Source organism: Gymnogyps californianus, chromosome 4 (assembly GCF_018139145.2).
Source record: "Gymnogyps californianus isolate 813 chromosome 4, ASM1813914v2, whole genome shotgun sequence".
NCBI lineage: Eukaryota > Metazoa > Chordata > Aves > Accipitriformes > Cathartidae > Gymnogyps > Gymnogyps californianus.
This window is the reverse complement of record NC_059474.1, coordinates 3,396,069-3,540,247: the sequence shown is the minus strand read 5'-3', so window position 1 is coordinate 3,540,247 and position 144,179 is coordinate 3,396,069. Positions and strand designations below refer to the sequence as shown.

At 46.3% G+C, this 144,179-nt stretch overlaps 2 protein-coding genes across 3 annotated transcripts in view; one reads left to right on the top strand and one right to left on the bottom strand.

Moving 5' to 3' along the window:
• ADRA1D (adrenoceptor alpha 1D) overlaps nt 1–43,757 on the top strand; it is a 48,459-nt gene extending 4,702 nt beyond the window's left edge. Inside the window, exon 2 of the mRNA XM_050896015.1 lies at nt 43,189–43,757. Coding sequence (XP_050751972.1) covers nt 43,189–43,757 — 569 coding nt within the window. The remainder of the gene's footprint in view (nt 1–43,188) is intronic.
• Nucleotides 43,758–77,494: 33,737 nt separating this feature from the next.
• SMOX (spermine oxidase) lies at nt 77,495–133,552 on the bottom strand. 2 transcript variants are annotated; one of them, XM_050895663.1, is made up of 7 exons: nt 133,503–133,552; nt 102,439–102,673; nt 97,639–97,865; nt 88,971–89,144; nt 85,683–86,382; nt 79,034–79,194; nt 77,495–77,740 (listed from the first exon to the last, which is right to left on the bottom strand). In XM_050895663.1, the coding sequence occupies exons 2-7, from the start codon at nt 102,644–102,646 to the stop codon at nt 77,603–77,605; spliced, it is 1,608 nt and encodes a 535-aa protein (XP_050751620.1). In that variant the 5' UTR covers nt 102,647–102,673; nt 133,503–133,552; the 3' UTR covers nt 77,495–77,602. The 2 variants fall into 2 exon arrangements, with proteins under 2 accessions (XP_050751620.1, XP_050751619.1); XM_050895662.1 differs by lacking the exons at nt 77,495–77,740; nt 79,034–79,194 and adding an exon at nt 81,039–81,779.
• Between the last annotated feature and the right edge of the window lie 10,627 nt (nt 133,553–144,179).

Below are 144,179 nucleotides of genomic sequence, written 5' to 3'. Positions count from 1 at the left end.
TGTCAATCTATCTGCCTCTTCCTCTCCCTTGACTACAAAAGCAGCCAGAGGCAAGTAACCAGGTGATGGTGTCTGCACTGCAGGTATTTGCAGAGAGGTGGGATGTATCCTAGTCTGGATTTTTTTAATTTTAATGGAAGCAAGATGCTGAGGTGAGAGAAAGCTCAATCCTGTGTCCATTCAGGCCTTTATTAGAGACAACAGACAGAGAAACTCTCTCTTAAGTCACACAACCATAGAGGCTTCACTAGCTCTTCTGGTAATGGAAAACCCTGCTAAAAGTTAGGTGCTGGATTTGTCCTTGCAGTAGGGCATCTATGCAATAGATCAAGGAGCAAGAACCCCCTATACAACACCTATAGATAGATAGTCACCTGCTTTCTCAAGCCTGATCCAGGAGGAATTAAGTAAGAAAAGGAGGACGGATGGAGCCGTGCTCCCCATCCACTCTTCAGTGGCTGGGGAGCATGCAAAGACAATGTGGGACCCCAAATGGGACCATCTCAGGAGTGGAGACAAAGACCTTCTCCATCACCACCCCAGATGCATCTAAGAGGAAACAACCATCCCTTGGGACCAAGGATGCACTAGCCAGTACCCAGGATGGCGATTTACACACCTCAATGGCCCTTGTTTTTTTAAGAAGCATAGTCTAGTTTGGATGATGGTCTCCCATGTTCGTTATTCTTTGGATTTGGTTAGAAATCAAGACCAGTGTGAGAAAGGCACAGCAGCACCCATAGCTAGTGCTACGCAAGGGTGAAGGCCACAACCCAAGGCTCCCTTCACTCTGTCCCTCCACAAGCAGCAGGTTACCCAGACAAGGAATGACTTACGAGATCCCTCGGTCTGAGCAAAACCCTCCGTATTCATGGTCTTATGTTTGCCTTGGAGTGGTGACTTGCCTATATTTGCAGTGGAAGCTGGTACTCATTTCCAGCTATGATTCCGAAAAACAGTGTACTGGCTTTTTTACCTGCATCCTGAAGGAAAGGGCAGCTGCTACACAAACCAGGCTCAGAAAGGTCTCCTTCAAGGCAAAACAAAAATATTTTCGTAGATGCTGTTTTTCACAGGGCAGAAGTCCTTTCACAAAACGTTTTGCAGAAGATGGGCTCACAAAGGCATAGCAGTGCTCAAGCTTCAGTAACTGTCACTTGTACAATAAATGATGGAGAAGACAATGTAGGTAGAAGCACATTTCAGATGAGACCAAGTCTGTTCTGGTAGAAGTGGAGAATCTAATTCTATTCTGGTAGAAGAGCATTTAGCATGGTTTTCTAAGAAAAAAAGGGCTCATGTCATTGCTCTGTGCCTGTGTGCATGTAAGCCTTTCCCCACCACCTGATGAACTCTTTCATCAATCTCAATCACATTTGAGAAAGTGCTGAAGGTGCTAAAAGTCCTCAATATACCAAGTTCCTATAAAAATGGGCAGATGGGTAAAGGAGTGGGAACTTTCATACTCTCCCTCATAGAAGGAAGGTTGCAAAGCGAGCTCAGCGCCTGGTTAGACATCAGAAAATGCTCACTAAGAATCCACCACAAGACACAATTCCACAGAAAGCCAAACTTCTTTAGTTTTGTTGTGCACAGGATGACCTGATCAAAAGTGTGATTTAAAAGGAGGAGGATGAAAGATAGACCATTCAATTACTTTGATTGTCAGGGCAGTCTCTTGTATCGCCTCAAATTTTCTGAGTTATGGTGGAAGTGGCAGAACTGGCATGGAAAAAGGAATGGGCAACTGCTTTGGAATAATTCGCTATGGCCCAGAGCATCAAATCAAACTGGAACAAGAGCAATTGCAATGAACTATTCCATCTGCCACATGTCCCCCATTGATCCTGGTCCACAGGAACCATATATTCATTAAAAATACCAGCAAAGACACAGATACAGAGTCTCAAAAGGTGCTAGGTACCAGGCTCCAATCTGATTTATTGGACATCATCCAGGCAAGAGACAAGATTCTTCTTGTCTGCTTTGCACCACAGGATGTTTCCATCAAATGGGCTCATGCCTAATTAGCATAAATTCATTAAATCATAGGGGATGGACGGGTCTTCCAGCCCATCTCCCTTCCTCAGGGAAAGATGACTTGGCCCCAAACCGTTCCTGACCTGTTTTTCAAGACTATTCTTAAAGCATTGCAGTGATGGCAAATCCATTGTTTTCCCAGGCAAATTATGCTGTTGCTTAAGCAGCCCTCCAATGTGATTTCTGCTTCTCTTTTTCCAGTTCAGAGTGTCTGCAATAACATTAGGGCTGTGTTGCAGCCTGCCAGAATGTCATTCCTAGGGCATAATAGCAGGGGTGCATGTGGCGGGCATGGCACAGGGACACATGGGGGTGTACAGCCCGCTGGGATAGCACTGGAGGAATAGTCCAGGCACAGGGGACCCGGCTGGGAGTCATCTGCATTGAATGTGTCTGTCTAGAGATAATACTGTGGAAAAGCAACCTGTGAGCTGGGTTCCTCTCCAGGGAGAACGCGTTGACATCCTGCAGAAGGGCACAGGAGAGAATTACAAGTACATGCATAACGAGGCTGTGACTAAATTCTGTAGCTAAAGCATTTGACGGTGTTGATTCACTCCTGGCGCCCTAGTGCAGAAGCCACCAGAGTGCAGAACAACAGGGAAACAGTCTACGTGTGTCTGGAAATAGCCAGCAAAAAATGATTATTTGGAGCCCAAATGAGTGCGTGTGGTTCCCTTCCTACCCATTACCCTGTGTAGAAGGCCAGAGACAGATGGAGGGGTTTAGCACAGGTTTTGCTGTTACAAGAGATGCAGCATTCTGGACCTCAAATAATGATTTGAGCACCCAAGTTTGAACATATGCTTTGCCTCTGCCTTGGCCAAAGTAACGCAGTGGTTCTTTGAAGTGACTGGGAATAGGACCCAGATCTCCCATGACCTATGTACGGGATTGCTCTGCTTCCAGTCCACCCACTGCACCACCAAATAAAACTATTTAAAGCCAAATGTCTGTTTTTATATCGCAGTGTCTTGACGCATCTGGACGCAGTTGCTATAAGGGATGTACTACAAACAGGGAAAAAATAGATCTTGAAAAATTTAAAACTACTGTGATTCAGTGGGCAAAATGTTATAAAATCTCTCAACGGGAGTTTTGGAACCAATACCAAAATACACCATATAACGTTAATTGCATCTATATTAAGCTGGGTCTGAAGGTTTTATTATATTTGCACACACAAAACTTTGTCCTGGATATTGTGGGAAGGAACTTTTAATTAGCCTGATCTATCTTCATTAATTTATATTTGGATAAATATTTGCTCATTAATTCTGATAATCTGGTTAACGAGATGTAATAAAGATTGAGTGGAAAGGTGGGGATGCTCTTTGGTATGATCTTGCAAGGTGGTTGTTTAAGCTCTTGCTACCAGCTTGTTTTTAATTGGTGTTGCCACAACTAACAGCATGAAGTAGGTACTCGCAACTGTGTCACGTTAGCAAGTAACAGCGTAAAGGCTTCCTGCTACCTGTAGGGTTTTAATTAGAAGTGTGCTCAATTTAGTGAGTACATACAGCACTTTTGCTGAAGGCTCTTCAGAAAACGGGTATACTTCCTCGGGAAAGCAACCTGAATTATCTTCTGATTGATCAATCAGGACTTTTACTTGATGTGATTACTGTGCTGTATTCTAGGTAGGGCTGATAGTACCTATTAACATTATGGGACCCTTCTGGAATAAAGTCCCAGTTTCTGGTGCCGAACATTATCTATTAGGTAAAGTTTTCCATTCTGTGTCCTTGTAACAGGCTGAAAGTGTTCTGCCAAATGTGAGACAAAAAGAGATAGCCAAATCTGAGAAAGATGACAGGAAAAAACACAGCGTTCGGTTCCTATAAGAAGTGTTACGGGGACTGCCTTGAGTTTAAAAAGTGGCAGTACCATGTGTCAGAGCAAAAACTTGACATTTTACTCCATTGAGGTTGGGGGGTGCTTTATGTCAGGACAGGGCAGGAATTAGACAAAGCTGGCCCAATATGGCCAACTTCTGTGAAGAAAGCACGTTTCTGAGGTGTTGTCAAGGAGGGGCAGTTTAGCAAGACTGGAGCTTGCTGAGGAACGGCTTTTAAGAGCAATGGCCTGATAGTGTCTGGTGGGCATTTCTGCTCCTCTGCAGTCCCCTGTACTGCTCATTTCCACACTGTTCCCATCTTCTCCAATGTCAAGACGGTCCCTGGCATTGGATGCCAAGAGTACACGGTCTTCAGCCAGTTGCTCTTCAGCTTTCTACGTAACCAACAATGCAAAACAGGTATTTTGAGGCTGCAGTTCATCTCATCCTAATATTGCTATCTAAACCAGTCAGATGAGTCACGCCCCAAAAGCACCAGTGTCTCCTCAGTGCCTCTGAGGGAGACCGAAGATCACCAGCTCCAAGGTGCACAGTACACATCTCAACTAGCTGAGATGAACCTCACTGTGAAGCCAAATACAGGACTAGTTTTGCCTAAGTCCGACACACTTCCAGCTGGAGCTGATAGGAGTTACGCTTTAAGGATGTGAAGTGCTCCGTAACACCAAGGGCTCAGGAATCCACACTCAAAATATTGACATATTTTGGCATTGCTTTGTAGATGGGACAGTAAAACGGCTCTAAAGCCCCTTTTTCTCCTTGGAGAGCTGCGAAAAGAAAAACATATTTGTTTGCAAAATGTTTGGCCGTAACTAAGCTAAGTACCTTCAGATATCCATGAGGAAACAAATAGTTCTGTTATTCGAGCGGAGCTGAGCAGGGTGAGTTTGTAAAGTGTGGAGCCACATATCACCACATATCACCAGTGAGGAGATACTGAGTAGCTCAACCGAGCTATTACTTAATTGAGCACCCACCTTTCCTTGCGACTGGTATGGCAGGGACACTGCAGAGACAATAGAGCATGATGGTGAAATTAAACTCTTTAAATGTAAGAAACCAAAGTTTTGCAAATGTGATTTTCACTTTGACCTTGTCGATCTTTTGAGTCCTTAACTTTGCAACTTCCTTAGTGTTCATTTAGCAGTTTTATTATATAGGATACAGTTTAACTTGTCTGCAAGCTATTGTTTTGTGTGTTCAGTAGAAACCGGTGTTCACCGTAGTGGTAAACGACAATTTTTAACACACAACCCAATTGCAAAGCAAAGAATGTGAAAGTCTCTTAAAATATTTGTTGTCTGTATGAGAAAATACGTCTTTACAACAGCTGAAGCCCAGAATCAGCAGTTGCAAAGGTTGTGGTTTACGCACCGCGTTTTCAGGAATCATCTTTCCACGGACACTGGTGGGATTTTGAGTGGTGCCTGCAGCAACGTCTACTTTTTAATATAAACTCCTAAATTCAGGTGGCTGATGAGGACAGAAGCTGCCTGAGAAAACAGGCTTTTTCTTTGAAATTTCTCTTTCCACATAAATTCAAATCAGGAAAATACAGTTCTACCCCTGGCTATTTCTATATGGTGCATGGCACCATTGGATATATATTTTCCCTGTCTCTTACCCTTACTGCCCGTTACATGGCGATCCTCCTAATTGGTCTACATTTCCTGGTATACCCCGCTGTCTCCCACTTAGCCAATACAAGTGCTAGCCTATGTTGCATCACAGGTTATACCATCCTCCAGACAAGTAGTAATAGGAAACCAACTGAACTGCAACTTTCAGAAGAATGACATTGTCATTGACAATAGAAAATATTTCAGGGTTTTTTCGTTTGGTGTTTGGGCAACGCAAGGCTGTAAAGAGCTTCTGGCACAAAATGTACATAGTGAAAAATTCAGTTTTCTAACTAATAGATGTTTAGACTTTTTTCACCAGCCCAAGTTGTTCCATCTCCATATTCTTTTTACACATGAAATTTTGAAGTCCTCCTAAGGTATCTAGCTTGGAGGGTACAAAGCAGGGTTTTTTGTCCATCGTTCCTTACAGGATAACTTGACTCTTCTTGTGTTGAGTTGATTCTCTGGAGGTTGTGAATCAGCTTTGTTCTCTGAGCAGACCTTTTCCCAGGAAAGCCTGGTACTAACTACACTTTGTAAATGTAGTTTTCTGCTCTACCTTGTGAACTAATTACCTCCTTTCCTTGTTATGTGATAATGAGGCAAGGCTAAGCGTGGTCTTATAACCCTGAGATTGTCATTCACTTTCTCTTGGGTTGTCATCAAGGCAGATCTGTTGCACGCCTCAACCCAAAAGAGCTCTTCTGGGGACAGCCAGTGTTTTATTCTTCTGTGCGTTGGCTGTTAAGTGGTCGTGCAGGCATCGGTGAATTTTGCTGATGGGCCAGGCCCTAGAGGAGGATGGCTGCTGTAAAATTCGGTGTGTTGTTTTTTCGTTCTTCACAGCAGGTGCTACATCAGGATTACCACTATGGCTATATCCGCTAGATAAAGGCACCCATTCCAGGAAGCAAACCCTGCACTTCCCCCAGCAAAGTAGTGCAGAGTGACTCACATCCACCTAACTCAGGGCTAGTCCTCTCTGGAGGAGACTTGCACATCCACATCGACACAGGGTCTTCAGATTTCACAAGGTATCTCAGTGGCTTTAAGACTTAATTACTATTTTGAGCTATTTTTAATGCAAAAGGGTCTACAATAACATACCAGTTGTTGGCAACCTGTCAAAGAAGGATTTAGATAATCCAAGTGCCTTATCTTTCAGGAGGACCTCACATATGGGGCTCATCTAACCCTCTGTGTAGCACCTGTTGGGTGGTAACTCCCTGTGGGCAAGGTCTTCATGGAGTACATGAGAACATTCATCTCTCCCTCACGAGGGACCTCTTGAATGTGACCATAGGGTCAGAGACAGCCAACCTCCTGTAGCTATGGTGGAGCCTCTCACCCATTGTAGCTTGCTTCTATGCAAGATCTGTGATGGGGGGCAAAGAAAAGAGTTGGACATCTGGAAGGCACAGCAGGAGATGAGGAGGAAGAGCAGGAGGCTTGGGGTGCAGTGAGGCTAGTGAGGTGCCAGGAAGGCTGGAGTGGGAGCCCTTCTTGTCTCCAGCAGCCCTGAGGTCGCAGGGCTTTGAGGTTTCCTGAGGTGACCCCACAACAGAGGGTTTGCTGAGCCCCAAAACAGAACCGTCCCCTCTCTCTTCTAATGCTCAAACTCACAAGAGTGTTTCCAAGCACCAAACGTGTTTTATGGTCTTGTTTTTGTTTACCCACCTGCTCTTAATTTGGTTGTGGCTGAAAGGGTTTGGGGATTTGGGAGAGAGGGTAGTTCATGAGGAATAGCTTCAAGTATTAAAGTTCAGCAGCTGCCTGTTTTCACAGGAGAGCTGCTTTCCAATTTGGTAGTTAATTGTCATTCTTATTTGCTGTAAATATTTCCTTTAAAATGCCGTTAGGAACACTGAGTGATGAGCTCTTCCTTCTGAAGGCTTTGCCTTTATGAGCACTTTCCATCCAGAGATCTCTCAGCCCTTTGCACCTGTACCTGAACACACATCCCCAAATATCCTCATCCTCCTCCTTCCTCCAAAGCAAATTCCAGCCACCGCAATGCCAGAGTGAAGTCTCTGGTGGGTGTTGATTTGTTGCATTGACTATCTGCTGTCCGGGCTGGTGAGGAAACCTGCCTGAGTGGCAGAGGTAGCATTCACATCTTCCCACGCAATGTGTGCTGAGGACAAACTTATCCCAGTGGTGCCAGCTCCATAGTTCAAAGGACTAAATAGGAAGAAGGGAAACACACACAAATGTCATCAGGGAGGGAGACAACCCGTCTGTTTCAACTGTTCATCATCATTTTTGGCTAGGGAAACTGAGGCACCACTCAGATACCTGTGGTCACTTGGTAGCTCTCCAGTATTGCTAACACACCAGCTACTTCTGCCTGTCCTGCTTTCTCTGTTTCAGTAGTGTATAAAACTGTCACGTGGAAACAGAAGACTCTACTTCTCCCTGCACTGTAATTTATGGGTGCGATTAGCCCAAGGACGGATTTACTGGAGTGGCTGGAACAGGATATGGCTTTTTAGCTACTCCTAATGAACAGCCTTTCTCTAAGAGGGCTCCTTAGCTAATGCATTTGGAGCTGAGCCAGAGAACCACCAGGTCTGGTGGCACAAAACCAGCTGCCAGCTCGCTAAAGAGAGGGCATTTCCTCCTCCCGGGAAGTTTCCAACCCGAGGCAATTTACAACTCAGTCATTAAGGCCCCTGAAATGCAACTTTTATTTTTACCCCCTCCCGTAGCTGAAAAAAAACCAACCCAACCAACATTTGCAAGGGATTCCTGCTGGGAGAAATCCCTGCCCCAGACAAGTCCAAGCCGCATTTCCCATTGCTCACAGTGGGTACATTGATGGCACTCAGTAAAGACCGGCAGGAGATAGCAAGTACTGGACTGGCCCCAGCCAGGTCTCTCCAACACAAATCTGCCCAAGAAGTGTGCCTGAAGCAGTATGAACATGAGGTGGTTGGTGCCACTTGGGTTCAGGACATGGAATCAGACCTGCCCCTCTTCTGTTCAGCAGTTTGTTTATTTATCGCGGTTAATGGGATCTATATTTCCCCCAGTGAGTCAAAGGCTAGAGCAAACCACAGGGGTTATCTCGCCTGATCTCCTGAATTAAAGAACTCCTGGCTGCATTCCCCTGCAAGACTGTTGCAATGCAAGGTTGCAAGTGCTGAGAAGCCCAAGACAAAAGCCAGGCTGCAAATCCTCCAAAAGATGTCCATGATAGGAAAAAAAAACCATAAGGAAGCCCTGCAAGAGATCTCCCATGCAAGGCTCAATTATGCAAACACTGAGCAGGGGACAGCCCCCACTACCAGAGAAGGTTGCCCTAGACTTTGCTGGAAGGCCTATGCTGGAGCTCGGTCCAGGTCTTCTGCCATGGACAAGACTTTTGTGAAAGCATTTAGATGGGGAAAAGATAACAAAGAAACTTGTTTAGAGGGAAATTCATACCTTAAGCCTGAAACCGATGTATTGTAGTATAGAGACAGTGAGGAATGGGTATATCTTCAGGGCATGGTGCTCTTTTCTTGTGGCAATGAGCCAAGAAGAGGTTAGGGCAACCTGACCGGGAAAGGGACAGGAACGCTCCCGGCAGCAGGAGGATGGTCTGGAGCCAGGCATTGCCACCCCAGGACAGGCCGAGGGGAGGGGGTAACAAGCACAGTGGGCTCTTGCCACATCTCATGTGGCAAGAAAACCTGGCTGTTTTCCAACCGCAGATTTCCTCAGACCAGCATTACAAATCGCTGACAAACAGCCGATGGGTAACGATAGGGATTGTGCAGGGCACTGGCCCCAAAATCCAAGGACTCAGAGCCACTTTTGAGCCCCTAGGTCACCAGATGAAGCTGGCAATGGTTATTTCTTACCCTAGGTGAGAGCCCTCTCACCTGAGTCCCAGGCAGGGGACCTGACACATGTATTCCCACCGCAGGTGTGTTTTCAGAAATGCATTTTCGAAGGGCGTGGGGCACACACACATGCACAACCCAACAGTGGAGACACCATCAGCTGCTCGCCAACCTAGTTTGAGCACAGACAGCAGAGAACTTGGGTTCAGAGCAGCTGCCAGCTCTTGAACCTCTGCCTTTAAAGCCAAGTTCTCTAGGAGACACTTGTCAAACTGCACCAGAGAAGTTTTTCAGCCATGGGCTATTTCTGTTCCCAGGGTCCCTTCCGTAGGAATTATCTGGAAAGCTGTGAGGATGCGTTGTGAAGTCGAGCTGGCGGCCAGCCACAGGCTTGTCTGCCTCCCTCAATATTGCACTCAGGCTGGGGATTTGGGGAAACAAACCAGAATGACTTCATGTCACAGGGTTTGCTTTCCTTGTGTTCCTCACTCAGACATGAGCATGCAGAGACAGAGGAAGAAGGAGCAAGGCGCAGAGTTTTCCAAATATTGCATCTCTCCCTTTCTTCTGCCTTGCAAAAGCAGTTATTTGGGGTTAATCACGTTGTGCTTCATTTCCAGGGACACCACACAGTTACAGCACTTCAGGGCTCTCTGCAGGCTGATCTAGCTGAGATCCTTAGCGATGCACAAGCCCATTAGTCATGTGCTTCAGCCCCTTCTGTGTCAGGTGCTGTACAAACAGTAATGCTATTTCTAGCCCAGAGGAGCTCAAAGTAGTGAATCCAGATGGATGTGGGAGGCAGGAGAACACCCAGTGGTATCTGCATGCAGGCAGACTGCGAGCATTCAGGCAAAAGAGTAGGAAATGGTGATGCAGGTATTGGCAGATAGCTTCCGCTATCCTAGCAAAGCAACCAAGGAGAAGGGACCAATTCCCATTGCATGTGATCACCTCCTTGGCCACCGCTCTCCCTCCCTGGGTCCCCTTCCCTGAATACCTCCTCACCAGTACGTCCCCTCTCATCTATGCCTCTGATACACAAGGCACGTAATTATTTCTGATTTGCAGGTAGACAAAGAGATTAGGGGTAGGACCAGACTCACAGGTGAAGACTTCTATGTATAGTTGTCTGTGGGTGGGTGTCTGCGTGTGAGCTGGATGTCTCAGCTCCCATTATTGTCCTTGTCTAGAGATTGCCAGATTGCTAACCAGATTTGGATGTCAGTTTACTTCCCTAAGATATGCCCAGTGCTGCCCAAGATCCCCTAAAGTAGATGAAGCAACTAGGTGGGGTTTTTGGTTGCAAGACAGGACCTAGAGAAGCCCTGTGCTCTTCTAGAGGGACATTCAGAGACCAGAAGGGACATCGCAGGGCATTTATCTCCAGTAGTACAAGACACGTAGGCAACCTCAGTGTCTACTTTAGGATGACCTGGATTGCACCCTGGATTGCTTTCCCAAGAAATTAAAAAGAAAACCAGACACCCTTGTGCAAAACCCTTCTGGTAACCTGCCCACACAAACATTTCTTTCTTTATCCCATAAACTGGAGTGTAGGTTGCGCCCTGAAGCTTGATATCTTGGTATGTCAATACCTTTCCCTCAGATGCACCCTTCCACAGGGTAATTCTGAAGCTGTGTCCTGAAAATAAAAATAAAGAGGTCACTACTGCTTTCTCAGGTGGCCTACGAGGAGTCAGTCTGGCTTCCTTTACATCTCTGTCAAGCACTAAAAAGCACATCTAGTGCTTCAATGCAGGAATAGTAGGAAACATATAGAAAAGTCTTTGAAGGAAGGTCTTAATCTTTGTTGACTGGCAAAGATAGAGAAGAAAAGTCATCTAAGTGACTTTACTGGTCTGACCTGTTTGTTTCTCCTGTAGGCTCCATCACTTGTCACGTTTATCCGGGCAAGTAGGACCCCACTGGCCAAACAGATGGAAAACATGGAGTTACCTGCCAGTGGTGGGTTTGGCCTCTCCATTTAGGACATGTAGTGATAGTAAGGCTGTTGGATAGGGTGGTGGTGTGCACAAAGCTTGTCCTATCACAGCTTTAGGTCTTTGCCCACCTGCTAATGCTGAGATGTGAGAACCAGCTCAGAAACACACAGCGTGACACACATGATGCGCAGACTCTTCCTGGGCTTCATTAGCATCCCTTGAAGACCCCAGTGGGCAGCGTAGCTACTGCTCTCCTACGGGATGGATCCATCATCTTCCCCCAAAGGTCAGGGGAATCAGGACGTGGGCGGTTTAGTTTTCCTGCTGCAATGACAGGGCAAGGGAAAGTATTTACATTCAAAACAGAACTTTCCCAGTGTCTGAGGCTGTTTGAGTCAAAGGCAGCGAGGGCAGGGGGCTGAGTGGAGATTGTTTACATTGAATGTGGCCGTCAGCCTGTCAGGATTTATTCCACACGTTCAGCTGGAAAAGGTCTGTTCCTTCTCTCTGTGTACTCTCGCTGCACACCCATCAGCATGCACTTAGAGAAACCGCAGGTGATTAAATTAGCAGCCTAATGTATGGAACAAAAATAATTTGCTCCAAAAACAAGCATTTACCACTCAAAGCGGAACTGGGTGACTCACAGCAGAATTCAGACAAGCCATTGGAGAGCAACATAGCCAGAAATGTGATCACGTCTGCCATCCCACTGAGTGCATTGGCAATCCCTCAAGTGCCTTCTTCCTTCATAGCCCTTCATCTTCTTCTTCCTCTCCCTATTTCTCCTCCTATCTGTACCCCTCTGTGGCTCTGGTGTACAAATACCACAGGCAGCTGTCACCATTTCGAGAAAGGAGTGACTGCCACTGCAGATCACCACGTTGCATGATCCTGTTCAAAATCACTGGAGCTTCATGTGTGTCCCAGTCCCTGACTCTCTGCTGCCCGTGCCTTTGGGGAGGCCATTCTGGATCTTATTGCATCCAACTCTTAGAAACTTTATTGTTTGCAGTGGGAACATATCCATGCCTCATTTGCAATCATTTAGTTTTGTGTCCATATCATCTTCTTCCTTAAGTAGTTATATTCTTTCCTTGGCTTTCACCCTTCTGGCAGGCAGGTGGTCAGAGGTCGTCTTCCCCCGTAGCCTCTTTTTGTTGCATTGAACTAGCGAAAATTCATCCCACCTAATGAATTCCCTTTTGCCTTTATCATCCATATTCCTCCACTGGAAATCCATCTGGATTTATTCCCCTTTAGAAGATCACTGATGGTTTGGATGCTTTGGGAGACCAAACCTGTACTTCACACTCAAACTCTTGAAGGTGCACCAGACAAATGGGTGTCTGGGCAAGCACTCTTTTGTAATCCTGATGTCCCTGTTAGCAATGGTAGCGGCAGATCACACCTCCCACCTGGAGAAGGGATGGAGAAGGCAACCACCTGCACTGTATTGGTGGATGTCCCCTGTGATTACCACCATGCAACCTATGCAAGTTGGTGCTCTGACTGTTAAGTCAGCACGGGGTTTGGACTCTTCTGAGTAATGCCGCAGAGATGTCCAAGGAAGAGTGTCTAAAAAAATAAATGGATGTTACCTAGCACGTCCAAGTGCACGCTCAAGATTGTACCAGAGGCTTTATTTCGTAAGCCCGTCTTTTTCGCTGCCGTTTTGCTCCATAAGGGAGTCTCCAAAGGACCCTCCTTCCAAACTCAGCTGGAAACAGCTCCTCAGGTCACTGAAGGGGGCACACCTCAAAGCTGCGAGGTCCCCATCAGCCAGTGCTGTAATGTGGATTAAGAAATGCTGCTCCACTGCCAGATATGAGTCATCCTGCCTCTCGAACACTCGCTTATGGTCACCATGGTGACTGGGTCAAGCACCTCAGAAAAATGATCTGGGAAAGTCCATTTTTCTTTCTCCCTATTTGTTTCTTGTCACTTCCAAATGCCTGCCTGTCACCGTTCTCCTTCTCCAGCCCATGAGTGACCTGCATTTCAAGGATAAAGCAGCTCGTAGGGGACCAAGGAGACTTTATTCTATTCCAAATTGCAATTACCAAGGAGGCAATTCTGCCACACGCATTTGAAAAAGGTGTCAGAGTCCATGAGAAATCACTTTGCTTGTGAAGAGAGAGACAGAGGGACTGGGCCAGCCATAGGTGGTATCAGGACCTGGTTTCCCCACTCTTTTCCCATCAAATGGTCCATCAGTAAGGTTCTCAGGTGGACAGGCATTGGAAGTTAGCCTGGGCTGCAATAAAGCAGGCTCTCTTCAATACAGGTGATAATGCATCATACCTCCACATGTGCTCAGCACCCAGCACACAAGAAAAAGAAAACACCTTTGCACCAGTCACAGGAGCAAAGGATCTCAAGGTTAGAAGCCCCCCTTGGATTAAAAATTTAGGAACCTCTTTCCTTGACGACCCTTTGTTTGTGCTTAGCCATGCTGTCCCATCCTCTCCCATCTACACTGCCCAAAGTGTCCCCTGGGATCCACATCTCTTTGCAAGCATCTCCCAGCTCCTCGGGCAGGGGGCTTTGCTTTTCTCCCTCCTCCCCTTCTCATAGCAATGGACACCTCTGTCTCTCAGTGTTAGAAAAAATCCTATTCAAGGGTCTGGCAGGCACCCAGGCAATGGTGCGGGCATTTTTAATGGCTCTGCAAAGTAAGGCACTGAATTTAGCTGTCTGCTTTGGGGTCACCACTGGAGTCACCACTGTTGTCACCCTGATACCTGCACAGAGCTTGTTTCCTTCCTTCACAAGGCTGAATCCTTCCTCATTGAGTGGCTGTTGGTCTCCATCCCACTCTGAATGCCTCTTTTAACCAACTCTGCTGGTTCTAGGCTGCTCACTCAGAAAAGCTTCAGCACTAGCATGTTTTCCCTTGATTTCCTCCTCTCCTAGGTTATCATTATTGCATGTTGCTCCATTTCATTCCCTACACAGAACAGAAACACTATGGCAGGTTTTGACAGGTAAAGTGGAGTTTGGTTCCTGCAGATTTTGGCAGAAACCACCAAGGCTGACATCAGTGCAAAGCAGCAGCTGTGCCCCTATTACCCCAAATACTGGTAAGGAGCAAAAAGCATCCCGCTAGACAGATGTTTTCATTAAATTTGGGAATGCCTGCAAAACCATGCAGAAAAGGCCTACAAATGAAAAGCAAACTGACTTGTTTATTGCCATTAACAAATAGCAAAAAAAAAAACAAACCAACAACAAAACAACAGAGAATACAAGAATGTGATCATTTGGGAACAATTCATTATTTGTTATTCCTACTAATAAAATCTATTTGTACTACAGTTACATCCAGGAGCGTGGGTGTAGGAGCTGGAACTCCCATAGCAAAATGGTAATTCCTCACTCTAAAGATTTTATTACCTTGGTTTTGTGAGCTTAACTGTGCAAATTGTTGACCTCTGGGCACCATTAGGTTGTGGGACTATCACAAGTGGTCCACAGCGGATGCATAGAAGAATATCAAGCATTAAAATGTGTATGTTTTCAGTGAAAAGTTGGATAATGAGGTTGTTGAATCACCCAAGGGAGATCCAGAAGACTCATAACGGTCCTTTCTCAGCAGGTTTAGGATCTAGTGAAGGAAGAGAGATAACTGTTGGGTCAACAAAAGAAAATTAAACTCTGTTTTTCAAATTGACCCATGGTGTCCTATTTCCTTTTGTGTTTTGATTAGGTTTAGTTTGGTTTGGTTTGTAAACTTAAATGTAAGCAAATTTGAATACAAAGTACTTTGGCATGCCTGTTCCTCCCTACCCCAAAAGAAAAGTTTTGCTTAGAAAAGTTTCAATATTGAAACTTTGCATTTGTTTCCCAAATACTCTCTTTCTCTCTCATCTGCTTTGGCCAAAATAATTTGACGAGGTTGCCCTACATGAAAATTTGTGTTTGTCTCCTCCAATCTGTATGCTATTCAGTGAATGAAAGAGGTGACCAATATATTTTTGCCCTGATATCATCAGATGTCTTTTTTTTCTGGCAGGCTGCATGAGAATGGTGTCAGGAGAGATATCCTGGTACACCCTGGAAAGGTCTTGGGATTCTCTGTGTATAAAATGATTAAGAAGGTCGGATAATAAAGCAGACACATGTTATTGCTATGAACAACCGTGATATTTCTTGGTTGTACCCATTTTTCGGTTTCCCTTTGCAGAACAAGTCCCAGACTGAAATGCACCTTTGTTGCTCTGCATATCCCAAAAGCCATTTTAGTTGAGCAAGTGGCTTCTTTCAAAGGATAGTCATGGATGGTTAGCAGTGGCAGAGAGTGAGAAAGGCTGTCACCCAGCCCTTAAAAAATAATCACCCTTGAGCTATCCCAAAATCCAGGCAGGAGGAGTCAGTTTGACATTGTTGGCCTGCAAGTTGTCAGCGCACTTGGCCATGGGAGCAGCATCGAGGGCCAGGCACCAGGTCAGGCTCGGCCACGGAGCCAAATTCTTCCCAGCGTTACCTCGAAGTCCCTCTCTGGGGCTCTGGGCATAGATGGTATTGCCCACACCTCCTCATATTGGCCACAGCTGGGACACCTGTGCCACAGGAGATGAAGAACAAGGGCAGATTCGTGACCATGGAGGTTCCCAGTCTAAGCACCAAGGGAGCCCTGACAGTCTGCAGAGCCAGCCCATAAATTGGACCGTTTCCTCTCTCTCAAAGGGAGCATCCAGGGATTTCTCTGTGCCAGGACATCAAAGAGGAGATTATAACCAGCTGTCTCATGCAGCTAATTGATACCAGGCCTCTTCATTCCTCAGGGAGGTCTCTCAGGGAACCAAGCCAAGGGAGGTCGAAAGGCATGAACAAAGGAGCACAGATGTCCCAGAGTGTGAGGAGGGCAGAGACCACCTTCACCCCAGGGTCTCCTCCGGGAAGCAGTCTCCCAGCCGGTCCAGCGCCCCCCACCCCCTTCCCTGAGGACAGAGTCCATCAGTGGAATCTGAACTGATTTGTCACCCAGCACCCAGGGGAATCTCTCAAGTTACTCAACTTCTTCCTCTTCTTGTTTAAATAGCCTAGTGCAAGGGCAGGACAGGATGTCAGTACAGGCTGGGGGATGAAGGGATTGAGAGCAGCCCTGCAGAGAAGGACTTGGGGGTACTGGTGGATGAAAAGCTGGACATGAGCCGGCAATGTGCGCTCACAGCCCAGAAAGCCAACCGTATCCTGGGCTGCGTCAAAAGAAGCGCGGCCAGCAGGTCGAGGGAGTCGAGGGAGGGGATTCTGCCCCTCTACTCCGCTCTCGTGAGACCCCACCTGCAGTACTGCCTTCAGCTCTGGGGTCTCCAGCACAAGAAGGACAGGGACCTGTTGGAGCGGGTCCAGAGGAGGGCCATGAAGATGATCAGAGGGCTGGAGCACCTCTGCTGTAGAGAGGGGCTGAGACAGTTGGGGTTTTTCAGCCTGGAGAAAAGAAGGATCCAGGAGACCTTATTGCAGCCTTTCAATATATAAAGGGGTCTTTTAAGAAAGATGGAGACAGACTTTTTACTAGGGCCTGTAGTGACAGGACAAGGGGCAATGGTTTTAAACTAAAAGAGGGAAGGCTGAGATTGGACGTAAGGACAACATTTTTTACGATGAGGGTGGTGAGACACTGGAACAGGTTGCCCAGAGAGGCTGTGGATGCCCCCTCCCTGGAAGTGTTCAAGGCCAGGTTGGATGGGGCTTTGAGCAACCTGGTCTAGTGGAAGGTGTCCCTGCCCATGGCAGGGGGGTTGGAACTAGATGATCTTTAAATGTTCCTTCCAACTGAAACGATGCTACGATTCTGTGATGCTATGTCACCCCAGTGACTGGGAGTCATCTGGAAACTGTGTCTTAGAGGGGCAGCCATGCTCCCTTCCCTGTCTCCTCCACAGGGTCTGTGTAGGATATTCTGCAACTCAGCAGAATGCCTCTGTGCTTTTATTTTACAGAGAAGCAAAAGTTACCTTATTAGAGAGTTCAAATGGGAAACCCCCCCCAGGACAATCTGAAAGTCAGCATCCATTTGTCAAGGCATGTTTTGATCTTCTCCAATAACTGGAAGGACTTTCTTCAAACAGAAAGTGAAGTCGTCTGAGTAGAAGCATTTTGTCCTCCATTCTCACCAGCAATCAAAAGAATAAGAGACCTCTATTTCCCATTGCTTGCATCCCTTCTGTACTTCCAAATCAGCAGCTTAGTTTTGTGCCCAGTCCAGCATGACTGGAGATGGAAGTGTTGGCTTTTACAGCAGTCAGGGGGCCAGAGGTGAAATGTCTGATGGTATCCATGCTGCTGCAAAGCACAAACATTGTCATGCAGACCTGTATGTATTTGCATTTGCAAACCTGAAAACAGCTATTCCAGATACAGACTTGGCAGTTTAACTGCCTGCAGGTGATTGATTGGCATCTTTTGCAGGAAATTGCTGGGAAATGGTGGGGTATGTAAGTGAGGAAGGAAGAGTTAGAAACAGGATAAGAAAACCATTAGGCAGAGGTTAAAATGGGGATGGAGAAAAGATCCATCTGTGCAACCTCTCCCCTTCTCCCTCATTTGTGCAGCCATGACAGAAGGCCCTGTGCTCTCCAGTGTCAGTGCAGAATCAGCAGCAAATGCAAATCAGTCTCATTTGACCTTCTTGTTGCAATGTTAGAGGCGTGGATTCAGCCTCCTGCACATCTGCAAAGCACTTGTCATTCTCCTGGGTGCAACGGCCCAAAGTAAGTGAAGCATTTAAGCAGATGCTGAACTCACAAGATTCCCAAGTAGCAGGTCTGGACACTGGCCAGTGAAGGAGGATTTCTTTCGAAAATACCAGTTGGAAAACCAAGTGGAAATGTTCCAGGTTTAACAACCTCTACTTCAATCACTACTCATAGCTCCGGGGCAGCCCATTCATGCCAAGTTTCCATGGCTTTCTTACCATGCAACCAGCAGAGTGAAAACCTTGGCAGCTCTGTGCTAACCCGGGGTTGCCTCCTGGATCCAACGCAAGTAACCTGGAAGCCCTGAGCACCCTGGCTCTGGAAAGGGTTTTCTCATGCTTCAAGGCTTCCCACTACAAGTACGTTAATTTGGGAAACTTTAAGACACTCCAGATTCCCAGATTCATAAATTCCAAGGACCGCAGGACTTCCATTGCCTGATCTCCTGTGTTGCTCAGCCCAAGGAAAGCCCAGGGAACGTAGCTGGCCAAGGACTTTGCATCTTCTGTACCCTGTGGCTGGGGAGGCTTGAGAAGGGGGAGAAGGGGGAGACTACCGCACAGTGCAGATCCATCTAGTGGTGGTTGACTGCTGGCATGCCAGTCTCCATGGATTAACAAGTGTTTCCACGTCAGATGGTAGTCGTCAGGTTTCCAGGGATACATCCCTTTTAGACAACAGTGTGCACTGGAGGTTCTTAGAATTCATTTTTTTAAAATTTATAGTTCCTTGAAAATTTTCATTAATTATTTTATTGCATTCTGGTTTTGAAACAAGACAAAGACCAAACATTGGAATTTCCCACAAACCAGGCAACTGGATTTCCAAACAGCTCTGTTCCCAAGCATGTATTGACACACTGAAAAAACTGAGTCTTAATAATTCCATCTTGTTGCATTAAAATCATGGGGATTTGCACCACTGGCTTTGTAGAAATATAGGTGGTTGGGGCTGGAAATTGTCTTAAGAGATGGTCTAGTCCCTCCCTTGACCTCAGGCCAGAGAAACTGGATCTGGCCTATATAATGAGTAAGTAGTAGACTATTTCCATTACATGGGAATTTCTGTTTGCCCTGGTGCTATGAAACTGGTTCCAGTGTGCAAGTCTGCTTTTGCTGCTTCATGTAATTCAGGCAGTATCTGCATTGCAACAAGTCTGTTCTGTATGGGTTATTGTTGAGGAAAAAGGTCTACCATCCAACAACACTGCAAGTATAAACTGTGTGACATAAACTGACCCTAAATCCAACTCCTGATTAATAGCTTCAGCTTTTGCAAAGCTTGCCTCCTCTTTCCCAATAGCTCCATTGCCCCAGTCTCTTGTAACTAGGTTTCTTTATCCTGGGACTCCCCTACACACAACATACACATTGGCACCCTTTCCCTGAAGTTGAACTGATTATCTTATGGTGTGAGTTGGCTGAGAGTATGGTTTATCAGCAGATCTTTCCAAGCAGCATAACTTTCAAAGGAGTACAGATTATCTCATGTGTAGGTTAAATGCATGAAACCATGGTATCTCTTATGCAGAAGTAATTATTTATCTCTAAAAAAGATTAAATATAAAGCCTGATCTGATTCTATATTTTTGGTACGGCTGGTGAATATTGTCACTTGTAAAAAATACAGCATCATTCATGTGATACTGGAATTTTGCCATTCTTCTCAACCATAGTATGCTTTTCCATGCCTTGCTTGATTTAGTGACTTAGAAAAATCTCCAGATTTCTGACCAGACACTTGGAACCCAATATGAGAGACGGGCACCGACGCCATGCTCTTTGCTGTTTGCACAGAAAACCTGGTTGGCCATGTTTTTAGTGGTAGTTGGACCAGATACCTCCAGAGATCGCTTCCAAACTCACTTATTCTGTGTCCCTAAAATCAGATCCAACTGGAAAGCCATATAAGTCAGTAAAGTTATAATTGACCTAGTTTGTTATACTTCAATTATTCCACTCTTGGCCTTTTGCTGCAGTATGTTAGGCCCATATCATTAGACAGCTGATGCCACCTACGTCTCAAAATTTCAGAGAAGTAAGCTGTGTCTGTACCAGTAAACTAAATGCCTTGGAATTTCCCAGACTCTGACGCCAGCTGGCAGATGACAGCCTTCATCTCGGCTACTGAACTCTCTCAGCCTTCAAAACAGGGTGGCTGTGTGCAAGCCACCTGTCGGGAATGGACCTTGGGAGGTTCATCTCCCACCCCATGCCTTGTGCGTGTTGCACAGTCCAAAGTCATTCCTTTTTGCTTTCAAGGAAATGTCTGTTCCAGTGGTGGGGATGTTCATAGGCAAGCTTCAAATTGACAATGAATATGCAAACAGGCCAAACTGGCTGGCACAGTAACGCTCCAGAAGATAGGTGTACATGTCCAGACACTTACACAGGAGGTAGCTACCTAAACTCTCATTACCATGCAGGGAGGTATGGGGCGTCATGTTGTTTCCATCGAAGATGTACTAGGGTGTTCCAACTATCTTCCAATTTCTACTCCAGAAAGTGGCAGATCTCCTGTAGGTCCTGTGTCATAGTTGCCAGTCCTGCGTAGAAGTTTTGGGTGTCATGCCAAACAGCACGAGGCACCTCTGCATGGGCATCGGAATTGAGCTTTTCACTCCATGCAAATAACTAAATTTAGGTGTCAATTTGTGAGAAGCATCTTACCTTTGAAGACCCCTCATAATCTGGGTCCCAGGTGTTTTGGCTCGTTGAAGCCATCTTTCTTATTCTTCCTCTCTGTCATTCGGTGCATCTCCTCCTTTTTAAACAGTTTGTTCCAGTCCAACCGTAAAGATTAACAAAGTCTAGTATTGTGCAAATATTTTGTCCACTTCCTCCATATCGTTGCCTGTATTTTTTCCACCAACTCCATGTTCAAGTGAGCCTTGACTTCATGTGTGCGCCTAGGTGAACATTGCACAGGTCGCTTGCTTCTCCTGCGCTTTGCTACACGATCCACCCCCTCCAGAGGTAGCTGGGATCCACAGAGCCTATCCTTGTTTTAAATGGATGTGCCACTATCAAGGAAGGACTCTGAGCTGACATTCTCATTTCCTTAGTGAAGCAAAACTCAGAACCGTCAATCTTTTCATCTGTCCATGTTTTGCCTTAAGCATGGAGTAAGGACACATCTGCTGAACAGCTTGCTGCTTTGCTTTCCAGAAGAGAGTTGAATACAACACCTCCCCATGCATTTCCAACTGGGGAATCACACAGACTTCATGGTGCTGTGAAAAATTGGTTGCAGAGAAGTGCAAATTCTGATCTTCGGCTTCTTCATGTTTGCTTTGCTGGCAAAAAGGGGATGAAATCCAGCTGGACTCAGGAGGAGTCCACCTCAGCCTCTTTCCCTGTTAGCAAACAGCTGGGGGAATGATCTGACTGTCCTAATGGGACAACCTTTCTACTGCCTAGTGAGCCTGCAATGAAACTTGTGGTTGCTCTGAGCTGCCGTTCAGGTCTATGAGAGAACTTCATAGGAGAAGAAGTTTGGAGAAACAGAAAACTTGTGGGGACTGCACTTTTTCAGAAACAACCTGAGCAACATAAGAGCTTGAAATGTCTATCACAAGCTGACTTTTTATCTTCAAGGGAGTTATGGAGGTACACAGGAGCCTCTAACTCACTTTCTGGAATCTAATTGTCTTTGCTGTTGATATTGTCTCTTCTACTACCGATGCACCTCAACCCAGTCCTGGTTATCTATTCTTGCATCAATTATAGAATCATAGAAACATAGAATAGTTTGCATTGGAAGGGACCTTTAAAGGTCATCTAGTGCAACCCCCCTGCAATGAGCAGGGACATCTTCAACTAGATCAGGTTGCTCAGAGCCCCGCCCAACCTGACCTTGAAGGTTTCCAGGGACGGGGCATCTCCCACCTTTCTGGGCAACCTGTGCCAGTGTTTCACCACCCTCATTGTAAAAAATTTCTTCCTTATATCTAGTCTAAATCTACCTTCTTTTAGTTTAAAACTCTTACCCCTTGTCCTATTGCAACAGGCCCTACTAAAAAGTCTGTCCCCATCTTTCTTATAAGCTCCCTTTAAGTATTGAAAGGCCATAATCAGGTCTCCCTGGAGCCTTCTCTTCTCCAGGCTGAACAACCCCAACTCTCTCAGCCTTTCCTCATAGGAGAGGTGCCCCAGCCCTCTGATCATTTTTGTTGCCTCCTCTGGACCCACTCCAACAGGTCCATGTCTTTCCTGTACTGAGGATTCCAGAGCTGGATGCAGTACTGCAGGTGGGGTCTCACCAGAGCGGAGTAGAGGGGCAGAATCCCCTCCCTCGCCCTGCTGGCCACGCTTCTTTTGATGCAGCCCAGGATATGGTTGGCTTTCTGGGCTGCAAGCACACACTGCCAGCTCATGTCCAGTTTTTCATCCACCAGTACCCCCAAGTCCTTCTCCACAGGGCTGCTCTCTTCATCCCCCAGCCTGTATTGATACCTGGGGTTGCCCCGACCCAGGTGCAGGTCCTTGCACTTGGCCTTGTTGAACCTCATGAGGTTCATATGGGCCCACTTCTTGAGTATATATCATCTGTCACAATATGTTGTGTGCAGAGACTTCTCAGCAAATCTGAAATGGGTTTGCTTGGATCCAGGATCAGCCCAGGCTCAACTCCATGTCTGGCGGGGAGCTCCTTCTTTTCAGCTCAGACATGGACTTAATAGTATTAGTAATGGCACTGTATTATGTTTTGTAGTTACTTCTAAGAGGTATTAAAGAGGTTATCAGATCAGGGCAAGCACAGCTGAGCTAATCTGAGCATTCAAGCTTGGAAGACAATAGAAAAAACAAAATACACCTGTAAAGACTTAGCCCTAGAAATTAGACATCAGGCAGCCACACAGTTGTGTGCAGTTTTGGAACCAAATAAGCTCTACTTTCATGGAAAATCATCAGTGGAATGATTTGGGCCTTCCAAATGTAATGGGAGGATACAAAACCCTCTCAGGGATGCTAGGGAAGGCCTCACCTCCAGATATCTGAGGATGAAGGCAGAAGTGCCAAGCCTCATATACTTTCTGTGTTTTGGGCCCCATATACAAGAACAGCATCCCAAACACCTTTTTCTTCATGCACACACCCCAACACACACACACGTACATCAAGATTTTAAGTAAAAGCTTGGTTCAGCTAGAAAAGCAATTTTGTTTTAAACAGCAAAGGTGTTGTCTGGCTGCAAACAGTAATTACTGCCCCATTCCCTGCTGTCTTGGGTCATGCACTCTGGAAGTAAGACGCATATGCTGAAAAGACCAGGGTATTTGAGTGATGCTACGTGGCCTGATGCATAATTGGGAGATAGCATCCATTGGCATATACGGTTGGAAGAGCTGGGATCAGGGGACTTATCAGCTTTCCTCTACAGACAAATGCCAGGAGGTCGCTCTGTGTGTCACAAGGTTTAGGCCAACAGAGGGCTCAGCATCCAAGGTACACTTGGTATAAACTATATTTATTAAGGCACTCATCAGCAGTGATTTCTTGGCAGGCAGTAGAGACACAAGGCCAGGCCAGGCTTTGTAAAGCCTCTTAGAGCTGAAGCTGGCTCCTCAGCGTAACAGTCTGCTCCTCCCAAAAAAGGGACGCAGTGGTGAAAGAGAGATCCAAAATGTCAGGTGGACCTATAGAGCTGACTCCTAGAAAGGAAGAGTGTTGAGGCACAGGTGTGATTTTTCGTAGCCTCATGCACCCCCCCTTTCCAGCCACCCGGGACAAGTCCAGCACTGCAGCTCCAGCTGGAGGTCTAGCACCGAGGAAAATGTGTTTGTTGGCCTGCAGTGCTTTTCAAGATATTAGCGGAAAAAAAAGCCATCCTCTTCTCTCATAGTCTTATGCTGACATGCTTCCCAGGGATATAAGAGGCTCAGGTCCCAGCCACTGCTCTTCCACATTCACATTCAGGCTTTCAGCCTGTCTCTTCTATACCCCAAAAAGCATCCTGGCCAATTCATCAGATTTTTTTTTATTATTATTATCATTTTCTTAATATTCATTTCATTTTGCAAAGTGGACCAGCTCTAGCTGCCCAGTCTGACCCAGAAGAGCAGTCAGGTTTTGAAAGTACCATCTCTCAAAGATTTCCCTCAGCGTCTTGCAGCGAGAGGTCCAGGTGACCTTCACCCCAACTGAGTCACTGAGGAGAGCAGCCCCATCTCCTCTGGGCCAGCAGGAGGTAAAGGGACCTCTCAAAGACAGAAGCAAGGTGGTGATTACTGAAGACTCAGACCTCGCCCCTTCAGGGAGAAGAAAATAATATCCCAGATGCTTCTGTGCTACAGTCATGGGATTTGAGAACTCTTTATGGGAAAGCCCATATCTCCTACAAGGTATCTGACACCTGGAGTCAAAGGACTTGGCTAAGGTGAAAAAAGCCACAGTAACAACCTCCTTTTGCATGGTCTGCATGCGTAGGCATGCACAGGACAGATGCACTCACCCTGAGAGACATTTGAGGACAGCTTCCTTTTGCTTTCTCCCTGACCTGCCTCCATGGGGCTGAGACATTCTCATTGAGGGAAACTAGTATATTCCTGGAAAAATATGAAAGCAGCTGTGACGCCATCCCATCACTTGCTTTTGTCCCTGTGGCTTACTTTGAACACTTCGGCTGTTTTCTGTCACGGCTAACTCCATTTCTGAGGTTCTCAGCAGATGTCTACCTCCCACCTCCTTATGGGTGGTAGGGGCATGGCAAAGGAAAAGGCCACCGGCAGCCAGCATTGAACAGGATAGCCAAGGAAATAAGGTGGAAACCTCAGCAAAAAGCCAAGGAAATAAGGTGGAAACGCCTTAGGAGGAGGAATCAGGTAGAGGGAATGGAGAAACAAGGCAGTCACCTACCCACCGCCAAGAGAAGCAATGCAGGGTGATGGGAGCGCCGGGACGCAAAGCCTCCCAACTCCTAGTGCTGAAGCTGTGCAGGACTCCAGCGCCGCTGAGCAACCGGCAGAGTTTGCCAAGTGCTTGCAGGCAGGGCTGCCCTGGGTTTGATTTTCCTCATTTGGGCACGGCCGGGAACGAGCGTGTGTCCTTTGGCACCTGTCCCTGCGAGAGTGAGACGCAACCGCGGAGAGGAAGGCACAGGAGAGAGTCACTGGCAGAGGCCGTTTGCTTGCCCTGACAGGGAACAGGGGATATTTTGATGGGGGCCTTAGGACAGTCTCCACAGAGAAAGCACTAGGTTTAGGAAGGAGAAGGGAGATATTTTTTTTAATAAGCCATTTTGGTTGTTTGAGGGTGTTTTGTTCTCTTGATCTTGGTTATACATTTTCTGCTGGACTGAGGGGAAAGCTCACAGGTCAGGAGAAAGGGGTGTTATTAGAAAAGCTCTTTTTCATGGAGTTTTACGTCAATGCATCTGCTCTTCCAGCTCCTTTGGGGGTCCTTAGAACCACTCCTAGGCGGGCTGTGGGCCCCACAAATGTAAGGCAGGGCAGGCAGGCAGGCAGGCACCAAACAGCACAGCACAAGAACACCCAAGGCTGCTCCCACCAGCTGTCCCCAGAGCTGCAAAGCGGTATTAGCATGTCACACGCTGATTTCTTCAGCAGCACAAAAAATGCAGCTCTAATGCTGCTGGGACCTGAACAACTGTTCAAAGCTGGCTCAAGTCTCTGCTCATGGCATCCACGGCTTGCTTTGAGAGGAAGGACCCAGAAAGCGCTCTGAGGTGCTTATTTCTTCTCAGCTTTGTTTGCTCTGAGTAATTACTAGCACACCAAAGGATATTAGCTCTGGATGTGAGAGTGCAGAGAGACTAACTGGTCTCAAATACCAACATTGTAGCTCATTGTAATTAATTGAATGTTGACATGATCCCCAACAAGTAAAACCTTCATTATACTCTACTAAACCCCTTGACACAGATGCTTGACTCATTGTCAGTCCCTCTAATTAAGATCAAATGCATAGAAATGTAGACATCACAGCATATGTGTGTCAAACCCGGGGAAAGATCTTGCAGCAGGGAATAAAGGTCCACTGCTATTCCCAATTAAAACAGTTTCTGGAACAGACCAACTGTTTCCCAAACAGTTCTCGCATTTATCATGTCTGAAGACCCTCTGTGACATGATGATTTTTACAAGTCTTCTATATTCAAGACCTACCACATTTTGGAATGGAGTTTGCTAATCATAGTCATAGTTTGCAAGGCTAGAAGGGACTGCTATGACTCTCTACTGTCATTTACAGATGACTGCAACCCTGAGTGCCTCGTTCAGTAATTTCTTCAACTCCCTTGTTACTCAAAAACAGTTTTCTCCTTAGAAAGACACTCAGCATTAACTCAGGACTGCAAATAATGGAGAACCCATGTCTCTAGTTATGCTTTTTCCAGTTGCTTTATATCCTTGCTATTAAAAATGACTGCTTTCTTTCCAGGGTAAATTTATCTAGCTATAACTTCAAGCCATTAAATTTTTCTACCATTCTTGCCTAGATTAAAGACATGTTTGCTATCAGAAACAGCTTCCCCTGTATTTCACCACAATTCACGAGCAAGTCGCTTCAATTTCTCCTGGATAATGCCAATAGATCAAGATCCTTTAATCTCATGCTCTAAGTCAAGTTTTCCAGACCTTTGCATTGTCTCGTAGAGCTCCTCAGAGCATTTTCTGTCTCCTTGGCTTCTTTTCTGCACTGTGGGCACTGAAATGGGACATGATTTTCCATATGAGCAACATCAATTTTTCAGTCTTCCTTGGTCTCGTTCATCTGTTCTTGTTCTTGGCTTTTTTATGATCTGAGCTTGTGTTGTTATTATTAACGCTCTGTGAAGCGCTGCTCCTAGGTGGATCACACATGCCTTTTTGCCAGCAGCCTTGACAGCCTTTCTGTGAGGGAGGCAGCTGTAAGAGCAAGTCATCAGCTGCTACTGGAAGGAAAGATATTCCTCTAACGAACCATTTCACCAAAATGTTCCCATGTGCTACTGTTCAGGGCTGGCATGAATACTGATCCAGAACTGGCAGTATTGCTAATGTATGCAATACTGGGATCGATACTTGGAACCCTCAGGTTCAGAAGATATTTTCATGCTTAAAGCCCAAGAGTTTAATGAGAGTTCAATGAGTAACTACCTTTAAAATCTGTGCCATAACATTTATGTTAGGGATCATCAGATGTCTTACCTTCACCCAGTATTACAAGACATTTGTCTCTAGGTACAAACAAGTTGATAGTCTTGAAGAAGCATGTCACTGGTGTTGTCTGAGACAGAGGGTTTCAGCTGCCAGAGAAATTGCTCTTTTCAGCATTTTGAATATCTGGAGGCGATTAGCAGGGGGATCTGCATTTGTAGGGAAGCTGAGTCCTGTCTCACAGCAAATGTAGAGTCTCTTTACCCAGCCATAGATTCATTGCACAAGACAAGACAAGGCTGAACACCTCTGTTTGCAGACCTACTGACCGAGACATCCTAGGGACCCACTGGGAGCCCCCCGTAGGACCCCCAGACTCCCCACCTTTAGACAACACTGTTGGTGGAAGTGCACAAGCAAAGCAAGTTTTACATGGCATGGTTTTTTTGTTCCCTTGACATGAGGACCCTAAGTCCTCATGATCAAGAGATCAAAGTCTCCTAAGAGGGAGGTGGTAAGTCAGAAACTAGTTGGTGATGATGGAAGAGGAGGAGATAATAATTAGCTGGGATGACACCAGTCTTGACAGGGGCTGTCCTCAAAAGCAGCACTTTCCTAAGGAGGGGTGGAAGTCCACTTAGGGTCCCTTCCCTGGAATGAGAAGTGAATATTTGAAATTAGCATATCCAAAAGTTAATTAGGAGTCAAGGCCACATCAAGACAGGGAGTGCAGCTGAGATCCCATGGCTATTACTTCTGAGCAGTGAGTGAAGAGCACAGGAGGCAAAAAGGCTTGTTTATCTAATGAAAAGGCGAGAGAGAGGCAGGCAGGTATCTCATGGGATGTACTCAAATTGCCATGAAAATTGAATGCAAATTTCCATCTTTTCCCTTTAGGATCAGAGATTTTAAAAGAAATAGAGATAGGGCAGAGATGGAGCAGGAAGCATGTCAGTGGAGAATGAGCCTCATCACCATAATGAGGCACTTTGAGACACTCATCTCTTCTCAGCAGAGATCCCATTGCCCTGTGCAGGCATTTAAACCAGGCAATGCAGCAAGTTTCTTGCATTCTCTCTCCTGAAATATCTCCTTAAAACTCCATGTGGCTGTAAAGCTTAAACAAAACCACCGTGATATGATGGCTGGTCTGCTGCTACATTTCTTGGTCCTTCCTAGCATCTCTTCGTGCTTGTCCCTGGCTCAGCTCTGTGGCTAAGACAACCAAGCGGCCAGTTTTTGCCTCTTGTGTCATTTTACCTTCTATTCAGCCGTGACATCCAGGTGGATTGCTCAGGTAACAAAAAATAACAATAGTCTGGGTTTCTTGGGCTTGTCACCCCTTCCCACTGACAGGTCCTGATGCCATTGTGCATGATTGTATCATGGCACCAGCTCTGCTGGAGACTGCTCTAGTCTGGGAATCGCAAGCTCTCTCCTCCCCTGACGTGGTGCAACCCATGCAGTGTCTCCCATCCACACTGCCAGACGGATCGCTGTATCACAAATCCTGGGGTACAAACCTTATGTGTGCTGTGGGCATGCAGGAAACCTCTGCTCAGCGTTGGGTAGCAAACAACACCTTCAGGGACTGGTTTTCCAACCACTCTGTGTTTGTACAGCACGTAGCACGAAGTGTGGTCTCCCCATCACATCGATGCTAGCAAATAAAAGGCATCGGGGTCAATTTGTTAGCCATGTGCCTGGCATTGCCACAACTAAACCCTCCCAAACAGGGATCTGCATGCAGGTACATCACTTGGCTCTGCTACCCACTGCACCATGTCCATGCCAAAGTCATGCCAGGGTCCATGCTAACAGCCTGGGTGCTCCTCGGGCGAAATCTGGTCCCTTATCCTGTCCCTGTTCGCTGTACCTGCAGAGATATGGCTTAAGTGCATCACTGATGAATAACCAGATAAGAGGTGTACAGCTGGTCACATCAGACAGATGACATGTCCCTCCCGGCGGAGACAGGGGAAAGGACCGAGTCGTAGGGATCCTTCACAGGCAACCGATGCAGCATTAAATAGGAGACTTTATCCCTTCAAGTTAAGGGCTTCAGGAACTGTCGGGAGCGATGAGGATGTTGTTATCTCACCATTCCTGTTATATTTTTGGAGCCCTGTTACACTGATCCATTGTTTTCTGAGAGGGGGGAAAACATCTCTTTTTGAAGTGCAATGTTTTTAGAGCTTGGTATCAGCTGAAAGCTGGCTTTCAGGGCTGGGGAGAGACAGAGCAACTCTTTGCTATCTCCCCTGAATAATTCCAGGTTGGAGGAGAAGAAGGAAATACAATTATTTTTTTTTTAACTTTCCCTTCTTGTCGCAAAAATAACAGAAAGGAAGAGAAGGCGAGCAATGAGAAACTCTGCAGATTTTTCCATGCAAGCTAAAGCCAGAAGGGCTGTGCCTTGGAGCTGGGTGCGGAAACAGGGCAGGCGTTGGAGGATTTTCCCCTCCAAGCCTGAAAAGAAACAAGAAGCTGGCTGGCTGGTCTTGAATAACCTCTCCTGAGCCTGCAAAGCCGGTCCCAGTTTTTCATCAGAGCTGAAAATATCGACCTCCCCCATCCTTTCTTCCCCACCCTTTCTCCACAACATCACAGCACCCAGGTCCAGCGGTGCAGCTCTCTGGAGGATGCTGTTCAGCATCCTTCACAGCCGGTGACGCCAGGAGGGGGGCACGGGCTATGAGTTCTGTGGTGCCAGGCTCCGTGGCCGGTGACGTGCTGTCTGCCCAATTCTGATATAAACAGAATGTCCTTGGGACCGGCACGGTGGAAACGCACTGAGGAAGCTCCCACACCTCCCCTTGATAGTGTGTTTTCCGAACACTGGCATCCCGCCACTAGCAAGTTCTCCAGACTCGGGGCCACCAGCATTGCCAGCAATCAGCTTAAGTAAACCTTCCACTGTAGCATCCTTCTAGATCAATGGTGTTATCTCTGTTTGGGTCCTGGCGATGCTCACCCCCCCAAGGTGAGTTCTGCTCACCCCGCACTGTAAATTAAAGTCAGGACTCATGCATTTTGCTCTGGGGGAGAATTTTTTCCTGGGTTGGGTCGGGTCCAATGAAAAATTGCCTTTTTCCTTTGTGCAGCTCGAATCTGGCTTCACTGTACATAAAATGCCATGTGTTCCCAGCAGGATTCAGCCCTTCCAAGGCCTACCCCGCAGCCAAATCTGATCTACATATTTACGAGCTTGTAAACAGGACGGGGTGGGTGAGTTCACATTCTTAGAAAACCAAGTGCAGAGAAAAGAACTTCTGAGTTGGAAAAACAAAGAGTAGTCTTGGGTCCGACCCAGCAAACACAGTGGTTTTTCCAAGACTTGGATGACTTGCTTGAGAATCATTCCCCTCCACTCCTTTTCTACAGGATTTCCCAAGCTTGCTCTTTAGCTGGGAAAAATACATGTTCTCAATCGTTCTGATCAGAGTGGAGGAGACAGCTTGATAGAAAGGGACATTTTATCTTGGAGGTGAGTTGAAGCCAGGCTTCTGTTTGCAGTAGCCACAGAGGACCAGCAGTTACTTGCGAAGGGAGGTTTAAGGAGGCTATTAAAAGGGGTTGCACAGAAGCAGCCAGTTGGAGTGCTCACCACAAAGTGCCATTGTGTCTGCCAATAAACGCAAGAACCAGTAGTCTAGAACTGTGGTTCCCAAACTGTGGTCTCCAGATCTTGATGGTCCGTGAAGGCTTGGTAAATGGTTCATGGAAAACCAGAGTATAAGGGAGTCAGCCAGTCTGCAAAAAATGATGAGGGTTAACAGGTTTTGGTTCAGAAAAGTTGGAGAACCACTGGTCTAAAGCCCTGTGCTATGTCCATTCACTATTTACAGATGCAGAAGCAGAGAGCTCTTTGTGGCAAGGGCTGAAGAAACATTTTTGCTACCTTCTTGCAAGAAAATATTTGATGACATTCCATGAAATGTATGTGTCGAAGGAGTTATCACAGGGCTAAGTCACAGCAGTGTTTCCACTAACTTACCCACCTTGCTGGAAAGTTTGTCATTGCTTCTCTTGACATAATACCTACGGTTTTCTCAAGTAGATTATTGTGGTGAATCTTCAACTAACCCTCCAGAGTCTTTTTTGGCACCTCTCTTCCTTGGTTATTGGGGTTTATTCTTAGTTCAGTATGTATTTAATTAAGTTCTCTGCCCTCTATATAAAATATTTTCATCTCTCTAAGTAATAATGCTGATGATCATGAACAGCTTGTTGATTTTTTGGAGTAGTCCATGAAAGGAACATTTAACAAAGAAGGTCATGCAACATTTCGTAATATCGATTAGATGTTACATTAGTGTGAGGTCTATTGGGAACCTCTCCCAATATTTGTCCCTGCCATAGTCTGCAACCTCCACCCAGCTGAGAGCACCAATTCTTCCCTCTGTTTATCCCAGGCTTTGAAAGCTAAACCCTGTAAGATGGTTTCAGGGTATATCAGGATAGTGTCTCAGCTGGTTGGTCAGCCATTGATGTGCCTGGGCAAAAGACTGAAACACAGATCCACTGGATTGCCAATGGAAGCTGCTTGGGACCCCAAAGAAGTAGAAATTCCCCCATAACCCACACACCTCCTTTTACAGGGGACTTTGGACAGACAGAAATGTGCAGGCTATATTCCTAACCAAACCCATGCTGAATTTTGCCTCCACTCCTGAGAAATCCCATGTGAATTTACTTTGCCGACTAATCCTGCGGCCCATCATGAAGGGAACAGAAACCTGCAGCAGGCACTGATGATAGTGATGTCCTGCGTTGCTGGGCAGCTTCTGCTTGTGTCTCCTAAAAAGGGATCACTTGAGGCAATTCTTCATGTCACAGAGCGAGGAGAGGAAGACTTTGGGTTGTGGTGGGGGTAACCTACTGTGCTCCCAAAACAACTGCCGCGAGACTTCAAAGCAAGGAATTAATAGTAGCCAATCTCCCTTGCTTCTCTGTGCATAAAAGCACCGGATTGAAGGTCTTTGTGGCCCTGACACTGACTTGGCACAGCACAGGTTTGCTTGGGAGATGGATAGGTCAAAGCCCAAGGTAGTTTGTCACCAGTCATATGAGATTAATTTTGCTGAGCTGGATTTGTGCTAGATTAAAAGCCAGACATCCAGGGCTCAATTCAGTAGCCTAAATACTGGTCTCTAGTGCCATCTGAACCACCCCAGGGTCTCTGAGGCACCTGCACAGACCTGGATGATATGAGAAAATTTACAGAGGAGCCACACTCTTTTGAAACATTAGCAGTAGACCAAGATACACTGGGGCGTTTAAAATGGCTCTAGCCTCCTATGTTTAACCAACCAAGTCACACCAGTGAGACAGCAATGCAAGCATCAGGAAGCTATGGACATAGCCTCCTACTGCAAAGAGTTATGGTCCACCAAAAGAGAGCATTACGCAAGCCAGCAGTTAAGGACAAAGTTATCCAAGGCCAAGAACTTGCACAATTTGCCATCACACTGTTTGAGTCACTGGTATGCTCACACAGGACTTGAATGAGCGGCATCTTTGCTTATTATTATTTGCAACCTATGCCTATGGTTGGATTTTTACCCATGAGACATTCTCATCCTGCTGCAGATGGAAGCTAGTCAGCTTGTTCGTAAATGCTTCCCTTCCCCGAGGGCTGGTCATACTGGCTGCATTACCCAGAAGTGTGCCCGAGATGCCATCGTGCAGAGAAGAGACTCCCAGGCTCAGATGCAGCAAGACCTTCACGCTCTGGACGCTCCCGCGTTTGCAGAACGGAGAGCCATGGGAGTGCTCCTCTCTGAATGACACGCTGATTTTTGCGTTGCCCTGGAGGGAACCTAGCAACCCCTCAAGGCCATTGCGTTCATTCAGATCCTGAGCCAGATGGAAATTTTCTTTTCAAAGACGGCTCCGAGCGTGTTTCCTCTGTTTAACCATCCAGGCAAGAATCTCACTGTGGTCTCTGCCGTGCTCACTCTAACATCAGCACACGGATTCTAGTCTTCTTCCTGCTCAGGCAGCAAGACAAGAGCTGTTGACATGCAACTCGGTTACCCTGAATTTTTCATTCTCTCAGGAGACATACTGGGGTTTTTTTCTTCATTTGCATCTGGCAAATAAGAACCTTCCTGATATGTCCCTTTGGATTTGCCAGATCGGCCAATCTTCCAGACTTTTTTTTTTTTCCCTAATTTTATTTATGTCCTTTTGCTGAGTCTCATGATTTTAAGATTTGTTTTAAAGTCCCTTTTGGGGCTGGAATCAGGCTATTATCTGTGAATTGTTAAGGAATAGGCAGTTGGATACACGTATAACTTTCCCAAGCATAAGAAACACTCCAAAAATATTACCTTTAAGGGAGTCTGTACTAGAAGCCAGATGAAAAAAGCTTACATCTTGGTCTTCTTTTTAATCTTATGACTCATTTTCAAAGCCCGTCTTCCTACTGACTCTGCCATGTTCAACATTGTCTGTGGCTCTGAATCTGCTGCCCAGCCCTTCTTCTTGGAGGATGAACCAAGCAGCTAAAAAGGCTGCTCCTGGGCCGGGCTGTATTGAGGTGAGTTAATGGACAGCTTGGTTTGAGCGCATGGAGAGGACAACGTTCAACAGCAAGCTTGGGGCTACCCTCTGTACAGTCCCTTTCAACACTGAACCAGCCATACTCTTCACCACAGAGCAAGCAAAGTACTCATGATGATGAGCTCATCAGGTGGCCCAGGATTAATGGCCAGCAGCCATCCTCAGAGCCCAGGTCCTGGCTTCATCACAGGCATGAGAAATCTCATGGGCCAACATTGCCTTCCACAACGTGCAAAGGAGATGTTTGGTCCTGATCTTCATTCCCTCATGACAGCATTGCCTTAACCATTTTAAAAGCTTTGTTATAGAGTGAGCTTGGCTTGCAGTATCCAAAATCTCTCTCCCCTTTCTCTGCCTAGTCCTGCCTGAGTAGGGTCCCCAGAGCTCCTCTTAAAACTCAAGAAGCAGGGAGAACTCTCAGTCCTCATCCTGCTGGCAGATATACTTCAAAAGGATGGTTTTGTCATCATGCCACAGGGCTACAGAGTTGGAAAACAAGGGAATCCCTACTTGGCCCTTCTACAGACCCAGGGCTCTAGACATCTTTAGATCAGCCCCTGTGCAGTGGCAGGTCACAATCCCTAGGGACAAATTAATTATTTCTTTATTATCTTGAGCAAGACTTTCTTCTTTCTAGGTCCCTAATGAAAGATGGAAAGCAGTATATTCGGTTCAGAGCAATGAAGCTTTGTGCATGGTGCTAGCATGGGACATCCGGGTCATTGGAGGGAGAATGCAATGAATGTAATGACTTTCTGAGGATTTTCTACTGCTGCTTTCAGCTGTGTATCCCCAAATGAAAGGTCAGTGCCCTCCCAAGAAACCTGGCGCATTGAACCTTCTTTGGGTCCCCTCACCTGTCTATAGTATCACATAAGCACATTCCCAATGGTATCCAGCAAATCACAAGTTTAGCTATAACTTGCTCAGGAGCCAAGCTAACTACTAGGGGTCAGCTATACTGCTAAAAAAAAATAAAAAAATAAAAAAGAAAAAAAAAAAGCCAGATTATGCCCCCAGTGCAAGGGCTGTAGAGTAGACTAGAGCAGACTAAGTACTTTATGGCACCTGGCCCAAAGCCTCTCTTGGGCCCCATGCAGTGCTCCAGTGGTCCTACGACATAATTACTCTTTTGTGGGAGTTGTGAATCTCTGGAAGGGCAGGGGGTGTTCTGTGGCAGCCCACCGGAGTGGATCTTCAGTCTGAAACAGATGCTTTGCATTGCATGCCCTGTGATGTGGCATGAGGGCATATGGAGGTAATTAAGGGTGCAGAGCCTGCCAGGACAATGTTAGAGGACTGCATAGTCAAGTCCTTAGGGCCTTTTGGGCATGGTCTCTGGAGTGAACTGTTCCCTGGACCAAATTTATCTGGAGAGGTCTAGCTGGACCAAGCTAAACAAATTAGCACTGTCCACAATCCAAGACTTGAAATTACTCGTTAGCTTTCTGTTAGGTAACAGTGTAGATGTACCTGTGCGGCTCTTCACTATATGTCACCCTTCACCACTATGGGAGGCTCACTGGTGAAATTCTTCCAGTGATGAAAGTCCTATGCTGCACAGGAGAGAAACTGATGCATGGGAAGTTTTGGCAACTCCTCCTAAGAGAGGAGGAGACCACCAAATGCCAATGACATTAAGGGTGAAATCCATCAGGATTAACCTTGGATGCCCATGATGTGGTTGCCCATGAGCCAGGAATCTGGGTCCAATCATCTGAGACCTAGTGTGATCCACCTGCCCAGTACAGGCTTACACTTAGGATGAGATGGATCACTCCATTCTCACCACAGTCTACTGACTAAACCATTGATGGTAAGAGGGGCCCAGGAACCTGCTCAGATACCTAAATTTCGTTATGTGATTCACAAGAGACCCACAATTTTCGGGAAATTGCATGCCTCAGAAACATCCTCATGGCAATGACTCCCATCAGTGGTCCAGATTCATGGAGAAAAGCTCCAATGTGAGCTTTGAGGGGAATGAAGGCCAATTTCAGTCAAATTCCTACTTGATGTGCTGCAACTTAGAGGAAAGCTTTGGAGACATCACTAGGACCACACTGCCTACAGGTTAGGGGACAGGTTTGGGGACCATGAATTAGACCAGTAAATGATCAGAACAAGGCTCTGCTTCATTATCCTTCTCTTGGTGACAGGCAAACTGCGCTCAGACGTCAACTTTGAGATCCTGCTTGAGAGTGTTGGTGTTTTTCAGAGCCCTTGACACCCCCCCCCCCCCAGCTGGTCTCTCCTGCCTTTGCAACCACCTCACCATCCCCAGACTAAACCATGCTTCCCTGAGCCACACCACACCACAGGCTGCCCTCCCTCCCCACGGGGACCCCGCACATCAGATATGCACGTCCCACCATGGGCTTTGGCATTTCCAGGGGCTCTCCAGGCGGGCCTCTCCAACTATCAACTTGGGACAATGCAACACTGCCTAGAAGGTCAGCAGTGGGCAGGGGAGGGGTGGCTTCTCCCTGCTTCTCTTCTTGGCCAGATCAGGGTGCAGAAGCTGGAGCAAGCAGTCACGCCTACGCGCAGAGAGGCACGCAGGCAGCTCGTCGGGGCTTTCACTGGCGTGACGGAAGCTGACGCTTATCTGTGACATTGTTTATGGGTCGGCTGGAAGGCTCACAGGCCTGAGGAATTCCACCCGATATCCCAACGCCATCGCCCTTCAGGGAAAAAGCCGGAGTCACTGCGAACACGCTGTCCTCCTCCCCACGCCAAGCAGCTCTTGGAACCATCCTAGGAGGGCAGTGAACTCCCCCATCACTCCAAGACACGCCACCAGCTGCAAGGAGGTGTTAACCCTCTAGGGACCCTGATACGCCTACAGATGCCCAGTGGAAGTGGTCAATAGCAGATGGAGGAAAAGGTTGGGAAAGACTGGTCAGAAGCTGAGAGTCCCAGTCCCACACGTAGGCAGAAATCCTTGCTGATATCCAGCCCGTTCTTCCATAGCTTGGCAGCCACATCAGGGAGGTTGTCCATCATGGGGACCCAGGAAGGAGCTGGCAAGGAGGGATGCAAGCTGAGTAATGGGCAGAAAGTGGCAGCTCATGATTGCTTTGGACCAGATTTAATTAATCTAGTTTGTGAGAGCCAGGAAGAAAAGAAGGAAGAGACTGACTCTTCGTCTGGCCAGGAGAGCCCACGGTGAGCTTCGGCAGCTACAGCACCTCCTACATCAGGGTTTTTGCTATACCAGCTACAATTCTCTTGACTTGCTGCTCTGACGCATCCTGAGGGAGTCCTCCTGACCTTTGAGGCCACATTCAGGAGAAGCTTGGGTGATGGGACTCCTGTCCCCACCACAGGCCCAATCCTATATATAGATTTCTGGAGCTTCCTAACTCAAGAACAGAGTGGTTTGCACCTTGGTAGACTGTTTCTTTTCCATGAGTTTGGCCAATCATTTTTTAGCATCCACAGCCTCCTGCTGCAGGGACATCCACAGCTGAGCAACGTGCTGTGAGATGAGCCGTCTCCTCTTCTTTGCTTTTAACCTACCACCCGCTAGTCTCCATCTCCTGTGATGCCGCTTGTAGTGGAAAATGCAGTGAATAATAGCTTCCTATTTACCTTCTCCGTGGCATTCCACCAACACCTGCAAGGTCCAACTCTCCATAAGCTATTTTAGTCCAGGGCGATTCCCCATACAAAGCCCACACAAAGCAACAGCGAGGCCTCTTGTCAGTGTGAACAATCCTGCTGGTCCTCGCATTTCTCATTCATGGTGGGACAGCATTGGGGCATGACTTTGGCACTTTGTTTTACCCACCTGCTATCACATCTGCAGCACTTTTGTGCCATCGACTACTCAGGACATGCTGTAAAGCAGGGACTTTTTAAAATAAAGATGCCTCTGCCAACTGCGGCAGAAAGCAAGCCTGCTCACATATTCTGGCTGCGTACTGGGAGCCGGGGCCAGCATTTAGATTGGACTGGGTCCATTTTCATTTGTGCATTTGTCTTTTTTCTTGTTTTCCTTTAATTTTTTGAGCGCTGAACACTGGGAACAGCAACTCTCCAAACAATCCAGTGATATCACCTTCGAGTGAGTCATGGGGAGGACAGGGTGGAGAAATGCAGACAAGGAAAGATCATGAGATTGTGCTAGCTCAAACAGCCTAAAAAAAAAAATGGGATATGTGTTTGGATATGTGGAGGGGAGATTGCATCCACTAGCCACCCAACACAGAGTGGCACAGCGTTGGGGAGCACGCCCATGGCTTCAGAGATTTGTACCTGGCTGGTTTTTCCCCAGATATGAGCAGGGTGACATTAACTACGAAAAAAATGTGTAGGCACACACAGAGCATACAAACATATATGCATGTCCTGCACACACACACACATACACGCACGCTGTAAGAACAGCAAATAAACTACTTTTTTGCTTTCACTTCAGAGCACATACTTTATTGGCTCAACTTCAGCACCACCAAAAAAATGAAGTTCAATCTTCAGATCATGTTTAGTCTGTGAGTCCAGTCACCTTGCACGGTGCGGGCAGGTTTTCCCTGAACTCACCTGCAGCTTTCTTAATTTCTTAATGATCTTGAAGATAATTATCTAGGGTTACAACAGGACCTGCAGCCCTTGCTCAGACCCCGCTCTATCACTAGGATTCAGACTTTGCAAGATCTGGAATGACCTTTTGTAAAGTGACGAAAGGTATAAAGGCCCCAAACGGACTTTCAAGCCCCCAGCAGTATTATTATAAAATTTTTATTTATTAGGAGAAGACAAAGTCCTCAGCAGGATCTCCATAAGCCAACATGGAGCCTTCTCAATAAGGCAGTGGGAAATATGAAGGACGAGCCTCTGCATCCCACCCTACCTGGGAGCATCCTACACTGAGATACAACCAGGATCCTCCATCCACCAGGAGAGCGAGCATCACTGGGTAGGCAGTCAGGGTGGAGAAGGGGCACCTCAGAGGTCTGTTGCTACTCCCCAGGCTGTCTCTGTGTTTCACACATGGATTTGGTTAGGTTGGATGGAAACTTCCCTGCTGGGAGCGCTTCCCTGCTGGGAGCACTACCCCCAAAAGCAGTCCTGTTCAAGCAGAGAAAGGGCAAGCCAAGTCTCCGTTGTCCTCTCCCTGTGAGGACTCTGGGGTCCCAGATGCTCCAGCATGCCAGGGGGTTGCTGGATCCCAGCACACATGCTGCATGTAGTGTCAGTGCTCACCACACCAAGACCACCCCACGGATGGATGTCCCCAAGGTGGGTGTCGCCACCTCCTCCTTTGGAAAGTACACCAAGCTTTGCCATGAAGTGTTGAGCTGAATGCCTAAGAGAGGTGTCCAGAGGGCTGATTTTGAGTGAGTAGGAAGAGCCCCTCTTTGAAACAAGACCTGGTTTCACAAACTTGTACTGTGACACAGGTCCTACAATATCTGGGCTTCCTGTTTTTTGATATTGCCCTGTTCTGGCTTTGATGCTTTTGGGGCCAGATCATCAAAAAGTGCTCTTACACTGAGATATCAGGCTAAAGTGCTGGTGCATCACTCTGTGTTGCTATACCTGATGTTTTACTCCCATTTTCTATTTCTGGACCTTGGACGCATCCTACTGTGTTTCCTGAGCTCTTCGAGTGTCCAATACTCTGTACTGGCTTCCATGCATCCTAACAACAGCTATGCTCCTATATAGTAACTGTTACAAAGCCCAGTTCAAAAACCCTCCCTCTCTCAAAATGTTGTTGCATATTTCTGTGTATAAAAGCAAGAGCTAATTTCTTCCATTCTTTACTCATTCCCTAAGTAAGACCCCGCAACTCTTCCTCACGTGCAGCCTCCCAGTGCCTATCAAGAGAGTCTGATGCTCCAGCATGTGCAAAGTTACCAGCCAAGGACCTGTTCTGAGTACTCCCTGCCTAGTTCTGTTCATCCCAGTGTGATCAAATGAGGAAACTATGGATGCACTCAGTACACGTCTCTTCCAAGGGGCACGCTTATTTGCATGGTAATGAGGATGGTAATGAGCCCCTTGTCTTCAGATGTACACGAGGTTCTAGTGGGTGAAAAACAGCCAAAGTTGAAATTCAGAGAATTCATAGCTTTTTTTTCTTTTCAATTTGTATTTTTTATCTGGATGCAAAAGACAAAGCATGTAGTACAGAAACTGCATTGTGTAACGAACCGCTAAACACTAGATATAAATTATGATTTTAACAACCATCAGGCTGTTTAAGCAAGCACCAATCTCTTAAGTAGCCTGGCTCAAGCAGTAATTACTAGTCTCATTTCTAAAGAGACCCTTCTTTTATTTGCTTTGTTACCATAGCTTTTTGTTTTCTTTTCCTCTCTCTTAAAGTTAAAAAATGCTACATAAAGCTGCTACTCCTCTGAGAACCCAGCACGCGCTGTAAACAGGGTTCACAGCAACACTGTGAAAGAGTTTACGGTAATTAGGCCCATTCTCCAGTGGGGAAACTGAGGCATGGAACCTCTCCCCAACAAGGGTATGAGCAGGATTACATGCTTAATGAGCTCCTTCACCTGTATTGACCCAAATGCTCACACTGAGCTAGGGCAGGGTCAAGCTGGGACAACGCAATGTCTTAGGGCTGAGAGCCAGGGATCCCCTTGCAGAGAGCACAGGGCTCTGGGTAGAGGCTGGTCCCCGGGCAGGATGGAGATGGGGGGAGACGGGGCAGGAAAACAGACCCATTCAATATTGCCAAACCTGAGACTGAGGAGAGGAATTGATGGCGGGCTTGGAAACCCACCTCTGGTCCACATTGCCCAAAGCATCAGATGATGCCTGTAGGTCCAGGGTGGTGGGTTGGGGGCAGTGCGAGAGAGGGGGAAGGCTCAAAGCCATGGTTGGATGGAGAACGGTTGCAATGCTACATGCAGTGCAAAGGGGGACTGTCCACAGCACCACTGAGGTGTTTAAAAACTCCTGGCTCAACACTCAGGGGTGGTGTTCCTGCTGTGGTTAGAATGGGATGTGGTGATTCAAGCAGCCTAGCGCCAACCTATAAAGCTCACCACTGTCCCAGAAGGAATAAACCCCTTTAATCAAAAACAACCAAGGTGGGGTCATTGCCTCTGCAAACCCCTAACCCCAGTGCCCATGGTTCAAAGGCACAGGCTACGACACCAGTGGCTGCTCATTAAACTGTAAATGCCATTATCCCCATGAAGGCCTGTGCTGGTTTTGGCTGGGATAGAGCTAATTTTTTTCATAGTAGCTAGTATGGGGCTATGTTTTGGATTTGTGCTGGAAACAGTGTTGATAATACAGGGATATTTTTGTTATTGCTGAGCAGTGCTTACACAGAGTCAAGGCCTTTTCTCCTTCTCACCCCACCCCACCAGCGAGCAGGCTGAGGGTGCACAAGAAATTGGGAGGGGACAGAGCCGGGACAGCTGACCCCAGCTGACCAAAGGGATATTCCATACCATATGATGTCATGCTCAGTGTATAAAGCTGGGGGAAGAAGAAGGAAAGGGTGGGACATTTGGAGTGATGGCATTTGTCTTCCCAAGTAACCGTTCCGCATGATGGAGCCCTGCTTTCCTGGAGATGGCTGAACACCTGCCTGCCGATGGGAAGTGGTGAATGAATTCCTTGTTTTGCTTTGCTTGCGTGCGCGGCTTTTGCTTTCCCTATTAAACTGTCTTTATCTCAGCCCATGAGTTTTCTCACTTTTACCCTTCCGATTCTCTCCCCCATCCCACCGGGGAGGAGTGAGCGAGCGGCTGTGTGGGGCTTAGCTGCCGGCGGGGGTTAAACCACGACAAGACCCCAGGTCTTTCCAGCACAGAGACGTCAGTCCTGCTTACTGTCCTTATTCAATGCCTCCTTCAGCACATACTGACAGCCAGCATGTACTCCAGCCCTATGACTTGGGTTGGTCTTCGGCAGATATTTAAGCTGCATGGCTGCATCTGTGCTTTCCCTGCCTAACCATCACAAAATGCTGAGGTCTGTCTTTCTTCTCCCATGTCCCCATAATAGAGTAACCCACACACCTAATGCTGAGTTTGGCTGTAATTTCTGCACTTTTTAGGAATAGATGTAAGAAAGCTTTGCAGGAACCAGTGCTCTGGGTTTTCTGGATGATGGTTTTTCTCAAGCAAACAGCTTGGGGAGCTTTTATGTAGTGTCAGTCCCGAATTTCTGGCTCCTGGCACCTGTTTTACTGTTTTGACACCAGGCTTTTGAACGCAGGGAAAATAATAATGATATCCAGAGCTAATGTTATTTACTAAAATACAAATTAACGCTCAGTCACATGGCAGCATGATTTGTCATCCAGAGCTAAAATTAAAAGAAATTAAGACTGAGTCAGAAAGTTATTTCAGATCTGAGTGGGGAATGCTAAGTGATGGGGCCATGTGGGAGCAACACTGACATCTTCTGGCTGCAAAAAAAATCTCCGGCTTTTTCACCAAGAAAACCACCGGGAACCTCCGGCACAAAAGCATAAATAGGGGTTGGGGTGGACAAAAGAGTTTTCAAGTAGTAGGTACAAGCTTGGAGCGGTGGATATTATCTGAGCCCACTTTAAGGGTCCACCTTAGCATCACTGCAAAATTTGAGCAGAGGATGTGTGACATTGATGACCCAAAATACATGAGTGTAGGAGGTGAAGGGGTGTTGCTCTTCCCTCAGTGCAGGTGACAAGGCTGTATCCATCCTTTTATGTTGCAGTGGAGAACTGTGCAGTGCAACACGTAGGAAGAGGCAGGCACCAAGGGCCGATCCATGCAAACCAGCCGAGCAACAATTTTCTCTGTCTGATCTGGAATGGGACAGGGCCTGGCTGCCTTGTGCTGATAAACCAGGGAGGCACGGAGACCGCTGAACCTGTTCCCCAAAATGATGCCCTCAGCCCCTGCTATAGGGTCTCAGAAAGCAGCTCGGCCCCCAGGTATGGAAGATACCTCTTGGGTGCAAGTCTCCTGCATCAATTCAGAGCAGGATGGCTGAACCCACAGTGAGGTAAACAGGTTTGGCCATGGGGCTGTTGAGTCCTGCACCAGGACTTTCTCCTCTGGAGTGGATCCCCTTCAAAACACAGTGCATGCTGGGCTGGGGAGGAAGAGCGGGTGTGTTAGCTGGATTGTTATCTGGAGAGGGGGGTGACAAAAATCCTCCATCCCCACCACCCCTCATACTTGTGTGGCTCCTGCAACAATTAACAGCCTCCCTCCAAGCTGTATGGGTTTGCCACAATGGCTCACAGCTGCGTTTGAGGGTGCTGGGTCCATTGCTAGGAGCCCGTTTGCAGTGGGGGCTAGGAGGCTCCTGCTAAAGACATTGTATTATCCATCATTATCACTTTAGGGTTGATGCCTTGCAGTCCTGCAGCGGCCAGATCTTCACTCTGGTGGCAATGGCGTTGCTAGCCAAGGATCTAATAGCAGAATCGCACCTTCAGCCTTTTCTGCAGGTCTTGCCTCTTCCAGACTGGGCTGACCATCACCCTTGCTACCCTGTGCTGCCATACCCTTCCCCTTCCTCTAATCATATTTCTTTTAATCTCTTCCAAGGTTCTTTCTTCCCATCTCTGAAGCCCTCCGAAATTGTCTTCAAGGTCATCTTCTGGCTGGGATACTTCAACAGCTGTGTGAACCCCATCATCTACCCGTGCTCCAGCAAAGAGTTCAAGCGAGCTTTCATCAGGCTGCTCAAGTGCCAATGCCACCGGAGAAGACGGCCCATCTGGCGTGTCTACGACCACCACTGGCGAGGGGCCTCCATGAACAGCTCGGTGCAAGACTCTGAGACGGACCTGAGGCCCAGGATTAACACCCTGAACAGCTCGTTCATATTTAACTCCTCCTTGCAGGAGAGAGCCAGTAAGAGGCGAACACTCAGCTTCAAGGGCTGGAAAATGCTCACTCCTTTCCAGAAACCAGCATCCACCCAGCTGAAGGAGAAGATGAACAGCCTTTCTAACAAAATCCGGGGTGGCTCCAGCAAAGGGGGGGTGACAGCCACCTACAAAACAGAGGTGGAGTCTGTCTCTATCGGGATCCCTCATGACTTCACGGAAACCATTGACTATCAAACCTATGACTTAACAGACTGTTGCGGGCTGAGAGAAACAGATATTTGAAGCCACTGGGACAGCTGTTGATGGTTTCTTTAGAGGTATCTAGCAGAAATGTGAAGGGATACCATCTGTGCGTCTGTCAGGCAGACTGGAAGCAGCAATCAGGTATAAAATGCAGTTGCCCAAAGGTTATACAAGCATCCCCCATGCGGAGGTCAGCCCCTTCTGTGGGATTATGGGTTCCTCAAATAAAAGCCAATGGCATATCCCATTTTAATGAGCCGCAGCAGGAGGGGAAGTTGTGGGGTGGATATGGCCTTGGGACAAGAGCTGTTTCCTCCGGTGGATGGTTATCTTTGACTTTGGAAGAAGCTGTGCAATTAAGGGAAACCAGGATGTCTCCTTTGCCTTAAAAACACCACCATAAAATCTAATGGAAAGATCAAACCCCAAAAGATGCCAACCCTGCCTTAGTACATGTGATCATGTTTCCATCCAGAGGCAGCACCCAGAAAGGACACTGCCGAGCAGTAGCTGGCAGCTGATCCTTTAGATAATGGGTTGGGATCTTGTAGGTCTACAGGGCTGGACAGGACGTCCAGCCGAGGCCTTTGCTTTGGAGGGGGAGCAGACTGTCATGTTCCCAAGCAGGGTGGGGGGCTCTCAGCCATCATGTCTGCAGTGACCACAGCTTTGCCCCTTCCACGTAACCTGGTTTTAGGCCAGAGGAGCAGTCCAGATGTGTACGCTGATGCCAATGGGTGTGCAGGTCTCTCTTCTCCAATTCCAACCTGTGATGCATTTCTCATTTCACTTTCCAGTGAAACACTTGAAACCCACCTTGCTCTAGTGCGCATCCATCTGTGATACAGAGAGAAAGCATCTCCTTTTGGTGTCAGTTATCCCCAACCTTTTTTGTCCCTTCTTGCTCTTGTTGTCTCTCTCAAACTACACAGAATAAAGATGCATCCTAGGGGCTTTGCTCAGGTCCATAGTCAACCTGAGCTGTGGCTCAGGCAAGGTGGGATGGCTGAGTTTGGGCCCCATTTCTACTACCCATAAAGTCAAAGCTAAAACGGAGCTGACATGCAGTTGGAGCTCCCTCGTGTAGATGGATCTTCTCCCCAGTCAGGGTCACACCCATGACTCTTCTCCCAGCTGCCTTCCCACATACCTGATACATCAAAGCCTTTGGTGGCTATCAACAATTGCCCTTGGTTATGTCCGCTAGCATGGTCAAAAGCAACGTCAATAAGGGATAAGGGGTTTTTTTGCCCTGCTCACAGCCCCAGAGTGTGAGCTCCCCTCAGGAGGGCACCATGGCCTCCTCCGGGGACCTCAGGGAGGCTGGAGCCATGACAGGCCCACCTCTGCCAGGCTCACACAAATCATGCTTTGCGGCTCAGAAAATGGTCACCCAAACTCTACTTGGCCACGTATTGCAGGCACTGGTTTTATCAAATTTCAGACAGGCAATGAGCCACAAAGAGTGATCATCAGTTTAAGCTGTGAGCAGAGGCAGGAGACCCGTAGGCAATAGAGGCCAAGTCTGGATCTGAGGTGCAGTGTCTCAAGCCAGGTGACTAAAGAACAGGAACATGAAGTTGAGGGGTGGAAACATGACATTGGACGTGTCCTGGATGGAAACTCATCCACATCAGCACTGTCCCCCAATGCATTAGGAGTCTCTCATGAATTAGGAGTCTTTCAGTCTACAGCACATCTCGCTAATTTTCTTAAGGGTGGCTATCAAAGGAAGATGAAAGGCTCCTAGGCATAGCAAAGAGAATGTCACCTTTCTTTCTGCTGTTCATTTGCTTTAAAGAAAATCAAAACACAGGGAAAGTTGGACTTCTTTTATTTTTTACTTTTTTGTACAGTGCATACTGAGACGTGATATCTGGAGTTGGCCCTATCTCAACACCCTTAACACCCTTCTGCACTTTACTTAATGCAAGACTCTGAACTGGACGAGTTACTGCACAAAGACCTGCAGATTTTGTCCAATTATTTTCCTCCCAGCGGCAAATCCCACCAAGGCACGTGGGCAGCATTGCACTTACACTGAACCCAGACTCATTATTGCCTGCATGTTCGCCAGTGTCTGCAAAATCAGCCAGAGGTTGCCAGCTTGAGACGTTCAACCCTACCAGAGCAAGGGCCCAATACCCCATGGGAACCTCTGTGGGGAAATGCATCTGGTTTTTTTCCCCCGTTCCTTTGGCCTTCAAGGGAATTGAGACCCTACAGTGATGACGGGGTGACACAGAAAGTCATTTTGCAGTGTGAGGACTGCAGCTCCCACTGGTCTCCTGGGCTTTTTGGTGTCCTGATGTCAGAGCACACTGCTGGCACTGGGGACGTAGCAGAGAAGGCATCAGGGAGAGGGCAGTTGCTGAAGAGCAGAGATGCCTGGAAGGTCAAGGTGAAAGCATTACTCCTCCCACCTTCCACCCACCTCTCAGGATGCATGTACACACATGCCACTGTCGGAGGGAGTAAATGCACCCAGATCTGCATTTTTGGACCCCGTTCTGGCAACACTGCTTTGCAGGTCTAACACATGCAAGTGCATAATGTAAGCAATTTGAGGGCACAGTTTAGGATGAGCTGATACAGATATCATCAGAAGTGAAAGTCGAGTCAAGGGGAAAGATGGACATTTGCCATTAAATGCTCTCTGATACTCAGGAGCAGATTTATCTGGTGCCTCTCCACAGCCAGACACCCATAGCACATGGTAACATGTGCATCCATGACCATACAGACACATATACACACTTTACTATATTTATATATATATGTGTCATCTCCAAAATAGCAGACATTCTCCTATAAACGGGCAGACATTCTCCTATAAATGGAGACTTTGGAGGGGCTTTTAGCAATTGCTGGCACGCAGTTCATTCCCACGAATGAGTTGACATTATTGCTTACACTTCTCCCTAATCTTTTAAATATACTTCTTTCTTTTCTTCCAATTTTGAAATATTTACTTTTACAGCCTCCAGCCCCTTGAAAGCATCCAGAAGGGAAAGAAAGATTAGTCTGGAGGTTTACTGCCTCTCCATCCCAATTCTTTACAGACCTACAAAGGAGAAAATGAGGATAAAGTCTGTTTAAGCACACGTATGCACACACACACATAAATGCCCGAACTCTGGCTCATTTACTTACTGCATTTGATCTGGCCCCAAGAGATACCCTAGAAGGTGCTGTAGGAAAGTCTTGAGCTCTGCTGTGCTGCATTCAGGCAAAATAGTTGTTTCTCACCTAAGCCAGAGGCCCCCCCTTTCATTTAGCATCTTGCATCAGAAAAAGCAATGCCAGGACTGGACTCTGAGGCTGTTCGTGTAGAGCTTCATTTAGAGTAGACAGGGCTGCCTTTGCTGGCAGGGGAGGAAGGACAATGTTGTATGAAATATGACCTGACTATCTAAAATTGTCCATTTCTCTTTGATTCCCTTAATCTCCAAGCTCTCCCAAGTCTGGAAAAATGGGCTCAGACCTTCAGGAGGTAAATTTGGTCTGATCCCACTGACTTCTCTGGGCCCACAAGGGTGTGACCAGCTGAGGGTATGGCCCCGTTTCTCCAAATTTGCCAAGCAGGCCATTTCCCGAAGCACCCATACCTTGGTTATCCAGCAGCTCTCACCTCATTGCACTGGCTTCACGTCACTATTGCATCGTCAGACCTTGCTGCTTCAACAAACCAAGTGTTGAGGGTGGTGAAGAGCAGCTTTTATGTCAGTAGACTCTCACGAGTCCTATTTAAAGGGGAAGGAAGGTCCCTGTCAGCCTGAGCTGGACTGCAGTGGGGTTGCATTACTATTGTTTACAGTGTGTATATAAGTGTACATTTTCTTTAGCAGACATCGGAATTTTTTATGTATAGATTTTTATTTTTCATCCCCAGATGTATTTATTAGCCGGAGTATTTCTGTTTTGTGATTCAAGTTCTGTCAGATTGATGTAAGCTCTATGAAACAGAATGCACATATTTTTGTTTGTTTGTACCAAATACATGCACAAACCTGTCTAAAACGTTGCTGTGAATTGTTGCTGTGTCTGATTTTTAAAACGGAGGTTGTAGGGGATGAGGGAGGGAAGAAGAAAAACCTGCAAATTATCCACTGTTGTTTTTTTCTCAAAGACTTTTTTGTAATTTCACAAGGATAATCGCTCCCACATGCAAGAATTTATGATAAAAACAAGTCAGAGGAGGACACTCTCAGCTTTGTGCCACACAGGGATGAAGGGGTTGCACCAGCCGTGAGATGCTCCCTGGAGCAGGAGGAATCTGGATGCAGCCATGACCCATGGAAGTGGAGGAGGGCAGGAGGAGGGAAGGCTGTTGTGTAGGTGGTGGTCAGGAACAAGCTCTGGTGAAAGAATTTCCATCAGAGTAGGGTTTTTTAATGAAAACTGAAATTTCAGCTTATTGAAAATTTCTCTGGAAAATTTTCATTTTCCTTCTAAAGTTAAAATTCCAGCAACACGCACAAAAGCACTACCCGTAGTGAAATGGAAATAGCATTTCTTATGCTCCCGTCTCACTCCAGGTAATCCATTTCACAAAATGCAGCCTGATGACACCTCTAGATAGCGGGCACTGGTGTCTCAGGGCTGGGTGTCATGAGAAGGACCCAGAGCTGGAAAGCCCAAAGAGGAAAACAGCAAAAGAAGACAAAACGCCTGCCTCACGTCTAGGACGCTAGAGCAGTATTATATATCAGAGTCTGAAATGCAGTGAGGGGAGGAACAGAGCTCTGAAAACATCCAACAACAAGTATTCCAGAAATATTTCTTTACCATGCAAATGACCAAACAGGGCCCAAGTCTGGCTGTCCTTCAGGCACGGCTCCAGGCAGAGGCAAAGCGAGCAGCCACCAAATGCAACTCAACAGCTCCAGGGAAAGATTGTCGTGACTTCGCTGTGTGTTTTGCTAATGCTCGTGTGTGGTTGAGTCAGACTGATGCTGGGGAAGGGGGATGGATGCTGTGCTCCCTGGCGAGCCTGCGGCAAAGGATGCTCTTGACTGATGCTGCTCACGTTTTTTAGAGGGATTTCTTTCTCTTCTGAATAACTGTCAAGCCAGGCTGCTGCCCTGCTTGGATGCCAGGATGAAAGCATTAGGTGCTTTGCTGTTGACTTCTCCAAGGGTATGATAAGAAAGACCCATGCCACGGCCATGAGGACTGAATGAACCTTTGGAGCCACAAGGCTGGGCTGGGCACGTTGCTTTTGGCATCCTTCCTCACGCCAAGTTTAATCCATTAAGAACATTGTGCGGCCTGAGCTACGCAGACAGGGTCAGGGGCCAGGGCTACGCAGTCCTGGTGTCTGTCAGAGCCCAGGCTGGTGCTGGTCTGGCTCAGCAATCTCATCTCACAGCAGCCTGTAAAAGACTGTGCATCTGTTAACGCAGCCTCGCAGCGATGGTATGTAACCTGTGCAACTCCCAGTGCCTCCTTCTCTCTCTTGCCCCATGCATCCCCAAATCTGTTCCTCCTGCCAACCAAAATCTACGCTATTACTCCTCACACTTTCCATGTGCTGGTTGGGCATTGCCTGAGCAGAGTGGATCCACTCAGAAGGGGAAGAGTGCTGGGGCATCTTGATCCTGGTGGGAGTTTGGTTCCCTTGTCTCACCCAAGGCCTTGGTGTCCCTTCTCCATGGCATGGCCCTTGTAGACAACCTTCAGCTGCAGAATAGGCTTTCTTCTGCACTGATGGGCAACCAGTGGGCAGGTGATTTGCAAAGCGCCTTTCTACTGCTGGCCATGATCCAAAGCACAGTCAGTTATGAGGAGCAAGTGCTCTTTGATTGCCAGTGAGATAAGGTGCACCCCTAAAAGCCTGGTGATAACTGTCCAGCTAAGTTCATTACTACTTTTTTTTTCTTTTTTTCATTTTTGTTCAGGTTTGAGGGAAGCCAATACTTGGTATTTTGGTTGCTCTCCACTCCATGATGGACTTGTCAGCATTTGAGACTCAGCATTCACTGAGCTGCTGTATTTGGGTCCCAGCACGCTGGAGCTAAACCTGGGCAGAGCTTGGACACTGTCTTGGAGGTTGGAGCATCAGTATACTTTTGGGGATGGCTTCTTCGTTTAGTACGCTTTCTGAGGCCAGAGAAGGCAATCGAGCTCATTAGGCCCTGTGATCTGTGCCTGACCACCCAGGCTCCCCAAAAAGTTAAGTATATTCTCTTCCAGATCCCACTCCAGCCTAACGAATAGCCTGGATATTGCCTTACCTGTCACACATGGTAGCTAAAGAAGATAGCCCAGAGACACTGCAAAAAGCCAATCACTCATTTAGGAAGCAAAGGACATTTCTAACACCTGGATGTATTCGGCTATTCTGTTTCTGCATCCTGTTTTGGGGGATGTCTGGACACCCCTAGGCAGTTATTGCTTTCTCATTTCATCTGTCCTGGTTTCGACTGGGACAGAGTTAATATTCTTCCTAGTAGCTGGTACAGTGCTGTGTTTTGGATTTAGTGTGAGAATGATGTTGATAACACACTGATGGTTTAGTTGTTGCTAAGTAGCGCTTATCTTCAGCCAAGGACTTTTCAGTCTCCCATGCTCTGCCAGCAAGCAGGTGTGCAAGGAGCTGGGAGGGAGCACGGCCGGGGCAGCTGACCCGAACTAGCCAAAGGGGTATTCCATACCATGGAACGTCATGCCCAGTATTTAAACTGGGGAGAGTTGGCCGGGAGGGGCGGATCGCTGCTCGGGCATCGGTCAGCTGGTGGTGAGCAATTGCATTGTGCATCACTTGTCTTTTTTGGGGGTTTATTTCTCTCTCTCTTTGTTATATTCCTTTTCATTACTATTATTATTATTATTAGTTTATTTTAATTATTAAACTGTTCTTATCTCAACCCACGAGTTTTATGGTTTTTTTTCCGATTCTCCCCAACCCACCAGGAGGAGTGAGCCAGTGGCTGCGTGGTGCTTAGCTGCCAGTTGGGGTTAAACCACGACATCATCTCATCTTGGTCTCTCTTTGCTTCCTCCAGCAGTTTTCTTTGGACCTGGCTAGCCCCACAGCCAACACGTCATCTCACCCTGCTAAGTCTGTGCTTGCTTTCCTCTATCCTGCCCAGCTGTTTTGCCTATTTAAGTCCCACAGCTCTGTTCCCCTGACCCCATCTAGGAAGCTTTCACCCCAGGGTTGCCACACCACCGATCAAACCCAGGTGGTCCTGCCCCAACACTCTCCTATGGGGTTTTCTGCACGCCCTGAGCCTGGCACATCGCAAGATGGGAACCTCACCAGGAAAACCTGCCAGGGACAGCACAGCACTTGCAAGAGCTTACCAAAAATGCTGCTGAGGCTTTGTGGAGGATCACCTGTTGGGATATATGAGACATATATATATATATGATATATATCTGAGACAGGAAAGGGAAAGGCAAAAGGGAAAATCAAAAGGGAGTATGACATGAAAACATTGGATCAGTAGTTAATAGCAGTCACAGGCGAAAATCGCATGTTAGGGAATTTTGGGAAGGAAATGAAGAATGGAAGAGATGGAGAATAACCTTGAAAATAACTTTACATCTCTGAATAATTCTATGATGTACGTGTAATTTGACTACTGCTTGCTTTTCTGAATAGCCCAGCTCAAAAAGGACAGAATGGACTTAGAAAGGGTTCGGAAAAGGCTGACTAAGATGACCAAAGATATGGGATAGTTTCCATCCAAACAACAATTAAATCAAAGGGCACTTTCCTGGAAAATAGAGATGGCTGAGGAAGAACACAATGGAGGTCTATAAAATCAAGAGTGTCAGGTAGAAGATGAATAGTGGATGATTTTCACTGTTTCTCATAATACAAGAACGAAATGACATCAAACCCAATTATCAAAATGAACAAAGCGAGGTAATTCTTCACATGGCGCGTATTTAAATGGTGGAACTCATCACCACGAGATATTGCATCTGCCAAAAGTCTATAGGAGTTAGAACAGCTATTAGATGCCTTCATGACAGAAAAGTCCATCAAGGGCTGTTGGAAACATTTATATAATCTCTGAGCTGAGAAGTCCCTGAGGCAGTGTGCTGGTTTGGGCTGGGATAGAGTTCATTTTCTTCATAGTAGCTAGTACGGGGCTATGTTTTGGATTTGTGCTGGAAACAGTGTTGATAATACAGGGATGTTTTTGTTATTGCTGAGCAGTGCTTACACAGAGTCAAGGCCTTTTCTGCTTCTCACCCCACCCCACCAGCGAGCAGGCTGGGGGTGCACAAGAAGTTGGGAGGGGACACAGCTGGGAGAGCTGACCCCAGCTGACCAAAGGGATATCCCATACCATGGGACGTCATGCTCAGCATATGAAGCTGGGGGAAGAAGAAGGAAGGGGGGGACGTTGGGAGTGATGGCATTTGTCTTCCCAAGTAACCGTTACGTGTGATGGAGCCCTGCTTTCCTGGAGATGGCTGAACACCTGCCTGCTGACGGGAAGTGGTGAATGAATTCCTTGTTTTGCTTTGCTTGTGTGTGGGCTTTTGCTTTCCCTATTAAACTGTCTTTATCTTAACCCATGAGTTTTCTCACTTTTACCCTTCCGATTCTCTCCCCCATCCCACCGGGGGAGTGAGCGAGCGGCTGTGTGGGGCTTAGCTGCCAGCGGGTGTTAAACCACGACAGGCAGCAATTGTTGTCAGCTGGGAGAATATTTCAAGGGATATTTCACTATAGGCTTTTTCTTTCCCTCTATCCCTCCCAAAGTTTCCATTGTCAGAGAGTAGGGACTCAGGTAGAAGGACCCAGGCTCTGAACTGGTACAGCCGTTTGTATGTCCCCTTCATCTGCGTGCTGGGTAGCCCACCCATGCCACAGTTACATCGTTCATTTCTCTGCCCATAGGCTAAAATGAGAAAATATACAGAAAGCTCAAGGTTAGTCTCCAATGCACGTTAAATCAATGAGGTCATACCATTTTGCCATCACTGTGTGCCAGTTCCTGCAGAGAAATTTCTGTCACTGAACACAACTCAGAAATTGAAAACCATCTCCTCAACAGACTGACTTTTACGATCTTGCCACAGAGGACAGGCTTGTAGCTGGGACTGGGAGTTGCCCAGAGATTTCCCAAGAAACTTCAGCCATTTTGTGCAAAGGTTTCAATTTCTTTTCCACTTTCAGACCTCTAAACGTCCCTCCATGGAGACACACGTCATGCATAGTGACATTAAGGCCACTGACAAGTAGGTTTGCTTTTCCTAGGTACCTGCAGTGGGATTCAGCTCACAGATTAAGACATCTCCATTCCAAGAAGGTGTCCGTGTATGAGCCAGATGTTTAAACTCCACTATGGAGATCTAGAGCAAAAAAAAAAATTGTTGCCTGAATATAGATGTTTCATGCCATTGGAGCCATCCTAGGCTATCCTGTACATGGCCAGGAAACAGGACAGAAAACCTGCTGTGCAAAATTGACCCAGGAACATGGCAGAAGGACCTGATCTGTAAGCTGGGAGCAGAAGTAAATGTTGGACAAAGAACAGACAGAAGGTGAAGGTCTGATCCCCCCTTTTCCCTAGGGGAAAGAGGACACAGGATACTTACTGTGGTTGAACGTATCATCAAAAGTCAGATCAATGCTTGACTTGCAGGATGGACCATACCACCCAGTCCCGACGGCATACTGGGAGACAGAGTCCTGCCAAGAGGGTGGAAAAGACAAGTCAGAGATAGTAACGTATCTTGAAGTCTCATGAGGCCAAGAAAAGGGGTTTAGAGCAAAATGTTCAGTTCTGTTCAGCTCAATAAACCAAACTTAGCCAACTTTAAAGATTTCCTGTGTGCAATGCTGGTGGATAATAGATGTCTCGGGGTTTGGAGGGTAGGGTGTAGACATCAAAAATAATTTTTATGCATTTTCTGGAAACATTATCTACCATTTATTATGCCCAGCTCTCCAATTTCATTTTCACAACACAGCCTAAAGCACATTTCACACAGTTTGGAAATTGCTGGACTTTCTGCACTTCTCTCCTTTACCATCAAGAAGACTGAAGCAAGGCAGGGACTCTGCCCATGATAGGTCCAGTTGACGAATGCTAAAAATCTCACTAAGACCTTAAAGAAAGCGTTTGGGTATTTCACAAAAAATCAAGGCCCAATCCAGCTCCTGTGCTGCATATTTAGTCTTCTTTCCTCCACAGCTGCTACCTTCTGGATGGAAAAAAACCCCATCCCTAAGGGCTATCATTGACTCTGAAATCACATTGAAATCTGACCATAATTAAGTAGCAGCACCACTGCTCAGAGACACAGCATTGCCTGTTCAAACCTCACTGCTCTCTCCTAGCAGACCTGTGGGTGCTATAAAGCCTGATAGAATAAAACATGGATCAGAAATTTGAGTTCTATTGTGGCAGGAGGGTGTTTTTGGAAAGAGAAGGTCCAAAAGCCTAGCCCTATCCATGGCCAGGAGGCATCAGGAGGCATGGTTAGTAGAGGAATACCGTTGCAAGAGCCTTTCTCCTTGTCAAATGCAGAGTTTTCATTTCCAGAGCTTCACAGAAAGCGTTTGAAATACAGAAACCTGGCAGGAACACAAAAAAAAGATCCAGCATGCACTGACTAGAACATGCAAGGTGAACCTATAGCTACATTGAGTTATCCCAAAAGCTCTTTGTCATTTACAACTTGCCTTGACACAGATTGGAATTTCTCAACAAATTACTGGAAAAAAGGAATGCCCTTGGGTAACCCTGTTTTTATCACAGCAAGGTAGTTTTATGGGTTTAAAAGGCTTGCTACCTTGACAGCACTAATGTTAATCTGTGAGTAAATTGCCATTGTTTTATGCATGTTTATTACTACAGTCTTCAACAGATGATTCACAGTACAAATCCAATTTAACTTTGATTGCTGTGGTGCTTTCATTTCTAACCTGTTTTAGGCTTGCAAGTTTAAATGTTGCTTCTCAAAGCTTTAATATATGGGGGTTTTGACAGTGCATAAATGTGTTTTTATACAGGTATATATTCATATATATGTATAAATAGCTATGTCTACATAGATATACACAGACACACATATAAACATGTATAGATTTTATCCTTCAAATACATTTTTGTGCTCTCTTGGCAAAAGCACTCTTCTGTCTGTGGCTAACTTCATACCCAGGCTGTCCCCCATGTCTTCCTGAGCCAGAAGCTACTACCCAAAAGTCAGCATGCTGAGTGCAGCTGCTGAATCACCACGGGGGTGATGCAGAAATCAGCAATGAGTTTTCTAATATTCCATTGCTGAAATCAGTTGCCCAGAAAGGATGTGGATTCTCCATCACTGGAGTTCAGACAGATATTTGTCTTAGGTAGCATTTTAGATAGGACGGATCCTGCTGCAGGTGGTGGGGCAATCTAAGCCTTCTGAGGTTCCTATGAGCCATATCATTTCATATTCTACACTGTTCCATATGTTCTCCTCCCTACCCGACCCCTGAGGAACTAGAAAATGGTTTTTTTCAAGTTTTGTGAATTGGCCACCTATTGCTGATTGCACTATGGGTATTAATCCCACCTCCAGCTTTTCAAACTGGAAACTTTTCAAAAGGAACTGTGCTAACAAACTGTCTGTAAAGGGGCATAAACATTTCCCCTGCTGATTAATTTACTAGTAGACATGATTTAGCTTTTCTTTCCAGTCTCCACTTTCTCCTATTAGCCTCTAAATGATCATCTTTCCTCTGGCACAGTGCTACTCCTGAGAGTCATAGATGCGTCAGGTCAGCCCCTCTCTCTGCAGACCACATCTACAGCAGTGACCTCTTGGGATCTGGGTAAGCAGGACTCTGTCATTCAACAGGCAAAGGACTAGTAAATCCACCGGCAGGAAGCTGAGGTTAGGCAAATTAAAATTAAAAGCAAAGTGAGCACGGAGGAGTAATTACCAAATGCAGCAAATTTTCTCAAAGATGTGAGGGGTTCTTGAAATGCAAAAATTGGGAGAGAAGAAAAGACAGAATTATTTTATAATGCATGCTCTGGCTCAGGGAGAAGTAATGGGCTAGATGTAAAAATTTGCTCTCCTGCCCTGCTTATACAGGAGGTCAGGCTAAATTATCAAAATATGCTGTCTGGCCTTAAAAATAAATGTTTTTCTGCCTGACTTGGCAAGTCCTGCTGAGCTCAAAATATGGCCCAAAGATTGCACCTGTTTTGCTGAAAGGAGAAAATACACCGTGCTGAGGCATCTGCCGCTGACCCAAAGGAACCTGGATGAAAGGTCTCCTCTCCTCTCCTCTCCTCTCCTCTCCTCTCCTCTCCTCTCCTCTCCTCTCCTCTCCTCTCCTCTCCTCTCCTCTCCTCTGGCTAATTTGTTTATTTCTTACTTTATTTTTAGCATCCATTTTCTTTGCATTGCATTTTTCTATCAAGGGCCCCGGCAGCTATTTTTAGCTGGTGGAAATTGGCCAGGCAAGTTCGTTTTTTTTTTTTACTCTTTTCATTTAGGTATTTATTTTGGAGGGATTTATTAGCAGTGATTTATTAGCAGAGAAAAGAACCTGACTGACAGCCTGAGAGGTCTCTCCCTCTATCATCTGTCCTTCCTTTAAGCCAAGGAACTGGATTTTGACACTCAGGGCAAGTAAAGAAGTGGTCACCAATGGGCCTCAGATCAGCGAATTTTTCTAATCCCCTTTTTATCCCACCTCTACGTTCAGTGTCCAATTTACCCTGTGGCAATAACTTCTGTCCATTGTAGATGGGCTGCCCAGTGCTTCCCAATTTTGAACTCTGACATGAGATGAATAACTGTTCCCTATCTGCTATCTGTAGATGGGTGCAATTAATTCACTATTTATAGACCATTATGTCCATCCTTACCATCTCTTTTCCACTGAAGGAGTCCCATCCTATTTAGCCTATCCGAATATGAAGTTTTTCCAGACCTCTTAATGCTCTCCTTCCTTTGACCTTTTCTAGGTCTATTCCTTCCTTTTTGAGAGTGTGCAGCCAAAGTTAACCTGACTATTTCAGTTGTAGTTCCACCAGGGATATCGTTAAGTGCATAACATCATCATGCACAAGGCATAATGATATTTTTCTTTATTCTCAATTATTTTCCTAGTAATTCCAAACATTTTATTGGCCTTTTTGACCACCGCTGAGCACAGAGCCGAGGTTCCCATTTTAGCTATTCACAAAGATTCAGCATCTCTTTCCTGAATGCTAATGACTACTTTTGAGTGCACGACCACCTATGCATAGTTTCTCCTCATCTACATTATTTTGCATTCATCAGTATTAAATTCACCACCTGCTAATCCAATATCGTGACATCTCTTCCACAAATATTCACATTTAGCATTAGCTTTGACTACCCTGAATAATGAAGGATTGTCAGCAAACTGTCATCAACCTATTCACACTTTTTCCCAGATCTTCTTGGAATACAGTGACTATTGTGGGAGCCAGCACTACCTTGAGGAAATTTCTAATAGCCTTCCTCTACTGTGAGAAATGAGTGTTTAATCATACTTTTTTTTGCTTCTTCTCTGTTTATTCCACCGGTTATTAAACCAGAAGACCTTTTACCTTATCGCATGACAGCTCAGAGAGATACGAAGTTTTTCAGGACAGACTGCTGAATATTAGACACAAGACTGTGAACACTATGAACCCTTCATAAAAGAAGGCAATATTGACTATATGGGCAAGAGAAGAGGAAGAGTAATGGATGATATCACCTGAGAGGAATTTGCAAAGGCCATTAGTGTATGGATACTGTGTACAGTATGTGTCACATGCCACCTTCACTAGATCAAATACTTTTTTCTATGGGAGCATAAGAGCAAAAGTCAAGGTGACAGGCAACTGCAAAGTAAAAGGGTCATGTATTTATTATAAACAAGAAAATGGCGCTTGTGCCTATGTATTCCTAAAAATACTGTTAGCAGCATAGAAAAAAAAGTCACGGGCAGTGAACAGATACAACTCAGGCTTTGCATGAATTAGCTTATTCCATTAATAATTTAGGTAAATATGAAAAAACCAAAATCCATAATTGCACTAGGTTACAAATACCTAATGCAGCTTAAAAATATTCCAACCCCTAGGTCTCTTCAAGAGGTAATATGTAATGGAGGGATCAGGTACCAAAATAACTGAAAAAGGATTTGGAAATATCTTCAAATGAAAGTGGAATCTCTCAGCTGAGTGCAGAACAAAGGAGAAAAAAGCTTCCTGCTCTGCAGCTCACTATGGGAGAGGTTGAAAGAGGAGCTGGATGAACCTCTTGCTTTGAGAGTCTTAGATCAAACAGAGCAGCCAGAATACCATCACTAGTTGAAAAGAAAAGGAAAAAAAAAGTAAAAAGAAAAAAAATTGACCTTTGCATTTGCATAGGCCATAAATAATTAATCAAGGAAAAGAAAAGAGAAGTTAAACAAGTACTCTGCTTCCCCATCCATGGGAGACATCTGGGCATTGATCCTGATGCATCGGCAGATCTTTGGGTGATGCCCCTAGGATCCACCTCTTTGGGGAGGGCTGTCGCTTCGCTGGAAGGCTGGGCTGCTCTGCAAAGGGACCTGGATAAGCGGGTCCAGAGGAGGCCACAGCAGTGGTCAGGAGTCTGGAGCATGCGCACAAGGAGATGCCAAGGGAGTTGGGTTCATCCAGCCTAGAGAAAAGAAGGTTTTAGGTGGGCATCTGGTTGTACTGCTCTAATGGGGTTGCAGAGAAGACAGAGCCAGGCTCCCCTCGGATGCAATGGGCTCAACATTCAACAAGGGAAATTACCATTAGATACAAAGAAAAAAATACTTCCTCTGAGTACAGTGCAGTCCTGGACCAGGGGTCCAGAAAGGCTGTGCAGCCTCCGTCCTCGGAGATACTTGAAACTAGACAGAACAAGACCCTGAGCAACCTTGAAGTTGGCCCAATGTTGAGCAAGGGGCTGAAACAGAGATGTCCAACCTCATTTATTCCTCAAGCCTACGATTCTGTGGAAAATGGAGCACATATATGTAAGGCTTCCAGCTCTCCCCTTTAGGAGATGCTTTTTTTGTAGGCTACCATTTGTGTTGGGCTAAATTCCTCTGAGGCTCCAGTAAGAAATGCCATCCTTTTTTCCATGACATGCAGAGCACAGAGCTTTACAGCGGTCATTTTGTTCTGGAGAGAAGCAACAGGAGGGCGTGATTAGAAGCTCTGAATAGCCTTAGAAGAAACAGCTCTTATCAGGCTGCAGAGCAGCCATACGTACATCCCTCAAACAGCCTCAGAGTTGGCTGGGCACATTTTTTAAAGACACTTCATTGAGAAACATTGACCGCTGTCCAGAATATTAAAAACATAATAAAAAAGTCAAAATGCTCTTCTTCCCTGCTGGTTTTGATTTGTTTATATCAAGGGGAAAACACAGTCCCTGTTGTTTCATTTCAGATGTGCTCTTAAGGTCGGCACACCCTGCACCCCGACGATGCTCATAAGTCATTAATGACCTAAGTTTTCATCACCCGACTTTGTTCTGACCGGTTATAGCTCTTCATTACATCTGTCCTGTCATCAGAAGGACCGGTGACAAGAAGGGCACCGAGGTCAAGTGATGTACATCCAAGGGAAAGACCTTCCCACCCTGACACCCCAGTCTTCACTGTTTGAGTCTCACCAAGAGGGGTACCAGGAAAGAGAAGAGGAATCAGCGGTGCACGGCAGGAGCTGGTTGTGACCCGTTTCTCCAAGGACACCCCACATGGGTGACAGCCAACATCTCCCAGAGCCCATGTTTCCGAGCTCAGCAGGGTCTGGGAGCCAGGACCCACCATCATTTGGGGGCACAAACAGCATTTGCCCAGATAATGGAGAAATTTAACCAAAAATGCCAGTCTCAATTGGATTTCTCTCAACTCGCTCCAAAACAAAAGGCATGTAAATATCATCAGCCAGAAAAAATTGCTGATGACTGAAAGTGAAATTTGTCATGAAAAGTGGAAAATAAATGGGGCGTACTCAGAAGCAACTAGACATAGAGAGACTGAGTCACTTTTATACTAATATATCTTCATCAGACCTCCCCAGTGAATACATAAAACGGTCTATTTATTGTAATTGAAGTTTATGATAAAAAAGCTTTCATATTCTCTATGTATGTACACAGCTATTCAGAAAAACTTCTGTTTTCTCTCCCTTTTTTGTTCTCCATAACTTCTCCCCATTCTTTTCTCTTTGGGAAGTGTTGCTTTCAAGCAAAGCAAGCAGAGGTATCTGCTCAGCTGTATTAAGGCAGAGGTTGGCTCACGTGGGTACCACACCTCCGTCTTCTTTCTCCCTGGTCACCTGCGACTGGTGTGACACTGATGGCCTCTCGCTGCTGAGGTGCACAACTTCATTTCTCATGGCCTTCTCCTTCTCTTTATCCTCCTCCTTTCTTTATCCTCCTCCTTAATGACTCTGAGCTAAGAAGAAGAAAATTGTCGCAGTTACTGAAAGGCTGTTGCTCTGATATAAAATAGTTGTAGTTCAATAAAGGCCCAAAATGCAGCACTTAACTGCAAAGCACCCTGAACGAGGGCGGTAAAAACAACTCCAAAGGAAATAAATATAAATCTTACAGTTGTTCTGGTCTGCCAGGAGGGTTGCCAGTAAGCATTCCCGTATTAAAGTCCACTGATCCTGCTCTGATCTCTCCTAATGCTTTGCATCTCTTAGTTGTGCCTGGCTCAGATCTCTTTCTAACTAGGAGTGTTATGAACCACATCAGCATCTCTCCTTCTCTCTCTACCCTTTAAAAATCTTGATCATGGTCAGAATACCCTTCAATCATGCAGGCACTGGGAAAACTTTCCCATTCCCAGCCCCGCTTCCCCAGCATGCAATTTAACCCTCACCTCCACCATAGTAAGAACATCTGCTCTAGGCCACCATCCCTCCACCACACCCACACTAAAGACCTGGAATTCATTAAACTTCGCAAGATTTACAGCCTCCTTGCACCATAGCCCAAGCAACCCACGGGCAAGTAGGGTGAGCAAGCATGGAGACAACCAACGTACCAAATCCCAAGAGGGGTGTGTGATCCCCTGACAGGGGTGATCACACCGGGACTAGCAAGGCCACTGAGTCCTCCTGCCTAATTGGGGCCTTTCATAACATGGGCATCACCCTTGGTGATGCACTCCCCAGTCCTTGCTCCCCATCATCTCCACGCTATGTTTTTCTCCGGCTTAAGAGCGAAGGTGACAGAGCACCTCTGGTCTTGCCCTGGCACAGAGGTGGGATGAGGCCAGAGGATACAACAGTGCCAGGATCTGGAAAGCTGTCTTGTGTCTCTACCGGACAGACATGGCACTCAAGGACCTGCTGAGGACCTAATGTGACATGGACATCACAAAAGCCCACCAGATGAAGCCAGAGACACCCCAGTGGGTTGAGTTCCCTGCCAAGTACATGAGAGGGATTTCAACATTTTGATCGCACCCACATAGAATCATAGAAAGATAGAATATCTCAAGCTGGAAGGGATCCATAAGGATCATTGAATCCAATTCCCTGCCCAAACTCATCAGTGAAGGAAGTTAAATAATCATACAGGAAGGGGCAAAATTGAGAGCGCATCCACCAGTAAGTGCCTGCACCAGAAAAAAAGAGCCAGCAAAGTGGATCTTTACCCCTTCATGAATGACTCAAAATACACAGAGAAGCTGTCAAATTTTTCATATGGCTGTTGCTACCAGAGGTTTTGACTTTCTGGAAAAGGGCCAGTGCTTATGATCAAGCATCTAAAAATTGCATTTGGTCAGAGCAGCAGCACTTCTATGGCTTGGCGGCTCTCAGAAGCAAACAGCCTGTACCAGGGAGACACGGGGCTCCAGAGGGGTTGCCACCATCAATGTCCATCTGGCGTTTTTAGATGACAGGCACTGAGAGGAAGGGATGTGAGATTAAAAAAAAAAAACACCTCTTTTTGACCGTGGGAGCAGGTCCTGCCATGCCATGGCCCAGTGAGGTGCTGTATTGATGGTACTGTGGGAAGGCAATGCAGGCTCAGCGCCGTGCTCGTTACCCTCCTCTGGAAGGAGAGCTGGCCAGGTATCCTAATCCCAGGAGTTGTTTTCATTTTGAATCTGCAGGACAACAAGTCCCAGCACACCTCTGGTCTTCTGCACCCTGTGACATCAAACAGCCTGTATTATTTCATATGCTTTTTGCAAAATAATCCCTTTATTTGTGTTGTAAATAATGCAAATGTTTTTTAGTCTCTCCCAGTGGCTCAGTTGTCTCTAGGTCCTGGATCCCAGTTATCACCATCTGAGTGACTTTGCCATTATTTTTTTGAGGACTATGCATTGATTTTTATGTGAAGGTGCTATCAGTATTAGTCAGCAACTCAATATTTATAAAACATGCTGTTTTGTTTGCTTTCTTGACTGCAATTATAGAGTGAAAAGAGGTTTGTATTGAACTGTCTGTCCTGATACAGCAGGGTGACTCTCAACCAGGCGTAGGTTATCGGAGAATCCTGTCCAGCTCAGGATTTGCTTAATTTCTCCTCTCTTCTGTGTTAGTTTGCATTCTATCAGTGCTTAATTTCCTCTGCTATGGTGATGCTAATTCCCTTGGCTTGTTTAGGTGTCTCTGAAGTTCCTCCTTGCTTTTGACTACCTAAATTAGTTCTATGTCATCAGCGGATTCATCCGTCTCTATTTCCCAAGCCATGTATCAGCACATTAACCAGCACGGCACGCCTGGGACAAAGCACTGAACTGTGACCTTCTGCCATAATTGACCATTTAATCCTCCTCTTTGGTTTCTCCTAGGACAGCTGTAGAGCCACAGCAATAGTTTCCCACTCATCCTGTGACCCCTTAGCTCCCTCAGGAAGCTCTTTAAAGATTTCCTGGGTATCCAAATGCACCATGTCTACCAAGTCTCCTTCATCCACTGTTTTCCTGACACGGTCATTGAGTCGCAATCCCTCTGTGAGACCTTTCTTCTCCGCAAGCTGCTGGGTCCATGCTCTCCTGTCGTGAGCTGTCTCCCTGAAACTTCATTATCCTGGTTTGAAATATCATTTCAAACGAAGTTCCCCAGGACACATGTAAGGAGGGATGACCTGTAATTCTCCCCGTCTCACCTTAAGGCTTTTTGAACATAAATGTAACCTTCCCTATATCCCAATCCTTGCTTCTTTTCCTTAGTAAGTCAATCAAGTCCTATTTAAATTGCTTAAAAATGCCTGCCCAGACAATCCGGAGCCCCGGGAAAGGCCTCCTGAGACAAGCTGTGGACGTTTGTGGTTCATGGCTGGGTTTCTCTCTGACAGTCTGCAGGCGGGTCTACGGGGCAGATACCTGACGTGCCTGCTTTATCTACATTTAACCCCAAAACTAAAACTGCAAGGCCTATCAAGCAGGGAGACCCAAGTGTGAGCCAGCTCATCTCCAGAAACCATGCTGAAATATTAGCATGGGGCAAAGCTTTAGCTAATAATGCCTCAGGGGGAGATCAAAAAGAGACTGCAAGCACCATTTTGAGAGTTGTCTTCCTTCTCAGCCTCCTCGCTTTCTATTGAAATCCAGGGAGGGTCAGAGGAGTCACAGTGCCTGGCAGTTTTATACCCCCTCCACCTCCAGCATGCACCCCACTCACACGTTTATTTAGAATTAAGACTTACGTGTTCTCCAGTTATTCTTCTCAGTTTCCACAGAGGGACTCTCAGTATCAGAGGAACCTCCCAGTTTATAGACAGTTCACGTGTTCCACGTTGCATGCAGAAAGAGGATCAGGTGCTTTACTGGGAGCTTCTGTAATGAAACCATTCCTGTATCTGGGGTTTGGCTTTAAAAACGCCTATAAATAATTCCTGTTCTACGTCCTTGGGTCAATGGGGCTTCTGCCTAGCAAATATGAAGGGCTGGGTAAGCCCGAAAGAACATGTGATATAAGGGAAGTATGGGCAGTATATAAGAAAATCAGAAATGGCTGGACAGAGATGGAAATAGCACCATGTTGCAGAAGGCAGATAATCACTGGATTAGCTCCTAAGTGTCTATATGGTGCAGAGCCATTGGCAAGCAGCTACCCCCAATATCCTGAAGTCATCCTGAGTCTTCCCCTTATCATTAATGGGCTTTGGATGAGGCCCCGGATTCTTTGACTTGCATCCCAGTGTAAAATACCAAGTTTCTCCTGCTTATCTTCTTTTATTTTTTTCAAAGCTATTAAAACCTGAGTGCTTTACCCATTGTCAGCCACTTTGTGTTACGTTAGAAAAGCATCCCTGTAAGTGTATCCACAACAGAGGGGCAGTTCAGCGCTGGGCAGAGAGCAGCCCTCAGAGGAGGGAGCTGCCTGAAACCTCCTAAACCCTCCAAAAAAATTCATTTCAGCAGATCTCCTTCCAGAGGTTTTCTACCTAACGCTGGGCACTTGTCCTCGCCTCTCTCTTCTCCTGCACCCTGGTCAGAGGTTTCTCCTCTCTCCAGATGGGCCAAAGCAACCCACACCTAAGCGAGAGGCAAGAGTGCAGCGCAGCGGTACATGGCATGGGGAGAAGGAAGCAGGGAACGCAGTCTTTTCTGCCCTGTGGTTGTGCAGGTCAGCTACCTGCTGTGCCACAAGGTCCTATTCCCAAAGGAAAAACCCCTGAATCCAGATACTGTTTCAATGTATTTAGCAGCCCTAATGGGTTTCTCTCTTCCTTGTGACTGCCACACTTGTAGACTTGATATTTTCCTGCTCAGATAAATATTCCTATGCGTTTCGAGTACGGTTAGGCTCTGCCTTAGTCACAGCCCAGGAGACAAAAGCCGCATGGATAACCATTCACAGTAACTCCATGCCATCCCCTGCTCCTGGGAGGTCTGCCTGATACTCAGGTCAGCTCTGCTCTCAGGACCCGGATAGAAAGGGAACACGGGACTGAAGGCAATGAAGGCATCCCATCTGCACAGCCTGACCCATAGCGTGCAGCCCTCCACAGCATTTGCTTGATCCAGTTCCTCTTCAGATGACTGGAGGCTGTGTACCTGGCAAGGTACCTTGGGATGCAGCAGCAGGACAAAGACGGACCTGCACACCTATTTTTTTACCAAAATCACAGGGCAGCTTTGGGTACCTCCCACCATCCCACTTCTTGATAAACAACTGCCTCAACGGGCTGATCTTCCCAAGCTAAAGGGCTAATCTGCATCCAGGGCTGGGTCAGGAACATGCCACGAAAGAAAAATCTTCAGAAGACGTGGCCATCTACCTTCAGGTCAAAGGAAGAGGTTGAAAATTTCTCACTGAAATGCAGTGCAAAAACATCTGCCCTTGTATCGAACACTTTCAGGGTGATGAAAAATTGCACTTCTTCCTGGTGTTATTTACAGCCAGCAAGTAGCATGCTTGGCACTGTCTTCAGAGCATCTGTCTCTTGGAGATCTCTCTTCCAAAACCACATCCTTTCCCCTTTCTCTCTACATTATCTTGTTATTTGCTCTCTCTTTCTCCTTACAGAGGAACTCCTTTCTGTGTCCCCTGGAAGGACTGGTCAGTGGATTGGCTGCATCCATCCTGACCCAAGTCCTCCAGCAAAAGGGAACCTACCCCAACCCAGGATGAATTGAGGTGGGTCGCTTTAGTTCGAGAAGAATGTGTCTCAGCTGTCGGGGCGAGCGGTGATGAGCCTTGCTTGGCTCAGCACAGTTCCTTCTCTCCCACTCTTGCATTTCCCAGTGGAAGCATTTGTCCTGGAGCAACAGGCGTGGCCGCAGTGACGCTACCGCATAGCAAGGACATTACACTGTGCACAGGCTGAAGGGAATAGGAAGGAGGGTGGAGAGTGCAGGGCTAGAGCTAGCTTTGGGAAGGGATCCTGCTGGAAAATGAGTTCAGAGCTAGTCTGATGAGTTCGGGGTCACGCAGACACTTTACAAAGGCCACGGCATGGGCAGCCTCTGCTTAGGAGAGCTCTGGGAGTGAGGGTCATAGCGATTTTATACATAAATAAGTAAATATAAAAAGGTATAGTTTTAATATCTATATATATATTTACCAAGAGTTTTCAGTTCAAGCAAATAAGACTGTGACTCAGCTGCAGTGACAACTGCGCACAGGTCCAGATAATTTAAGGGGCATTTTATCCAAATCCACCCTTTCCACCCACCTCTGACCTGTCGTTATCTATTCTGGCTCTCTCCCTACCCCGCTGCTTCTCATTTGTGTGCAGATTACCTGAGAGGACAAGTTATCTGAAAGTGAGGATACCTTAGCACTTCTCTTCATGAAGTGGGGCTTTGTGCAGTATTTGAAATACAGCTTTTCCATCTGAAAATGTGGTCCTGTGAGGCGCAGGACAGAAGTGGATTTGACCAGAAAAGCTGTCCCTTGCTAAGAGGGCCACACACAATACACCGACTGCATGGGCTCCAGACGTGATTCAGGCAGCAGAGACGGTCGGCCTAAAATTAATCCTTGTCTGAAAAGGTGTTACGGGAAAAAGCTGTCGTTCCTCCATCCTGATTGTGCTGAAAGCCTGGCCCATTTAGAGCCGATTGTGTCAGCAGGCAGCTTGATATTCTTATTCTTTGGGGATGGCAAAGTTTTTTGCTGTTTAAAAGTCATAACAGAAAGGTTTCCGTGGGCTCAGCATCATGAAATGGCCGTGGAAAATCACCTAGCCCTTCCCAGCAGTCCCATCAGAAGGCTTCTACATGGGAATTAAATGGGTGTTTTAATAGAAAGGGCAACAGAAATTACAGGATCAAACCTTAGTTAATTTGTTGGGGGAGGCATTTTTAAGATCCAAAAGGGATGTTCTACTTGGGAGGGGGGAGACGGTGCACCGAATGTTCCTGTGTGTGTACAGATGAGTCCCAGAGCCCTCCCGTAACGAAGACGACGGACAAAGACACCCTCAGCAGAGGAGCTGTTGAGGTTTTCAGATGAAATGAGACCAAAAGGGGGGCAGCGGTAGGTTTCTTTTCAAAACACAACAGAGCTGAACTTTTCCAGTAGGTTGTCCCTAAACCTGTGCAAAGAAGGAAAGTATCAGGGTCCGACAGAGACCCGATGTGTGATGGAAGAGCAGGATGGGGTGCAACCAGCCCCATGCGCGGGGGCCAACACACACGAGCGTGTGCCCAGCACGTGACAATGGCAGCCACGTGTCACATGCAGACAGGTGATGGGACGCTTCTAAAAGACAGGACCCGAGTACCACTCATGTAGGCTACAACCCCTTCCCTCTCTACATCAGAGGGGCCTCAGGAGGGATGGTGCCATGGAATGAGGTGTGCACCGGGTGATTGCTCTGACAGGCCAAAATCAGCCTCTGGGGTGGCTGCCCCAAAATAGACGTCCTCAAAACAGGGGCCTGGGTCTCTCCTTACTCCAACAGGTCCAGTTCAGACTCTGGCTCTGCTTGCAGAGCAATCCAAGGACCCATTGACCGTCTCTGGAACACATCAACAGAAATTCACTGCCAAGCTAAGGACCACCCTACCAGACCATGGCCCCTCAGCGGAAACCTCACTGAGAGCAGAGAGTGATCCAGGAGCAGAGATCCCAGGACGAGATGGATTCTCCTGCTAAGCTGTGAGTGGTGGCACCCAACAACTGGATGCAAACCGGCGATAAAGAAAGAGGACAGCCCAAAACAAGGCCCTCGCTCAAGGTCCTTTTTCTGACTGCAAACTGAACCAAGATCCAGTGCAGCCATATCTCTGCCATGAGGCCGAAATACCCCTTGTACGATGCTACATGACAGCTGTGAGGGTCAACTGCTGTCTTCCCCTTGAGCACTGCAGTGTCCAGAAACATGAGCAAGGTAGCACTAGGTCACCGACTCAACTAGTAGCCGTCCCTCTGTGACTGCTGGAAGTTCATATACGCTCAGGTTAGCAAGGACCAGGCAGGTATTGTCCAGATCAGAGAAGGGAGAAGTGTGGGACCGGACAGGAGCACAGCTCCTGGCTTGTGTCAGTCTCGTCTCTTCCTACGACGCAGGAGCACAACGGTTGTCATCACAAAAGCGGGTAAAAATTCAACACATTCACCTGGGAAACAGCAGCGTGACCAGGAATAAGCAATGATTTCTGGGCATATTTATGAGCACAAGCAAGTCCAGGCGTTATCAAGATGGTCTGAACATCCCCAGGTCAGGGAGAAAGCACCAGTTTGGGCTTTGAAGCTTGCTTACCTGTAAGCAGGTAAAATTACAGTTTCCACCTTCGTTTTAAATGAAGCGAGCCAGGAAGGAGAGGTTTAGCACTGTACCAAAGTTTCCTGGAGATTTAAGGCCCTCAGCTGGTGAGTCTTAGCACAGCACCACTGCAGAGGTTGGCACATCCTCGTTCCCATCGGCAGGATGGCTGCGTGTCCTTCTCTCCTTGCTCTGCTGTCACCCCCTGCACCCAACCGCGCCACCCATGACGGCCACAAATCCTCCCCTGAGCGCCCGCCAACTCCTCCCGCGCTCCTGGCGTCCCACCAGCTCAGCCCTCACCCGCTGCCCAGCCAAACGCGACGTATTTAGCTCCGCTATTTTCCTTTCTTTTTTTTTTTTTTTAATCTCTCCCCTTATAAATCAACTTCTCCAGCCCCTGAATCACTGCCTGTGCTGTTGCCTTTCCATTAGGCAATGCTCATTTGCCAAAAATGTTGCGAATTGCCCTCTGGCAGCCACCCTGGCCAGGGCCACGCTGCCCGTGAGAAAACTGACACTGTTGCTTCTCCTCCGAACATAATTGCTCGGTTTATTGCTGCACTCACAGTCACATCGCTTATCTTACAGATACCCAAAGCAAACCACCCTGCCGTGAAGCCGCCAGGCTAACCGGGGTTAGGAAATCTTTCCCAGTGCTTCATGAACGATTTTTTGCACTGGACAAAGTTGGCATTGCTGGGATCAGAGAGTCTTTTGCTTGGGCCAGTTTCGTGCCAGTTTCTCACCCGTTGTGGCCTGTCCCTCTAATGAGATGTCACTGGTACCTGCTCATCAGAAGGGAGGCCAGTCTACATGGTCACCAGCCCATCACCACGTGCGACCAACTTTCCTTGTAGGCCAGCAAGGGACTGTAGTAAGGCGGGAGGAGAGCGGGAGATCCTGGAAGGTGCTGAGCTCTCAGGTGTCCCTGCAACTCGTGGAAATCCTCCATATTCAGCACATCCCTGTTGGACCCTTATGGCAGGACCTGATTAATTACTGTTATTTCTATAAGGGGACACCCGAAGACGCTGGTGGAGGTGGAGGCTCACGTGCCAGCCGCTTGTCAGCTGCTACAGTCATGCAATGATGCTGACCTTGAAGCTCCTGTGGGCCAAGCAGATATGGAGCAGTTGGACTGCCATCGCCCGAGACACCAAGTAAGTGGCACCAGGGCTCCCAGGGAGCCTGCGACATGGCCAGTCTCTCACACACATAAGCACACAGACGGGCTCTGAGAGATGGGAGACGATCCAGCTTCTTCCGTCTTTCTAATGTTGCAGTTGTTACAATTTCTAATGAGATGCAATTTAAACAGTATAAACTCAGGAATTTGAACTTTGTAAGTTTTTAAAAATAATTTCAGGCAATTAGAAAAAGGTGTATTTTGTAGTAGCTCCTTCTGTAGCTCCCTTTCGCTTACTCAAACTGTGGTAGATTTTAAGTTATTCAAACAGTCTCCATGCCCCTTTTGCATCAGAAAATTCACAGTCGCAGGCAGAACATGGAGCTTAAATTTGGTACTGTACAACTCGGCTGAGGGCCTTTTACACCCACGGAGAGCACCCATCTCCCCAAAACTGCTGAAGTATCATCTCGACTCCTGTGAAGCCAGAAACTGAGGACTGCATCTTCAATGGCCACAAATCAGCATGGCACAACTGAAGCCAGCTGACTTAAGTCAAGTCTTAACTTTCTTGAGATGTGGTCTGACACTGAATTAAAAAGAGGATAAGAATAGACTATATTTCAGTTGGAAGGGACCTACAATGATCATCTAGTCCAACTGCCTGACCAACTCAGGGCTGACCAAAAGTTAAAGCATGTTGTTAAGGGCATTGTCCAAACGCCTCTTAAACAGTGACAGGCTTGGGGCATCGACCACCTCTCTAGGAAGCCTGTTCCAGTGTTTGACCCCCCTCTCGGTAAAGAAATGCTTCCTCATGGCCAGTCTGAACCTCCTCTGGCATAGCTTTGAACCATTCCCATGCCTCCTATCACTGGATACCAGGGAGAAGAGCTCAGCACCTCCCTCTCCGCTTCCCCTCCTCAGGAAGCTGCAGGGAGCAATGAGGTCGCCCCTCAGCCTCCTTTTCTCCAAACTAGGCAAACCCAGAGCCCACCTCCCACAGCTCCTGCCAGCCCTCAGATGTCTGGGACACGCCAGGGCATCTCAGGTTATCGAGCTCTTCGGCCCCACTGACTGGAAACAAAACTCACTGATAAACGACCTGCTCCCTGGAGCGTCTCTGTGCTCACCCCTCTGGGCTCCCACCTCTTTTACTTCACTCACGTATATGCGTGTAGGCATGCATATCTTTCTTATAGCGTGTAATTTTTAATATTTCTAGACAAGATTTTAATGCCACAAGATGGCAGCATAAAATCACCTTTCCCCAGTTTGTGGTCCGTTGGCAGAAGGTCCCCCAGACGCCACGCCATGGAGAGGTCAGCGGTCTCACCCCAGGGATGGCCACAGGAAGAGAAAATATCCAACCCCACCAAGTGCAGAGCCGGCACCCACCTTTTTCATCGCTCAACCATCTGCAATTTCAGCATCCACTCATTGCAAGCACTTGTTTTGCTGAGTTTGTCCATCTTTCAGGCACTCATCTAATAACTCCGAGGTGACTCTAAACCTGGTTTGGACACCCAGAGCCTCTTCGCTTCACCCCACAGCACCGAGGTGCTGGAGAAGCTGGTTTAATGTGCTGAGGGGTGTTAGTCACTGCAGATGAAGCAAACAAAGCCTGCAGGCATTAATGTGCTGAACTTGGGGCAGATCAGTCCTGAGGGCACCCAGCAGAAAGCTGGGGTTTTTTTCCTTCTTTTTTCCAGCTTTGTATCTCCGTGCAGCAAAAAGCCTCTGTAAGAGGGGATGTTTGGGCTGAGAAAGAGGAGACGAAGGCTGCAGCAAGCCCTGAGCAGCAGCAAAAGCAGAGGAATATGCACAAGCCGAGGCAGTGACCTGGTATGGTCAGACACGGAGGTACATCCCAAGCTGCTGCCATTCCTTCCTGTCCCCTCTCCTAATTCCTGCTACGTGTCCTCGGTATCTCCCAGGGGGTCACAGTCCTTTTCCGCTTCAGGTCTGTGTTTGCTACTGCAAATAATCAGCGCCAGGGAAATTTCCTGGGTACCAAACTCCATCCTTTACACTATTGTATAATTAGCATCCCCTGGTACAGCCTGGCTTGTGCCCACTTGCACAGTTCGGAGACCAGCATGGGTCCTTGTCGTGGTTTAACCCCAGTCAGCAACCCAGCACCACGCAGCTGCTTCCCCCTCCCAGTGGGGTGAGGAGGAGGAAAGGGAAAAAAAGAAAAAAAAAAGTAAAACTCGTGGGTTGAGATAAGAACAGTTTAATAACTAAAGTAAAATATAATACTAACAATAGTAATAATGAAATATAATAATAATAATAGTAATGAAAAGGAATATAACAAAAAAAGGAAGGGGGGGGAAAGGAAAAAACCAGTGATGCACAATGCAATTGCTCACCACCCGCTGACCGATGCCCAGTTAGTTCCCGAGCCGCGATCTGCGCCTCCCGGCCAACTCCCCCCAGTTTATATACTGGGCATGACGTTCCATGGTATGGAATACCCCTTTGGCTAGTTCGGGTCAGCTGCCCCGGCTCTGCTCCCTCCCAGCTCCTTGCACACCTGCTTGCTGGCAGAGCATGGGAAACTGAAAAGTCCTTGGCTTAAGATAAGCGCTACTTAGCAACAGCTAAACCATCAGCGTGTTATCAACATCATTCTCACACTAAATCCAAAACCCAGCACTGTACCAGCTACTAAGAAGAGAGTTAACTCTGTCCCAGCTGAAACCAGGACAGCCCTGGACTGTTCCCGCAGGGCAAGGGGGAAAGGGCTAAACACCGCAAACATCCACAGCCCTGTGCCAGAAAATCACGCTGGGAGCCTTAAACGTGCTGGTGCGGATGCGGTCCGGATGGTCCCCTCTGTGCGTGGCAGCACGGACAACTACGGGCCGCTCGGTGCCGCTGACTCAGGCTTAACCACGCAGTGACACTCAAGGGGTTCTCTGCTCACCGCAGATTGGCAACGATTTGCGCGAGGAGGGACGGCAAGCCGAAAGCCAGGCCCTGGCCCATAACACCACCACCCTCCTAGTGCAAGAGCAGCTTTGAGCACTCACTCGAAACTTTTCAAACCACCCCCTTTTTAAAGCATTTCTTGCTACCGAGTTCGAGGATCAGCCAGGAAAGGGGCGGCCGGGGACAGACGTGCACGTTCCCCTGTGGCACCATCGCTCAGGCTAGGCTTCGGAGACTCACCTCTGCCAGCACCCTGCCTTTCCCACCCACCGCTTTCCCAACCCAGCCGGCCGGGAGGATCTCTCTCTAATTACTTCTGGGTAATTAGGTGCCTCTTATCAGCACAGCAACCCGTGTCTGCTTTCTACCAACCTACTGGTGGACGCAGCTGGAGAGAGGACGCTGCAGGTTTTGGAGAAGGGGGAGCAGTGTGAGGGGGGTCACACAAGCGGTCACAGAGCCCCACGGTGATGCCAGGGCCACCTCTCCCTCCTCATCACGTGCTCAGGGTGGCCTTTGCTGCTGCGGAGGCTGCTAATTTTAAGTACCTCTTAGTAAACAATTGCTAAATTTAGTGCCTCCGAGAGCAACATGAGCCTTGTTTTAAAGGCTGGATCGCTGGTGATGGAGGCAGAGGGGGGAAGAGGCGAAGTGGGATTGCCCTGCAAGGTTTTTCTGGTGGGGAAGGGAGACACCAACTTGAAGCCCCCATATGAAGAGAGCATGAAAACCACCACCAGGCCAGGAGGCGTGAAGCCTTCAGCGCCGTCCCTCACCCCTCCTCCTTCACTGAGCTGCCCACGCACGGGTGTCCAGTTCTCAGGCAGAGCAAAACCCCAGCAAAGAGGGGAATCGTGCCCCGACTTGCAGCGGGACCAGCCCTCCCCATCCCCTTGAGGGTTCCCGAACCGCTGCCTGCACACCCCTCTTCATCGGGAGCTGCCCGTTCGCGCGTCCAGCAGTTGTTGGCCCTGCAAGTTCTGCTGGGTTGCACAAGGGACAGCAACACCGCAGCACTTGGCGCTGGCAGGAGGAACGCTTCGGGTTTCGCTGGGAAACGCTCAGCCTCTCCAGGCAAAGGCAGGTCCGTGGAACCGGGTGGTAAGAGCAGAGGCCAACACCTCTTGCTCATGGGGTGTGCACCAAGACCCAAGGCTGAATGGCACACAGAGAAACAAGCCGTGGAGAGAAGACCCTTTATTAAAAGCCAGGGTCCTGGGACATTCAATTCTGAATGTGTCTTGAGGCTTATCAATTGAGCAAGCACTGACAGAGAGCCCCATTCGGCAAAACCAGACACCATCGTCATATTGTCTACACGGAGGAGAAAAAGCAGCTTTGAAACCCTGATTACCAGCATAGCAGCTTTTCTTGGATATCCCATGATAAAGAAGCCACAGGAGAAAGCAAGCCTTTGGCTTTTCTGGGGTCATAGTCTCATATGCCCAAAGGATTTGCTTTTGTCCTCTGCTTTCACTTTGCAATAGATCTGGCTGCTGGGAAATCAACTCTGGCTCGTTGAGGTTAAGCTCTGGCAAAAGCCGAGCGATTGAAGCTGGACAGACTTTTCACCTTTTGCTCTCTTCAACTCAAGCGCGCCGCGCTCTCTTCCCGCAGCACAACGCTCTCGCAACTCACTAACATCATAAAAAGGAGTTTGCTTCTGAGATAAAATGGGAGAAAAACATCATAAAGTCAAACGTACCGCAGTCCTTCCCAGCTTTCCGGCAGCCAGGAAGGCATCCCACCTCCACACAACAGCAGAGAATTGGTACAACTTACCTGAGGTTGGAAAGAGTCAGTCCGAGATGGTGCCTCCTCTCCAGACATCTACCTTGCGATGCACTGACTCACCCTTTGGAGAAGTCTTTCCCCCCTCTCTCTGTCCCTTTCCCTCTCTTTGTTGTCTCTAGAAGGACCCTCTGTAACTCATTTATCAACTGGACATCCTACTTCTAAATAGCTGCAGCGAAGCAACGTGACTCCCACCCCAGATGCTTCATAGAAAAGCACAAAGGGAGTACGCGCACTTCACGTGGGGTAGCAGCCGCCAAAATAGATGCATTCTTCACTCCTTGCATGAACCCTTGGCCAGCAGCCAGCCAGATGGATAAACGAAATACAGAGAGATAAGGCAACAGCTAAACACGCGTCGTCTTCACCCTGAAAACTTTTTTATTTTTGGAAACTGTTTAGACATTTTAAAGCTAGGCTGATGTCTACATTTTGTTCACTTGACTTAAAAAAAAAGAACAGGATTTATATCTCTAAGGAAAAAAAAAAAAGTTTTTTCTCGTTCCAGATGGCACCTTTCACAAGGTCAAGACGAAACCTTGCTAGTTACCAACATCTGTGCCTACCGACACACGTCTGCATAGTTCAGGGGCTGCTTAGACTGGGGGAGAGTGCTCCTGTTAAGCTGGAGGACATGCAATTAAAGCATAAGGCAACAAAGGGGCACATCGTACACAAGTCCTCATGGAAGCTGTTAACTCAAGGGAAGAGCAGAGCCAAACGTTACTCGGGTTAAACACCTACCCCTGCAGGGAGGACAGCCATTTGCCTGAAGGGAGGCTCCAAAGGCAAAAAGCTGAGCTTCAAACCCTCACGCTACAAAGCCTCCGAGCAAGAAAGCGTCCTCTGAGGATTCAAGCGTCAGCCCCGGTGACACTGAAGCATGAAACGCCACTCTCAGAAACGAGCTGTTGGCCTCGATGCACCACGGCTCATAACGTCCCTGCCCGAGGGTGCAGAAGACACGCGTACATACGTGTTCTGCGTTTGCTGGAGCGGCACCGAGCGCTGCTAAACTGGGTAGAGGCTCCAAGCCAGAACGAGGAGTTATCCAAAGCCTTCTCTCTAAACCCACACAGTTCAGGGGATCCCAAACCCTGATGATCTGTGAAGCCTGCACGTTTCCTGACTCGGCACCCAACTCCTCTTCAGGACATACTGGAAGTTGGCGTGGCTGCCGTTGGGCTTATGGTTTATCGAAGAAACATATGTCCTAGCAAATACTTGCCTACACAATCAGAGAACTCTTTGAGGGAAACAAGCCACGCGCACAAGCACACGCACGCATATGCTTCAGGGACTAAAACTAGAACGCATTTTAAAAATAAACAAGTTTCTTTTCAGGAAGGCTATTTGGGTCAATGGAGAATTCTCTCACTAAAAGGAGGGGCAGCTCAAACGCAGGACACAGGCGGCTTTCCCTTACCACAGTCCTGTCAAGCTTTGCACTAACCAAAAGTTTTGCTCTTTCATCCAGATTACATCGCTGGAATAGGAAAACCCCAGTTCTGAGAGATTCTTCCACACAAAGCACCGTTTATGTGATGCAATTGTTACACCGCGTGATCAGAAATTTTTATTTCCATACAGACCGCTATAGGTGATTACCTTAAGGCTCCACTGGGAACCAGTTTGTCTCTCCACCCGGAAGGTAAGTTTTAGCTTGCGTGTCTTCCCAAAGTTTAGGACAGGCTTGTTGCATTACTTTTATTCATTGACCCCAAGTTAATTTTCAAAGCTTTTTCTTGTTAAATTTCCCTTTTTCGTCAACTTTATTTGTAGCCATTTTTTCAAGCACATTCGAGTGAATTTTCAAGCCGTCCTACTCGGTCACCGCAAGAGGTGTCGCTGCCAGAGGTGCTCTTCAGATGAAGATGTGCTCTCCAGATCACACAAAGAGGAGCTGGCAGGCTCCTACACAAACCTTGCCAGGCATTCCTTATCCTTGGCACTGGCGTTTAGCCTGCTCATGGTTCGGCAGCACTGGCCTCTCTGCCCAAAACGCGGAGGAGAAACTGCTTCCACCCAAGCAAAGGAAGGAAGGACACCTATTCAATCAGCCTTCAAACCCTGGCTGGTCTGGCAGTCCCCTAAAACAGTGCCTCCCAGCCTTTTCCTTTATTGCAGAAATAGTTGAACATGAGAATGAATCTCGTTGATAAACCAAGCACATTTATACACAACCGGGCCCAATCTGAACATAAAGGAAGGGACGTGGGGATACTCACTGTATATCAGAGGTTCTGGGGTGCCACCTCCTCTTGAACAAATAAAAATCATTGAAGTGTGAGGTGCAGCATCCCCACAGGGAAAATTAAGCTTTCCATGCTGTATCCTAAGGTCTCAACTCTTCAGAGATAACCCAGGGCTGCCCAGCTTCTATTTGGATTAAGCATAAATCTGGGATAATTGCATTTAAGAAGTTTTAATTGAAGCCCATGTCAGGTACTACATGTGGGCTCCGTGGAAAATATCTTTTTAATCCAGACGTAACACGACTGAGCCAAGCTTTTACTTTCCTTCAAAATTCCTTACTAGTGGGAATGGCCTTGACCTCCCTGAGAAAACTCTTCAACATCAATATTGTCATTCAGACTTTTGGACCTTCTTTTCTGGGGGTGGAGGGTGAAAACCTCACCTGTTTTGGGTATCGCTGTCCAACAAAAGAGGGAGTGTCATCACAGAGGTAGTTCAAGAACGCTGTTTCTCATCATTGTCCTTCTTGCCGACACTCCCACATAAGTTTGCGTGGGGTTTGCCACTTGGCCTAGCTGCCCCAATTACAGCCGTAGAGTACGCTTCAGCTGTACCTGCGTTACCAACATAGTTTGGGGGTTTTACTTTGCACTTTAGTCTAGTGCACAGGCATGAACGCTCCTTCCACAACATGGTTCAAGAACTTCTGAAGGACAAGCGATAGTTTAGACTTTGATGTTCTCTTTACAGGCTGCACCATACCTGGGCAGTTCCTGGAGAAATCCTTCTGGTTTAGTTTCCTTAGAGAGAAGCCTAACTTGTACACCTCAAACCCATTTTGTGAACTAAATCAATTTTTGAAAAGTGGGAATGACTGGGGCACTCCCTTGAAAACCAAGATACTATTCCAGACCAAATGTGGCCACAGTCTCCAACACTGCTTTCGTTGCGGCTGTTTGTCTCTCTGCTTTGCAGCGCTGCGATTCCTTTGATAACTTTCCACAGACTGGCTGAGTGAACCCAGAGGGAAGACAAATTCCCCCACGAAATTACAGGCAGGTTTCCTGAAGCACAAAGGCCCGCACAAGCTGACAGACAGGTGACACACGGCGTTAAATACGTAGTGATACGGAGCGATTTCTGTGCTAATCTGTACAAGGCAACGACTGCGTCTCTAAGGCGCAGTTCTTCGAACAAACAGTAAGATCAACCAGTACATGGAGTATCCAGATCTATCTCAAGATCCTCCTACTCCAAATTTTGTAGGAAGGGAGAAAAACCCTATTTTTATAATGTTGAATAAAAGAGTTGCAAGTTACTGAGTGAAGTGTCCAGGAAGTACCAAAGCACTCAGTCTTTTTATTACAACATTTATTTTAGTATAGAAGGCACTTACAATACAGGAAGAAAAAAAAAATATGATAGGCACCAAAAGTGAAGTTAGAATTAAAATGACAAAGAAACATTTTACCAGACAAAAGGAGCACCCTTCCCTGTTAACAATACAGCACACGGAAATGAAGCTATTGATGACTAATTTTTTAAACAGTTAGGGCTTTTTTTTTTTTTTTTTTTTTAATAGAAAAAGATAAAGGCTGTTCTACTGTGAACTGAAATTAAAAAATAACCTCTCCACACACCTGTACAAGGATTTGGGAGTTGGTGGTGTTCACAAACGTGGGGCCTTTCAGCTCCGGCACTGCAGGAGGTCCTGGTACATCTCGATGAGGTGAGCGGCCTCTCTCTGCCCAGAAAGCACAGCACCGTGGGTAGTGGAATAATACTTCCTGTGAGTGGCCTCCCCTGAAAACATCACCTGCATCGGCTGGAGAGGATAAGAAAAGCGGAAAAGCTCAGCAGCGCTTACTGGAAAGCGGACGCGAGGCTAAAAGAAGACGAAACTTTCTGTGCCCTCCCACGTCCCCATGAGCTGACACCAGTGTTTTTAGAGCGCTGGTTCTCGAAATCCCGATGTGGTGCACCACGGGGACAGGCACAGCACGTGTCTGCCAAGGTCAAGCCGGTCCTCGGTCGCTATGCCTGCGCGGAGCTGTTTGCAGGGCTGAGGCACCATCGCAGAGCCAGATACTAGCTCCAATAACCTCAAACGAATCTGCACGAGTCACAGAGCACCTTACTTCTCTACTGACTCCTCCCTTTGCTCCCCGAAATTATACTTTAGCCTTTTAGGTGTTAAGGATTTTTTTTTTCTGGACAGCAATTTCAGAAGGAAAAAGAGTCATGTCTCAAAATCCACAGGGTGAGACACAGTGTCTTGTCTCTTACATCAATAGCTAGGTGCTTGCTAAAATTCCTGCCAACTCAGTTCTGAGGCAGGAATTTCAGGTACCTCTCTTCCACCGGAACTGTAGAGAAAGATTCCTAAAGCTCCTGCTATTTTTTAAAATAGATTTCTGTGCTGAACAAAATTACATGGTGGGGTCAGGCTCTGGATGGAGGAGATGGACTGGGCAGATGCTTGGAGGCTGCATATTCATCAGCCATTGTCTTTGGATTTGGACACATAACCCCGAATGACGGGGTGAGTTTGGCTTAGCATGTTACTGCTCATCAGCTGAGCCGTGGTAACTATTTCCATATGTGCTCTTGTTCTCCACGCTATATTCAGAAAGCAAAGGCAGTGTCTGAGGAGCAAATTCATTGTCCCCTGCCAATGCATGAGTCCCCCAGCCAAGGACTGGGCCTCCCTCACCCTCTACTGCCAACACAGAAAGATTTCCTAATATGCACCTCTGACACGTTCAGACCCAGCCATTAGCAGGAGTCGTGCATTTAATGTTCCATATTCAGACTTTCTGAATTCTGAACTGGCCAATAAGGCTAACGGTCTTTAAACGCAGAGATCAGAATTCCAAAAGCCACGCAGATGCCCAGCTCTTGATAATTTCAGAGAGATGTGGGAATCCCTGAGATGCTGGGATTCCAAACATTAGAGGTAAAATCCTACGTACAGTATTTGTCCAGAGGGGTATGTATAAAAAAACTGGACAACACGCTACTGGAGGCCCAACCTGCCCCTTTCTACCTCCCCCCAGAAAACCGCTGCCCAGCGCCATGTTAGTCTTCTTGCCGCAGAACCGATCTGGGCCATACTTACAGCAGTTTTGGAGCTTTCAGCATAAGGCAGTGGTTTAGCGAGTTTCTCTACATCAGCCCCACTAGACCCAACTTGGGTGTACGAGTAGGATCCACGGAAGTTGGGATTGCTGCCCCAGGAGGACCGCAGGATCCGACGAGGTTTCGGAATGTTTGGATTCCCTGAGCAGAAAGCAGGAGAAGACAAAAAGTAAGACCGTGTCTGAGAGAAAAACATGACAATGCCTGTGCAAGGTGTGGAGTGGCATGTATTCAGTCTGATTTATTGAAAATACATCCTAGCAGAGCCTGCAGGCTACACAAAAGAGGCCCTAAACCAGATCTCTTTTCTATTACTGAGTTGTAAGTATCTATATAACAGAAATAGCATCCCTTTTAATCTCAGCTGCAGTCTTCCATTTTGGGAAAGATCATTAAAATGCTTATGTTCCTAAGGGACTGGGAAGCTTCGGGGAACCCTGGACACAGTTCGTTTGAAAATACAGAGCATTTACTGATCTCATTTGCCATGGTGGCGATCAAGCATATGATTCATCTCACCTAGGTATTTAATTGGGTGCCCAGTCTAAACTAGACGGTTTGGTAGTCTTGTGAGAGAGGTGTGCCTCCAAAGAGGAACAGAGATAAGGATGTTAGAAGGCAAATCCTCATTATGTGGAGGCATAGGAAAACCTGTCAGAAATGTTTCAAAACCCGTATTATTCACTCCAACTGCTACTCAGTCGCTCCCCATAATTAACCCAAAATCCAACAGATCCGTTTTGTGGGATGCACGTGGTATGGAAAGAAGGCTTCTGAGGCTGGAAGTAGGATTTCTAGATTGCTGTAGGCTTTCCACTGCTAAGAGGATGTAGGACCTAGAGGTGAGGGGCACCTGAGTGCACCAGTGATAGGGCCATCATCAGCCACTGTCCCCATCCCAACGAGTACAGGAGCACATGGGATCAGGACTGTAGCCGAAGCAGCTCACCAGCTGGTGCCACAAGAGCCTCAGGCAGAACTGAAATAGGGAGGGTCATACGATGGAGAGCCTCTTGCTAGGCTGGTTTGAGACCATCTCAGTGTCATCGACTGAGATTTTGTGGGCGTCCCGCGATCATGTCTGGCTTGGCAGGAGAGGAACGGGGAGACGGGACATGGAGAATTGCAACGAAGATAAATTCTCTCTGCAGGAGAGCCAAGACCCACCCTTGAGGCAACCTCACATATCCAGGCAAAGTTCAGCTGCTGGAGTCTGTGAGATAGTCAGCACAAGAACCACGAGTGACTGAAACATGTTTGCATCTTGCACAGTTCCTGTGCCTGCTTCAGACCCTGGCTCTGTAACACTTCAGCATGCTCAGCCTGCTATGAAGACGACCCAAACTCCCCCACTTTCTTCATCAGGGCTTAGAGAGGGAGACATCCAACTGTAAAGACTAGTTAGGCATCACATTATTTAGTCCTACCAAAGAATTATTTAGTCATGCCTTTAATTCCTTAAAATCAGGAGCAGGTTACTTCCCTGGTTCAGCTACTGGTTTTAGGAGTATCGTGTGTCAACCAGAACTATGAAATACGAGGCTGAAACAGAGCAAAGGCACCTGGATGGCTTGCCAGAGTACACTGTGAACACTTTCTAACCACTAACGCCCAGATCAAAATATGGCACAGACTAGCAAATAAATATACCCTACAAACAAAACATCCTACAAATGAATGTTGTTTCAGGAATAAGAATTTAGCATAACAAAGCCTCTAAAATACGCTCTCCCAAGAATCTTCAAAGCAGGAATGCCTGGGATGGAAGTGAAAAGCCCAAGGGAGTCTGAGAACAGGGAGCCCTCAGATGCATCAAGGAAATAAGTTATCATGTTTTTATTTTTAAGGGCTGGGGGAAAACCCAGGAGAACACACCATGACAGCTGTTAGACAACACAACACCAAGCAGGGCCAAAGCAGTCATCCATCACATTGCATTACACAAAAACAATCACACAATGTATTTTCAAATAAAAGGAGTCTCTGCAGTGGGCTGGTGGTGCCTCTTCTGTAGCTGGTGCATGTTCTCATGTTCCACTGTCAAGGTACCCAGAAGATTTTCAATACAGGAATCAAGAAGTAAGGTGTTGATAAAAAGATGATTAACAATAGGAACACACAGTGTTACAAGCAATGAGAGGAGGGCTTGTCAGCCTGCAGATAAGGCCACAGATCTGCTAGAAGACTGAAATTTGTCAACAAAAGGGCTTACCGAGTCATCAGCCCAATCAACAATTGTATAAATCCAGCAATATTTAATAGAGCAACTGTTCAGACTGGTAAAAGCAACAGCTTTGGCTCTCTGTAGTGTTTCCCATGGATGACCTTGTAGGGTCTACACAAGCAGGTAAACAGCAGCCTTCCCACCAGGGAACTCTTTTTTCACGTAGCAACTTCATCACAAGGGAAACTGCAGCACAGCAACATGAAGCGTGTGGCAGTGGGCAGATGGCAGAGCTTCACGCAGAGATGCCTGAGCCAGCTGCCAGCGTGGAGCAGGGCTACGGAGCCTGGGCACATTAAAACGCAGCTGTACAGCTCCCAGAACCAAAGCCAGTCTCCTTCCCCAGCACCATGCTGCGTGGTGCAGACGTACCAGCTCTCATGAGCTCCTTCAAGGTTCTCCAGCACATCAGACCGCCTCAGCATGATCCAAGTGTCCACCATGCAACTACTGTGCCCCTGTGCTTCTGCATTTATGCACCTTTTAATGTGAGGAGCTGTTTCTAAGAGAAAAATCAGGAGATCTTCATTTCTGCTGCACACAGAGAGGAGGAGTTTGGTTGAAGGTCAGACGGGAACATGGAACAGAAGCTCTGATCCTGAACTGTTGTTTGCAAGACAGAAACTACAAAGCCTGGGAGGGCCACATTCGTTCAAGGAACAGATTTAATTGGACTTTCTCAATCTGCTCTTAAATAGATGGGTAAACATGTGCCTTTGCCTACAGATAAAAGTAACAATTAATACAGATGTGGAAACTTCTAAGTTTCCACTGTCCAAAGAGAGATAAAATGGCTAAAAAAGGACCTTAGCCTTCACTAAAATAGGAAGGCACATATCTTTATGCCAGATTCCCACTTGTGAAGTTATACAAGATGACTCCATGTGCCTCAAAAAATCCCATCTTTATTCAGCTACTGGGAGGTGCGGCTACATAGATTTATTGGCCGTGGGGCTGATTGTGAGACACAGGATTATGATAAAAATCAACTCACAGATCTAAATTAAGACACCCAAATTTAGTTGCCTGCCTGAGAGCAGGATATCTAAGATCCCACCAAGGCCAACAGAGATCTGTGGTACTACCCACACAACAGTGTCTACAGCCACCAGAGAGACATGAGGGTATCCCAGGCATCCAAACGGGGCTGGTAGATGTGATGCAGAACCTAAAAGAGATCCGTTCCCCTCTAGAGAAATAGCTGGAGGACGGTGAGGACAACTCAGGGCACCTCCAGCCGCAGCCTGACAAATCAGTGAGTCCTTCAGAAGGGAGCAGGTCTGCAATTACTGCCTTCTAGCTTCTAACACTCAGAGCTTAGCCAACAAAGAAACCAGAGCAAGACTTCTAATTGTTTGAAGGCATCCCATTTAATCAGATTTAGAGGACACTGCTTTTCAGCCATCCGGTTGTGAAAAGCAGTAATTGTCAATGGTTCTTAGGTTAGAACAATCCTCGGAGCTTTTCATAGCTAAGCCAGATAATCCGCAACACTAACCTACATGTGAAATTTAAGGTCACAGAGGCAGATCATCTCCTCTCAGAGAGAAATTCTCAGTGTGAAATAACACCCAGTCTACAAGAATGGTTTTAACGTAGGACTGGTCTAATACCCTCTGAATCCAAAGCAAAGGCCTCCATGAGCAACGGACTGGGAAAACACAGCTGAAGATGGTAATCCACCTGGTAATGCATTAATTCTTCAATAGAAGAATAAGAAATAAGAACGTGGGGGATTTTACACCCAGAACATGAAAGCTACAAAAGGCAAAATGAATATTAAAAGGCTCATACTACCTACTTTCATTACCGAATATAAGGCTTTCTCTATAATCAGTAGAGAAAAGCTTCTTCAGAAGATGTCACAGAGCACCAAGTGAGGTGTGGGAGATGTGAGCTGCCTTATGGAAGAGTCTTTCCTTCCAGTGAGCTTAGGATCCTAGAAGGACTAGTTTCCCAACTCAGTTAGCTGACTTACATGAAGCTGGGCGGTGGGAAACGCTTTAAAAGCTGGGTTTGGTGGTACTAATGGGACCAGAGGAGTCCAGTCATTTTCAGAAATGACTACAGTTAGATCACAGACAGAAGGCTGCTTTGTCCAACCCCAACTACTCTCTAGCTGGTCTAACCCACTCTCCCAATGAAACAGATCAGTGGACAAGTTGGTAGGTGCATGGAGAGCTGAGCACCCTTCTGTTATTTCAGCCTGCCTGGCACCTGGCCCAGATTAGCCTTGAGGTATTGCTTCTTCTGTGAGCCTGCTAGGGAAAATGAGAGCAAGGGTAACAGGATAAACCCAGCTACCTCAGCAAGGCCATCCTGGAAGATCTGTGAAAAGGTTTTCTACAAACTAACAAGTTTTTTTGGGCAGAAAGTGGAATAGGTGATGTTGTGTAATGGGTGCTCCAAGAACAGCTTTTCTTCTCACAGTTTCGAGCAGCTGAGAGGCCACCTCTCAACTTATGCACAAAATGTTCATTGCAGGGCAAGGCCCTGGTAAATTCAGTCTGAAATTCTCCAGGGTTAGATAACCCAGGATTAGCAGAAGGCTGAGATAGAGCTCACACTGCTGAAGAGTCTGATGGACAGTGACCAAGTGCAGTATCAGCTGGAACAGCAACTGCAGCACATACCGATGACCAGTGCCAACATATTTCCATCCTGGGAGGAAGAGAGGAACATCCAACACATGCAAACAATAACAACAGTGAAGGAGCCCAAGAAGAAAGAGCGAGAGTACACTTCCATCTGCCAAACTAAGAAAGACCCAAAGAGCCAAATTCCCAGATGAATCGAGGTGGTTTAAAAAAAAAAAAAAAAAAAAAAAAAAAAAAAAAAGAAAAGAGGTCTTAAGCAAGAAGAGCTGCAACAAACAAGGTTGTTTATACGCTCTGGGAGACGTCAGCACTGGAACAAATTGGCCTTAAAGAGGAGAATAGCCTGCTACGCCTGTGTAGAGCAGCAGTTGGCCTGCTGAGGTCAGGAGGAAAGAAGGCATGTATGTACTGACGTCGCAACATAACGTAGGGATACCCAACACCACTGAAAACAAACAGCTCAGGAGGCAGAAGCTGCCCAGAGTCCAGCATTCACTGATCCATCCTACTTCACTGCAGGCTGCAGGGGAGCCACAGGTTCATCATCCAACATCAATGCAACACCAAACAAGCTGAAACAAGGATTCAGTTTTGGTCGCTGCATTAGGGTTTCTGAATCCAAAGTCTACCCTATGATTTCTGAAGAGAGTAGTAAAACGTAAAACCTCTTTCGGCAGTAGCCAGCTATGCAGGTAGTCCTCAGCTTCCAGGACCCTTGCTCTAAATCTCTGTGTTGTCGGTAGCAAACGGTCTGTAAGCACAGAGGAAAGCTACACTTGTGAAGGCAAATTTCTCCAGTTAATTGGAGGTCCATGGACAAAAGGTAAGGCTGGAAACCCACTGGCTGTTGCGATTTGGCTAACACGAGCTAGCAGGCAGATATAAATAGCTTGATCACGGGACCCATCTCTAGAATAGCATAAAATACACCTAATCTTGGAGGACACTGCTCTTATAATTGGTTATAATTATGTATAAATCCAAAATCCTTGTTTCAAGACTGCCAATAAGTCAATCACTATTTCTTTCAGTGTTACTACCTTACGCTTGAACTTATACAGTGTTTCTCATCAGAGGATCTCAACTCCACAGACACAGAAAGCCCTTTCCTTGGGAAGGTGTGCAAACTTTAGAGAAGTGACTGCAAAAGTGCCCAGCTTCTTCAAATATTACTACTTTTAGTGATTTCATCTCAGATTTTCTCAGCATGATAAACATAAGATCTGCCTTGCTCCAGCTGCTGCCTTTAATGTGATGTGTGCTCAGTACATGTGAAACCTGTGAGGTTCAGGAAGCTTTAGGTGAACCACCCAGAAAGGGAAACTCTCAAGATCAATGGATTCTTCGAAATTTAGGCCAATGAGATTTCCATATAGCCTCAGATTGAATGGAAGTCAGGGATGTGATTCAACCACCACATCTCACCAGACCTAAAGAGGTTCAACTCCACTGGCCCTAAAAGAGCTATGCTGCTTTCCACAGCTGAGATCAGTCCTCAGGAGTACTGAGTCCGACAGCTCCAGCTGCTGAAGAGTTGTTTGTGATTAAATAAAGCAGAGGATGTGGAATCCTCAAGCACTTCTGCCCACCACTTCCTGAGCTGGTTATCAGCCCCTCTGTATAAACAGCTTTCAGGCACACCCAAGCAGGAGGTATGCTGGAAGCACATGCACAGCCCATTCAAAGGAACATAAAATGCCAAAGAACTAAAAATCACTTTAGTGCATTTCCTCCTAGCAGTTATTCAACACCCCAGCCCCACTCTCCCTCTCTTCTCTACTCACCAAAGGAACCAGAGCATGGCTGACCTGTAAATTTACGTAGCATTTCGGTGCAGGTTTCTGCCACAGTTTCATCATCACACTTCTCCATAATCACAGCCTCTTCTCCACAGATCCAGCCACTCAGGACATGGCCGTACCTCTCTGGTGGGTAGAGTACATCAAAGCTGCAGATCTTCTTGTACCACAGCTCCTCGGGATAAGTCAAGCTCTCACTCTCCGCCTCATCTTCCCAGACAAACTGGATGCTGTTGCATTCAGAGCTCCAGAAAGGCTCTTCGAACTCCAGGAAAATCTTGTCAGTCGTATTGATTCCTAGCTTCTCAATGGCCATCACCTTCTCCTCGGGCAAGCGGGGATGAAACAGGCTCTCGTGGCGTTTCTTCAAGACTCCCAGGGACACAGTCACAATGACATGGTCAGCTGGGATGAACTCACAGTCCTCGCACTCTACGAAGACATCGGAGCCCTTGTCCTCCTCGGGGAGGTCACTGTTGTGGTCAGCCACCCTCTCAATCTCCTTGCTGACCGACTGGTTCCAGTGGATGCACTTGACCGGCTTGCGGAGCTGAATGACAGACTCGGGAATGGAGCGGGCCAAAATCTCCACGATTTTAATGAAACCGCAAGGAATGATGTGATGAGCCCCAGGGATTTCGGTCCATTCCCCAAATTCGCTGAGCGAGACTTCATCCATGCTGTGGGAGCTGCTCTCACAACTCTCTACCTAAGGAAAAGCAACACAAAAGCAACATTGCCACAGAGCAACTCATTTTGCCACAGCACAACACTGCAAGGGCACACGAGCTGGGAGTCCTGAATCCCACTCTTAAACCACATTATTTTTGCTAGTAAAGAAGTGTTTGGCCATAGGGCCTGACAAAATCAATCCTTAGCCTGCCTTCCAACCAGAGAAACCATTTTGTCATGGTAACAAGCTGCATCAGCTTGTGTTGCATCAGCCACGGTTGCATCATCCAGAGTTCAGAGATGATGTCTTTGCTTCTGCATGATTCTGGGTTACAGTTCTGACTGTTTTCTATCATTTAAAACCCACTTCACTGGCCAGGGACTGGCTGCTTGGTGCTCCTACAACAGAAGCTGGAGCTATGTTAATCAGATGCTCTTTCCAATGTTAATAAATGTTCCCACGAGGAGCCATGAAAAACTTTTGGCAGCTATTTCTGCTGTCTACAGCTTTCAACATGCTGTCAAACAGTCAGCAATCAGCAAGCTAACAATCTGCCAGAGGTGAGAGAACCCAACACAGAAGGAACTGAAGGAGACAGAAAAGGGAAATGCCAAGATGTGAGACACTTGCATTTGATTCACTTCATGTTATAATCAAAGCTTTAGATTTGGGACCTGTTGGTTAATGTTTGCAGGAGTATTAGGCATAGCCGTAGCTTCCAGCAATCCCTGGAACAAAGGCAGAAGGTTTGGCCTGTCTTGTGATAAGTTTCTAATGATAATACTAATGCCATGGGACAGTGATCTTAAAATCTTCATATCATCGGAGTCACAATGATTCGCACACTGGAATTCTTCAAGCATTTTAGGCAAGGGGGAACATTACAATTCCTTGCCTCACCCTTTGGCCAATTTTCCAGGCCTTTCCACATTTTAACAACCATGTTTGGAAGCCTGGCAAGCCTAGACCCTCTCCCTGTGGAGCGTCCTGGTGCAGGGCAGGAATCTCTGTGCTGGGCTAAGATGTCAAGCAAACAAGTCAAAGTTGTACTGAGTAGTTCGCAGGCTGCTCCTGTGACTGTACTGACAAAAAGGTGGTTGCTCCTTCCTGGTCACTGCCCAATGACTCCAGTGAAGACTGAGCAGGCACAACTGTTAGGCCAGGTCGCCAGCAGCTAGGTCTTGAAGAAGACCTACCCTCCGAGTCTGCTGTGGTTCCACTCGATCTGATGGCTGAGCGAGCACTCTCCAACACTCACCCAGGGTCAGTTCTGCTGGCCCACAATACAAACCCTGCACCCTGGGTCACGCAACAGGCCGCTCATCCTGCCTGGATGCTCCAACAGGACACTCCATATTATGAAGATAACAAAGAGTGACAGCTATTTGATTCTTTCAACCATGAAGGAAAAATGCCAGGGACAAAAACAGGCAACTACCAAGACTATACTTTGCCTGAGACACCAGTTAATTCCCACTCTCTCAGCAACCACTCTGATCTGATAGTCTTAAGTATCAGAAGCTTTGCTGTTCTCAGGTATTTACACATGAGAAGGGATTTGCAAGACTTGCAGAAAAGTCTCTGGCTGTGGCAACCTGTAGCAACCCCAGAAGTAACCACCAGGAAAATCAGAGCTATATCAAATGACTAACATTGTCTGCACGGGTGATGTTACATGGATAACACAATAACTAGTTTTTACGTGGCAGCTGTGGAGAGACCCTGTGATACAAGCTCTTGGGTTAGGACACTGAGATATCAGAACAGTGCTCAGGACACCTGGGTTCAAATCTCAGCTTTATCACAGATCTCCTGTGAGACTCTTTAGGTCTTTATTTCTCTTTGTCTCAGCTTCCCACCTGTAAATAGTGAATACCATACACTTACCCACATCACAGAGTGCTGCTTGCCTCCCCTGCCTCATTTCATAAGCCTTTAAGTCATTATAATTGAAATAGGAATGACTGTTACACTTTACTTGTGGAGTGCTTGATGCAGCATTAAGTCCTCATCCCACAGAGATCTCATTTAGGCCAAGGCATCAAGGAGATAAAAAGAACTAGGGAAGCCATGAGGAAAGATGATTAGGACATGGGTTTATACAATCTACCTTTGATTTTATTGCTTTACCTTCAAAATGCTTTCTAGGGATTTCTCCAGCAAATTACTAGTATCAAAATTACATTTCTTCTGGTCTCTGAGATATGGACAGAGGCAGAAGGGGGTAAAAGACACTCAGGCAGGATCATGGGGTCCCAGGTGTAAGGCAGAAGACAAGACATTACTAAAAGAACCTGATAATAGAGTAGCTTCAGGTGGTAAGAAAATATTAAATCACACCAGAAAATTTAACAGGGCCTAGGAAAGCCCCTTCTAATTAGAAAGCTGGAAGTTTAAGGTAAGAAGAAAAAAAAAAAAAAAGAGTAAAGGCATTATTTCTTGCAGGCCACTATCTTTGGATATGCCTCATGAGGAAAAGTTGTCAATATAAACACAAACTGCCCCAGCTGCAAGAGACCACAAAAAGTAATTCCCTAGTGACGGGCAAGGCTTAGCCGGGTGTCTGAGGTTCAAGATTTGTCTGCTCTTAGTTAAAACAAAAAAACAATGACATGCACACACACCTTAAGGTACTGCTGGATCATGGCTAGTTTCAGCCTCTTGACGGCCTCTGTGTCATCCGGATCGGCCTTGACACGTTTGCGCACTACGTCCCGTGTGAAGACGCCCACACTATTCTGGCTCTCAGCATTGACTGGTTTACCTCGTTGGAAGAACTCCTGAGTCAGGTTATAGACCTGCCAGAGACAGGACAGAAAGATGGACAACGTGATTCACAGCAGAATCCAAGCCCCAAGCAGGATGCTTTTTCCTCCATCCAAACCCAGCATATTCCGATCACTTTCTCTTGCCAACTTTAGAGATCGGCTTTGGCAGTTTATTGTGCGCTCTGCTCCAACGCCACGTCAAGCTGCACCCACAGCTATGCTGGTTAGAAGGCAGGAAGCAACACTTCCCTCCAGGCAAAGATAACCACCCTTACTCACCTGCAACAGTCTAGTTATTATTAAGTCATTAAGTTACTATTAACTTACTATTATTTTTTTAATTTGAGCATGTCTGTTCTATCACTTGCAGAAGACCAAGTGAGGCAGCCCTGCCACTGTCAGTAGCTAAAGCCTGTTGTTCCACCAGCTGTTTAGATGCTGCAGCTGGATCAGTAAGCCAGGCAAGCGCAGACTGCAGAGCACCTCTACAGAGCAGGCTTGGGTTTGCTATGTGTAATTTCTGGCTCTGCTGAGCAGCGTCACAGCCTGACTTGGCCCCAGTCTCCATCCAAAGTCTACAGGGAGCGAACTCAAGCAGCAGGACCCATGTGCATCCTCACATCTGACAATAAAGGCACCAGCTCTTCTCCCACTGTGATGTCTCAGGCGCAATCCCAGGTGCGGACTCTGTGTCTAAAACCTTTGTCAGGTTGCAGGGCTCAGATCTTTGACTGCTCTAACCTGGAACCCGCCCTTCCACCCTCTCCATTATTCTAATTATTTAGCAATAATGCCCAGGAATCCACCAGGGTGAGGGAATTCAGTTTCATACTTAGTTTTCTGTTGTCCCCTGAAAAACATGAAGCAACAAACACAGGCTTAGCAAAGGAATTTTGTATGGACACGTTTTACTTGTTGAGCACAAGACAGGTACAGATCCATGGAAAACAATGACATCCCTAGTAGCCCCCCACCAGGAACCAGCCTGAGAAGGACCCGCAAGAAAAATCCCCTTCTAACAAATCATTCTTCTTTGAAGGAGATCTTCCTGACTTTTTTTTAACCCCAGTTTTCCACTGTACAAGCTACTTAAAAGCAAGAAAACAACCATCCACCTTGGCCATCTGCTTGTAGCTGTCTGGAGTAATCAGTACTTCTGTCTGTAATATTGCCAGGAGAGCCTGCAGTTGAATCCTGGCCCTTCATTTCCATGGAAAAACTCCGAGGAATCTTTTAACACAGGAAAGCTTTTAAAAGATGCCTCCCAGAAGTGCAACTCATCCCATTAATGACTTGTTTGTCCAGAATGAGTCACCTTCTTATTTATATCATGCCACAGGGTTGCACAGTACTCTTACAAGTAGAGAGGCAAGATCCCTGCTCGGTGAGTTTTTCCTGTCAAAGATGGTTTCATTACAACTTACGATCCTCCTCTGGAGAAAGATTATCTGGACATTCTGAGGAGTTCAACTCAAAAGTAAATGACTGGTAGGAAGCTGGTTGAACTGTGACAGCCTCTCCTTCAAAGGCTCCTACAGCTTCTCATTCTCTGCTGATATAGCTAATTCACCAATGTTTTAGTTTCTTCCCATCCCGATACTCCCCAGAAGCTTAATTTTCTCTTGGGTTTTAGGAGTAAAGTGAATTTAAGGAGGCAAAGTAGAGGGATGATGAGGAAGGGGAGGTAGTAAGGGAAAATGCATGGTAGTGGTAGAAGCGAGAGAGAGCAGGTCTGTGAGTGAATGGAGGAAGGAGAGTAGATAAGGACAAGTAAGGTACGAGGAGGAAACTGAAGAAAAAAATAAGTGAAAGAATGAAAAAGGGGGAAAATAAACTACAAAAACAGAGAAGTAACCACAAGAAAAATGAGTGGAACTGCTGAATACAGAAGAGAACTTAAACCACCGATTGGGACACAGCCTTTCGAAGGAGATTTCCAGACAAGACAGGTGGAGACCAATGCCCTACAGGGCACGAAGGCTTCCAGCAAAGGAAAGGAAATAGTGTCTTCTCTGTTCCCCAATGCCAAAAGCTCTTTGGCAGCTTCAACATCCCACGGTTCTCAGGTCCACTGATTTCTGAGGCCCAAACCACTTCCAGCAAGTACAAGCTGCATAGACCTTGCGTCAGCATAATGCAGCTCAGCTTTCATAAGCCGATTGCACACTATAAGCAGATAACGCATTCACAAGACAAGCAAAGCTGTGTTAAAACCCAGCTACCGTTTGGCCAAAAGGATAAGTGAGCCATGGGTATGTTTTTATTAACCATTGTATTCTTCATTGCCCAACAGAGAGAAGAGCAGAAATGCACAGTTCTCTGTGCTGTAAACATGAAGTAAATTCTTTCCTATATATGTGATCCCATCAATCAGACAGCAGGTAAGTATAATCACCACCAGGATTTTTTCTCAGAATCCCTGTTATTCCTTTGCTTTTCTCTTCTTGGGGTTGCTGAACCTTTTGATGAAGAACAGAAGGCAAAGCTGTTGTAGGCAAGAAGCAAGAGGAGAAACAACAGCAAGTCCTACATTAAGAGATATATTGTCATAATAAAAGAATCAAAAAGATGCTCAAAATGTCTTCTTTAATGTACACATGCAGCAATAAAATCCCATATAAGAAACTATGGGAAAGGTTCACTACAAGTCCCATTTAAGGTAGGTTTCTAATGAAGCAGGAGCAGAATAGTACTGTCTGGAGTTGGAGTTACCTAGGCTTTCCTTCCCCAGGTGGGAAACTGCTCATAATAACAGAAAGAAGCATCATCATGCCTGCGGGACCACCTCTGAAGTCACTGGGAACAGGCATTTGTGAGATTTGAAAACACATTCTCCTTCAATCATTTCATCATGATGTGATGACAGAAGGGTTCCTGTGAGAGTTCAAGTGGGCTTTATTTCAAAGAGCCTGGTGAAAGGTAGCATCAAGAACCACCTCAAAGATTCTGCTGATTTTCTAGTTAACCCTACAAAATATCCATCCATCCAAACTGAGAGCACCATGCCCATCAGCAAGGAGAGCTACACCATAGACAGTCCAGACTCATCTCCCTTTTCTATTATCACAGACCTGATACAAGCAGGAAGAAAAAATAAGGACAGCCTGCATCAACTCCCAGCTCCTACCACTGGCAAACTCACATCCCAGCACAATGACCTAATCATTTCTCACTCTAAAGTTCTTCTGGGTTTGGGCAGAACCAGCCCTAGAAGCCTATCTGCAAGAACCATCAGCAGAAGCAAAAGACACAGAACATCTCAAGCGACTATTCATTCTAAGCTGATTTCCATCCCTAATTCTGAGGGTTTACATACAATCCTGCAGGGAAATGGGGCTGAAGGTCAGAAATTAAAAGGAGTTAATTGAATGGCCATAATCCTAAAATGGCTTCACTTCAGCTTACCTCTTCTGTCTTCTTTCTGACAAGCTTTGGGGCATTCCACAACCAGGGTCTCTGCAGAGAACGTGGGTTCCACCAGGGATGTCCTCTCTGTTACCTACAAGCTTCCACCTACACGTGTTTACTACATACGTGCTCCTCCACCACAGGAAGAGGCAGTCTCTTAGGAAGAACAAATCTAAATAAAGAAGTTTCTCAGCACTGAAGGAGGTCAGGAAAGCACATCCCAATCCACACTCCTTCCTGTCAGCGCCGGTGACGATCTGTAGCATTGTCTTTTTCTTACTTGGCTTAAAAACTACAGTGATTTAATCCCCGGTCAGTAAAAAAACCCCGATGGAGATAGGTCCATGCTGTTACCAGACCAGACATCTGTCAGTGCAATAGAGGGGCAGGGAGGGAAGGGTGACTCTCGGTGGCCCTTCGGTCCTGCTTTCTACGATAACGCAAGGCAAGGCACTGAAGCTTAATTGGGGATGGCACGAAGCCCAGCGCAGGGTGGGGGTGAGAAGGGTGGAAAACTTTGTCATTCTTTGGCTGCACCCCTCCCCCAGAAGCTGTGCAGCACACAGGAGAAAGCTGACAGATAACAAGGCCATTAATTAGCTGATTGTTAAAGGGCGGGTTCCTGTGAAGAAGGTCTTTAGGGACTGCATCCTTACTGAAAAGCCTATGTAAAACCAGGCACTTTTTCTAAATCAGGCTGGCCGACGCACTGTGACATTCTTGGGCAGGCAAAGCAGTGTGATTTTTCACCCGCATTGAACTTGTCACACCACCTCCCTCCCACCCTTCACAAATACCTGGGAGATGGCCTTAAATATCTCTTCGGAGAGGGAAATGAGGACTTAGCAGGGACAGAAGAGCAACTCTGAGATGGGCTGTCCCTGTTCACATTTTCCCAGCAGTTATACGTGGACACACAGACACTCAAGCTGCAGACATTACCCTCAAAGGTCACTCTCCTGTAACTTTTCTTTGAGGGTCAAGAAGATGTGGTATAAACAAGCAGAGGCCAAAATCCTCCCCCAGCCCCAGGATTCCCCCAATTATCCTAGCAGGAGTGGAGAGGAAGGTGGGCAGACTGTGAATACATGGCACAGACATCACACCCTCGGGAACCTTCCAATGCTGGTGCCTCCTTCCTTTGAGAGACTGACCAAATGGACTGACAATGACCCTGAGCAGTGCCAGCCCCGCACAGTACACGGCCTAAGAAGGCTAGTCTTAAAAAAAACACTGGCTGGAGAGCTGTCCTGCCAACAGCAGGCTCAATGCCCTTTCTCATGGTGCATCGCTTGGCAATGCGTGGTTGGAAATCCAGGTAGCTGCTCTGCAGGACTGGAGACCTTCCTTGCAGGCATTGCTCAGTTTTCTAGTGCTCTCATGCAGGAGGATCCGGGTCACCTCAGTCACAAGCTTGTGGTAGATCTTGACTGACTTCAATACAGTGCATCAGCCTCTCAGTTAAGACAGCCTCTCACAGGGACCTTTCTGCTACAGAAATGAAGAGCTGAGCACTCTTACTGCTGGCTTTCTCGTAACCAAATAAAGGCTTCTGTGAGGCATCCCTACAGCTATTAAAAATTCAGGCTACTGCAAACAAAAAGAAGCAAAACTTGTACTGAAGTAGAAGAAGCCAGCCAAAAAACAATTGGATAAGTGCCCGGAAAAAGCGTAAGGACTTTCCAAATGAACTAGCGAGGGAAGGCTCTGGAGGTACTGTGGTGCCTTGCCTTTCACACCAGGAAAATTCAGCACACAGAGGAGAGACTTCGCCTTGCTAGGCTCCAGCTTCAGTGACTCCACATACCCAAGTGAAACACTCGAGGGAGACCCCCTGCTCTTTGCATTCACTACAATTTGGTGTCCAGATGACAAGATAACTGGGGCTAGAGAGATACAGCTGGAGAAGCAGAGCTGGAGGCATATGTTAGAGCCCAAGCACATGGCAGCTGCTGCAGCGGAAGAAGGGCAGCGTGTGAGTGCATGGGAAGTGAGCCGGCTGTGCAGGGGAGGGCAGGCATTTGAAACTGTGACCAATTTAGCTCCATTCATTCAGGACTACATTTTCCACTGTTAATGCCAGTGCTCCATCCCTGATTAGGCTTTGCATCCATCATGCGGTTGCTGGTTGGTTTGGTTTTTTTTTCTTTTCAAGTCAGGACAGCGCGTGTCACAGCCTTTGCTGTCTCGGCCTCTTCTAAAGGGGGAGATGCAGCCTGAGGGATGAGATGACTTGACGGTGGGATTGTTAACAGCGGGCTGCCTCAAGACTCTGAGAAGGGTCTGGGAGCTCCTACGAGGCAAGGGAGGAGCCTGACCTCAGGATTCGGTGATCTGTAAGATGGCTTTTTATCCTGGACAACTTCAAGACATTTTAACAAAACCTCTCAGAAAACTTGCCTCCTCAAAAAAACAGAGATGCAGAACTGAAGACTAAATTCCTACTGTTCCTCCCCAGCACCCATTTCATCACCAGTTAAAGCAAGAGAGTATTGGCCAGCCAGGATGAAAAAAAAAAAAAAAAAAAAAAAAAAAATGATGGCATGGACTCTAGTGAAAATGCAAAAAAAAAAAAAAAATGCTGGGGGAGTGGAAGACTCAACAAAACACAAAACAGAAATGCACGAGGCAGACTCAGCATGTGTAAACAGAAACATTCTCTGCACCTTATGCCAGAGGAAAAGGTCCCCAAATCCACACGCCTGCTGCACATGCTCCTGACCGCCCACCCACCAGGGCACTTGTATTTCACACAGGTTTTTTTAACTAGAGATTTTCAGGAGATCACGTAGCTCGCCTTAATTCCCACTTTTCCTACGCAGCGCGGGGAAGAAACCACAGTCAGCTGTCTTAAATCACTAAAGATCGTCCAGTCTGACACCCCAAAGAGGCTGGGACAAGAAGCTCAACAAAACCGTGAGCTGCCCCTGCAAGAAATTCCAGCATACTTTGAAGGAAAACAGAGAAAGTACCTCCCCAGCAACGGCAAGTAGAGGTTGGCTGATGTCCTCTTCTTGGCTTAAGCTGTCCCTTACATATTTTTTATCGCAGAGAGTAGCTGTAGACATTTTTACAATCCATAAATGTGAGAGCCTTTTCTGTCTCCTAGAGATAAATATATCCTGTAGCAACGATAAGCTAATTATGTGTTGCGTAAAGAAGATTAACTTTTACTGTGTTGTTCTCTCATGTCACTGGCTGCCCCCTTTCTCTTGCTTTAAAAGAAAGGGTAGATTTGCCAAATTAATCATTTCTAAAACACTGGCACCTTGTTATAGCTTATATCGTATTGGCTGTATCTCAAAGCTAAGGAGCTCTCATCTTTGTATTCTCTTCTCATTTCAGAGTCTGCCTGCCTCTGACACCCTCCCTTTGCTGGAGATTTTCCTATCATCTTTGAGACAGGATGATCACCGAGCACTGCATGCAGTTTGGCGGTGTTCCATTTACATAAATAATGCTGCTCACTGCAGTATTTTCACTTACTCCCTCTCTCTCTTCTAGTCTTAATTGCTGTTAATCTTGCTCCACACACATCTCACCTGTCTTTTTTCCTGGCTGGCTCTGGTTCTGTTTGCAATCCAGTAATATGAAAAAGTTGTTCAGATGAATTATCTCCACCTGCATTTGTCCAAGAAGAATTCTCTCCCTGCCACGGGTTGCCAAATTCCTTCCATAATGAGGTTTCTTTGAAATGCCTACTATGCCTCTCTCAAACTGAAATGATTTCGTGCCATCCCATCCCAGATTCCAGTTCAGAGACCCAGGACAGTGCCAAAAGTCTTTTGAAACAATAAAATCCCCATTTCTGCTCCCCATTCAATTCTTGATAATTCTTTACAGGCTACAGTGACTTTTCTCTTGGTGGCTTTCTAAATGCTCATGGACATATTTTTAAACATAAAGCATGCAAGAGTAACCTGAATCTAGTGTGTGTTTAGCCAAGCGTCAATACTGGTGAAGTTCACTGTCAGATGAAAATCTGAAGGTTTTAGGCATGGCTACAGCCTGATGAAAATAATAATGTTTTGCTCCATTTTATATAACTCACTGAGAGATCACATTACCTGGAGGACTAGACATTCTGCATTGACCCCCCTTCGTAAGTACTTCATAAGTGACACTAAAAAAATGTGGGGAATAATTATAATTAACTTTGGCAAGCCTCCTTCTTTCACTTCACTCTGCCTAAGGCCAAATCTTCCTACTGAAAGCAGAGAGAACTAATACCAATCTTTCACATGTGTTCAATGCACAAATCAGTATGAAACCCCATTTTCCCTCTGAAAGAAATACTAGGAGGACAGCAGCAGTGCTGAGTTACATGAAAGTAAATTTGGCCTTTTTTGTCTGAGTGTAACATTGCCTCATTGCTTTTTTAGCAGAGGTTAATCTTTCCACTAAACATGCATTTTCATTTCCATCTTGCAGGCTTCTATTTAGTATTTTTAGGTTCTGTGTCTGTAGTTGTTTGTTTGGGGTTTTTTTTTCCTATTTGGCTCTTCTGTCACATACTGAGGCCCTCATCTACACTGAACTGAAGAGGACGTCACTGAACATTGAGCAAAAGAAGTTAAAATAACCTTAAATTGAAGTCCACACTGGTCTGAGTCTACCAGAAAAGATGTTCCTTTCCTTCTGATGCAAGAAAACTTGCAATTCCTACAATACTGCGCTGATTTTGGCATAGTACACAGCACACTATGGTATTTATAACATCAATAAAATGTCACAGGGCTACCATATTTAGCTGGTTGTTGCTAAGGTTTTACGTTCTACTTTGTTTAGTAATTTGATCCCTCCTTTACCCTTTTAATTAAGTAGCAGCTTTCTAGAGCAAATGACTGGATTTCCCCAGCAGTAGTTGCTGGAAGTGATTAAATTGATGACAAATGTGGAAAAATTGTTCTTCCTAACAACAGTGAGTTAATTCCACATCAGGGACAAATGGGGTATAGTTACGCAGATGAGAGCAAACCAAGTGTTGAGTTTTTTTAAAGAAATTAAAGACATTACTGGTTTTCTACCTTTGTCCAGTACCTGGAACGTTAGAACTGTCAAGGCGTCCCAGTGTTTCAGGCAAATCTACAACCTGACAAAGCAGCTGAATACCAACCTCGTTGTATAAATCACTGAATTCTTCAACCACATCTTTCGGGATCCTTTGCCCATTGTTGGTAAGATGATAAGCCACCCCATTCTTGGAGTAAAGACTGATCCGTCCAACACTTCTCTCACCATCAGTAGTCTCTTCAAGTAAACCATTGTCTTCTGCTAGATGATAGACTGGATTTCCATGTGAACCATGAATCCACGTAGCTCCCAGTTCAAAAGTGGCGTGCCCTGCAGGAGAGTAAACCAAGCAGCCTAGTTGGAAAGGCCCATTTTTCTGAAAGCATGTCACACTCAACCCTAAATAAAATGTACATGTGCAAAAACAGAACAAGTGCTCAAGGACACCACAGGTTTGAACATCACTTAAGCAAGCTTTCTCTGTTAGACAAGGGCAATGCCAATGTTCTTCAAACCAGTCCTGCAGGATACAAGTTTAGATAGTGCTAGAAGGATGGGATGTTTCCAATAAAGATACATCACAGTGACACACCTCTGATACTTAAGGCAAAATTCAGAATCTTCTAGGTTCCCAGTTCTTATCATGGTTGTTAGTAGCTGCTCTATCCTTGCTACTTGGCCCTTCTAAATCATCTTGTCTAAACCTGCCCTTAGGAACATGACCAGAAAGCGGAGAAGGTACTGCTCGTGCTGCAGCACAAGCCATGTAGTAGTGAAGGGGGTGTGGGAAGGAAAAGAGCTGTAAGAAGCCACACTGCACTATTGCAAAAAGGACATATAAGGATACTTACATAAATATTAAAGTCGTAGGGAAAGAACAGAGTACCTAAAGACTTCAAATATCCACTGTATTCGAGAGGAGGGGATGGATACCCACACACAGGAAGAAAAGCATCTACAGCAGGGAGATACAGGAAAAAATTGGATTGCCCTGGGATAGCAACAGTGGCCTGCATACTGAACCTTGTCCTGTGATTAAAAATGCATGTTATTTACAAATATACCTCAGATTAACTGCAATACAAAAATGCATTTCCGTTCCCCAAATGAGTAAATAGGTTATATTTTATTATTTATGCCTTTGAAAATTTACATCAGGTTCTTAAAAAAGATGCACTGTCAGGTTAAACACCAAACGCATTTAGTCTTCATCACGTGTACTCTCTGCCTGCAAAACACAAAGACTTTGGTCAGCCCCACTCTCTCCCTTCCTTATAACTAACGGGGCTTGCACCAGGGCTCTGACCCCCCCTAAGCCAGCGCTGCCACGACTGGAGTGATAGCACAGGGAGATGTTCAGCAGCTGAAAGGAGGTGCTAAAAATAAGCTTGGTCATGTCCTCCACCCACATTTTTACAGATTCTCAGAAGTCCAAAGCTAACTGTTTCCAAGTCTGACAACGCTGGGTTCTCCCAGCACCCCAGCCAACACCACACTGTGCAGCTCGCTCTGCAGAGGTGTGTGAATGCCTGATTAAGTGGGATAGTTAATAGGATCCTGCTTGATGAAGAAAGGATCGTGCAGTTACCAGTCATCATATACTGTTTAACATGTAAATATATGCTCAGACAGAAAGACACTGCAGCGCTATGCTATAATGCAGTCAAGTTTAACAGGTGAAAGCTCCAAGAAAAGCTGCTCTCCAGCTGAGACGTTGCCTCCAAGGGAAGCTCCACGTATCTTGTTTTTCAAGCAGACAACCACCTCATCATTAAGGAGCATGCTGATTGCCCTTCAAAATATGCATTACAGAACTCGAGAGCACAAGATTTCTACGTGTACCTAAAACAAAGCATGTGCTTCAGAGCGTGCAGCATCAAGTCACAAACGTGTGAATATTTAAGGCGCCGCAAACTCCAATACACTCCCAGAGCACCCAGCCTAGCGGAAATGACTGCTGTACATTGGCAGCCAAAGGTACAAAGCTCATAAATATTGCATGTGGCAGTCACCTTGTTAATGCAATCCTCCTGCGAGTCATCACATGCCAGATCAGCAGCAGGAATACTGCCTGCTGCTTTATGTCAGGAGCTTGCTCTCTGCTACACTAACACTCCTCCTGTATATAGCTCTTATTCATGGGGCACCTGATCTTTGAAAGAAAAAAATATGCCAGCAGGTCCCACTGTATTGGTGCTCAGTAACAATTATGACGTGTTCCAAGTTCTCCTGTTTTCAGTAGCTGTGTGGAATACAATCAAATACCAACAAATTAAAAATAGTCATTCTTGCCTGTAATACTTACAAAGACACTATCATCATGACCAAGCAGATAAGCCAGTTGTTACCTAGTGTAAGTTACACGATAAATTATTTAAAAGTGTAAAATTAAATAACTTCTTTTTAAACAGAGATAGCTAATTTACTTTCAGGGCCTTAAAAGATTTTAGTTTCAATATTAATCTACTTCGAATGAATCATCCAATACAACAAAAAATAGAAAAAAATCTGTTTCCTATTCTGTGAATACAATTACTGAGACACAAGCAGCAGTCAAAACAGGCCTATGCACAACAATATACCATACCAGCAACTTTCCAAAGGAATGCACAGATTGCGTATCAAGCCTTCTGAATACGCACGGGAACTTTCACATTTCCCTTTGCAGCCCTGACTACTCCTTGGGCATCCTGTTGTGAAATATCTGCAGTGGATACAGATGTTATAGATCATGTACAAGAAACACACTTACAATCCACAAACACACAAACCCTCTGCCTCACCTGTGCTCGAAAAGATGAACCAAACCTCTGAAAATCCAAATTACTCCCCTGTGCTGAGTAGCAACACACTCTATGCAGTTGAGGGAAAATACTGTCCCCTGCAAGACACAGCATGGCGCAGTGAGAGTAGAAGTATTAGGATATAACCCTGACAAGGTGCCAGCGTAGCTTTGCTGAAGATTTAAATCGGATCTTTAGTCAAGTGTGCAGACAGGGGAGTGGCCAGAGTAGTTTAACATATAAATGCCATTTAGACAAGCAGATCAAAATGATTGTATGTTGAAGACCTGGAAGAACCACTTCTGTAACAGTTTTTTGTAAGCTTCAGCCAGTTCTGAGAAATGAGCAGGTCTTGCATGCCTCAGGTGCCATCTTGCTGCTCCAGGCAGTACAGAAGAAGAAAACACAGCCCAGGATCAGGCTGCCCTTTTGCCCTCAAACCAGGGAATAAGGATGTTCTGAGTACACTCTGCTCCTGAAGATTTCACCACCCAACAGAGCTCCAAAATTGTTTGGCTAAAGGGCATGTGAATCTGCAAAGCGCACAAGGGGCCAGAACACGGACCCACCTTGGGAGAGAACTGTAATCCGTACCCACACAGTGTAACTTTGACAGTTTGCAGAAGATAAGAAAAGATAGACAGCTTGTAGTTTTAAGAAAGGTATTAAAAGATCAAGATTTTGGATTCCAGTCCTCTGCTCTGCAACTAACAGTTACATCTACAAACTGCAAGATCTCCACCAGACTGAAAAGCCTGCTCTTGTCTCATATTAGTTGAGAAGCGTTAACGAACAGGAGGTAGATTCCCAGCAAAGGCAAAGACAGGAGTAACCGGTGAAGGTGTCCAAAGGTGAGAGGATTGGTCTCAATACTAGTACAACAAAACTATGTCACAGGTGCACTGACAAAATGATGTATTGCTTCCTGAAGATTTCAGGTCTTTAACACTTCCCTCCTCTCACAGACATGATCCAGGATATTTTTAATACAGTGTATTGTGAGTAAAGGACACACTTCCCATTCTAACCTCTATGCCAAGTCTCAGCAGAATGTAAAGTGCCCTATTCAAACCCGGCAGATTAGATTTGTCCAACTGCCTTTTCATTCATTTCCCTTCTGAAAGTTCATAGGACACTGCTGTTTATTTACTGTGGTGAGTTTATCGAGTAAAATATAGTAAGTGATGTAAGCACCTGACAAATAAAAAGAAAGGAGGGCAGCAAGAGGCCAAAGTTAATAAATACAGAGAGTGGGATCAGAAACAGAGCTAGTTAATTGAAATCAGGAAGGCAATTCAGTAAAAGCGAAGAGCCTTTTGCCTCCTGTGGAGAAGAGACAGGCAATGCCCTCGTAGATACCAGGGAAAGTTTCATTGACTACTGTGCTGCAAAGGGTAACATTTGTTCTAGTAGTTTTGCATTTAGAGATTTTACAAGCCCTTCCAATTGACACGGGATTAAAATATCCAGTGTCTGCACCTTTATTACACACTGAGAAAGGAAGCCACAGAGGTAGGAAAGCTGCAAATCACGATGAAAGGATACATTGAAGAGGTTTTTCCAGCAGCCTGATTCACAGTGGGTAGTGCCCTACACAGTAAATTAGTTCTAGGGAAATGAATGGGGCTGTTTGTGAAACAGAATAGCTTGGAGCTTGCCCCTTTGCAAGTGATGTAAGTCACTGAGAAACAGCCCTTCACTAGCCAGGAGATTTACTGACTGCTCCTAGTCAAGAGTCAAGCTTGAAAACGTTGGTGGAAACTGTCTCGATAGAGTTATTTAATCACAGAACACTTCTCACAGACCCATTACACAGAGCTCTTCCTGTCCAAACGAAAACGATCACCGAGGTCTTTATTTTATAGAAGCACGGGTTTGGAGCAGCCCTCCCTCGAAAGAGATGCACAAGATAGCTCAGATTCACCCACCCACCCTGAAAGGAGCCCAAGGATCAAAGGAGACCAAGGTTCCTGACATCATCACACCTCCAATAACCTTTTGCATGTGCACATTGACTGAAAAAGCACATTTCCAAGGTCAAATTAACCTAATGACAATACAAAGCCTTGCTAGCAGAATAAAGCATGCTGAACGCATTACTCTCAAAATGCTGCTCTTACCAAGTTTCACACTTTGCACGCGGCCTCCAATTCGGTCAGTCGCCTCAAGGATAGTTACATCCGTGAAACCGCTTTCCAAGAGCGCTTTCGCTGCTGACAGGCCTGCAAGCCCAGCACCGATAACTACTATTCGAGGCTGTCGTTTTCTCCGTAGGCCACTACTAAGAGGATCATCCGTGCTGTCTGCAGATATTTCACAACTTTGCATGCCGTCCAAGCTCTCTTTCTAAGGAACCTATGGAAAAAGCAAACAAGCGTGTTCAGGGAACTCGGCTCAAACTTATCCTCTGCAGTTAAAAATCCTAAGGAAGTCTATAAAAACAAAAAAGTCCAGCAGGAAAGAAAGAAAACTTATGAACTAGACCCAGCCTTCAAAATGGGATGCATAGTAAGGATAACTGAGGTCAAATTGGGATGCAACAACTTTTTGGCCTGGAGTACCAGTATTGGAAACTCCAGAAATCTCCACCCTCTTGTACCATGTAGACTATTTCCAGAGAAGTCAAAGGGTTTTCAAACTCCCATCTCTTTATATAACCTCCAAAAGTGGCAATTTTGTGGTAAAGACTTCAAAAAAAAAAAGAAAAAGAAAACCACGTGCCCAGTGCCGACAAGCTCCACAACACAGCGATGAAGCTTCACTTTGCCTCTGTGGCAACCACAAAGCATAAGCTTCAGATCCTATAACTACAGGACTAGGTAAAGAGGATTTAGCTTAAAGCATGGAGATCGGATATCAAACCAATCATTACAGAAATGGTACAGATGGAAAAATGTTTCAACTGATGAAAGCCAACAAGGGCTAATTGAAAAATTCACAGCCACATGATGCAGCCCCTGGAGCCAACGCTGTCCTGCCACATCAGGATCAGCCTCAGTCTTTGATGAAGAGAGGTTCAAACCCATATCAGTCCTGACTAGTCCAATTCTACCTCCACCTACCCAATGCATCCAACTGCTCTTCCAAGTGGTATCCTATTTTTCTTTGCAAACTCCTAGAAGCCATCTTTTTAACTGTGTATACCCTTAGTTCTCGAGTCCCATCACCTTATTTTAGGACACGGCCTGAGTCCATGGTTAAGGTTAAACCTTAATCAGGGATCACCAACGTAGGATGTCTTTATACACGAATGTCAATGTCTAGTCATCTGGTTCTGGGTAGGTTCGCACCTGCCCTCGAGAGCACGAAGGAACGGGGTGCAGAGACCCATACTCCACCAGGCCCAAGAAGACATCAGTCCTGACTTGCAAAGGATAAACACACAGCCCAGGATTCATCGGCCCTTGAATCAGCTGGTGCCCAATGATTTGGATAAAGCACACACGTAATTCCTAGCCTTACTGCCCTCCCTACCCAACGCTTACTGAATGCAGAGAAATCCAAGGAGCTAGTATCCTGCCTCTACCTGTTGCCCAGTGGCTGGATACACCTTCTGAGTTCTTCCCCAATTCGCCCAACACTTGGCCAGTGTCAAAGACTCCTGTTCCTCTCTTGCATCACCAAGAGAAGAGTCAAACCTTTGTGCTTAAGACACTGTTGGACTATTGCAGTATATGATCATGTATACTAATGAAGTACAAAGCAATAATGGTTTCATTTGGAGAGTCTCTTTTTCTCCGGGATCTTAAAGCATTTATGTATGTTGACCAAGCATCTCCTGCTCTCTGTAACAGAGGTGACACCAGACTGCAGCCAGTAGTGATTTAAGCAGTGGTATAAAAAGTAAAGTGGTCCTGCTGGAACTCTTGACAACTATTTTGAAAATGTTTAGTTTCAGCTGGAACAACTTCAGCTCAATCCACCCTCTCCGGGCTTACCTGCAAGAGAGAGTAGCAGAGAGCCTGTAACAAACTCTGCTTCTGCCAATACAGCTTGTTCCAACTGCCGCTGAACAACGGAACAGGCGACATCGAGCCAGCTCTGGCTGCAGCCAAGCTAAAAACTTCTACCTGCCATTACATCAATCATCTCACTGTTTTCATGTCCTGACCAACAGATCTCAGCCAGCAGGTATTTGTCATAGGGAGCCAGACATTGGTGTTTGGAGAGTTACCTCCAAGCTGAAGTCAAACATGTCAAGCATGCAGTGTTCTCTAGTCCACGGCAAGAGTCACGAATCATGGTCATTTGACAAGTGGAAAAGCTGTGAGCAGCCAAAACCAGGCACTGGACTTACTTCTGAGCAAGGTGGATACAAAAGCAGTACAACAGCTAGAAGAAGTAGCAGCGAACAACTTCTTCCCTGTTCCACTAGAAACAGTAAAGATCTGGAGCGGGCTGGGGGTGGAGGATGCAAAGCTCCTTCCCTACAGCAGCTGGGGAGATGGATCAAGTTTCCAGTTGCAGACACCTTAGGACTTGTCTCTACTTGGCTTTGATGCTGATTCATTCCTCCTGTGGACTTTGCTCATCTGGGATGGGAGTGTTTTGTTCTCTCTCATCTTAATCCACTCCGCAAGTGGATTTTCAGAATGGGTTAAGATAAACAGGAACATGGCACTCCAGGTATGGAGGGCCTCCCTCGGGAGTTAGTTGGCAACTGCTCCATGATGCGTAGGTTAAATCCTCACCAGTCAGAGGCCGATACAAAAGACGACACCACTCCTCAACAGACTCACACAAACACACACCACAAACAGAGAGGAGGGTCAACATTCTAGTTAAAAACTGAACCAAAAAGGAAGCATCACTTTCTCTATTTACCAGTGCAGGACAAGGGGAAGGAGCTGGGCTTCCTACAAAGAAATGTTCTTTCCACCATCGTTTTTATCTTCTCTTGAGGTCGAGTGAAGCCCCTACATTTCTTGGGTCCTGTGAATCGCTGGTCCTTTACCTCCCCTCCCAAGCATGCCAATTTATTGACTTTTAATCTAACAAGTTAAGAAGTGAAATTTCTCTGGGTTCTCTGTATTCAGAGCTTCAGGAAAGTCCACCACTGGGATATGAAGGGCAAAGCAGTACAGTTATTAAAGGGTACATAAGAACTGCCACAGCAAGTCATATTGAAGAGTCTGGGGTTGGTATGAAGAGGAATGACCCTCTTTTGGTAGTACCAGCTTCCAGCAGTAAGTCCGGTAAGGCAGAGATAACGTCCAGACCTCTGAGCATAACAACCCTGGGGACCTCTCCCCCTTGCATTTGCCGACTCTTTTTTGAATCCCTATATGCTTCTGGCCTTCAGAACAATTTTGTGGTGAGGAGCTCCACAGTCTATAAATCTTATGCAAACATTAATGTCCTTTTGGTGGTTTCAAAACTGCTACCCAATGAAAATTGAGGACATCCCCCAAAACTATGTTATAAGAAACATTGAACAGTCATTCCCTGTTCACATTCTCCTCAGTGCTAAGGACCTTCATATATAATCCTAGTCATCTCTTCTTCAAGAAGAAATAAATCTTAATCTGGCTAGTCCTTCCTCATTTGTGAGCTATTATAAATCCACAGCTGAAATAACTCTTACTGGAAGTGTCTTCGGGATTTATTACAACCCATAGACATTCTACAACACTCTCCACTTCTCATCCAGTCTCCAGATAACACTTTGATGCATGTATTTTAATTGCCACAGTAAAGAAACATCTTTTCTGCCGTCTACATCCCATAGAAATTGAACCACTGCAGCTCAGTTCTTAAGTACAGCTTTCCTAATCCTGGCTTCGGGGAACTCATGTGAATTCTTCACATGAAAGCTTCAAGAAAATGTTTTCCCCTCCTGTTTCAGCACTTTAATACTGGATTAGGTGACCTGTCTAGACAGATGAGAAAATAACAGGGTATTTTGTGTGTACAGAATCCTGATTTAGAAACCACCCTTAATTAGCCAACAACCTTTACTGTATGATCAGCAGGAGAAGGCAATTAAAATTTAGCAAGAGCTTGGGCTTTCCAACCAGGATACATGCTCCATTGTGAAATGAACAGACGATATAAATATATGAATCCCCACTACACTTTATTTCAGTATCAATTATACACTCTGTTAGGCACATAAGTAAGACAAGCACATAAAACACGGCCTATTATGTGCAATGCTCTACCTTCAGTACTTGCCAAGCCACCAGCCAGGGCCTAAGCCAGTGAATATTACTAGGTCCTCTGACACAAAGATAGTTTGGCTTTTTACTTCTTCTTGATTGCCAAAAAGGGTGGTTTCTTTTTTCTTTTTTTTTTTTTTTTAAATCACAGGATAAGAAGTGTTAGCTGCTGTACTGTGAATCTCTATGAGGCTGTAATTTTACTTTGTGTCCGTCTAAGAGCACGGGCAGTACTAAATCATAGCTTGACTAACAGTAAAATTCCCTCTGCTTTGTCTTGCTTATAGCTTTCCTGTGAGATAGCTAACAGGCACCGGCTATCCACAATAAAATAAAATAACATTTTTTCAAAAATCCAAATACACTTCTTCCTTCTGTCTTAAAAAAAACAGCTTTGATCCTCTTACCTCTTGTGCATCTCAGTGTCTCACTCATGATATTTGAATCACTACTTCTTCCAGACCTGCTCCCTTTTCTCAGTCTCTACCGCCATTCTGCCCTTGTCTCCCTGGGTGCTACTCCCCTTCATTCATCCCTTCTCACTACTGTCCATTTCCTTCATTCAAAAAAACACCTTAAAAAAATCCCCAGGAATAACCCCCCTCCAAAAAAAACCCCTGAGCTCAACCGCTGTTTCCCAGCAGGCAAATCTTTGCAAAAATATTTTTTCAAAGATGGGCATCATTCTACCAACCCAGAATCATGGGTTTCCATTCCTGGCATTTGTACCCTTCAATCCTATGAACTCCCCATCCCTTCATCTCTGCTGCTCTTAGTTACGCACCCAGCCCACTGACTGCTCCCAGGGAAATTACTCTTTTCATCTGCACAGAGGAGCCTTGTTAGCTTTCAGCAGGACTTCACACCAGAGCTAGCCTAGCAATAACTTAGAAATAATTTTGAACACATTCCTACTTCTCATCCTTTTAATAAAGATATATTCTGGATATATCCCCTTTAACACAGAGTGCCTTCTACATATTTAAATTACAATGGCCCCACAGACAATGGCAACATAGAAATGGCATGAATGCAAATGTCACGCTAGCCTTCTCTACCTGTAGTCCAGCAGCAATAGCAATAAAGTTCAGAGGTATTTCCACTTCATGATTTTTTTTCATCATTTTGCCAGTAAAACCTTGCAAGTCACAAGGAAGAAGCCAGAGAATTAAGGCAGTTCACAACTGCCCTCCTTATTACAGCAATACTCTCTGATCAGGCTATTCTTCTAGGACCCTTAAGAAAAAGGTCACCAAGGCTCCAACAATTTAAAAATACAAAACCAAAATAAACAAAAACATTTCTCAAGGAAATCTGCTATTCTTAGCTTACCCAAATACTCTTGTGGTAGTACTGTCCTAGCTGTGATGACACAAAGACTTAGGCAAGGCAACATACTGAAAACAAGGCTTACGTGCTTAAAGGCTTCTCTGGAGGTTGGCTGGTTGGGGTTTTTTTGGTTTGTTTGTTTTTCCCACCAGGATTGGTTAGTCTTAAAAGAAGCAACCTTCCTCTCCCTTCAGACTTCATATCACACAGCAGGTTGTCCGACACCCACGAGCCATAGCTGCGAGCTCCCGGCATACCACAGACCACAATCATGGTCATCCCAGGTGGGACAGGTCTCATCCCATTTCATTACTCGGGTGTCCAACTTGCGTGTGCTGTCTGCAGCCTTTCAGGTGATGGAGAGGAGGAGTAATCCATTCTGCTGATCTTCGGCATACCTATCTTAGGACAGACAAGCTGAAAGGAAGCTTACAGACCAGTTTAAAACAATCACCTAACCTTTCTGAGTCCTCTTACATTAGCAGTTTAGCTAGGATCGGGAGTTTGCTTTGGAGTGACCTCCACACCTCCACTTCCCATGCTTTCATTCATGCTGTGCAGTGGTATTGAAGCAGCCAAACGGCTTCACTCCTTGTGGATGAAACTAAACTAGAAGATGCACTCCAGGAGAACCAAAATGCATCCCCAGCCACTAAGGAGCATTCACGGGACCGGAGTACAGCAAGTCCAACCTGAAGCCTCCAGGGACACGCACTCGCAGACATGGGGACCTCAGCACTGACTCTTTCACTCAACATATCGCCTCATATTACCATGACATACTTACTGATCTAGAAATAGCTTTTGACAGCTAAAATGAGGTTGACAGGAACTGCATCTCCAGAAGAGGCAGCCAGTGGCTACACTTCCACTTGCTATTCTGAGACTCCTGCACGAGGACCTGCTGTTCTTTCCTAACCACATTATTGGCCTGAATTTTTTAGTCCTTCTGTAGAGTGTTGAATTGACAGTCTTCACATTAACAAGTGTAACAGCCAGTTTGGAGGGTGAGAAATGCATCATCAACACAAACAAATTCCCTGCTGACCTCACAGATCAAGCAGCTCCAGCATAAACCGACTAAAATTTACCAGAATCGTTTTGTTCCCTCTAGGTTTTTAATTGATGGGAATTAAGCACCATCCTTAATCAGAAACCTAAACAACAATATTGTGTTTGTTTGAAAGGAACTCAGATAAAAACAACAAGACTTCATTTCAGTTGAAAGACTAAAAGGAAGCACAAGAAATAAAAATAATAATAAAATAGTAGTGTGTTTAAGTGCAACTATTCAAGATACTTTCAACACATGAAGGGGCACTACATATACATGTGTTTATAATGCAGGTTTGTCATCGCAGTCTGAAAGTGTTTACAAACAGCGAATACTTGACACCAAAGGATTAAATCAATCTAAGCAGAGACAAAGCGAGATTGAGCAACCAAGAGCAGAAGCTAGAAAAATTCGGAACAGAAATAAGATGTCTTTTTAACAGTGACACTAACCAGCTGTTGAAATACTTTTCACTGAAGACAGAGAGGATATTGCTTGAAGCTTTTTAAATCAGGATCCAATCTCTCATAGACATTTACACTCCAGTCCCACCAGAAGACAGGGCTGTGGTGCTGGGAATGCTCCTGCCTATTCGATGGTGACAGAGCAGGGCAGATTTGCAAGACAAAACTTTCTGGCCTTTGCACCTCAGGAATCTACCATGACGCAGAACTGTATGTCTGTGCGCACGTGCATTATTAGCATAGCGTTGTAGAGATGGAGCGCACACGCAGGTGGTTTCCAGTGATGCCTAAGGAATGGAAATTTGCACAGACCACCCAGTGCAGGGCATCTCCTGGGCCTCAGAAACCAATTAAAAAAAGAAAAAAAAAACAAAACCAGCAAACTTTTTGATACAGAGTTTCAAAAGCCTTTTTTCAATACATGTAATAATCTCTATTATTTCATCAACTGCATACAGAAGAGTGGTTATCTGAAAGCACTATTAGCAGAGCCCATATGCAAAAGCTCCACAATGGAAACAAAGGCAACTTATTTAGCAGATGTAAAGACACTCCAGTGTTTAGGCCATTAACTCATTATGCAGTCTAGCACTATTTGTACTGAGCAAGTGCATGGTTGCATGAGTAACCTTTATCTAAGTAACTGCAATAACAAAATTTTCAATTATCATCTCTAATGCACCTTTTTTCCTAAGCTGAGGGAGAAGTTCTTGGAAGGATTATTCTAGTTGGAGCAATTTTGTCTCCTTTAACACCTTTCCAGGCTTCAGACTCAGGCTGCCCACTGAGCATAGGTCAGGGTAGAGCAGATCATATCTCCGAGTAGATAAAAAAATGACATGGAAGGAGATTTCTGTGCTGGCCCCAGCACTGCCTGTCGCCAGTGTCTCCCATCGCTGTTAGCTGTGGTTTTCCATGGCTCCTGGCACAACAAACAAGCATTTTGTAACTTCTCCTTCTCTTCCCCTTTCATCAGCCTTCTCAGAAGCAAGCACATTAATCCTTACTGCCTGTTATTTCAAGATGCTCTTTCCAAGCTCTCCAGGCTGTAAACATATCAAATTGGAAGATACGTCTCTTTTGTCCTTCTCCACATACCTCCCCCTCCTTTTTAATCCAGCAGGTTGCACGCCAAACTCGCTCACAATCCTTCTCAGAATCACCATTTATACCAGCATGGGTTAAGTACGGACACCCTTTCAAAAGAAGGCAGGAGCATTATTAATTGAACTTAAGTACTCCACGTCAGTCAGATACGTGAGTGAAACAAGCCTGCTGTTACAAACTGCCTTTGTACAGTAGTTGTGCAAACGCCAACCTCGCAAGGTTGCGTCTGCAGCACAACGGGAGGTTTACTGCATCGGAAGCAGACACACCTCGTTTACTCAGCTACCTGGAGAGCTGCAGGAGCAGGATAATGGTCCGCAGCCATCTACATACATACCAGGGCACTTCCCAAGCTCATAAACTGGTGTCACCGACAGCATACGCACCCGTGAGATCCAGGTTAACTCATGTTACACCTGCACATGCTGGAAACTCACATCCAACTGCTGGGCTGAAACCACCCGGAGAGTGGCGTTTCATCGTCATCCTCATGCTCAGGCTTTATCCAATTCAGTATTTTAGTCTAAACAGGTTTGCCGGCTGGATGTGGGCAGCTGGAACAAGTCACTCAGCCCCAGATCAGTCCTGCTGCCCTCTTTTGCAGGCAGCTGCCAGGCATGGGCAGGCAGCAGGTCCTGGCAGAGGAGACCTGTTCTGACAGCTCACAGAAACTGGAAGCGTTGGTCAGAAGCAGCCCCTGAAAGGCTCTACTCCAACCTCCTGCCCCAAGCAGGACCATCATCAGCATGGTCTCCTTGAATGCAGTGTTTTCCAGTACTTGAAAGAAGCAAGACAGATCCAAAATCCCTGCTTTTCCCATCAGAGCGACTTCATCCCCTTGCTCCTCATCACCTCTTCATGCCCGACTGGAGCCAGAAGCCTTGCAGATGCTGTATGGGGACATGTGAGCCTGAGTGAGCAACTCTCCCTGGACCCAAGCAGGTTTTGACTGGAGCATCTCCATCATCTCTGCAGCACCCACATCCCCGGAAATGTTCAAGGCCAGGTTGGATGGGGCTTTGAGCAACCTGCTTTACTGGAAGGCGTCCCTGCCCATGGTGGGGGGCTTGAAACTAGATGATCTTTAAGGTCCATTCCAACCCAAATCATTCTATGATTCTATGATACTGCATCCCACACCATCAACACAACCCATTTGTCCTGTGTGCCTCACCTTTGCCCACCAGCCCTGGTGATGGAGAGATGACCATGCTTATCTTTCTCACCATGGTAGTACAAGGAAGCCAGACAGCTTTTCACAAAAACAAGCCAGCACTCCTGCTGCAGACGAGCAACTCATGTCCTGCCTTATACTTCCGCAGGCAGAAGCCGAAACGAAGTGGTTCGATTTCCAGAGAGCTGCTGGAATTTATAGGTGTGGCTGTGAGAGAAAAACAAGTTGGAACTGAAGACAAATGCTACCATCCACTAAAATTTGCCCATGTAAAAGCCCAAGCCGTCAAATGCGGCTTGAGGTGCTGAAAAGGCTGCAGTTCAGTAGCGTTGATCTTACCTTAGCATCTACAAGCCCCATTTACAAATTACTGACCCGCCCCAATGACTGACACACAGTGAATGCAGAGCTGGATCAGACATCAAGGAAGGAAACACATTAATAACACACCACGTGTACTCTTAGACAGCAGCACGAACAAAATGCTTCCTGTTTTACCTATATGCCAAACCTGCAGCCTTGCGCCCAAAACCTCCTTGGCATCAGTTTTTTGAAGGCAGGAGAGACCTTCAGGCTGACTCTGCACTCTTCTTCCTCTGGACACATCCCAAAAGAGACAGAGGGAAATTACAGCATTAACCTTTGCCTGTCCAAACTCAGGTCTCCTCCAGCCTGAGAAGATGACCTTAGCTGGGCTGCCTAGCCTTTATTCTTGTAACAAAACACCGCAAGCCTTATCTTCATTTACCCCCTCGCTTCCAGAAATATCACCTCCCCACATCTCAGGAGAGACAGAGATGGGGCCATACTACATTGTTTCCTCTTGCCAAGCTGGGAAGAAGCTGTGCTTCTTCGATATACACACAAAAATGGACTCCTACTCCTAGTGCGACCACTGACGGTCTGTGGGACCTTGGGCAAGCCATTTCACCTATCCGTGTCATATAAGGATGACCATTCGGAGCCACCTCTGTAAAACTACTCCACTAGTTATGAATGAGAATAGATCTCAGAGCTGCTAGATCTTAGAGTTGAGGCCATCAGATCTTATGCAGGCTACAGGCTCCAACAACAGCACCACTCTGTGGTCCTACACTGCTGGCCTAGAAAAGGAAGCAGAAACATTTAAGTTCTTCAACGGCAACAAAAAATTGTACTGAGAAACAATGTTTTTCGTAAGTATGATCCAAGACAGCTGTCCCCTTTGCCTCTTCCCACAACACCATCATCCAGGAAAAACGCGGGGGAGACAGAGAGAATAAACTGTCAAATCTGACATTTTATAATTATCTCTGAATCAGCAAAGATAGTGGAAAAGGCTCCGTGATAAGATCTCCTGCTAGCTTAGAGGCACCAGGCACCTCCTTTGCCGTCTGATGTTCTGAGCAGCTTATCCACAGCTGCGTTGCAAGAAAAGATATAGCTAGCTAGTGTCCACATCTCTGAGCGATCAGACCAGCAGCCCACTGAGAGTGGGAAATGTGGACAAAACAGCATCTGTGATAATTCAGTCTTCAAGACAAGGAGTCCAGGAAGCATAGCAACAAGCCACCGGCTCCCATACCCTTCACACACGGACTAGCCTCCCCACTGAGAGATGATTTTCAGAGCTGGCAGGGGAGCGGGCTGGGCAGACAATTTCAGACAACAAGCCAGCAAAGCTTTGTAAATGGGTGCCACAATTCTGACTTTATAAATTAACCTGTTGAGGAGCGCACAAACATGACATGTGATTTATACATCAGTGAGGAATCCGCTGCTGCAGCCAGTGAGCCCCATTGAGTAATACTGGCTTCAGGCAAAGAAGTGTCAGGACGCTTTGTCTTGTTACACCCATACCCCTGCACACCGACATTCAGTTCGCATCGACTGCAGCAAGTGTTCCAGTAACACACCGAGTGGCTCCCAGAAACACTTGCCCCAGTAAGCCTCCTCCACTCTCCAAAGTCACCAAAAATTTGCTAACTGGGAAATATCTCTGTACTTTTGAATGTTTAGAGGAGATTAAAACAAAACAAAACAAAAAATGGGTCACTGGATGGTGCTTTTGATCAGGAAACCACTGCACATTTCTGCCACTGTGATCCAACTTGTTTTAATGCCTGCAAATATCCCTCGAGTCAAATGAACTTGTTCAAAGCTGATTCACACCAAGGCTACTTTTTAAATTGGGTAGTTGTTGACAAGTAGAATATATTTAACAAGCCCCAAGCATCTTGGCATGCAGCATAAAGACTTCCTATTATGAGTTGGGTTTTTTTTAAAGCTAACATATGGGCAGAGCAGGTTGTCTGCCACGGGGCACTTCCATATAGTGCTTGGCACTAACAGCACTGCAAGGATATCCAAAAAATAAACCAAAGAACATCATGCCAAGAACATAGGGGATGAATCATGCCATTTAAAACTCAGTGATAAAATGCATCATTATGTGTTTTTCAAATCCTTCTCATCTGATGGAAAAGAAAAGAAAATAAATCAAAATAACTGGCTGGCCTATGCCCGATTCTCAAGCACGTTCCTCTGGCTGAAGGGTACCATGAGAACACAGCAGGCTCAGCCAGCTCCGAGATGCTGGGATGGGAGCGGGCTATCTTGAACTGCTCTTCGAAGGCCCCTCTGACAGCCTGCTGGAATACACCTTGGCCAGTGGGTCGGCATCTTCATTTACAGTCCGGGGATAAATTTAAGGACTAGATGATTTCCTCCACCATCAGAAGCTCCCATGGAAGTGCTAGGAGGCGGTCACCATCCCCAAGCGATTCCCGGAGAAATGGGCTGAGAATGAAGTCAAAGACCTTTCAGGAACACACAGCAAGGGCACCCCGTGATGGTAACATGGGTCAGCTACGGTCAGACTGGCTGAGCTTTTGGGACAGTCTTGGAGGCATAAGTCTCTTCCTTCCCCTTTTTATTGCAGCTTTTCTGGTCACACAAAGCTGGTTAGTTCGTCTGCAGCTGAGACAATGACTTCCCTGTGCCATGCGGTCTGGGCTACGGTGCTTCTCATGCAGCTAGTAAGATCAGAACACTGTAATGCTGTGGTTCATGTGCCAGAGGCTACAGTATTACACAGGACACAGTTAAAAGGAGTTTCACAGTAGCAACAAAAAGCACAGCTTCGGCATGTTCCTTGCACAACAGAGGAGCAAATCCAGTAAATCCTCTGCTCAACAAATCCCCCAAAGACACAACAAGTATATGCTGTAGCTGGCGTATCAGTATCCCCTTTATTTTGGGAGGTTGCAGAGATAGGTACAAGGGCCCACCTACCTAGAAGGCATCCCACAACATCTACTCCATCACCAGGGACAGCTTACGCTGCCAGAACGCTCTTCTACTGGCATCAGGAGCAACTGGAGAAAACAGGGACACCAGAGTGGTATTCAACCTGCTGCAGTCAATGGGATAGTCCTATCTTAACCTTGGCGATCAAAATCATGATCTAGCCACAAATTCTAACACCTGTGGTAGAAATCACTATGTTTCCACATCCTATAGACCATCGGGGACCTATCAACACTGTGAGCTGGCCAGAACCGAAACCAGTACAGCAAGATGCAGTTTGGCTGTGTTAGCCTCAGACAACGCAGAAGGTTACTAGCTCAGAATAGAGCTGTTGAGCTAACCAGGACAAGCAACAACCAGACCCAAACTGGCTTGCCTTTTACCGTGTCTCTACAAGCTTCCCAAGCCCTGGTTGACCCCGCGGTGGGAATCTTCCCCTTATCTCCAGCTCCTCGATCACGTTCAGTATTAGGAGGTATCTGCCACTGCTAAGCTTCTTGTGAAAGCAAAGCTTGGTGTTTCAGGACTGTAAAAGGAAGGAGAGACAGTAAACTACAGAAAAGAAGAGGTTACAAACTAAAAACACTGGCATAATGGATCAGAACAATGCTGCAAAAAAATTTCCTGCAGAACTTGTATTCCGACTGCCAAAAAGAGCTGTACACTATCCCATCTGCGTAACCGTGCGATCTTATCTTCGCTACCCTCCTTCTTTCTCCAATTGTTTGGGAAACTTAATTGATAAAACCAGCCTTAATTAAATAGGAAACTTGCCTGTGTTTGCACAACTCAGAACACAATGGGGTCTCAGTCAAATAAACACTGGTGTCCATATTACATTTGGGAATTCTCTGTGGTTTGGGGTTTTAAATTCATTGCAGCAAGCTTGGGAGCAAAGTTTCAACAGGAATCTTTTCTTCTCCTCCCATCCTGTGTAATAGGAGGGTGAGACAGGGAATGAATCCACATGCAGAGAGGCTCAGTACTGGTTCCAACTCAATGTGTACATGAGGATCATTTCAGGACACATCATATGAGACACGCTAGCCCAAAAGCAATTATTTTTTCTCACCACTTCTCAGAACTCAGACCTAACAAACTGCCCTGAAATAGCAGCACAACTCTCTAAATAGCATCATTTCTTCTCTATTTGAAAGCAACACCCACACTGAATCTTTGATTTTAAGCCATCCCCGAGCAGTTACCACATCTTTACCATTCAAGCCACAGGGAAAATCATTAAATGCAACTGAAACACTAGGGGATGAGAACCAAAATCAGAAAAACCAAATATCACATGGATTTACTCCCACAGTAACTGGATTGACTTCAGCCTGGAACAGACTAGACGTGACTCCAGGAAAAGTATGTCTCTCCAGGTGGAGTTGTATTGAGGGGACTTCTCCTGGGCTCGTGTTTTGCTGGAATGTTAAATGCAAACCACATGCTCCAGCTTTAAGACAGCAGACACATAACCAGGGCTGGCTTTAGCACGCTGCGATACACACAGCTTTCTCCATCCTGCTGTCTGCACAAAGACGCTCACGTATCAGACGAGAGCCCAAGGTAGGGGAATTCAGGTTGGGAAGCATGTCCTTAGATCTTGATGAAGTCTGGGTCATGGCTGGCAGACTGGCTTTCTGAGATTTTTACCCACCAGAAGCTTGCCTTGAAGAAGACAGGTGTTTTCCCCACGGTGCTTGAGGTATGGGGTTTTGCATATGACAACAAGAAACGTTTCAATACAAAAGCACAGACCTTCTCCTAACTAAACACGATCTGCATTCAGGTCATCTAGAGATATCCAGAGGACATCCGTGACTGCTACAAAAAACACCTTACACAGGAACACATCCCTGCTGTAAAGCAACAGAAGCAATTCACCCTTGTCTTGGTTTCAGCTAGGTGAAATCCTGCTGAATGATTTTCCTCCTGAGTGCTAGGCACACCAAAACAGAACAGAGAGCAGAAACAGCTCATCAAAGACAAGGAAAAGAAGGGTGGGAGAGGAAAGAGAATGAAAACACAACAGTGACACCTTCGGCTTTGTTTCCACTTTGTTGCAAACTTCAAAACAAAGCCCGAGGATGAAATTTTGTCTGGAGATTCCAACAGAAAACAACTCCAGTCGACTTCTTGTGCTTTGAGGTTACTAAGTGCCCTGCAGGCAACTGCAGCCTGGAGTACCATGGGACACACACTAATGATGGATTATCACTTCGGCAAGGTGCCTTTCATTCCTGCTGACACACCTGAACTCAAAAACATTTCTTCTCTGTGATAATCAAGACATTTTACTGAAACAAAGGGGAGTTTAGTTTGCATTGCTCCTCTTCAGGAAACTGTGTCTCAAACAGCTTCACAGAATTAAGACAAAACATTGCTCAAAGAAAAATTAAATAGCACAGGCTGAGGGGAAAAAAAAAAAAAAAAAAAAAAGAGAGATTTTAGATCTAAGAGATCTTTCACAGAGCACGAAGACTTGTCATGTGGTAAACAGTAGAAACTGGGAACTGGGACACTTGTGATTTATCTGTTCTTCCACAGCCTTCCCATGTGACTGGGGGTAAAAGAATGACAATCCTATCCATAAGTTGCTAAAAATATAGCACAATTTCAATGTGTTTAGATGGGAGCTCATTTTATTCAGCACGTCACGCTTTATCCTTTCAATACTTCAGCTTCACCATATGTAAAACAGCATTAGCACCTAGCTGTGCCAAAAAAGCATTTTGATTAACGTCCTGAAATGAAAAGGCATCAGTGTAAAGTATTAGATACCCACCAGGACTGAGCTATGCGGAAGTCAGAAGAGATAACAAGCCAGTAAATTTCAAATCACTGTTTGCATCCTTCCCATAACTACACGCTGAAATCCATACAGCCTACAGATAGGCTGGCATGTTGGCAAGAAAAATTTGTCTTTTCCAAATTTAGCAGACACTTCGATTATTGTGCGATGCTTCAAAAGCAACAGAGATATAAAGTGGAGTTTGTAGGATGACCATTTAAACTTAAATGAGAGCTCCGCTCACTGTGCAAAGTCTTTTCTTAATTCCCTTCCTGTTTGGACAATTTGATCCACTTCTTTTTTTCCACCGCAACCGCAAGGGTCTGTCCTGCAGTGAATGGATAGGCTTTTTTCTGGGATAACTTCCAGGTTAAAGAGAAAGGATTTACACTTGAATGAAACATAGGCTCTGTATTTGGAAAATTTGTTTTGAAAACTTGGGAAGGAAGCAAAGCCTCCTTCATTTAAAAAGGGACTCAATTAACATTCTCCAACAAGTCTTCCTACCGAAAGAACAGTACTTGCTGGGGGACATGTGATTTGAAACTTGTTCTCCTCACTCACAATGTCCCTTTCTGAAATACAGGCCACCGTTTTTGAGAGACACGAGGATCTTTGCACAGCTTTCCAAAGGACTGCCTGTCACAGTCAAGGCCTTGACTGCAGACGTAAGATGTTCTATGACTTAGGCTCAGGAAACTTAAAATAGTGCTTAAAGACCCTACTGAAGACCTAGAGTGACACGTTCCCTCTGTGAGCACTGTGGATCCCTCTACAAGGACAGCTCATCCACGCTCAGCCACAACCGCAAGATGAATCCTCCCCAAGAGCTAAGAAGCATCACAAATCTCACCGCCTTGTCTTCTTGAAAACATACAGCATTGCACATCTGGTCTTGGTTTTAAAACATTTTGTAAAGAAGACACACTAATGACCAACCAAGCAGGTGCTCTGCTTTTGATTCATAAGTTACTGGGTGTGGGTTTGCTCTGCAGCAGGCAGCAGCCAGGACCACCATAATGGTTATCTTGGTTTTGAAAAACAGTCCTGAAAGTGCTGGGCATGTCTAGATATTGCCTACGCAGGAGGAAAACAACCTATGCCATTATTTTTTTCCAGCTAAAGCTAAAGGGAAAAAAAGGCCACTGACAATTTAATATCCACTTTTATTTCTGAATTCCCTTATCAACTGCATATGACAGAGCACTCTTCACCCTTTAATAAGTATAGGTTGAAGTCTAGCCCAACTCAAAGTTGATGATGGATTGAGTACGGGAGTTTACTTCAATACACAGCAGACCGGGATGGGAGATAAAGGTATTATTAGTGTATATTGTTACAGAAAGCACGCAACCTTCACCTCATTTAACACTTTGGGGACTTCATCTATACCAGACCACTCCCATTCATTTCTTCTGGATGCCTCAAATTGAAATCTGACCCAGGCACGCAGCAACGGAAGGGAACAGTTACCTGTAGCTACCCACCGTCAGTGCCTCAGCTAGGAGGGTAGGCTTCCTACGTAGTGAAAACAAAGACACAGACCCTCTCCAGAGCCTGTCCCAGTAATTTAGATGCTGAGATGTGAACTACCCTTTGGAAAAAATACGATTTTCCCTGCTGACCACGCTTTTTGTCCAGGCACTAAATCAGGTGTGGATAACTATAAAAACTCTTCTGCATTCAACAGCTATTCTCTAGTTCATCCAAAATAAATTGGTGGTTTGGGAGTTTGTCTACACTGAAATGGACCAAAACAGTTACCCTGCAATCTTTTCCGTTCATCCAAAGTAAAAGTGATTTAGGGGTTTTCTTATTTAATAAGATTTTCCACGGGAAAGTCAGCATGCTTTAAATTCACACCCCACTTCACAGTGGAACAGTTTCCTCGCATGGACAAGTGCCTAACTCTTAACTCTTGCTGGCCACAAAAACACAGATGTCAAGGCAGAAAGCATCAGAGAATCCTCCAAACCTCCCATATAAATGAACCACATGGTACTTTGCACAACTGGTAAACGAGCTGCTTGGTGATAAATACACTTAACAGAGTTTACATTTGCTTAAGACACTTAAAGATTAAGAGGTCTACTACTGTCTTTTCTGCCTACTACAGACAGATGTTGGACAGTATGACAAGCTAAAGATACTTTTTAGACAAGGTAAGCAGGCTATAAATGAAAAGCACTAGGCACCTCACCCAAGATATAGGGCCAAAAGTTGGGCTCAACTTGAGCCTTGTGTCAAAACTCTCCATCGATCCCAAGGAAACCCACAAAACATTTGGACAGGACGTGTTTCACAGTCTCTCTCCCATTACCTTGAGCTAAAGATCCCCTTGGCAGATGCATCTTTTGTCCTCAGAAACGTCCCTTGCAGATACCTTCTCCTGAGAATATAATAGGTGGTGCAACTCGTGAAATGTGATCATACCCACATGCCTTTCACTAAATAAGCTAGCTGCTGGGAAAATATAGACACACATCTTCTACAAGAGTCTGACTTTGTTTTTGTTATGCCTTTGAAAGAGTCAATCCACTCCAAAAGTTTTAAAATGGGTAAATGCAGTAACTGCATCTTCTCAGGAAAGAAAGGGAAGAGTATTTCAATAATCAAATAGCTTCTCTCTTCCATGTATAGTATTGGCCACGCCAACCCCTGTGCAAGCTTTCTGATCCTGTCCACTGTGCATCTTCATGTACTGGAAACAAGGCTTGAAGTTATCCTGCATGTTTTATTAAAAGACACCTCTGAAAGGGATTTAACCACTAGAAAAACTGTGCTTTTAAAAGTGAAATTGCCTGGCTAACACGGGCGAAGTCTGAAAGCGTTGCAAGTCTCTGCTCTGGGACGCTGCAGACATACAGAGCCTCTGCCTCAGAAAGTTCCTGGAAATGAAGTGATGGGGACACAGGACCATATTTACACCGCTGCTCCACTGTGCATCATCTTCTGTCCATTTGTCACCAAGCACATCTTCCCCTCCCTGCTCCAAAGCAGATTAAGCTTAATATACTTATGTAGTTGTGAAGTGTACTGCCTATTATCCAATTAGACAGCTAACGAGATCTGAGTAACAGCACGTAGGCACAGATAACTGTTGGCTGATATCTGGTACAGATTAGACACGTTCTTTATTTTTCCAGCCCTTGCAGAAAAAGGGTTGGGATTCGTTCAAAGGCTGCTCTGAAGACTGGATTCAGCTAATTGTTTAATTTTGTTTGGGACCCATAAACACATCACGTTTGTTTCCTCTTGATCGCCTGGAGCTGTCATATCGCAACTGTCCTGTTACAAAACTCCTGATAAATCTGGTGTGGCTTGCACATTTAAACTTTCAGTGTGGACAGGGGCAGATCTCATCACCTTTAAGGTCCCTTTTAGCTTCAAAAATCTATGGAACAATAAAGGATCTATGCATCAGCAGAAAAAAAAATGTATACCTGTACTGAAGTGATAAGGATATTCAGAAATGCAATCTTTATTAGCTCTGACACTGTTCCACATGACATTCCCATAAGATCCAGCTAAGAAAACATGACCTAGATGTAATCACCATAAAATGGCTGCTTGACAACATAGTTCTCGGAGCATAATTACCAAGGGTTTGCTATCTAATTGGGAGGGCACTGGAAAGCGGGTCCAGCCAGGCATAAGAGCTGTGCAATATTTTCATTACCAATTTGGATGATAGACTGGAATGTATGGCCATAAACCCAACAGATGATTCAGCTGGGAGGATTTGCAAGCGCTATGGTGTACAGGTTTAGATTTCCAAATGATCTTGACACACTGGTCCAACATCAACAAGAGAAAACACTTAAGAAAGAGAAGTCACAGGTACAAATGCAAAAATGGGGAGCAACTTCCTATACACCAAGATTCCAGAAAAGGCTCCGGCATTTTTGAGGGTCAAGGTACCATTGCGAGGTTCAACGATGTCCCACAGCTGCATAAAGGCAAACCTCAGCCTGCAGTGATGATCCATGGAAAGCACTTAGCTATCCCGTGCAAAGTTTTGCCCTTAGCTGCTCACTGCTGTGCAGCTAATACGCTTTTTATAAAAGCGGACCAGAGAGAATCTTGTGGAGAACAACAAAATTAAAACACACCAGGTATTAGATTAAGCTGGATCCATTTAAGCCAGACATGTTCCTAAGAACAGACTAGCCCAGGCAAGCAGGCAGGCCACAGCCTAAAGGAAGCCTCCTTCTTCCTAGATCAGCAGGAAAAATTCAGAGTTTAGCTCTTCTGAGTTTAACACTCTGGCTTTCATCTCTGTTTAAAAACAAGCTAATGGCCATCAATGTAGACGGAAAGAACAAGAGTCCATGGGCTTATCAACATAGAAAAAGAGACCAGAAACTACTTTTTAGAATCCCATGTGCTTTTACTTCACACCCCTCTTCTTCCAGCACACTTCCCCCATAGAAAAGCCCCACGTAGGTCAGTCTGAACACAACTTTTTCACTATTTTGAAGCAACTCCCTCATTAGCAGATCTTTTAAAGAGTGACCATCCTGGAGACACTTAACCTGTCCCCACAAATGGGGAGATACAGATTGGATGGGTGGAACACAAGGTGGTTAAAATTTGGTTGGATCACTGAGCTCGAAAGGTAGCAGCCAACAGACTAAAGTCTTAACTGGCAGCCCTTTATAAATGGTGTTCCTCAACAAACAGCCAGTACTGATGCTGACACTGTTCCACATCTTAATTAATGCCCTGGCTGACGGCATGGAGAGCTCCCTCAGCAAGTTCAGAGACAACACCATGCTGGGGTGAGCGGTCAATACACTGGAGGGCAGGACTGCCCAGCAAGCTGGAAGAATGGGCTGAAGGAAACCTCATGAAGTTGAGAAATACAAATAAGAGTCCTGCACCTGAGATAAAAAATACTCATTGTCAGCACAAGCTGGGGACTGACTGGCTAGAGAAGCGCTCTTCAGAAAAGCAGCTGGGGGGTCTTGGTGGGCAGTAAGGTGAACAGGAATCAGCAGTGTGCCCCTGCAGTGACAAAAGTCATCCACATACTGGGCTGCACTGGGAAGGGCAATAGCCAAGAGCTCAGGGAAATGGCTCTTCTTCTCTTCTTGGCACCAAGGAGGCTGCATCTGGAGCACTGTCTAATTTAGCTGCACTCCCCAGAAAAGACATTGACAAACTCGACAGAGTTCAGTGGAGCACCACTAAGGTGGTCTGGTCACTGGAATACATGATGGAAGAGAAGAGAATGAGGGAACGGGGTTTGTTTAACTTGGAGAAGAAATGGCAGTTAGTGGGGGATCTGATTTCTACCTTCAACTACCTAACTGGGGGGTTACAGAGAAGATGGAGCCAGACTCTTCTCAATGAGTATGAACAAAAGGACAAGAAACAATAGGCATAACTTGCAGCAAGGGAAGTTCTGATCAGACAAGAAGAAAACATTCCCCACCATGAGAACACTAAGCATGGCATCAACCTGCCAAGCTTGACTGGAAAAGGTCCGAAACTTGATCAGAAAAATTCACAAGAAACCTACCTTTGATTCTGGCCCTGCTTGGAGCAGGAGGTCAGACAAGAGAGCTCCAGATCTCCTATGCAACCTAAATTACTCTTCAGTTCTAAGAAATCATTATGAAGAAACACTGAACGAGATTTTGCCCACTAGCCTACAGAACTCTATACCTGTTCAGTGATAACAAGTACTTTAGACTCAAAAGCTGTCAATAAAATACCTTCCACATGACTAAAAGATCCCTGTATCTGCAATTAAGGGAGAAAAAGAGTAAGAAAGAAAACACTAGAGCTTTCACTGCTATTTGAAACAGAACAATAGAAACTGGAGACTCATGGTATACAAGTTATCATACAAAAGCTCTGCAAGAAAACTGTGAGGAATTCAAAGAAGATACGTACTGATAGTTCAAACAAACAAAATCAAGACTGCCTCTCCCTACCTGCTCTTCCCACCGCAATAAACATGAGTTGATGCCAAGAGGTGTTTCAGACCTGTCCAGACCAGCCTTCATTTTGGTGTTAGCTTCTTCAGTTGTCTCACGACAAAGGTTCTCTGTATGCAGACATACCTTTCATACATACTTCCTACTCTCTCCCACTGAAGGTATAAGAGGTGTTAATAGATCTAGAGAAAATGCCTGCAACAATATACACAGACAAGTTTTTTTCTTTTTTTTTCCCCCAAAATAAAGTGAAGCACTCCACAAAGTGAAGCACTTAGATACAGTTCAAATGAAACCGCCACCTTCCTCCAAGTATCCTGTAAAATGAACCCCCTAAAATCTGACAAAACAGATACAACTATGGTGTACAAGAAGGTCAATGAATGCAAACTACAGTGTTTTGTGCAATGTGGACATCTGTCCACCTGGAAGCAGCAAGACCCAAATTCACTTCACCCAGACAGACAAGCAGCCCGCAGATATCCGTCTTTGTCACACTACAGCTATTTGGAATAATCTTCCTAAAATTATAACGATCAAACAACAGTCACCTTCAAGCAAATGGCTAATTGTTCTTTTAATGCTGGCTGGCACGTTACCCAGTTTACCTTAGTAAGTAATGTTTCTAGTGCTTATCTGCTGCATTTTCTGTCATGTTTTACGTTTGAGTGCTACCTCTCCTCTCAGAATAATCCTCACAGCCACATTTTACCGGCTTTAGAAACGCATGAATAACTATATCCTTCACAGAAACAGAGGGATAGTACATACAAAATCAGATGCCTGGAGCGTAACCACTGCAGGGAGGGAGACTAGAAGGTCTCTCATGAACTACAGCTGGGAGGTCAGATCAGGAAAGCACAATTGCCCAAGTTGCAATCGAGCTAGTCATGGGGAAAGCCTTGGTGAGAGCAGCTGGCAAGGACCTTCACCTTACAACGGAGAGGCACTATTCTGGAACAGTCAGTGAAGATCCATAATACACTCCTGTGGAAAAGATAGCACTTGAGCAAGAAGAGCATGTGCCCTGTTTTTACAGTGGGTAAAAAAAAAAAAAATCATAGAATCATAGAATGGTTTGGGTTGGAAGGGACCTTAAAGATCATCTAGTTCCAACCCCCCTGCCATGGGCAGGGACACCTTCCACTAGACCAGGGTGCTCAAAGCCCCATCCAGCCTGGCCTTGAACACTTCCAGGGATGGGGCATCCACAGCCTCTCTGGGCAACCTGTTCCAGTGCCTCACCACCCTCACAGTGAGGAACTTCTTCCTTACATCTAATCTAAATCTACCCTCTTTCAGTTTAAAGCCATTACCACTTGTCCTATCACTACACGCTCTTGTAAAAAGTCCCTCTCCAGCTTTCCTGTAGGCCCCCTTTAGGTACTGGAAGGCTGCAATAAGGTCTCCCCAGAACCTTCTCTTCTCCAGGCTGAACAACCCCAACTCTCTCAGCCTGTCTTCATAGGAGAGGTGCTCCAGCCCCCTGATCATCTTTGTTGCCCTCCTCTGGACTTGCTCCAACAGGTTCATGTCCTTCTTATGCTGGGGGCCCCAGAGCTGAAGGCAGCACTGCAGGTGGGGTCTCACGAGAGCAGAGTAGAGGGGCAGAATCCCCTCCCTCAACCTGCTGGTCACAAGAGACAAAGCCATAATGAAACCTTCCATGACAAAACACTTTATCTGTGCTGCTGTCAGAAAAAAAAGAAATGCATCCATCATATCCCAAAGTCTATATATGAGAGTCATAAAATTGTGTCTGTCGGCTCAGTACACATAGGTGCCAGATGGAGCACTGCAGGCAAGTTTTGGGCCCTGCAGCTCAAGAAGGACATGGCCCAGCCATTCCCAAAGTCTGCTGGAGAGGACTGAACTGCTCTCTCTGTACAGTAACAAAAGGGCAAGAGGTCAGCAATTTTCAATTGCAGCGCAAGAAATCAAAGTCAGAAACTAGGAAAATCTTGGTAACGGTAAGAACAATGAAGGACTTTAAAGGATCACCCAGGGAGGATGGGGAAAGTCCGTCACTGGAGGCTTTTAACAACTGTGTTGGACAAACATCTGCTGGGAAAGTTTAGATAGATCTGACCCAGTCTTGGGGCAGGAGGTCAGATGAGACAACTTATTAAGGTCCCTTCCGGCCCTGCTGTTCTTTGCTTGTAACAGAAATATGACAACAGAACATAGCAGCAGCAGCCCCAGAGCACACGAGCTTCCCTAGTATCTCCATAATACATCGGAGAAATGCTGTGAGATCCTGTGTGCAGCAGTCACCCGTTCCCACATGGTAACTTCTCCCTCCGTTCCTGGAGGAGCAATACAGAGATAACACAAACAATCGGTCTGACAGAACAGGCACGTGAACAGGAGCCCCCCAGCACAGCCTTCCCAATGAGACAGCCCCTCTCACATCCCGCAGCACGGGGACGGTTGTTAACAGGAGCCCACCTGCACTTTTTCTCCCATTTTGCCTCCTTCACATCTCACCCTGCTGTCAGAGGAGCTCTCTTTTTTCTCTTTAGGCCTTTATTCTGTTCCTCCCTGGAACATTTTCATGTGCAAGCTCTTCAGGACTGGATCCCTTTCACCTTTCATGTTTTGGGGAAGCCCTGAGGAAAATGTTTGTACTTCTAACAGCAAAAAAGCTTGCAGATCGTCTGCTTGGCATTACAGACTCCCATCTCCCCTTCAGCACTGACTGTCCCTCTGCTCAGCTGGGAGCCTGGCATGAGAAATCCCACCTGCATAAACTCTTCATGCAGAAACACCTAGTTAGTACTGACCCTTCGGTCATCCCCAAGATCTGCAACCTTCAGTGCTTCCTACCGGCTTGCCCGTGGCAGCCAGCTATTGAGAGCAAAGCTGACTTTACGTAGCGCTCTCATCAAAACTTTGGATCCTCTCCTAATGCTCCGCTGTGCCGCACAGGGAGCCCACCGCACAGTCCTGGATCTCACCCCAAGGGAATCGGGGGACAAAAAGGGTAATGACCCAGTGCTTAACTCTAAAGCCCGTGGTCACATTCAGCCCTTTGTCCAGTTCTCTTCGAAGTCCAAACAGAGGCACCAGATGCTATTGTATAACTGGAGCAATGGTGTGAGCTCCCCATGACTATAAAGGGGACATCTAATTTAGTCTACTACATTACTGGAAGCACTGTGCTTCTGCAAGCATTAATTAACGCCACATAGTGTTCCGTGAGATCAGACCATCCAAGCAGCAGAGTGTAAACTGCAAGCCCCAGAGTACTAACCTTTATCTCAGGGTTAAAGCTTGACCTATCAACTTCAGCAGCACGGGGATTTTAGGAGTTTTTGCTTCCTTGCGTGCCCCCCACAACTCCTCCTGGCTCATTCTTGTAAATGCAAAGCTGATCTCCAAGCTCTCAGTTGCATCTGTCCATGGAAGCACGCAGTGAGCAAGATGACAGAAGTGGTCCGAGGCAGAAATACCCACTTGTGTGTGCGTGTGTGTGTTTGTAAGTACACCCCAGAACATCTGAGGGCACAGTTTTGCAGTCCCAGGAAATCTAGATCTAAGTTTGCACTGTCCTTAAGAAGGACAGTCCTGACTGTCTGTGTAGTGCTGACAGCAGCAGTCATGGGACGGGCCAGGGATTGGATCCAACTGAAAAACAACCCTATAAAAATAAGTAATAATCTGCTGCCAGGTGTGTGGGTTCCCTGATCCAGATCTCTCGCCCACAGTCGCACCAGAACACACACAAGAATAGGACCAACCCTTTCACTAGAGGTAGCACCTTCAATTTGTATAAGTCACCCGTAAGACTGGGCCCTGATGGGGGTGGAGAACAGTTATGCAAGAGAGGAAACAAGCAGTCGGAGACAGGACAGCACAGTGAAAAAATCTTAATGCAGTTTCACTGCTGAAGCCAGTGTCTTGCAAAATGACGCTCCTTCCAGCTACCCAGACTTTCCGAAAGGGTCTATGATTTTTAGCAGTCCAACCAAAGGATTACCAGACACGCTAATGATGCACATCTTCCTGGCAGAGCCCTCTGGGATCACAACTGTGGCTGATTCCAAAAAAGAAAATCCTGTTAGAAGAAGATTGGAGATCAAAGCAGGAGGTTACACCTACATCCTGGAACATGCATGCCCATGGGACAGAAGAATTTTTAATTCCGTTTCAGCCTAAATGTCTGTCCGTCCAACAGAAACATTAGGTTAGGACGCTTGAATGTTACACCTGTACAATCTCTTTGGGAGAAAAACCATTCTCCACCTGCCCTGCAAAATGAATTAAACTGAACAGAGCTCTTATAAAGGAAGAGAAATCGCTCCTTTCCTATGCAATTCCCAGCTTAGGGACAAGCCAGGACTACCTGCTTAGCTTAGCACAAGGTATTTTCTGGGTACTTTAGCTACAATGTAGGTCGAGTAGGTACTTCACAACAGAAATGATCCAAACCAAAGCGCTTTATTTTTTTTTTCTGTCCTCAAAGTGTGCAAACATCATCATATCCTGTCCAGTATTTCAGTCATTCCAAGCATGCCAGCAACCTACGCTGTTAAATGCCACTCAGCTAAATCTAGAGGACACGCTTAAGAAAAATCTGGCATTATGCAGAAAAATTAATGATGAAGAAATGAATAAATAACTATTCATTCTTCAGAAATTATCTACATCCATTTAGTTCTCTGCTTCGTCAGCCAGGAAAACAAATATTTTCATATGTCTTAAAAGGTAGTTCCTGCCTTTGAACTCAGTAGGTACAAAAAAAAAAACAAACAAAAAAAGACAAAATGGTTTTTAATGACATTTTCAAGCCATTATAAAGACTTTGCAGCCCTTTAAAGACCTACTGGATAAAAGAAATGCAAGTGACCAAAATCGAAGATCCCCCACAAGCTTAAATTGTCTTTATTTACATCAGTTCAGCTCTCTGCGCTCCCCACAGCTGAGAGTCTGCCTCGCTTACTGTGACCTCCATTCTGCCACTGATCTGCTCCGTGGCCTCCAGCTCTCTCCCTTCGTCCTTCTACTCTCAGAAGCGAGATAAACGTGGTCTCAGAGGGTGATGTGGAAAAGAGCTCCAAAGAAGGAATATGCGACAACGAAAGCCCTGTGTAAATCACTACTCCGGGGCTGCAAAATCTGTTTCCCTCAGTCCCAGCAAGCTCCCAGCCGCCATCATTTTGAGTTATCCGAGAGCACAAACAATAGCCGTCTTGTTTTACCGAGACTTAAAGGATGGCCTGGTAGCAGAGAACTACCCTGAAATAGCTCAGGGATCAAACTCCAGTGTGAACATCAGGGAGGGGCTTTTTGACCCCTCTTGCATTACATTCTTGCTGATGAGTTTATCTCACTACCTTCAGAGCAACCCAGGCCTTCCTCAGTGCCAAAACACTCCCTGCCGCATCCATCCTTACAACCTCATGTCCCTGGCCCCAAGATGTCACAAAACAAAAACTCTACTCGCCACAAAAAAAAAAAAGACACCAAAATTGCACTTAGAACCAAGGACATGATTAAAATTCACCAAAGCAACACCACTTTTTAAAAATCTCCTGCATTAAGATCTCCAGAGGAAAAGGTCACCAATATATGCAGTGCACCTCCTAAAGCAAAGGTCTGTGTCATGCTGATGTCAGGTTCAGCCTGCAAACAGGTTGTTATAAAAACCCTGCGTGCTGTGTTACCCGCAGCCAGGGCGGGCAGCGTAGGGCTGCCAGTTGAATCCCCACCACCTGCACCGTTCCTCCAGCCCACAGTCCAATCCCTACCCCAGGGTTCCTCAAGGGTGCTGGCTCTGGTACTCAAAGCCTTTTCTTCCCATACAATGAATAAAACATGCTGTATGTTTTGGTGATGTGATGGACACACTCTGGTCAGGTGAAGGTAAAGGACAGTGCCATGAACTCCATGAAGAGCATACGCCCTGCACAGCCAAAGAGCAATACCACTGCAACACCAGCTGATGATATCCTACTTCAGAAAAGCCAGTTGCATGTGTCAAGTTTAACCTCAAGAGGCTTTATTACAGGTTGCAGTGGACTCTCAGAAGGTACAGGGAGGAGCTGAACCCCACAGGCTCCCCAAAATATGTTCACAACTGTACACAGACACAAACACAGGACCTCAAACTCAGGTTCTTACAAAGCCGCTCTCCAGAGCAGAGCCACACATCACGTGCAACAGCCGCACCACATCAACATGCTCTTCAAGTGCCACAACACACATGGTGCTAACTGGAGACACCACGAAGTTTTACTTTCCAAGTAGTTCATATTCCCACCCACAGTATTTCTGGAATCTTTTCTTAAAATAAAAAGAAACCACAGAAACATTAGATTTAAAAATAAAAGCACAGATTTGTAACCAATTTCCATGGTGACTACTACAAACTCAAGTGATATTACTGTGCGTACACCCACGTGCCCTCTACGCAGAGCATGGAATACCTGAACACGTCAAAGCCAAGACATCAACAAGAGCTGATGAAAACGGGACACATCGTCAAGGCTGGTGGCTGAAAATTTTCATGTTCCCTCAACAGGAACACTACAAAGATGATAACACGGTCTGGAAACACCACAATGTTTTGTGACACCATTTGTTAAACTATTCACTTCTCAGGAGTCCATAATACAAGGAATCAGTGGCATTCGGTTTTCTACGGTTATGCTTCTATCCCCTCGTCACAGACCTGCTAGCACACTTGGTGTGCAAGACGATTTGAACCCCAGCTCCCACCAGCCAGGAGAGAGCACCTTGCTCACCAGCCGTGGTGGGTTACTGTCTCCTTCCCACATTACTACTGTGCTATAGATTAATTTTTGCACCCAAGCAGAGCAGGACATACCCTTAAGCCAGATGGTTTAGACGTTCTCTTGAGAAGGAAGAGTTCAAGTCCATTCTTCACCCACTTCATTTCCAAGAGATAATCTTTATACCTGTCTAATTTATTATTTGCCACTCTAACACAATGTTTTAGCTCACCAACAGAGCTAAAAAAATCAGTTATTTAATTTCCGTAGACTTGACTTCATTAACTTCTGGAGAGGACTAATGTTTGTGGCCACTGGGAAAGGATATTTCTACATTTTCCATTTTCTGGTCTGTTAATTACAGTTACTGAGAGAAGGAGACAGCAGTTAGATTTGTGAAATACAACAGGCTATATTTTAACATTTGTCAAAGGCACAGAGAAAATAACATCTATTTCTTTTTTATATAACCCAATCATACAAAGTAAGTAAATCCACATACTTCAGAGTCAGCATCGCCATTCTCGTCAGACCCTCATTTGGGCCAGCAGGAAATCAGTTGGAGAATCTTAGATTTCATTCGAAGGGATTACTTTTCTGTGAGATGACAGTCACAGAAAACATGAAGCGATACAACTGGGGTTGAGAGGACAGGCAGCTACACTTTTGTAGCAGGCAGCAGGAATACACCACATGCAGGAATACCCCTCCAAGCTTCTGAGGCAGAGATGGGCAGGAGTCCACTACCTTTTGCAGATGGAGGATTGTGAAAAACAAAATCATACTACTTGGCTAAGGTGGAGACCGGTAAAAGAGCACCATCACACCTTTTAGACCAAAGGGTCCTGTAGGGAGCCCATAAGCTATAGGTGTCCTTCTGCTTGTGAGGGATGTTAGCAATTTCACAGAGCTCTCCAAACTCCACCTCAACCTCTCCGTCCCCACCAAGTCAACTGAGATTCCCCCACCCCAGGAAAAGACTGTGTTTCAGAGACACCGCAGTTCACTTGTGACAGCACTCGGGCACATTTTGGTGGGAGAGACACAACAGAGAGAAAGCCCTTCAAGTGAAAACCAGAGAGGGCTATCCAGCAGTGCTTTCAGCAACAGCAGAGACAAGGACAGGGGCTCCCAGCACACATGCGATGTGTTCATGGTGTTCCAGCCACACACTCCACCATTTCAAGAAAGCGTGGCACAAAGCGGTACAGCTCAAGAGCAGCCGCTCCACCGAGCCAAAGGATTGAGAAGGATAAACAACCACGGCGCCCAACATCAGCTGGCATTTTCAGGACTTAAAGACCCAGACCTCTGCGCCTATTTCCACATATAGTTTGGCCAAAATACTAGCGAGATGCTCCTCTAAACCCAAGGATGCCCAGGTAAACATTTGAGCAGCTATGCGATGATTTGGATCCAGGCACTGAGTCAGACCCAAGACGATCGGTTTTTTGCCAGCTTAGTAGTCATCCAAATCTGTTTCCCAGTCCGCCTACCCACTCCACAACGGGGGTACAAGGGAAAGGCAGTACTGTCTTTTTTAGAGGCAAAGCCAGCTGAAACTACAGACCTTGCTACTCACTGAAAAACACCATATATCTGTTCCACAGCAGCGCCACAGAAGATTAGTAAGTGCCGGGCTAACAATCTAGAAAGGGAAAAGGACCTAGGCGAGCAACATGTTATCACTAAGTCAATAAAAAACATTTGTAAAAGATTGAAAACATACAGCATTCTTGCACAACGTGCAGAAATGCTCCTAGGCTGATTTCTCGTCCTCCACTAAACCTGTCTGGTAACTGCGGGAACAGGACTGTGTCGTACAGGCTAAGGGAAAAGTGGATCAACAGGGTGAGCTAAGGACAGAGCTCTGGATTCGACTCTATTTGTGCAGGATCACAGAGTGGACACGCATTAGGCGATACATATGGTTTCACTTTTATGTAAAGCTTGTGTTTACATCTAATATATCAGGGCAATTACAGCTGGTCCCAGCACTGGATCTGAGACAGCATGCCTATACACCACGCAAAGGATTTTTAGGGGCGATCAGACAGCAGGGATCCAGTGGACCAGCTGTATTTCTGGGGCTGAGGATGTAAATTGCTAAAAAGCTTTGTTTTGAGGTCAGGTTCAGTAACTGACAATTGGCTTTGTGCATTTCGCTACTGCGCGTCCGGGACTAATCCCTCATCCACCACAGCGATTTAAAAGACGGAGCAATTCTGCAGAAGTCAATGGATTTGACTGAAAACACGAGATCGGTATGAACTGCCAAGCCCCCAGTATTGTAACAGCTTTGTATAAACAAGAAACACCAAAACGCAAATGAACTGCAAGTCTTCACAGCTCATAATTTACATCCCGCCTCGCACATCAGATTATGGTGACTTTCCTACTTAACCTTTATTCTTCATGTCATCGCCTAGAAACGCTGAGGCAGAGAAAGCGGAGGCACGCGTGGACGCACATCGCGTGCAAGCGACACGCTGACATAAACACACGGAGAAGGAAAAAAAAAAAGCCCCAAAACACCCCAAAACCCCAACGCAACCGCACACATCAGCGGGCGCTCTGTCCTCGGCCGAGCCCTGCGCACCCGCAGCGAGGCGGTGGTCCTTTCCCCCACCCCTCCCCAAAAACACGGGTAGGGATAAAACCACCACCCGCTGCCTCCCGCTCTCCACCTGGGCTCGGCGTGGCACCGACCGGGGTTCCTCGGGGCTGAGGAACGAGGGTCAGCACGTTTATGAGGCGCTTTGTGAAGTTGGCTGTGTGGGATGGGGCGCCGGGGCAGGCCTCTCAGGCAAACACCCTCCGCTCTGCCCCACGGCGGCCACCCTCTCCCCACCGCAGGCTGGAAATCGTCCTCGGCCGTGTTATGAGGAGGAGAGAGCCGGGCTGGCCACCGCCGAGGTGGCCGCCGGCCTTCCCGCCAGCCCCTCGACGCCGGCGGCGCTGACAGCCGCAGGTGGCCGAGGGACAGGCCGGGGCACGGCAGGTGCCTGCCGAGGGGAGGACGAGGGGGCCGGGGAGCTGAGGGGACCCCTCGCCTGCCGTGCCCTCTGAGGAGGGGGGGAACCCCCGGCGGCGGGGAGGGGGCCGCCGCCGCCGCCTCCTCCTCCCCACCCGCCTCGTACCTCTCTCTGCGGTAGCCGGAGGGGACGGGGTCTCGCCGCCCGCCCGGCTCGCCTCAGCGCCTCGCTCCCCTCCCCGCGTCTGAGCGGCTCCCGGCGCGGCTGCGGCGGCGGCGGCGGCTGCTGGCACTGCGAGGCGAGAACCAGCGCCGGCCTGTTTTCCAGCCGCCTCCCCTTCGGCCCGCCCCGGCTCCGCCTCAAGGATCCCCCCGCCTCCTCCTCCTCCTCCTCCTCCGCTGCCGCCTCCTCCTCCTCCTCCTCCTCTCTGCTTCCCCCGCAAGCAGCGGCCCGGCGCGGCCTGCGAGGCCTGCGGGGCGGCTGGGTGCCTTCCCCCGCGGGGCAGCCGGCAGCCTGCCCGGGACAAGGAAAACCTCCAACCCAACCCAGCGAAAGGGCAAAGCCGCGGGGTTAATAAGTCCTCGTCTCCTCCTTTAGGACAGGGCTGGTAGGGGACGGCACTGGGGATCCCAGCATTAGCCCGCAGTGCCCCTCAGTCATACCACCCTGGCTGGTATGGGATATATACCCTTCAATACCGCTGGGCACTGAGCCTCCGCCATGCAGACCTCTCCCGAAGGTAGGGGAAAGCAACAAAATCTCATTTCTCTGTAACAAGCTGGGAGATGGCATTCAGAGCCCTAAAGCAGAGGGGACAGGGCTCTCCTGCTTCTCAATTTGATGCCTTTCATGCAGCTGCAGGGTAAAAGCCTTGTCTCGAAGCAGCAGCCCCGTAAACAGCACGTTCTATTAAATTATGGTCTCTTTCCAAAAAAAGTTTGCAAGCAGGAACCAGCGATGTGTAACGCACGGGATGAGGATCCACCAGTAGAGCTGAAACACTCGGACATCCCCCAGCCTCCCCATTAAACGCTGGCTGAAATTGGTTTTGGATGTCTGGAGAAAAAGTCTGGAGAAAAGACTGCGCCTTGGATGAAAATAGTCGCGTCTGCAAATTGCCTTCAAGCGTTTTAAGGTTTTATAAAACACTCTCAGCTGCCTGCTGGAGGTTCGCACCTGCACGACTGGGGTGAGGTGGCTTAGCCAGCCGAAACAGCTGGAGAAAACAGCAAGAATAACGTGGGGTTTGGGTTTCCCAGCTTCAACCAGATATTAAATAACTGTGAAAACTTTTCCATTTTGTATATACGGTGTTTGCGGGCCATTTTCTTCCAGACCTTGCGCTCTTCTGGCTGCCTTTACTGCTGCTGTGACCGCTGGAATCGGTACCTGCAACGCACCTCGAAGTACCCAGATGCTGAAGCCACGGTAGTATTTGACGATCAGTATAGGACAACGGGCGTCTCATGGCCACACGCTGTGTTTGAAACGTGGTTTCTGAGCCTGCAAGCCATAAGGATGGCTGTCCCCATCCGGCACACCGCAGGAACCAGCCAGCGCTGCTGGGCCAGGCTGGGCATGGTGGGGTGCTAACGGAGAAGAGGCAGCAGCTCTGCCCTCTCACACATGCCCCGCAGCCTCAGCATCGGGTCTCCGCTGAGCCTACAGATGGAAGCAGGGCTTTGCAAATTAAAGGACTTCAGGGAAATGAGCCATATCCCTGTTTTAACCGGCTATATCTGGAAAGAGGAATTGGCAACGAGGTTGGTTATGTTGGCTGGAAAGAGCAGCCTTTCCCACCAGACCGGACAGAGTCTGAGATGATGAGGAAATAGGGTCAGTTTGATGGTCCAACTTGGAGCTACCTATCTGGAGGGGACGGAGGGGAAGCCGGGATTTCCTGGCCGTAGTCCTCAGCATCTCACAGAGCAATACCTGCCCCCGGGACTGCCTCTAATCGAGGCCGCATCTGTTCGTAGCCAAAGAGGAGCCACGGTGAAGAACAGACTGGTGCTCCCTGTTCCCACAGAGAAGCTGACCCATGAGAGATGCTAGTCATCCAGCAGCTGGGGAAGCTGGTGAGCCAATTCCTACTGAATGGCACTTCTATTTCCTCCATAGCAAATAAACAACCGTTCTCCAGGACTGCACTAGCTCTCAGCTCGCTTGGCTGCAATTTGAAGGATTTGAAATAAATCTAGAAAGCTCTGAGTAGCTGGGGTCCCCTGGGCTCTACCCTCTTTCTCCAGTTTAAATTTGGCAACAGAGCCCAGCCAGCTCAAAAGCCCTAGGCATGCTTGCAAGATGTTTTGAGGGTACATAGAAATGCAATTACCTACGGGAAAATAAAGCTAAAATGCATTGCAAGCACATGTTTAATACAGTGTTCGATGCATTAAGAAAGAGGAATTGACGGATATGGCTGATGTTGGTGCCACACTGGGACAGTAGTTCCAAAGAAATTTGATGAAATCCTAAGATAAGCATTCTTGTGCCTCTGACATTTGTTTTCTTAGCTTGTGGCCTGTGAACAGCTGGCCTTCAAGGTAAATAGAGCATCTTTCCTGGGAAGAAACCATGAACCACAGGTTTATGAATGAAATGCAAAGTGAATGATAAAAGTCCAGAGAGTGTAATCCACAAGCTAGGAAGAAAGACCTCCTTGTGCAACACACCTGAGAAGACTGCCAGGAGCTGCAAGCCAGAGACATAATCGGCATGAAGAAAGACAAGGGTATTATTGCCTGGAAGGTCTCTTTCTGGGAGGGTTGTTGGGGTTTTTTGCACTACGGCAGGTTCTCCCAGGGACGGACAGAAGTAGCTCAGGTCTCACGTCCTTTGACACACACGCATTCAAACGGGGAAGGGAGTCTAGCAAACTAATCCGGAGACCTCATGGTGGGCACGAGGTGGGTGGAAGGGTACCTGGACACTATTTTAAGCTCTACTTCTGGGTTTGGGGGTGTTTGAAGTCTTGTCAAGGGGATCTATTGGATGGATTGATCCTTTTTTTTTTTTTTCTGCCAAGCAAAATAATGATTTAAAGCCATTAAGCGATTGTCAGCTAGATTCCTATTGACCAACATAATGCCCCGTTCCTAGAACTGTCAGGCGAGATGAGGATCAAGCCTGGCATGAAGCTTTTTTTAGGAAAATAAAGATCCAGCTGCCTGGAAAAGAGAGCAGGAGTGGAAATGAAAAATAGGCAGCATTCAGTACCCCTCCATGCTCCAAAACACCGCATTCCTGACATTCAGTATAAAAAGGCTTTGCCTCTTTACCGTTCTCACACAGCGTTTTTCATCCTCAGATTTAAAAATGTTGGTAAAAGTGCCATTATCCACTTGAAGTCAGCAATCTTTCAATGCAAAGCCATCTGATACAAGCCACAGGGGTGCTACGCTTTACAGATTGCCCGCTCTTGCTAAGATTCGGAGTTGGCATTAAGAGCATGTCCGCAGTCAAAAGGCCTCATTGCATGTCAGAAGTTTGGCACATGCTCAGCTCTTTGGGGGATCCACTCGCACACTGACATCTAGCAGGACCCTTGTCAAGGTAAAATAGAACTCAAAAGTAAACACAAAATATGTAGCTTAGAACGAGTTTTCTGATTTTCTAACCCAGGAATCGTTATCATTAGGTCGCCTGGGTGTTGATTTTGGCTCCTGCTCTGGGCTGCACGACACGCGATGGCAGAGCCGCTTGTGTTCCCCCAAGCAGTACACTAAATACAGTTTGGAAATACTTGTGTTAAATAATTACATTACGACAACTCCAAACAGCCCAGCTGACTTTTCCATCCTCCACGCTGTTTGTTTAGTAGAGAGAGACTAATCCATTTTACCTGCAAAGTAGACAAAGCAAACTTACTGTGAGGGCTCAGATATAATGCTTTATTATCTTTCCATCCGTACGTAATGCGGAATTTCCATGATTCATTCACTGACTTGAGGAACACTTGAATAGTCAAACAAAAACATACATTCCCAGGAGAAAAAGCAAAACCACGTCCGGTGCAGGGGAGAGAAACATTCTAACATAAATACAAAATCCCGCTAGAAGTTTTATCTGAAGCAAGACTACTGCTCATAAACACAACAGGGAAGGGCAAAGATCAAACGGTATCGCTTCTTGTGAATGTTTTTCCCCTTTTCCTCACAATCCCCTGACAATAAGTCAATAAAAGGTTTTACCAAGACTACAAAGGGAATCTGAAAGCTCAGCAGCCTCCCTTTGAAAGTATATTCAGGCTACAGGCGGTTTCAAAAGTCACTTCAGAGAGTCTGCCCTTTGCTAAAAAGCCTTGTGACCTTCCAGTCATTCCAGTGTAGCTGCAGTAATTCGTAGGAATGAGTAATAATGATGTTTGCTATTCAGTCGTCATTTGACAAGCTAAGTGACAGGGAGATCTATCATAAATATTTCCCTGTGATGATACACAATCCACACACAGAACAACCATCCAGCTCACTTTAGTGGTTAGAAACAAAACAAGCCCAGGTGAGGAGGAGAACTCCTGAAATTCCCCTCACAGGTTTTTTTCTTCCGTGTTCCCTTCTAGGAAGGTGATTTCCAGAATGATACAGCTCAAACAATAATTTCTTCTAATATCCTGAGAGCTACAGGCTTTAACACTTTCCTACATGGATTCCTGGAAGGATATAGGTGCTGAGAAAAGTATCCAATCTCAACAATGGAAAAAAAAAAATCTATGTGTGGAAGATCCATTGCAATCCTCGATAAATTGTTGTAGCGAGCATGCACCCTGAATGCTTGAAATGTGTCGCTATTTCTAGCTTGTATCTGTCAAGCTTCCAGTCCCAAATACTTATTCTCACCGCAACCTTCTCTCTGCTAAATTTAAAAATCCTTCATGATTCCATGGATCGCAGGGGCTGTGCTGTCCTACAGCCAGGATATCTCCCAGTGCCTCGTTGTACACAACATCTGGCTCATTCGGGAAGGAGCTCGGACAACTGCTACGCCTTACGTGGGCTGCGTAAGTGCTAGAGGACTCTCTGGGATATATGGTGGCAACAAGCTGAGTCGGTACAGCCAAGGCTGTTGTCTGTCCGTACCGGTGAGAGAAAGTGCACAGGAGACAAATCCTTCCTGGACCTTCAGTCCCCACCATCATCAGGTGAGCAAGGCTATTAGTGCCTAGATCCCGGCTTCGGCATTTCATGTTTTTACTACACGCTCTTTTCCCTCGCACCTTGCTACAGCTCTCAAAAATCCTGGAGAAAGTCATCTTCAGGAGACAACAGAAAGGACAGCAGTACCCCAGCCACACCACGAAGCAGATGCCTTTGAAAAAAGGTAAAAAAAATAAAGAGGCAGAAAAACGGAGCTGGCAAAGAACAGCAGAACAACTGTCCCGGGTGAGAACGAAGATCTCTCTAGGCCAGTGTGCTGCCTCCACAAGTGGAAGAACAAGACTCATCCCTCTCAGCTCCCAGTTATTTTCTGCTCATGGACTTCATGAGATAGACATGGTTTCTCTGTATTTAGTAACCTTCTTTGGATTTTGTTTTCATGAGCTCGCCTGCTGTCCCCACGTAAATATTGACGACCCCAACACCCTGCAGCAAGGAGTTCCACCAAGGAACCGTACCAATGACACATCCTTCGATTTGCTTGGAGCTTGCTATCTTGATTTGATGCCCCCGTGTTCTTACATTGGAAGAGACAGTGAACAGCTGACTTCTCTGCAAGTCTCTCACTATTTTGTACACCTCTAGCATATCCTTCTTAAGTTATCCCCAGGAAAGTCCTGGCTCACTTAGTGTGCCTTCTTATGAAAGCAGTTATGGACCTTTACTCCACTTTGTCGCCAGTTCAGCATAGGTTGCATGAAACCGCAATCACTTAAACTATTCTGAACACAAAGAATCCAGGAAATGAAAATTTGGCAGGTACAAAGGAACAGGGTTGAATGTGGAAATCTGGGAGGAGGCTTTGCCGATGATAGCAGCGCAGCTCCTGCCTTATCTCACAGCAGGTGACAGAGGAAAGTGCAAGCAATGGCAACTGCAGTGAGAACAGTGGAAAAATGCAAACCAGTCCTACGAGTCTCATTTTCGATCTCTAGCAGAGGCCAGGTGACAGCAGCACTTCCAGCCAGTATATCTCTCTTCCAGCCAATATCTCGCTGTTTTGGATGTTCCCCCTTAAAGGCCAAGGGCTGATACCTGCAAAGGCCAGTGAATGATCCTGAGAGTCCTCCTGCCCCCACCACCGTTTCCATCCTGGTCGCAGCAGCCCCTGCCTCCCCTCCTCTGCCTTCACTCCGGGCACTGCGATGCCCGCAGATGCCTGTTCGCAGACTGCAGCCGTTCTCGCTGACCAAAACAGCCCTGTTGTTTCACTGTGCCCCGCTGTCTGTCCGTGCCTGTCTCTCAGCTCCTGACGATGCCGAGTTCGCAAGCCGTCCAGTACAGAGGCTGCCTTTGTGTTCCGCACGTGTACGCTGCCAAGTGCTATGAGACATCCTGGTACTGCATTTCCTAAAAATAGCTTGCCCCACAGATAACCTGCAGTCTTTAAAAGTCGCAGGTCTTGAAGATAAGCCCTCATATAACCTGCACAAAATGATAAGCAAAGGCACTCCTGAGGTGAAGAGAAAAGCTCTGAAGAAACAGGCTAAGAAGTATAATAGAGAACACAGCCTCGGTACACCCACAAGCAGCAGAGGAAACTAGTGCCAAGGGGCCCGGGGAGCAAGTATTATGTACAACCTGCACACAGACATAATACAACAACTGCTGAGCCACATGGTTTTTTTTACAGCCAGCCTCCAAATTCTGTGCATGAAGATACAGCACTGCTAGCAAAAGTAATCCAAAAGAATAGCGATCCATCTAAATAATCTGAAAAAGCACTCAAATTTAGCTCCTTCTTTACAGAAGAGTACGTATTTTGGATACAAAATATATCCAGATAGCATTTTACCCTTCCACAACTTGCAACATACCCATTTACTCTTTCACATTTTATTTTAATAACAGGGGAGTCAAGCAAGCTCGATTGACAGGCTGGTTCCCAGGGAAACATGAGCAACTTATTTCTCTTAAATAGCAGGCACAAATGTTGCGTATGTTAAACCGTGCAGCCTGCTGTGACATTCAGATCTCTAGGATATAATCCCAAAAGGACAGAATGTGTTTGCCTGGCTCTGAGGTGGGGAAGGAGAAAGGTAGCAGCACACTGCAGCTGGTGACAGGCACTAGCAGGGATCTGGCACCCAAATCACTTTTGTGGAAACAGGTCCCTTGTCCTAATCCCCGTCGGAAGGGCAAAACAAGACTTTAACCAAAACTGGTAAAATTACCCAGCGTTGCTGGGAGAGAAACGGAAGAAGGGAGTTGGTAATAGCAAGCCATCAAAATCTCACTCAAAATGCTAGGCTGGCTGCCCAGTGTTGTTGGGACACATGAAGAGCATAAAACCAGCCACACTGCTCTGGCCCAGGGTCTCTCCAGCTTGGAAAGCTGCTTTGGCAGGTACAGGTAAAGGTGGGAAAGGACTTGGAAAAGAAAATGGAATACAAAGCTGAGCATCCTCATAAGGTGCTCTCTGGTAGCATTCAGGGCATCTCAAAACCTGAGATTACCTACATAGAGACCTGTGGAGAACACGTTCCTGCTGCATGTGACCAAGGATGCTGTTCCCAACTCCGATCACATGCCACGAGGTGCGGTGGCTTTGGTGGCTAAGCTCGTTTTGCTTCCTGCTGTTTTGAGTTAACAAGATGAAAAAAATAGATAAAAGCAGTGACCACGAGCAGGCACTGAAGGATGCGTCAAACACATACGATACTTCTCCCCAAAACTCTCCTTGCCTCCTTTATATTCAGCTCAAGGGATGTCTTGAGCCTGATGGGATTTCTCTGCTTAGTCAATCCCAGCAGATCTCTCTTCTGCTTGCCCATTTACCTCTTGAACCTTCTTGTATCCACAATATCCTTCAGCAACAAGTTTACAGCTCAGCTACCCGTTGCATGAGGACCCACCTCCATGGGTTTGCTTGGAGCCCATGCACCACTAACTTCATTTGCTGGCCACTAATTCTTGTAGCGGCTGAGACACTGGACAGCTGTTCCCTCGCCACCCCGTCCCTGGCACACAGGATTTTCCAGACCTCCTTCATGTGCTCCTTCAGTATCTAGGGCCACATTCTGCTTTCACTTCTCTCCTCTGAGCCAATATTCAAGTGGTTTTTAAGTGAGCAGGTGATAATTTGGCCTCGGGACAATTTCCCCCCCCCCTTGCACAATTTGCTTTTTTGTTAAAAAGAAAAACAAGATTAAAACTTTTTTTTTTCCTCAGTTGCTTTAGGATTCAGAAGAAAAGAAAAAAGATAACGAAATACAAGTTTTGCGTGCCAAAGTTTCCAGCTGCCCAACGTCCTGTTACCGGGACGCTGAACAAACAGCCTTGCAAACACGATCCGCTGCCTTTGTTCTGCCAGCTGGAAACCTCAGGTCACTCTGCACCCGGACACCACCACGGACCAGATCCTCAGAAGGAGGTGATACTTGACTGAGCAAAATGCTACTTTCATCGGACAAAGGATACCAAAAAGGGACCTGGAGATTTTTACTGAATTGGTGGGTTTTTTCGTTCACTGAGGAACATTTTCTGTGGAACGGTCTCTGTCCACGCAAGTGACTCAGCTCAACAAACAGCATCGGTGATTCATTACAGTGGTTGGTGACCTGTGTGGTGCTAAGTCTCTTCCTCACCAGGAAACAGCCTTAATAAATGACATCAGCAGCGTGATTCAGTCGGTAGGACCATGAACTGCAAGTCTCCCACTCGGGTGCTCACTCCAGATTTCCCTTCCCCAGCCGGCTTTTTCTGTCCTGTTTCCTTCAGCTGTTAGCTCCCCATGCAAGGACTGGCTCTTGCTGCACATCTAAACGGTGCCCAGCACGGTGGAAACTCTAAGCTGGGCTGTAATGCAAACACCGAAGTGACTGCAGGGTGAATTCACTCAAATGACAGAATTCAAACCATTTCCCTGAACTTTCCATGAATACATACCAAAAAAAGGTTACTGAAAGGAAATGAAACGGGCCAACCATCGAAGGTAAAAGATGATCCTTCATGGAATTACTTGCTCACAGATACACATCCCAGGTCATACGTCCCAGTCCAGCTCCAATTGGAAACTTCTTTTCAGGTCATTAAAACAAATCAAAATAGGAGATCAGGCAGATTTTTAATGCGGTCTGAGAAACTGTGAGAGTGCATTAAAAAAGCTGTTCCTCTTCTCTGCGTTCAGACCAAATATCCAAATACCCAGCAGCTCACCAAGTCCTGATGTTTCAGGTTTGTCTGAATCTTGTAGATAATTTCCGCACAAACGGAGAAAAGTTGTCTCAAATAAAATAACTGTGATCCTACACCACTTAAACATAAATGTTCAAAAATAAGAATGCCTGTTTGATGAAACAAGCACATTAAGCCCAGTTGTCTTCCTAAACGTGAAGTCTTTTTCACCTTTTGCGATTGCCACTGTACTTCAAGGCTGCTGTGATATTCCTGCTAGCAAGGCGTTGTACAAACCACAGAACAGACCCAGCGTGGAAAGGCGCTTAATTCATGTACAATTTTTTCCTATTCCTGTCCAGATAATGAAATTAATCTCATTGGAGTCCATCTCACAAGTAAAGCCCAGCCTGTGGACCAGAAGACCACAGCCCACTACAATCCTATCTGAACACTGTGAGGTTTTCTTATCTCCCAGTGTCCGGTTTCCCCCTCTGCCACTCAGTCATATCAGTGTTTACGCAGTTGCACAAGGCAGTGTGATATACAGAAGAAAATTGATGTATAAACGCAAAAATAGGCGTAGCTTTTAACTTTTTTCAGCTTGAAGACCCCTAAAAGCTAGTGGAGGATCAGCTCCCTCCTGTGCATAGTTCAGCCTACAGACCACGGTCCTACTTGTCTTAGTTACCTTCTGCTGAAACTTGCTGGTTGTGTAGGTGGATCGAAGCAGGTCCCTTTAAATCCTTTGTTGTGCTTGCACAAGTGGAAAACAGCTCCTATGAAAAAAAAAAAATCCCGTCTGTTTGCCAAGCCGTGTGTAGCGATTATGAATCACTAAATGGCAGCCACGTGTCAACAAAAGTAGCAGGAAGTGTCTTGTGTTTGACCTTTATTTATAGTAGCAAGAGCACTTCGCAGCATATAGTCACAACGACCTAATTATCCTTGCTCACCAAGAAACATCGGATCAATTGCCTGCATAACATGTTTTTTCCATTAAAAAAAAAGAATAATATCTGGCTAATAGTTATCGGTCTGGAGGAACTCTGAGAAAGCCCTTTCGGTCTGTTGCCTTTGTGTGTTTGGAGGGCCGAGGACTTCTTTGGAGGTTTTCCTCTGGGATCCTAATGGAATGGGGGACTTGAAATCAAGACCGCTTGACAAGCCTGTTGACCGATCTTTTGGCACACCTCTTTTGTTCAATATATACCCTTGTTTCGCAGAATCGAGCTGCGAGTTCGGGAGGCAATAAAGTGCTGAACCCTCTCCTTGCTGTACACAGGTAATTTGATACATATGCTTATTTTTTAGTAAATCTCACACATCAGAGAGCGTTACTGAATCAAGACAAAGTACCTCTGGGCTGCTAGCCAGTGGGGAGCCTGGAGATGTGTTTGAATTATGCAAGGGTGTAAGTGGCAGGCCTGGTTCTTCCTCGTATGCAAGAGAGCATTTTGGTACCTTTTCACATTAAGGGCCAAGTCTAGCAGACATGGAGAGTTAAATTAACGGCTCCCTGCGTTAGAAGGGGATTCTTTATTTCCCCCTGTCCTCTTTGCCCTTGGAC

What these genes read in the sequence shown, in the direction of transcription:
- SMOX (XM_050895662.1), bottom strand. Translation starts at nt 102,646, where the DNA reads ATGCAAAGTTGTGAAATATCTGCAGACAGCACGGATGATCCTCTTAGT. An exon ending in TGATCCAGCAGTACCTTAAG is followed by an intron (nt 86,383 to 88,970) that starts GTGTGTGTGCAT and finishes GCTTTTCCTTAG; the next exon opens with GTAGAGAGTTGTGAGAGCAG. An exon ending in AATGCTACGTAAATTTACAG is followed by an intron (nt 81,780 to 85,682) that starts GTCAGCCATGCT and finishes TTTTTCTCTTAG; the next exon opens with AAACAGCTCCTCACATTAAA.